Source organism: Mercurialis annua, linkage group LG5, assembly GCF_937616625.2.
Source record: "Mercurialis annua linkage group LG5, ddMerAnnu1.2, whole genome shotgun sequence".
Classification (NCBI taxonomy): domain Eukaryota; kingdom Viridiplantae; phylum Streptophyta; class Magnoliopsida; order Malpighiales; family Euphorbiaceae; genus Mercurialis; species Mercurialis annua.
This window is the reverse complement of record NC_065574.1, coordinates 4,383,983-4,499,512: the sequence shown is the minus strand read 5'-3', so window position 1 is coordinate 4,499,512 and position 115,530 is coordinate 4,383,983. Positions and strand designations below refer to the sequence as shown.

General features: G+C 30.9%; 13 protein-coding genes and 1 long non-coding RNA gene across 22 annotated transcripts; 7 read left to right on the top strand and 7 right to left on the bottom strand.

Annotated features, from left to right (window-relative positions):
• Window positions 1–1,930: 1,930 nt before the first annotated feature.
• LOC126683151 (sm-like protein LSM1B) lies at window positions 1,931–4,399 on the top strand. The gene is made up of 5 exons (XM_050378986.2): window positions 1,931–2,467; window positions 2,675–2,743; window positions 2,822–2,937; window positions 3,030–3,092; window positions 3,942–4,399. The coding sequence occupies exons 1-5, from the start codon at window positions 2,407–2,409 to the stop codon at window positions 4,017–4,019; spliced, it is 387 nt and encodes a 128-aa protein (XP_050234943.1). The 5' UTR covers window positions 1,931–2,406; the 3' UTR covers window positions 4,020–4,399.
• A 2,501-nt stretch (window positions 4,400–6,900) lies between these two features.
• LOC126682511 (uncharacterized) lies at window positions 6,901–10,353 on the top strand. The gene is made up of 5 exons (XM_050378228.1): window positions 6,901–7,205; window positions 7,785–8,703; window positions 8,867–8,962; window positions 9,170–9,306; window positions 9,940–10,353. Exons 1-5 carry the CDS (start codon window positions 6,988–6,990, stop codon window positions 10,112–10,114), a joined length of 1,545 nt encoding a protein of 514 aa, XP_050234185.1. The 5' UTR covers window positions 6,901–6,987; the 3' UTR covers window positions 10,115–10,353.
• Window positions 10,354–13,655: 3,302 nt separating this feature from the next.
• Window positions 13,656–16,331, bottom strand: LOC126682344 (exocyst complex component EXO70A1-like). The gene has a single exon (XM_050377992.2). It carries the CDS (start codon window positions 15,907–15,909, stop codon window positions 14,104–14,106), a length of 1,806 nt encoding a protein of 601 aa, XP_050233949.1. The 5' UTR covers window positions 15,910–16,331; the 3' UTR covers window positions 13,656–14,103.
• Window positions 16,332–24,524: 8,193 nt separating this feature from the next.
• LOC126680312 (pollen receptor-like kinase 3) lies at window positions 24,525–27,962 on the bottom strand. The gene is made up of 3 exons (XM_050375416.2): window positions 26,826–27,962; window positions 26,115–26,519; window positions 24,525–25,503 (listed from the first exon to the last, which is right to left on the bottom strand). The coding sequence occupies exons 1-3, from the start codon at window positions 27,796–27,798 to the stop codon at window positions 24,749–24,751; spliced, it is 2,133 nt and encodes a 710-aa protein (XP_050231373.1). The 5' UTR covers window positions 27,799–27,962; the 3' UTR covers window positions 24,525–24,748.
• Window positions 27,963–34,037: 6,075 nt separating this feature from the next.
• On the bottom strand, window positions 34,038–38,662 carry LOC126680337 (zinc finger BED domain-containing protein RICESLEEPER 2-like). Of its 2 annotated transcripts, XM_050375459.2 has the most exons (6): window positions 38,017–38,662; window positions 37,826–37,853; window positions 37,581–37,716; window positions 35,311–37,459; window positions 34,936–35,196; window positions 34,038–34,390 (listed from the first exon to the last, which is right to left on the bottom strand). In XM_050375459.2, exons 3-5 carry the CDS (start codon window positions 37,596–37,598, stop codon window positions 35,168–35,170), a joined length of 2,196 nt encoding a protein of 731 aa, XP_050231416.1. In that variant the 5' UTR covers window positions 37,599–37,716; window positions 37,826–37,853; window positions 38,017–38,662; the 3' UTR covers window positions 34,038–34,390; window positions 34,936–35,167. The 2 variants fall into 2 exon arrangements, with proteins under 2 accessions (XP_050231416.1, XP_055961648.1); XM_056105673.1 differs by lacking the exon at window positions 38,017–38,662 and having other exon boundaries at window positions 37,826–37,933.
• Window positions 38,663–42,955: 4,293 nt separating this feature from the next.
• On the top strand, window positions 42,956–44,868 carry LOC126682098 (acyl-lipid omega-3 desaturase (cytochrome b5), endoplasmic reticulum-like). The gene is made up of 7 exons (XM_050377653.2): window positions 42,956–43,279; window positions 43,353–43,442; window positions 43,619–43,685; window positions 43,768–43,860; window positions 43,944–44,210; window positions 44,284–44,421; window positions 44,514–44,868. The coding sequence occupies exons 1-7, from the start codon at window positions 43,017–43,019 to the stop codon at window positions 44,706–44,708; spliced, it is 1,113 nt and encodes a 370-aa protein (XP_050233610.1). The 5' UTR covers window positions 42,956–43,016; the 3' UTR covers window positions 44,709–44,868.
• Window positions 44,786–47,422, top strand: LOC126682099 (internal alternative NAD(P)H-ubiquinone oxidoreductase A1, mitochondrial-like). 4 transcript variants are annotated; one of them, XM_050377659.2, is made up of 5 exons: window positions 44,966–45,098; window positions 45,200–45,610; window positions 45,990–46,136; window positions 46,794–46,924; window positions 47,159–47,422. In XM_050377659.2, exons 3-5 carry the CDS (start codon window positions 46,056–46,058, stop codon window positions 47,337–47,339), a joined length of 393 nt encoding a protein of 130 aa, XP_050233616.1. In that variant the 5' UTR covers window positions 44,966–45,098; window positions 45,200–45,610; window positions 45,990–46,055; the 3' UTR covers window positions 47,340–47,422. The 4 variants fall into 4 exon arrangements, with proteins under 4 accessions (XP_050233614.1, XP_050233613.1, XP_050233616.1 ...); XM_050377658.2 differs by having other exon boundaries at window positions 45,986–46,136; XM_050377657.2 differs by having other exon boundaries at window positions 44,786–45,098; window positions 45,200–45,357; window positions 45,545–45,610; window positions 45,990–47,422.
• Window positions 47,423–52,980: 5,558 nt separating this feature from the next.
• Window positions 52,981–54,951, top strand: LOC126680053 (protein TIFY 10A-like). The gene is made up of 4 exons (XM_050375090.2): window positions 52,981–53,372; window positions 53,575–53,722; window positions 54,285–54,487; window positions 54,599–54,951. Exons 1-4 carry the CDS (start codon window positions 53,222–53,224, stop codon window positions 54,784–54,786), a joined length of 690 nt encoding a protein of 229 aa, XP_050231047.1. The 5' UTR covers window positions 52,981–53,221; the 3' UTR covers window positions 54,787–54,951.
• An 8,481-nt stretch (window positions 54,952–63,432) lies between these two features.
• Window positions 63,433–65,867, top strand: LOC126682978 (uncharacterized). 2 transcript variants are annotated; one of them, XR_007641569.2, is made up of 3 exons: window positions 63,433–63,546; window positions 64,782–64,868; window positions 65,591–65,867. It is a non-coding gene; the product is annotated as an uncharacterized LOC126682978 (long non-coding RNA). The 2 variants fall into 2 exon arrangements; XR_008790825.1 differs by having other exon boundaries at window positions 64,782–65,867.
• Window positions 65,868–79,816: 13,949 nt separating this feature from the next.
• On the bottom strand, window positions 79,817–83,124 carry LOC126680765 (uncharacterized). Its single transcript, XM_050375945.1, has 4 exons — window positions 83,037–83,124; window positions 80,529–80,812; window positions 80,302–80,445; window positions 79,817–80,222 (listed from the first exon to the last, which is right to left on the bottom strand). Exons 1-4 carry the CDS (start codon window positions 83,122–83,124, stop codon window positions 80,016–80,018), a joined length of 723 nt encoding a protein of 240 aa, XP_050231902.1. The 3' UTR covers window positions 79,817–80,015.
• Window positions 83,125–84,057: 933 nt separating this feature from the next.
• LOC126682291 (protein NEGATIVE GRAVITROPIC RESPONSE OF ROOTS) lies at window positions 84,058–91,158 on the bottom strand. 2 transcript variants are annotated; one of them, XM_056105800.1, is made up of 7 exons: window positions 91,071–91,158; window positions 86,305–86,357; window positions 85,780–85,864; window positions 85,122–85,684; window positions 84,614–84,788; window positions 84,461–84,522; window positions 84,058–84,372 (listed from the first exon to the last, which is right to left on the bottom strand). In XM_056105800.1, exons 2-6 carry the CDS (start codon window positions 86,308–86,310, stop codon window positions 84,503–84,505), a joined length of 849 nt encoding a protein of 282 aa, XP_055961775.1. In that variant the 5' UTR covers window positions 86,311–86,357; window positions 91,071–91,158; the 3' UTR covers window positions 84,058–84,372; window positions 84,461–84,502. The 2 variants fall into 2 exon arrangements, with proteins under 2 accessions (XP_055961775.1, XP_050233864.1); XM_050377907.1 differs by lacking the exon at window positions 86,305–86,357.
• On the bottom strand, window positions 90,830–95,775 carry LOC126682292 (probable nucleoside diphosphate kinase 5). Of its 3 annotated transcripts, none has more exons than XM_056105802.1 (7): window positions 95,570–95,775; window positions 95,376–95,443; window positions 94,987–95,208; window positions 94,570–94,677; window positions 94,325–94,434; window positions 93,331–93,394; window positions 90,830–91,169 (listed from the first exon to the last, which is right to left on the bottom strand). In XM_056105802.1, the coding sequence occupies exons 2-6, from the start codon at window positions 95,435–95,437 to the stop codon at window positions 93,363–93,365; spliced, it is 534 nt and encodes a 177-aa protein (XP_055961777.1). In that variant the 5' UTR covers window positions 95,438–95,443; window positions 95,570–95,775; the 3' UTR covers window positions 90,830–91,169; window positions 93,331–93,362. The 3 variants fall into 3 exon arrangements, with proteins under 3 accessions (XP_055961777.1, XP_055961776.1, XP_050233865.1); XM_056105801.1 differs by having other exon boundaries at window positions 90,830–91,158; window positions 95,570–95,774; XM_050377908.2 differs by lacking the exon at window positions 90,830–91,169 and having other exon boundaries at window positions 93,053–93,394; window positions 95,570–95,774.
• Window positions 95,776–96,453: 678 nt separating this feature from the next.
• LOC126682647 (uncharacterized) lies at window positions 96,454–102,168 on the bottom strand. Its single transcript, XM_050378385.2, has 13 exons — window positions 101,645–102,168; window positions 99,531–99,683; window positions 99,241–99,450; window positions 99,063–99,152; window positions 98,854–98,970; window positions 98,457–98,726; window positions 98,169–98,325; window positions 97,990–98,067; window positions 97,776–97,876; window positions 97,500–97,670; window positions 97,338–97,412; window positions 97,143–97,250; window positions 96,454–96,870 (listed from the first exon to the last, which is right to left on the bottom strand). The coding sequence occupies exons 1-13, from the start codon at window positions 102,032–102,034 to the stop codon at window positions 96,526–96,528; spliced, it is 2,265 nt and encodes a 754-aa protein (XP_050234342.1). The 5' UTR covers window positions 102,035–102,168; the 3' UTR covers window positions 96,454–96,525.
• An 8,327-nt stretch (window positions 102,169–110,495) lies between these two features.
• Window positions 110,496–114,720, top strand: LOC126682998 (proteasome subunit alpha type-6). Its single transcript, XM_050378807.2, has 9 exons — window positions 110,496–110,676; window positions 111,115–111,209; window positions 111,296–111,377; window positions 111,991–112,087; window positions 112,552–112,610; window positions 112,806–112,888; window positions 113,410–113,505; window positions 113,911–113,970; window positions 114,411–114,720. The coding sequence occupies exons 1-9, from the start codon at window positions 110,601–110,603 to the stop codon at window positions 114,501–114,503; spliced, it is 741 nt and encodes a 246-aa protein (XP_050234764.1). The 5' UTR covers window positions 110,496–110,600; the 3' UTR covers window positions 114,504–114,720.
• The last annotated feature ends 810 nt before the right edge of the window (window positions 114,721–115,530 follow it).

Here is a 115,530-nt window from a genome sequence, read left to right as displayed (position 1 = left end):
GCCATGTCACGTAAAAATCTTATTGCCCGCAGGCTGGCCATTCCCCGGCAATTCCACCCTAAGCAACTCATTGCTTCGGGCCGGCCTTATTATCAAGGCCCGCCAGTCTGTAACCTTTCAGATCAATAATCATATCTGAGACATGAAAATTTGGCCCGGAGCTGCTTGGTCCCTCTATTAATCCCAAGTTAGACCTCTTCCTCTTTGGGTCCACAGCCACCTCACCCTCCACATCGTGCAAGAAATCAGAGGCGCCATGATTCAAATTAATTTGATTAGATCTCCTCCCATCCTTCACCACTAAATCAGCAACCTTCCCTCCAAAAATCTCCTTATCAGTTTTATTCCCTTTTCGAAATTCAAAATGTTGATTTGATTTTATTAATGACAGATTTTTTGCAATTCCATTTAAATCCTCCACGTCATCATCCCCAACCTCGGTCGCCTCCTCCTCCACCGGACCTGTCTTTCTCAGCCACTTATTTCCCATAGAACTCGTCCCCTTCTTCAAGGAAAACCTCAACGTGGAATCATAAGGGAGTTCCTCCTTTGGAATTGGATTGTTAAAATACTTCAAACAAAATTTCTCAGAATGCCCCATAATTCCGCAACAAAAACAAAACTTTGGAATTCTCTCATATTGGAAATTGATGTAACTCCATGCATTCGCGCTTCTCGTCAACTTCATCCTCTTCTTCAATGGTTTTCGAACATCAAGACGAACTCTAATTCTCATAGAGCTACCTTCCACTCTTTTGACTGTCTTATTATCATGACAGACAAAAATCCCTAAGTAATTCCCAACATCAACACCAAGTTTTTTTGTCGCCAAACCCAAAGGAATGTCCAACAAATGAACCCACAAATCCGCTTCCCACAACTCAACACTTGCTGCTGTCTCCCCTACTTCCAGTTGCCTGCAAATAAACAGATGATATTCAAAAGTCCATGGCCCATCTTCCAACACTCTCTTCATATCCATTTCATGATAGAATTGAAACAGAAACAGATTCGGAGCAGCCTGTGTGATACAAACACCGCAAACAGGTTTCCAAATAGGTGGTAACACCTCTTGAACAGCCAAGCAGTTCACTGTTTTAATTTTTTTTAAAAATGTTTCCGACAAAAAAAATTTAAAATAATAATAATTTTTTTTATTATTTTATAAAATTAAAAAAATTAATTAATTATTTGGATGTATTTGATTATTTTTTAAGTTTAAGGATTTATTTGTATTTTTAAAAATAGAAAAAAGTATGTTTTAAACTCTTTTCCAAATAAAAAGAGTACAATTTAATGCTTTTGGGTTTGACGATAAAAGTACATCGAACCCGTATGAAGTTTTACCGTGAGCAGATTGTATCCATTGGATACAAATGGTGTTTTTACAAGGTCAGGGTATAAACGAAAAAAAAGTGCAAGGTGGAGGGTTTTTAAAAAATTAAGCCTTCCAAATATGAAGTTTCAACTATAGGTCGTCTAACAATCGTCCTAACTATTAAATCAACGAATTTGAAATATCTCGCCGATTTTTAGAAATTTTACAATTTAATTGATGTCTGTCAAATTTATTAGAAAAATGCACCATTTTCATAAACTAATATCTTGCCGTTTCTTATAGTACACCAGTAATTAAAATTTATGTTTATCTTATAGTACATCAGTAATTAAAAAAAATATTAAAAGCATATGTTGATACATTTCTTTTTTAAATATAAATACTTAGAAAATAAAATCTAGACCTTAAAATACTAGATTCACAAAATTAACTTCCAACAAAAAAATTTATGTAGGCATATTTTAATTTTATTAGGAAAATATTGGTAATTTTATTTTACAGAACATCAATCAAAACTAAAAGAAACTGAAACAGCTTATGTTTAGTACTAACATAACATGTAACACTCTTCACTTCCCATCCCACCATGCAAATCTTCAAACCCTAATTAATTATTTTTTTCTTTTACTTCCCCAAACCAATTTTATTTCTCTCTTATTTTATATTCTCTTTCAAATCTCTTTCGGTGCGATTGGATCTGAGTGACCCCTTTTTTTTTACAAATAACCACTCGGTTCAATTTAATCCGGAAGAGAAAATATCCCCAAATTTCAAATATTCTAGGCTTTTAATTTGTTTTTGAATCTGTACCAGATTGTCAATTTTAGGAGTCGTTAGGGTTTGTCACCTGAATTTCAAGAAATTTTGAGAGATTAGGGTTCTTAGGGGTTGTAAGAATTAGGGTGTTAGCTATTTTTTGAGGGTTTTAATAATTGAAGTGAAGTGGGGATTCTGTGTTGCGTTAAAGGTGGAATCTTGAACAGCCAATGCTATATTTGCTGGATGAGTTCAGTGAAAATTTTCGGTAATTTTTGCAGTACCGAAGAAGTTAGAGTTTGAAATTATCAATGTCTTGGGCAGGCCCGGAAGATATTTACCTTTCTACTTCTCTTGCTAGCTATCTTGACAGTAAGCTCTTGTTCTGTTCCTTATCTTTAATTTGAAAATTTGAATTTAGTAAAATTTGTGTAGCAGAAATTGGTAATTTGGTGTTAAGGAGGTACTGTTTATAAGCACTGGAATGTTCATGTTTAAAAGTTCAAATATTTCACTCTTCCATTTATGCTTGCATTTGAGGATTTTTGTTGTTGTTAACTGTTTAGTCTTTTGCTTCAGAGAAGCTGCTGGTGCTTCTGCGAGATGGTCGGAAGCTAATGGGAATACTTCGTTCTTTTGACCAATTTGGTACCTTTTCTTGTTTATTGTATTAGTTGCTGCTGAACTCCTTGAATGTTTGAATACTGATATTTGTGATTTGCACAGCCAATGCCGTTCTTGAGGGTGCATGTGAAAGAGTTATTGTTGGTGAACTCTATTGTGATATCCCCTTAGGTCTATACGTTATTCGGGGAGAGAATGTTGTTTTGATTGGAGAGCTGGTATGAACTATGAAGTAATATGTTTCCTTGATTTTAATTTGCCATGCTTATGCTTTCTGCAGTCTGCTGAAGTTTGAGTCTTTCTGTTTCAGGATTTGGAGAGGGAGGAACTTCCTCCTCATATGACTCGTGTTTCACCAGCAGAAATTAGACGGGTAAGTTGCTTATTGGTTTTGTTTTTTATTTTTATTTTCTCAGCCAAATGTTTAAAATTGAAAACTGTGGTGCATCATGAACGGACTTGTTGCTAAGAAACGTGATTGCTTGTATAGTTTCCCAGTACATACTGTACAACTCCATATTAACAGTTTTTTATTATTCGAAGACCAGAATTTCAATTCAAAAGGTCTTGTAGTTTGACATGGTTCAAGTGGTAAAAAATTCTGGACACAGCAGACTGAAAATATAGTTGGGATGTGTTTTTGCGACTGAAATGGCTGCAGCTCAACATGTTGCTTGCATGACGAATGGGCTTCTGAACATCTGGATGTACTATAGTGGAACATCCATTTCACATCCTTTATTATAAGTATAAAGTTTCTTTGCAGGGCATTCTAAACTTGCCGTCATGTACTGCAGTTATTAGATGCCAATTTATGTATAAGCATCTTCCTCTAGGCGTCAGGTTTCCAAAGATACAATTTCTATGTCTTGTGGTGTGTTAAATTATATACTGATTTGATTACTGCTTAATAAGGTGGTTCATAATCTAGGTAGATTATACGAGGTGAAGTTTCCATATTCTTACAGTAAAGAAGTGGACTGCTTTAGCAGTTCAGTTAGAACTTATCTCGAGTAACCATAAGAAGTCTATTGGATATGCATTTATTGCATGAACTTTATTTCTTGTCGCATCATGGAAAAGATTGGGAGCAATTATTTTCCAATTAGTATCTTAGTAGCTTCTTACTATGGCTGTGTATTCTATAGGTCAATTATATCTACATGTATTGAATAGGTCGATTATATTGACACATTGTCACTGACCTTGTAAACTCTTGCAGGCACAGAAAGCTGAAAGGGAAGCTTCAGATCTAAAAGGAACGATGAGGAAAAGAATGGAGTTTCTTGATTTGGATTAGTGTGCATCTCTTACAACCAGGTTATAGTTTCCGCACATATTTCAGCGGTCAATTGGTGTAGGCGATATTAGGTTGGATGATCTTCCTTTTTCTTTTTGTCGACAAGTGTCTGTAACATTTATCAAAGAAATGTATTTGACAAATTCACTCAGCATTTTCATTCTGTGAAGTTTCATTTACTTGTTTGGATGGGGGATAGATCAGTATTTTACTCACTTCCAGTTTTCAGCTTTCATAATTTGCTGAGTGTTCAAGTTTGTAATGACTCTGAATGCATCCTGTTGACTATGATCAACAAATCATTAATCTTGTAATATGTTAATGAAGCAGCCAATTTGCTTGCCCAGTGTGGCATAGTCCGAGTGCGAGTGTATTCCTGAGATCTTGAGTTTCAATTCGGACTGCTCAGCAGTTAGTTGTTTCGGCTGAATTAACTCAATATTGTTATACTTCTAATGCTAATGACTAGCCTAATGTAGTGAACTTGCTTACACACCTGTGAAAAAGTTATATTTTAGGGGGATAACTTTTGATTTTTTAAAACTAGAGGGACTCAGTACGACTTTAACCTTTGAAAGAGTTTTTAATAATTAACCCTTAAATTAAACTTTTGAAAAAAAGTTTCCAATCAATTGCATGCAAAGCATTTTGTCATGACACTATGCGTTCTTTTTCATTTTTGTCTTTTTGTTCATTTCTCTAATTGAATTACAACAAAACCAAAACCTGCCCTGGATTGAATCTCATCTTCTCCGTATTGCAATGTTTAACATATATTGCGATCTAACTAAAATCAAATTAATTAAATTACTTTTTTTACAGATTAATTTAACTGAAATTAATTCTTAGTAGACTCAATTTATATCTTAAAAATACAAACTGAATTGAGTGAATTAATCTACTAACTTAGTTAAATCTATAAAATATTAAAAAATAGTAATCAGACATAAAAAATATAAAGGCTTAATTACTTAAAAAACCTTCACCTTGTAATATTTTTTCGTTTATACCATGATCTAGGAAAAAGTTCATTTGTACCCTTTTTTTGATTTTTTGTTTTCAACTCTACACTAAAACACTAAATTGAACTTTTTTTATCTAAAAAAAACTTAAAATAATCCTTCAATTTTTAACTTATTTGTATTTTTTCAAATAGAAAAAAAAATGATATAACCCTTCTATTTAATTATTTTTAATATTTTCATCCTATAATTAATTAAATTATCAAAAAATAAAATTTTGGGGTACAATTGAAAACGAAAAATCAAAAAAAGGATACAAATGAACTTTTTCCTAGGTCAGGGTATAAACGAAAAATTGTTTCAAGGTGGGGTTTTTTTAAATAATTAGGCCAAATATAAAATATTCAATCACTTTAATTAATACACTTTCTCTTTTCTCTCAAAGCAAACCCTAGCCGTCTAGAGTTTTTTTGTTGTTTCTTCTCCGGCAGCCGTCAATGGTTTGATTTTGCTGTTGACGGTAGCCATCCCTTTACATATGTTAATTTAATTTCATAGATATAATAAATAGCCAATTCTTTTTCATTTTTTCTTGATAGATTGAGATTTATCAACGAAGCGCAATTCAATTATCAAGAAGCGGAGATAAATTGAAAATCATCAACAACAAAATGAAATCGTTTATGAGTTATATTAGGTTTATTTATTTTTCATTGTTTTGTTTTTTTTCTGAATGTTTTATTTTGTCCTTTCTTTGTGAAAGGTTTGTTGTCCTTCATCTGTGGAAGGTTTGCTGTCTCTTTTTTATGAAGGAGTTATCAAGTGGTGGTTGAACCGGATGATGTGAGTTTGCGGGTGATGGGTGATGGATGAAGTTCGATCGAAGATTGATTGAAGATTGTACTTAATTAGCGAAACAGTTAATAATTAATTTTTGTTTTCGTAAGTAAGATCTGCGAATCAGACAGCATGTTGTCTGTTCCATGTCAGGTCATCGGGTTTCGTTTTCAAATTATCCCGAATTTCTTACAAATGTAACTGTTTTATATTCGATTTAATGAAATTTGATGAATTCAAAAAAAAAAAAAAATTGAAATATTTTAATTAATCGAACGATATAGTTAATAGAATTAATTTCTAGTTAAATTTAATCAAAACATATAACACAACTTGATTTATTCAACGGTTCGATTAGCCGACATTGCTCCACAAGCTATTTCCATATCCAGCACAACTGAACCCACTCAATCCATCCTAACCATACACCAAATTTCAGTCAAAACATCCAACGGCTACAGACTTCCACTTCCTCACAAAACCAAGTACGTCCACCGTAATTTCTCCAAACTCCAAAAAATCACTAATAACCTAAGTAGCACGGAAACGGAAACGGGAAACGGAAACGATACGAAACGGACACGGGGAAACGAAAGTTTTTCAAAATGAAGGACACGAAACGTGGGGGAAACGTGTAAATAACAAAAATTTAGGGATATATTTATAAAAATATTATTTAAATATTTATGATAATTAACAAAATAATTCAATTTAATGTACTAAATATTTAAAATTTTAAAAATATATAAAAAATATAATACAATTCAACACAAATAAGTATATTTGTTGTATTGTGGGCAATGCGAATGTAAAATTTATGGGTTAGATTTTTTTATTTGTGGGTAATAATTTTAAATTTTTTATAAATTTTAATTTTTATTATTTACAGAAACGGCCCGAAACGTTTCGTACGGGTGTCCAAGAGTTTCCGGTTTCCGAAACGTTTGCGAAACGGGAAACGCAACTTTATCGAAGTTTCCGTGCTTCTTAGCTAATAACAGCAGCTTGATCTGAATTCTTTACACTACAGTTATAAAGTCATAATCTTTTCACTAATCTCAATCAGCCCACTTCAACATTTCAACAAACAGATCTAAAACCCACACTGACACTCCCCACTTTCTCTCTCTAGCTTCCACTTCTCTCTCTAGAATCACAAGCCAGTCATAATGTTGAGACTTCACAACTGTATTTCAGTTGTGTCGGTTATTACATTTTGTTGGGTGGTGTTTGTGGAAGGGTCAGTTCATGATTATAATGGTGAGAAGTTTATAGCTAAAGGTAATGCCTTTGTTGTTCATGGTGGTAGTGAAGGGATTTACTCTTCCACTAGTAAAGATCTTAATGAGAGTAATTCTGTTCTTGCTAATGGGGAAGCTTATATACGGTAATTTTTCAATTTTTTTTTCCATTTTTGAAAGTAGTTCATATTGATATTTTAAGATTTGGATTTGCGTTGTTGGGTTTATAATGTTGAGATCTCTTGTTATTGGGTGTGTGTAAAGTTTGATTCTTTCGTTTTTGGGCATAAATTGTAATGTTTTTAGGACAATTTTGAGGAAGAACAGAAATTTTGAGTACTTTAGCAATTGTGGTTTGTGTTGTTTCAATTTTGACAATGATTCATGTGATGGTAGCTTATAGGTGGTAATTTTTGTGATTTATGAATTTTCAGCTTTTATGATATGATATATATGAAGTGGTATTTGGGAATTTGTGACAAATTTGTTGCAATTTGGTTGCTGAAGTGATATTTGATTCCATATCCCGGGGTTTTACAGTGATTGTGGTTTTTGCCTCGGGGGAGTGAGTCCTCGTTGCCAAAAAAGTGATATTTGAGATGTTATTTAATTCATGCAATCTGATATCCTATATACGGAGTGTATGTTAATTCATCCATTCGTTATCATTTATAAGAAGATAAATTTGACTTTATCGACTATTCTGTGTTGTTATTTCTTCTCAGTTTTGAAAAGATCAAGTTCCGGAGACCGGAAGACTTTGCTAACTTTACCTCGGGTTCAGTACAAGTTATCGTCTTTGAAGTAGAAGATAGAGAGACAGTTGGAGGTTCAGCCTATGGAGGTCAAAAAGCTATCTGTTGTACAGGTGATCTTGCTAAATTGGGTGCTTGCTCACAAGGAGATATAATTTATCGCCCTTCAACGAAGAATCCTAGCTGGCCTCATGTCTTTGGTGTTCCATTTAATGAAAATGAGGTGGTTGCCACCTTGCCATCGAGATCTATACAGATTACTAAGACTGGAATGTATAATTTGTATTTCATGCATTGTGATCCTAATCTCAAAGAGGTATTCATCGAGGGGAAAACTATATGGAAAAACCCTACTGGCTATTTACCTGGTAGAATGGCGCCGCTAATGAACTTCTACGGGTCCATGTCCCTTGCTTTTGTTTTACTCGGAGTATTCTGGTTCTATCAATATGCAAGATTTTGGAGAGAAGTTTTTCCGTTACTAAATTGCATTACAGTGGTGATAACACTAGGCATGTTTGAGACGGCTCTCTGGTATTTTGACTATGCCAAGTTCAATGAAACCGGAGTTCGCCCAGTTGGCATCACTATCTGGGCAGTCACTTTTGGCGTGGTTAAACGTACTGTTGCTCGTCTTGTAATTCTCATGGTCTCAATGGGTTTTGGTGTTGTGAGACCTACCTTAGGTGGCCTCACATCAAAGGTGCTTATGCTTGGCATGACCTTTTTCTTGGCCTCTGAAGTTCTTGAATTGGTTGAGAATGTAGGCGCTGTTAGTGATATATCTGGGAAGGCAATGCTGTTTTTAGTTCTTCCTGTAGCTATGTTGGATGCTTTCTTCATTCTTTGGATATTCAAGTCCCTTTCAGCAACTTTGAATAAGCTTCAGGTACTTTGCCTCCCATTCTGAACTTCTTTTAATAGCATTGGGTCAATGCCTTTGCTTTTGAATAACTTATTAAAGATTTCTGTTCTTGTAAATATTAAATTTAAAGCACGATAGACACCGTTATTATTTTATGAAAAAATTTGCTTCTTGTTTGATGTTACAGGCTAGGCGGATGTTGGTCAAGCTGGATATTTACCGGAAATTTACGAATGCTTTGGCAGTAGCAGTTATTGTGTCCGTGGGTTGGATATGTTATGAGGTAATTTTATTGCATTTGCATATTACTTAAATTTTGTGTGATTTAACAATGTTGGAAAGTTTACATTATAGCGTTCAATTTTCCAGAATTTATCTAAAATGAGAAATAAAAGCTATTTGATTTATGCTGTTCTTATGGCTCTTTTAATTTATTTCTACCTGCTTTGATAATTATGTCTCCCTGAATGCCTGAATCTTGTGATTGCAGTTGTATTTCAAGTCAAAAGACGTTTACAACGAAAACTGGCAGAACGGTTGGATCATCCCAGCTTTCTGGCAAGTCCTTTCGTTTTCTCTTCTATGCATCATTTGTATTCTTTGGGCTCCTTCTCAGAACTCAATGCGGTAAGTCCAGCTTCTGGTTTAAAGTTTCCTCTATATCCATTATTGAATATTATTTCTGCTGTAACTTCCACAAATCTTTAATGATCATCAGAGCATTTAGCACTTGAGATTAACTTAAGAGACACACTACTAGTGGCTTAAGAAAAGCCTTTGTCCACTTTTTATAGATAACAGAGCTGCCAAGAACTGTGAGGTCTTTATAGTTTTTATACTCCAAAAAGTTCAACATATTTCGCCGTCTTGTTATACGCGTATCAATGTTTAGTGCACTTACAATACCTGGTAAACTGTATTTAAGCTTGTATTCCAATACTAATGGACTAAGTTGCACGAAACTTGTCGAACTTATGTTTTGAAGTTTTAAAAACGCTTCCGAAAACTTTACATTTATAACATATTCTTGTAAAAATTATCATTTCGGCGTTCCATTCCGATATGATTCGCTTCAATTTTTCTATGCTTCATAGTTTATGGTGATTTAGCAGTATCATCTTATTCCTTTATGCTGAGATCATGCTGTGTTTTTTCTTTGGTTCATTTCCTATTCCATATCAAGCTCGAGGTTGAGCTAATTTTTGTACGTCTCATACATTAGTAAGTCGATAACATGAACTCTTTCTCCTTCATTGACAGGTATGCTTACTCTGATGACGTGGGTGAAGAGTTCGACAGAGATGACAGTTCTTTGACACTCATCAAGCCATCCACAGCACCATCGAAGGATTTCCGAAGTGCACCAGAAAGTAGACCAGTACAAGCTAACAACGGTGCATCTAATGGCGATCTGGAAGAAGACAAGACCGAGTAAAATATATCGTAAACAGCATGCAATCATACACGGAAGGCTTAATTATGCAATCCCTCTTGGTCCTTGAAGCCATTTTGAAATTTCTTTATATAGGTTCAGAGTCAATGGCTAGGAAAAATCATTTTAAAATATCCAATAGAAGCTCATTCTTAATTTGTTGATGATGTTATAGTGTAATTGTCACAGTAATTTGATGAGTTCGGTCACAAATGTTATAGAAAAAACAATTAATTTGTTAATTTCCTCTGCTGTCACTTCAATAATTTTCAAAATTGGCCTAACATAGCTGGAAATAATGCTTTTTTGATGTGACCAAAGAAGTAGAGCAATATTTTACATGTAATCACCAACTTTTACTCCTCACCGCCATATCAAAAAGTTGCATTTGCTGAAGGGTGCAACATACTGTTTACGCCAAAATTAAAAATATGGCCCGAAGGCCATAAATCCCATATTCTATTAAAAAGATAGAAAAAACTGCGTGGAGAATTTAATTTCAAGAGATTTTAAAGATGACTTTTCCAAGAGACTTCAAAGGGATTTGACTTTTCCAAGAGATTTCAAAGGGATTTGACTTTTCCAAAAGATTTTAAAGGGATTTGACTTTTCCAAAGAGATTTCAAAGGGATTTGACTTTTCCAAAAGATTTCAAAGGGATTTGACTTTTCCAACAGATTTCAAAGGGATTTGACTTTTCAAAGAGATTTGACTTTTCCAAGAGATTTCCGAGAGATTTGATATTGAGAAGTTAATCTCAGAGGTTTGCTTTTGACACCTTGGAGGAAAAGAGAATTTTAGAATCAAAAGGCCAGAAACCCATTAGAAGCTGAAAAGGAAGAAGCCCAGAAGTTCAATTGGCCAAGGTCCAGGAAGTCACGTGCTTTTTGTAAAGCAATATTTCAGGAGCAGTTTTTAGAAGTGGGAAGCAATGTGAAGACGTGGGCAGTTAAAGAGGCAGTTATCATCAGGCAGTTTCTGCAGACGCTATAAAGGAAGAAGAAGACAACGATTTGAATCCCAGCCAAATTCAACAAAAACTCAATACTCTCAGGAGATTATCAACACCAAAAGCTTTTATTTTATGCAATCCTCTGTAAACGCTTTACAGCTTTCGCAATTTCAATCTTTTGTTTTTAAACATTATTTCAGCAGTAGTTTCATTTACAGTGTTGAATTTTAGATTTTAATTGCAGAAGTTTGTTCTTATTTTTAAAGTTTTTCAAGAGTTTTTCTTTACGAACCGTTTAGATTTTTTACGTCCTTTGAAAATCAATCACAGTCGCTTGATCAATTTTTAATTTTCAATTTGAGGTCCAACCTCTGGCACGCCCGCACACACTTCAAAGGCACCAACCGTTTTCTTAAAAAACAGGGAAACACATACTAACTAGAGGAACAAAAAAATTATTACCCCTTCCGTTCTGCAAAAACAAAAAAATTATATTTTTACAAGAACTAAAAATATAACTAGCTAGAATTAATTTATGATAAAGTTTCTAATTATTCTTTTAGTCTTTTAAGCGCTGAGTACTTAGATAGTGAGTTTAAATCCTCCCAAGTGCTCTCTTTCCCCCCCTCCAATTATCAAAAAAAAAATCAACATAAATTAATGATTTACAAAACTTAAATCTCTATATAGATATTGTCCAATATGATTTCATATATAAAGGTTAAACATTGAAATTATAATTCAATTAATGTTGATATGAATTTTTTTTTTAAAAACTTCAATAATTTTATAGTTAACTAATACTAGTAAAAAAAAAACAAAACTAGTATTTTTCTGTCTTTACATGATAGAGGGAGTAAATTTTAAGATCTTATCTAAAATAGGATTATCTACATTAAAAAGTCTCACCTTCATCTATATAGCGCTTTAAACTGCGTATATGAAAGTTGTTAAATAATAGTATGTTCTTGACAATTTCTCATCCAAAAGCAATTTTATGTCACCAAATGATAAAGATGAAGTTTTTCAATGCAAATAATCCTTTAAAATAAATAATTATTTTACTTAAAATATTTGTTCCCCTTTGACAACTTCCAATATTTATGCTCTTAATTCTCATGCTCTATATTATAGAAATATATTTAGCAACCAGATAGGGACCAAACAAACCAAACCTAATTACTTGTCTATTTTCAAGTATTTCATTCTAATTGGAGACTCAAAATAAAATGAAATGTCAAGCAGTTGGCAAATTCGTGATCACTTGTTAAATTATAAGTGTTTTTTTGACTATTTAGCCAGCTGATTTTTTTATTTTATTTTTTTGCCAAAGATAGACCTATTCTACTTGTTAGCGGGAATTAGCGGGAGTTAATTGTGATTATATACAATTTTTTTTAAATCAGCCCACTGGCTGCTGAGGCCTGGGTCGAACTCAGGACCTCAGAATATGTCTATTAGTTGACACTTTGGCGGCTCTTTGAAAAGTCATTTCCCCAACATTCTCTATTAGTATTATCCCATTTCCTTGCTTCTACACTTCAAAATTGAATTAATCATCAAAATTCTAGGGGTCCATTGATGGCAAATTTAGCCTTTTGTTTGTTAAAAACATTTCTCATAAATTCTTTATATTATTTTCATTTTTTTTTGTTTTCATCTAAATGAGAGGATTAAAAGAGCAAACGGTCAATCCGGTCTTGAATTTTTACAAATCAAATTTGGCATATTTTGATGATTTAGTCCATAATTCTTTAAAATAAGTTCGATTACATATATTACTATATATTTTTAGAGAGGACGGAAACACAAACATAATAGACTTGATATAAGATATTAAATCAATCTGAAAATACAGAAGTGGGTGCAATTAGCCTGTTTTAAAAAGTTATGCATTAAATTGTCAAAATAGGCTAAATTTGACAAACTTTGCCCTACTTGAAGCAAATTTGAAATACTTTTCAATTGTTAATAAGGAGATTCTCTATTTGGCTTTGGATTAAAGCAAAATTTAGATGCTCAAATCCTACACATTTGTTTGTGTTGACAAGTGTTTCCAATTTTAATCTTGTTTGCCGTTTTAATCCTATAAAAAGCAATTAGTAATCAAAAGAAAATTCAAAAAACAATTACTAATTAATTATGTACTCCAATAATTGGAGTCAAATTGACACAAATTATCTCCTATGTCAATTTTGTTAGCAGGACATTACTCAATTTAGCAGGGCAATAAATGTCACCAACACCATATTTTCTAAACTATCTCATACTATACTCAGAAAATATGGATATTATGAACTGACCGTTCCTATTGGCATCTGACATTCATAAGCAGGTAGCACGGACACTTCATTCGATCAACTTTCCCTCTTCGGAAATGTATTGGAAATTTGACATGTTGGACATGAAATTTCATGTTTCATATAGAAAACCTTAAAACCACACACCGTTTTGCCATGTCCGTGTTCAAGGGCCTCGTTTTTTCGTTTCCGTATCCATGCTACCTAGTTCATATGCAATCTAATTTTCTGAAACTACGCTCTTCTAATCAAACAATGGAAATGAAGATAAAAATAGATTTAAGCCAACCCCTAAACTGAATCATTTGTATAGTATTAGATTCCAACTATAAATTGGACTTAAGATCACAATATGACATTTGTAGCAATAAAAATTGAAGCTAAATAGAAATTCAGCTTCAAAAATATTAAGAAAAATCACACATAAAACAATTCTGATATGAACAAATGAAGCAAAAATCTAAAATGTGGTAAACAAAAGACTAACAAATCAAACAGCATAATAGCTTACAGTGTGGAAAGCATTCAGGTTCAGAGCCAATTGTTCTTTTTCAACTTCACCCCTTCAAATCTGCACACAAATTTTCAGTTTTAGCCAGTGATGCCGCGACGAATCGCAGCCCGCCGGCTAGCCCCACAGTGACCAACCAGCACCTCATTCACCTAAACACCCCACAAAAAATTCAAAGAATGTTTCCTATTTCATAAGCTGGCAAAACTCATACTATCTCCCAATTTCTCTACTGAGATCTCCTCCTCAAGTGGAGAGAAACCGAAAACCCCTCGAAGAAATCCAACACCGCGTTTTCCAAATCCTCGACGGAGTATTTCATATAGTTCTCGGGATGTCTTCCGCTTTCTATATGACTCCTGAACCTCCCAAGAAACGATCTGTAAGCCGGAATCAACTTCTCCGATATAGAAATTCGAAGCTCCTCTCGTAGTTGATTATCGGGGACAAACCACGCCGATTGAGTCCTATGAACTTCTTCAAGCATAGCATTAAAGGTCTTAAACCTCTCGCGTAACGCACTCTTCGATACCCCGGACGAAAAACCTCCACTCACATGTAAACCTTCATCTCTCAAGCAATATAACACCCTAACCCAAGTTGCTCTCTCGTAACTCGTTGCAGCTTGCCGCAGTTTCCCGGTAAGCTTTCGAAGGTAATCGTCACCGATCATTTCTCGCAATTCGGGCGAGCCTTTAACCTTTTGAACAATATAATGCACATTGTTCATCATAAACAAATGTGCTAATGCTACATCTTTGTAATGCTTAGACTTAGAATTCAAATTGAATTGCAATATCACAATAATCCAAATCAAATGAAGAGCTAATGGAGTTTTCTCATCTAACTCAGCAAAGTCCATATCTGGTGTAGTTGCATCACCAGAATATCTCGAACCAGTTGAAGGTTTCGACAAAATTAACTCAATCAAAGTCATCTTATAATCCGAAATCAAACTGATATAATTCATCACATACCTAGTCAAAGGATGAATTGTCCCACCAGGCACAGGAACCAAACTAGGTTCCCTAAGAACAGCATTCTCAAACTCAGATAAAATCCCTCTTGCAGCCTCAGCTAACCTAGACAAAATCTCAGCAGCTTGAACACGAACCGAATCCGCCGATTTCGACTCGAAAACGACTTCAATATCAGGCATTAAGTCCATCAAAGCATCATGTAAATCCAAAATCTTAAACATTTTCTCAGGAGATCTTCTGCTAATACTAATAGCTTCAGCAAAGTTAAACAACTGAATAGCAGGACCTTTAACAGTCTCCATAAAACAAGCATCATCAACCGAAGTACCAATCCCATAAAAAATCTGCTCACACAATCTTTTCTCACTAGCAAACAAGATTCTAACACAAACTTTAGCAGCCCTAATCCATCTCCTAATCTTGGTCTCCAAGGCATCCCATTCAAGCCTCTGAATATCTCCAATACTCAGCTTTTCAACCCCTAATCTCTTAAAATTTGCATCCACAGCCGATTTTCTCACACTCCCGTACACTTGAATACACTCTCTCAAGTACCCAGAAGAGACCATCCGTACAGCAATTGACTGAAGATCAGACACTGCATCTTGAGGAATCAGATCAATCTCCCGGATACTACTGGTTGATCTGTAACTAGTACTGCTATTACTCGCAGTTGAATCAACCCGTTTCATCGGATCTTGATTATCTTGATTTTCTTGATCAAGATCATCAAGAAACTCAGCTCCTGAGCCTGAAGAACTCGGATCAGCCGCGGCGAGTGAGTCTAGCTCGACGGGGGTTGTGTGGTTGAGTAGAATGTTACGAAACTCGTCTTCGAGACGAGCCATGGCGATCTGAATGGTGCCGGAGTTGACTTTATCTTGGTCGTCGGAAATGGAAAGTTGGTCAATTGCTTTTAAGTAACGATCTACTTCTTCTCTATCTCCTTCGAATATCATTTTTTCTCTGGCTTCTTCTGATGCTGTTGAATCCCACCGTAGAATAATCTTCTCCGCTTCTTCAAATCCGCCGCTGTAATTCTCCGGTGGCTCCATGGTTGTTCAGTTCAAGAACAAGAACACGATTTCTTTTTTGATTTTTTTTAAAGAAATGAAATTTTTGGAAGAATTTTTCAAAAATAAAGTTAAAGAGAATAAAGAATTGATTACTTTTTAAAGAAATTATAATCTTTCATTGGTGGGGGTAATGAATTTTGAGTTTAAAGTAGTGATTTTTCAGTGAAATTGAAAAAAGTAGTGATCTTTTTAATTCGGTATCAGGTAGAAATTGGAATATGAATAGGATATTGAAAAGGGCGGCGGCGGTGGTGGTCGGGTGGTGGTGGGTCAAGGAGGAGGAGGATAAAAATTGGTGAAGTGAGATAATGAAGAGAAGGATTTGGACAAGAGTATAGGAGTAATGGGTTTTGTCTGAGTGTTGTGTAGTGATGTTGTTTTACTAGTCCTATTAACACGGTGGTGGTCTTGTAAGGCAGCTCAAACATTTTTGTTTGAATGTGATAGTACTTTTTTTTGTAGGAAAATGGAAAGAAATAGAGTAAAATTAAAGTTTAATCAATTATTTTTGCAAATATCACGACATTTATAAATAAATAAAAAATCGAAGCTATTAATTATTTTTATACCTAAAAATATATAAAAATGAAATTAATTAGTAGTTTTAGATTTAATAGTTGATTACAATTAAAATATTTTAATAAAAATTAAATTTAAATGGTATTTTTATAAATTAGATTATAATAAAAAAAACTGGAAAATGTTATATATTTTTAGGCCTAATATAATGAAAAATGAAAAGAATTTGTTAGTACTTTTTAAGCCAAATGTACGAATTGGACCTTCTCATTTGATTTGATTTTAAATTTAAACTTTAATGAACTTTTTTTCAGTAGAGGTACTTAACGTTATAAACAAAATTCACACCGGACCCTCCAAACCTAAAATATCATATGTTCGTTAGTGACTGGCCAACTCTATATGCTGGCGTATTAGATTTGATGGTTCACATTGATCAGTCACTACCAGACATGTGATATTTTAGTTCGGAGAGTCTGATGTAATTTTTTTTATAATGTTAAGTACCTACATCGATACCAATGAGCTATATCTCAAATGATATAAGCGCTGAGTAGTAAACTGATAGGTCGTGGGTTTGATTCCATTTCTCCCACAAGTGCTCTTTCTTCTCAGATTATTAAAAAAAATACCTACATTAATTTTTTTTATTAGAATTTAAATTTAAAACCGAGGCAAACGTGAGGTTCCAAATATGTACGTCTAGCTGTTTTGTATAGCTCTAAACCGTACAGTTTGACTTGTACATTTAGCTGTTTTAGTCTCCGGTGGCCATAAGCATCTTTTTAGGATATTCCGGTTATGTGGCTGTAAATTTCTTTTTTCTCCTTTATTTTGACGAATTTTAATTTTGACCAAAAATTCTAAAATTTTCGGACAAGTGTTTGTTTTAAAACCAATTATACCCTACTCGCAACAGATAATTGTTGGGTTTGTCAAACAAAATTGATAGTAGTTGCTTGCGTACATGTACTATGAAAAATATGAATTAATTGGCTGTTTAAAATTCAATTTATAAATTATTTGATAAAAATCATCAATTATTATGTGATTGTTGGCATAAAAGACAAAAAGCATGTAAAAAATATTAAAAAATTGGAGTATTATTTAAACCTGAAGTTATCATAGCTGTGCCTGTTGATGTCAACCTGCAAAGACAAAAATTAGTCAGGAAAATTAATTAACACAATTGTTAAGCACAGCCAAGAATTAGCTTAATTTGCTGGCTCTTGCTTTATACACTCATTTAAACACAAAAAATAATTAGCACATGGATTCTATCTGTTTACACAGTTAAGTTAGTGTATAATTGATGTATAAGCCTAATTACATAGCCAACTTATGCAGTAACATCAAATTTATATATTATCCGGGAGATGAGAGTTATTTTAGTGTTTAAATTTATAATTAATTATTATTATCCTATAAGTTTAAGTTCGAATTTTTATTTTCTTTTTATAAATTTTAAAAATTATTATTTTTCTTTCATATTTTAGGTTTTTATTCAACTAAAATCTTCCTTTGTAAGGGGGTTTTCACATATGTTAAATATAAAAATAAAAGAACAAATAATGATTCTCAAAATTTAAAAATAAAATAAAAAACAATAGTTCGAATTAAAATTCATTAAAAAAATTCAAGAAAATTTCATTAAAATAAAGTATATAAATTTTAAATTTTGGAACAGATATCATACAGATAAAACGTAATCTGCTTAAACATTCTAATTCATAATTATTAAAAGGTCTAATTACTTTAAAAAAAACCCACCTTGAACTTGTTTTTCGTTTATACCCTAACTTTATAAAAAAACTTATTTGTACCCAACTTTGGATTTTTAGGTTTCATCTCTACGCAGTACAAAAAATAATTGATAATTTAATAAATTAAAGGATGAAAAAATTAAAAACAATTAAATAAAAGATTATATCATACGTCTAATTAGTATATAAATATAAATAGAAGGATTATCTTAAACTTTTTTTTTAAATGAAAAAAGACAATTTTAGTATTTTTAGGTAGAAATTAAACCTAAAAATTTAAAATTGGCTGTACAAATGACTTTTTTTTTTATAAGGTTAGGTTATTAAAAAAAAATTAAGGTAAGATTTTTTTAAGTAATTAAATTTTATTAAAATGAATCAATTACATCAATTTTTATGGGTCCAAAGCGCACAAACAACAATTGTTAAGATGTATTCCCTCCATCCCATAATTATAAAGAATATTTATATTTTGGATTGTTTCATAAGATATAACATTTTCTATGCTTTATTAAGGACTTTGACAAAAATATCCTTCCTTATTTTTTAGGGTTAACAATTATGGATTCATATTGGTAATTTTAATTTAATTCTAATTAATTAAAATAAACTAATTAATAATTTTAAGGGTGATTTTTAAAATATTATTACAAAATGATATGATGCCTTAAAAAAATCCAACCTTTTAGTCTCTTTTCAATTTTACCCTGACGTTGAAAACTGGTCAATTATCCTATTTTGCATTTTTTTTTCATTTCAATTGTACTTTAAGCATTAAGTTGACTTTTTTAAAAAAACGTACAAAAAAACTCTTTAAATTGATCCTTTTTATTTTAGTTTGATATTTTTGCATTAAATCGACCTTTTTTGAACTTTTTTCATATAAAAAAATATCAATTTAATGTTTAAGGGTACAATTAAAATGAAAAAAATGTAAAATAGAGTAAAATTGAATTGTTTTCAACGTCAGGATAGACTTAAAAAATGACTAAAAGATCGGGGATTTTTAGCCTTTAGGCCTTAAAAAAATATAGCATTAGTGATATTTCTTATCTATATACAAGTCAAAAATTTGAAGCTTTTTAATAATTATGGAACAGACAGCATATATTTTCCAAGGAATAACAAAAACAAATTTTAGACAAAACGAAATTCAAATACTCCTATAAAAGGTACAACGCAATTTAAACTGACAATTAATGTCACCGTGTCATAAAAATATCGTGTATTCATTTAAAAATTGACAAATTTTCTCAACACAATCCATTTAATTAACTGTGTTAAAAGTTCAAATCCACACACGATATTTTTATTGAACGGATTAACACTTGTTGAACTGTCTAATCCATTTACTAAAAAAAATTATAACAGGTCACATGTTTAACCTATATAACATAATTTTTAATTAAATGAATATTAATTAAACAACAAATATAAAAACAATAACAAATCTTAATACGACAATTATATGTATAATATAAATATATTTAGTCACATATAGAATGTAATTAATTAATATAATTAATAAATAGGCTTAAATGTACTTTAATATGTCTTAAACGGATTAAGCGGGTTTGATAAAAATCTTCCAGATAACATTACTAAGATAACAAGCTTTCAGACTGCCTTTCCAAATGAAAAAAAGACACCATTTTAACATCACCGTAAATCAAAGTTTCCCAATTGCATAAAGAAGAACAATTTTAAAATAAAACTATTCATATTAAAAAAAAAACACTAACTCATAATGAATTTGGATTATTAAAACGCAACTTTCAAATTTATTTAAAAAGCAAACCTTAATTTCTAATATGTAAATTGCAAATTCTCAAATCACCAACATCCCAAGAAAATTTATACAAAACTCTTGACGATGTATCAAAAAAAAAACGTATCATGTCAGACTCAAATTGGTTTTGAATCGAAATTGGCTTACTGAGAACCAATTTTTCCACACTTGCATACAATCTTCCTCGGCAATCTCACATCTAAGGCACAACTGTTAAGATATTTAGTCAAAAAATGTTGAAAGTGGCATAAACTATTTAATAAAAAATATAAATATGTTAAAATTGGTATAAAATATTAAATAAAATAAAAAGTTACTATATATTTAGACTTTTGAATTCTTACATATTGCTAATCAAACTTTAATTTTACTAACAGTTAAAAGGCACTAAATGATTTTAGACATAGATAGATAATATAAAAATAAAAAACAGTAAATATTTTATGGTCATTGTCCACGGAAGAAGAAATTCATCAAAAAAAGCATTTAATGATACGTTCTTAATAAAATTGAAATTTAATTATTAAATATAACAATTTAAAAGTCGGTATCTAATTCTATAAAAATAATAGTATAAGTTAATGATAAAAGAAGTAATATAAGTTACTAATTGTAAAGAACGCAACATAATATTTTATGATTGTCGTTTTTATATTAAAAATTGTAAATGGATATATATTAATTTTATAGTAAAAAGTTATGAATTAAATTATCAAAATAGATCAAAAATACGAGTAAGCTCAAGGATCATGATACCCTTAACTTTATAATTAAGTCAACTAATCTACTGCCACATATTCACGTGCATGCTTGCACCAATACAACCTCATTTTTATAGAAAATTCAATTAAGTATATGCTTATCAAATGTTGAGCATCAAGTGATCTGTAAAATCTTGTATGGTGTGCAATTTGAGTTGTGATTAACCATAATTAATTAGTAAGCTAATTACAACAATCTAGAGAAGGAGAAAACAGTTTAAAAATGGAGTTGCACGAGTGGTGGTGCAGGTTTTGCAGAGAGAGTTAATTAGTAGAAAAGAATTTTAAGATCTTAAATTAAATTATTGGCATTAATTAATTAACTTGTCCAAATGCCCCCAAAAAGATGACAAAAACTAATTTTGAGTTACTACAATAGTTAGCTGGCCTAATGCTTTCTTCTGCAGTTTACATGGAATTTCTGACAATTTTAGTTACAATCATCGAAATGACTGTCTTGGTTCAATGTGCAACTATATAGAAACATGTGGATTTATTTGTTTTAAAATCTATATAGTATACAAACTGGGGAGGAATTTAGGGGCGGAATTATTTATCGAAATGACCCCTTTAAAATGAGATGTGTACCAAAACAAACGAATTAAAGTGGCTAAAGAAGCCTATCACATATATAGCGGCTTGGTATCGCTTAAACAAGATCTCGGGTTCGAATCTTGTGAATGCAGAAAATCCCCACTGGAAGACTCACCCACCATGCCAGGTGCGCGACACGGATCGAATCCGGATTAGTCAGGGCGAAACTCTGAAAACCGGATGAGCTTATCAAAAAAAAAAAAAAATCTCTGAAATTCAAAGTATATGTTCTCGCCTGAATTTAACAAAATCTATTTGAATAATACAAAAAATGTGAAGTTCAAACAACATAATGGTTATGTTGAGAGAAATTAACCTTAGATTAAATTGTTTTTTTTTTAAATCATCGTCATAGTATCTCTACGGTTGAATCCATTTCTTTCTAAATTCTAATATAAATATGAAATTTTAATCGGACAATTATCCAATATTTAGAAAATTTTAATCGACGAGTCTAGACAAGATATATTTCTTTTCTTATTTATTTTATAAAAAATAACAGCAAGACTAACCGTCTCTTTTCTTGACGTGGCTCAAGATCTAATTATCAGTTATTTTAGATTGTGCTTTTTTTAACCGTCTGATTTCATTTTTATCTTCTTCAGTAATCGGTGTTTCCAGAAAAAGAAAATTCTTTTTTAGTGTTATTCTTTGAATGTGCAACTGCGTACAAGTTTTCTATGTGGTTATTGTCGGCTAATAGGCTGAAAAACTACCGACCTTTACTTTTATTTTTAATAGCACCCTGACTTTATAAAACGGTTAATTTTATCCTATTTTATATTTTTAACTTCAATAACACCCTAAATTGGAAAAATTAGATGATTATATTACTTTGAGAATGAAAATATTCAAAACAACTAAATTTAAGGGTCATATCATATTTTTTCTATTTGGACAAATTCAAAAAAGTCATTTGACTTAAAAAAATTAAATAAATCATAAATACAAGAGTTCAATTCGATGATTTAGGGTGCTATTGAAAGTTAAAAACACGAAATAGGATAAAATTGACCGTTTAACAAAGTCGGAGTAGTATTGAAAGTTAAATATACGGAATCGGATAAAATTGGCCGTTTTACAAATTCGGAATGCTATTAAAAACAAAAACAAAGTGGGATATTGTTGTTTGCCAGGTTAGAATCATACTAAAAATTTGTACTCCAGCTGTGTTAAGCTATGATCATGAGGTACACAAAGACAAAGGGTTGACTATATTATGATCTCTCTAATTCTGTCAATGAGTTGTGCTACCTTTGTAGACTCCCAATACCATTCTTCAGGTGTACATCACACCATCAATTAGGTCTACACTAAAATGTCAAGGCCAAATCTATTTGGAGCTCCTCTATTTTTACTATTTTAGTCATCTATTTTTTTTAAAAAAAATTATTTTTAGCTAATTTTTATATTTAATTTATTTTGAATTTTGATTTTTCTTTTTGGATGTAAAAGGAGCGTACATTCTCGGTATGGAACGTGCCTAAGACAATGGCGGAGCCACATGAGAAGCAAGAGGGGCAATTGCCCCTCTTAATTTACAAAATAAAATAAATTATCAGTTTTTTTATTTTTTTTACATATTACATAAAAAAAATGTCACATTTTGTCCTTCTTAGTTTTAATAAATTTTAATTTTATATATAATATAAAAAATATTACATTTTGTCCCTTTAATGAAAATTTCTGACTACGCTATTGGTCTAAGACCGAACTTGAAGAGGGATAATATAAATTTTTATTACATAGACCAAATAAATAAAAAAATTAAAAGTACAAGGACCTATTAAATAAAAAGATTTAACCCATTAATTAAAACCTAGCTTATCATTTTCCATGCATTAATGGTAACATCAATTCAATACACACATACAAATGTCGTCCAAAAAACGAACATTTAAATTAGGCCAAATGTCGTAAAAAGGTCAAAACTTTCACAAAAATTTCACAAAAGTCTTGACCTTTTAATTTTGTCGATTTTGGCCAAAAAGTGATTATTTGGTTTCACAAAAGTTCTGACCTTTCAATTTTGTCGATTTCGACCAAAAATGAATTATTTGGGTTCACAAAAGTCCTGACCTTTCAATTTTGTCGATTTCGACCAAAAATGAATTATTTGGTTTCACAAAAGTCCCGACCTTTCAATATACGTGCATGCCACGTAGGCGCCACATAGGCAAATTGAAATCAAATTGAGAGTTGGCCACAATTGAAACCAAATAATCTGTTTTTGGCCAAAATCGACAAAATTGAAAGGTCAGGACTTTTGTGAAACTCTTATAAAAGGTTTGGCCTTTTTTTTACGACATTTGGCCTTTAAATTAAATCTTTGAACTTTAAGGATTTAATGAATACAAAATCTAAACAAAACGGTAAAAATATTGGAGCCTCAAAATGAATTTGGTCAAATATCAATTTATTCCATAAGTTTGCGAGGAATATATTGAGGGGGGAAATGATGTTTGACATTCACAATTTTAATTATTTTATCAAATATATTTCTAAATTATAATTTGAATATTTAGATCTGTTCAGTTTATAAATTGAAATAAATATATCAATTTTTCAATTTAATTCTATTTTCAAGCACATAATCTTTATTTTAAACTCGGACATTCCTTCTTAAATAAAATAAAAGATCAATTATGTAAAACCATCATTCATATAATTAAAATCTTTGTAAAACATATCCTGAAAATAAATATAATTTGGAAGTTGAATATAATTATTCCAATTTTAAAATTAATGAACCAGAATGTACACATTACGTTCTTTTTGAGGATATATTTAATAAAATGGTAAAAGTTGTCTATATTTTTTTTGAGAATCAAAGATATATTAATTAACCAAATCCGAAGCAATTACAAACGTAAGAAAAACAGGATAGTCCGAAGACCAGACCTGATGATCTAATAGAAAACGGGCGTACTGCGCTAAGTTATGCACCGCCTAATTCGCAGACCGGTTTGCCTGCAATTAACACTAACATTAATTTCTTTATTCAATAAATCACTTGATACATTTGATGTAATCAATAGAGTTGACAAATTTAAAGTACCAAGTGACAAAAGAATTACTAATTTTTATACTAGTTTACCATCACCGTATAAATTCAGAAAGTAAATTGACAAGAATTATATTGTTTTCATCGTACGGAAACATTATGTATGTCTACAAACTACTAACTATGGTATTAAAAGCAATCACTACTGTACAATGTGCTCAAGAACAGAATTAAAAATAAAATTACAAACATAATTATAATCACAAATGCATCCTAATCTCCTCTCTCACAATACTGCATACAAATGATTTGCGATGTGATGCGGAATGTCGATCGTCTTTCTTTTCTCGACGAGTAAATAATTAATTTTGTACTCGTAAACATAAATTTAATTTTCATTCTTTACGAATTGTGAGTCAGCAGAAGTAAAGGAGAATACAGAATTGTCTGCAAAGCTGTTGGATCCGCCATGTCGTCCCTTTTTCGAGCTTTCAGCGTGATTGAACGGGGTTGAATCGGCATACCCGTCTCTAAGCGACGGAAGCACATGAATTGTTCGATTATCCGAATCACAACTCTCCAAATTTATATCTTCAATTTTTTGCAAAGCTACTCTCAGGTCTATCCTTTGAGCAGGATTACTTTCGGCACAACAAGCGCCAATGTGTAACATTGCTCGCATTTTCCCTAGCGAATTCGCGTTGTTTGCAATGTCAGGATCTAGCAATTCCGTTTCTCGACCCTGAGAAATCGAAGATTGGACCCATTGGACTAAATCAATCCCTCCTTTTCCATTGTTAAGATACTGACAGGGAACTTTTCGTGTCAGGATTTCGAGGATGACGAGGCCTAAACAGTAGATGTCGCATTTAGGGGAAACTCCGGATTGTGCAGCTTCAGGGGACTTGAAAGCAAGCAGAGCTTGTTTTCCGACAGACGGAATGGTAAGTTTATTGAACCCGAATTCTGCAATTACCGGTTCGTTTTGGCTATTGAGAAAAATGTTGCTTGATTTTAGATTTCCATGGGGTAAATCGAAGGAAGCGAGTTCCGTATGAAGATAAAATAGTCCTCTAGCAATTCCTGATATAATCCTTAGACGAAGAGGCCAATTTAGCTCACCATGTGAAGGTCCTCCTTCCCCTGCAAAAGGTTATTTTTTTCAATTGCTAGAAAAATTCATCACAATTATTGTGCTCAACTTAGATCTATCTGTTCAATGGACCGGGTATCTGTAAGGTCCGTCTTGGTTGCTTGTTTTGACCGGACTAGACTAAGACTAGTATGTAAAAGAGTCCGACTCGGTTAGATTCGGTCCGAACTCACCCAAACTCGATCCTTAATTAGGTATACAAAAGGGATGTTATACGGTTATATATTTTTGCAGTTGGTGAACTATACACTTTTTACAGAACAATCACCGATATTTTATTTGTTAAATTTTAATAACCGAGCTTTTAGGAAGGTTACCAGTCCCATTCCGGCTAATAATTACCTATGTACCCGATGAATTGTTGGTATCCAACTTCGCCACTTAGGCAATTTGTCTGTCATCTATGTAATTATTGACCGGAATTGAATGGATAATCTCCGATTATTGGAAAAAGAAAAGTTTAGTTATTACAATATGACAAATGAAACATCGATAACTGTTGAGATGTATAATTCAATAACCACACAAATATTTAACCTGCGATTTCGGTTACTCATTGTATCAAATAAAAATAGTTACTAATTAGAAGAGAGTGACATACCATGCAACAAGTAGAGCAGACTGCCTTTAGGCATGTATTCATATATCAACAGCTTCTCATCTTTCCTATAATGAAATGCCAAAGGAGTCAAAATATTCTGATGTTTTAGCCTTCCAAGCTTTCTAACCTCAGAATCAAATCCATCTTTCCCTAGAGCATTCATTTCCCTCATTCTCTTAACCACGACGGCCTCTCCGTCCGTCATCAAAGCCTTATACGAAGACCCTAATCCGCCATTTCCGAGCACTTCTGCGGCAGCTTTCATCAAATCATGCAGCCCAAAAACACCCTTTCCATTATTCACCATCACTAGTTCTGCTGAACCGGCGCTCTTGTTACTTTGATTACACCCTTTACGAGCAGAGACCGTCTTCTTGGTTGCTTCCACCGTTTCCTGGGATCTATCTATAAGAATTATTGATTGATTAATCAGTGGAAGTATTAATTAAAAATGAGTTAAGAGTGTAAAAGCTAATATGCATATGAAATAAATTTGAATTCAACAATGACCATAATTGCAATCTAAATCACAAACTTGTATATGTTTTATAATTTTAATATGAACTTTCAGCTTTAACGAAATGTAAACTATTAACTTTTTGCAATTTAAAACTCCAAGCAATTTTTATGATTTTTTTGGCGTTTTCTTGGTGACTATAGAAAATGTTTTTGTTTGTGTTATATTAGCAATGTGGGATTTTTTTACACTACCAGGCATTGTAACTTGAACCTCGACCGTCTCCTCATTAGCGCCGGCAGTGGCGGTACTGCTGTCCTGTCCGCTCACCTCGAAATCGTCTTCTTTCCTCCGTAATTTAAATAAAATCACAGCTCCTACAGAAAGTAACATTGCAGCCAATGTTATAATCCCTGCACTTGTTGTCCTCTCAGCTTCATTTTCCTTGGTTTTTGTAGCATTGCCTGATCCAATAGAAGTAACGTTGTGTGTTACTGTTGCTGCAGCTAAAGAGGCGGTTATAGTCTTACAAGCTTTTCCGATCTTTGCGCCGCATATGTCAGAATTTCCGGCGAAAGAACTCAGGTTGAATTTCTCTAACCCCTCAGGAATTTTCCCTTTTAGTTTATTGTTAGATACATTAAATGTTTTCAACGTTGATTGCGCAATAGGCGGAATAGTGCCCGTAAATTCGTTGTTTTCGAGGTGTAATTCGAGAAGATTCGACAAATGCATCAACGACGGCGGAATATCTCCCGTAAAATTATTATCAGAAAGCCATATTTTCTTCAACGAGACCATTTTTAAGAAAAAATCCGACGGTATCTCGCCCGAAAACTGATTTCCTGACAGGAAAATACTTTTCAAATACCCTAAACGACTCAACTCAGGAATCGGACCCGAAAATGAATTACGAGCAAAGCTTATACTTCTGAGCCCCGAAATCCGAAGCAATGCATCGACATTAATCTCTCCCGATAAGCCCATTTTCTCGAGCCGAAGACCGATAACAATTCCATTACTACACAGAAGTCCATTCCATTGAGTTTCACCTTCACAAGGGGTGGATCCATTAACCCAAGAACTGAGTGCACTGGCATTAGTAAACGAGTTCTTGAGGTTAATCAACGCGTCCGACTCGGTAATCGAAGAAATCGACGAAGATTGAAGTGAAAAAACTAGGATTAACATAGGAAGAATTGGCCGGAGAAGCCAATTCAAGGCCATAATTTGGATGAAAAAGAATTAGAAACCTTGGGAATGTAATTTTGGCAGTGAAAAAATTTGAGGGTGTGTGTTAATTTTGCTAAATTTTCGGTTCTTGTGTCCAATTCTGTTAATTTCTTCATTATTTTTGTTTTGAGTAAGTGCAAGAGAGCCCTTCAATTTGAGAGTGGAATAAGAGAAGAAAGAAATTTCTATGGCTTGAAATTGTCTGTTACAAATACCGTTATAACCGTTTTTACTTGTATTTACCAAATGGACCTTTTTACTGATTTGTGAAGGAGGAAAGCATTTGAAAGTTATTCAAGGACATTTTCGGTAATTAGCATACACTTGTAGTATGTTTGGTTAATTTACTAGGTTGGATTTTAAGTACTAACGCTGATAAAAAGCATTTGTTATTATCAGCGTTAGTAGTTGAAACTTGAAAGATTATATTTCTTTTTATCCTCTAAATTCAATTTTTGGTATCAGTTAATCTGCTGAGCTTGTTAATTTTTATCAATTAATCCAAATTATGATTCATAATTTTTTTTTATTAATTAGTTTTTTTTATAATTATTTTAAATTAATACATTGGTCTGATTGATTAAAAAATTAAGAAATTATTTGATAAAACAAATAAAAATTATTATATTAATTATCCGTCGCATACAAGTTAATCTGCTCAACTTGTAGATTTTTATCCAAATTATAATAATTAATCTAAATTTTTAATTAATTGGTCATTTGCAATCTTTTAAAAGTTTAATATATTTGGTCTAATTAATAGAAAGTTAAGGAATAATTTGATAAAAGAATAAATTGCAATAGAAATTGTTCATTGCATAAAAGTTGAGGGAGCAAATTAAAACTTTTAAGTCTTTGTTATTACTACACAATTGCACTTCCTATGGTAAAATCATTGGGTTTAATCATTCAAAAATAACTCATCTTTTTGAATTTTTTTGTTTATGACTTCATCTTTCAAAATTTTTAATTTTAGCCGATTTTTTAATTTTAATTTTCAATTATAGCCACTTGTCCAAATTAAGGTGGAAAAAAAAATTCAAATATGTCATTTATATTACTTCATATTGTTTCAATATGCGTTTTTATCACAATTAATTTTATAAATGAAACAATATGAGGGATCTATTTAAACTTTTTTCACTTCAATATAAACAAAAGACTACAATTGAAAGTGAAAATTGAAAAATGGAATAAGATTGAAGATTCTAAAAGTTGAAGCCATAAACAAAAAATAAATCAAAAAAATGTAGTACTTTTGTATCATTAGGCTAAATCAGTATGATGACGTGTATAGCTGTTTCTTTAGGCCCAAAAGATTATCTTCTCTCTTTCTGTTTTTCTGCACAAATAGCCCATAGCCCATGGCCCAAATCTCAAATGTTTCCTTTTTTTGAAGTTTATTTATTTAAATTTGGCCAAATGTTGTAAAAAGGTCAAATCTTTTATAAAAATTTCACAAAAATCCTGACCTTTTAATTTTGTCGATTTTAGCCAAAAACAGATTATTTGGAGTCAATTGTGGCCTACTCTCAATTTGATTTCAATTTTGCCTATTTGGCGCTACGTGGCATGCATATATATTGAAAGGTCGCGACTTTTGTGAAACCAAATAATCCATTTTTGGCCAAAATCGACAAAATTAAAAGATCAGGACTTTTGTGAAACCAAATAATCAGTTTTTGGCCAAAATCGACAAAATTAAAAAGTCATGACTTTTGTGAAATTTTTATAAAAAATTTGGCCTTTTTACAGCATTTCGCCTTTAAATTTAGACCCTTCTCTCTTTGTATAAGTATAATACAATATTGTGAAAACAGGCCGACTTTAGATGAAATGAGCTTTAAATTGTTTTTTGGAGCTATTATTTTCATCAAATTATTTATAAAGTACGCTGGTTTTATTTTATTTTTTATAAAAATACGCTCATTACTTTTCACTTTTATAAACATATAATTTTAATAGATCATTAATATATTTTTAAAAAGTGTATGTTTGCAAAAAAATTGCAAAAACACATTTTACAAAAAGTTAAAAAATTGATATACAACTATTTCTATTAAATAGGTAAATAGAGATACACTAGGCCCTCATCGTTAAATTTAATATAAATTACATATTATCTCTGTTGACATTATTCAGAAGATACATATATTTTACTGAGGGGTCTGTTTAATTTTTAAAATAACACTTACACCACCTATTACTAGAAGGCATGATAAATATATATATATTTTTAAAAGACCTAAGATAAATACGGGCCATTTAAAAGGCTCTAATTATTAAAACAAAACTAATTTTAAAATAAATTTTTTAATAAACATCACTAAAAGTTCGATAAATATGTATTTTAAAAATATAATATATAAATTTTTTAAAAAATATATTTTTTTAAAGGACTCCATATTTGTATGGAACCCTTCAAAAGTTGAAACCCTAGGCATAGGCCTTAGTGGGCTGAGCCTAGGCTCGGGCCTAGTCAAACCTAATCTAATTCGCCGGCTGGACTGAAACATCTAAGAAATGGTGTCTCAGATGGATCGGAGTATCCTTAAAATCCTCTATTTTTTTTTATAAAACCGTTAAAAACCAGTTGATCCACGCGAGTACTCTCCAATCCATACAATTCAGCCTGAATAAACAGTTTGGCGGTACCAATGAGCTTTAACTCAAATGGTATAAGCGCTAAGCAGAAAAACTGCTAGGTCGTGGGTTCGATTCCTCCCACAAGCGCTCCCCTCTCCCCAAATTATCAAAAAAAAAAACAAAAAAACAGTTTGGCGGTTTTTGTGTTTTATTTGATTTAATCCAATTTTTCATTCTAAAGCTAGTTGTTTACTCATTTCAAATTTTACGAGTGAACAAAGCAATTTATCAAATATAAAATTCATGCTTTCTAATTAATGCACTTAATTAATTAAAATATATATTGTTTTATAGAGATTGTTTAAAATTTTGGATAAAATTTATGGTATAATTTTTTTTATAAAGTTATAGATATAACTATTAAATATATCAATTTTTAAAATTTATTTGATTCCAATTCAACTTTAGTTGAACTTTTAACCTTTCATATATTGTTTTTACCGGTTTAATGACAGGAAGGTTTGACAATATTGATATAATACACATGAAATTATAAAATAAATTAGTCAATTTAATTTGCTTAATTATTTTGTATATATTCATAAAAAATATTATTTTATATATTCAAGTGATTGTGGGATAAAATTGAATCAATCTACTTTTTGACTGGACAATATAATTAAGTAGTGAAATAACACAGAAACTAAAAATCCTCTATGGATTTTCTCGAGAAGAAAAAGAAATTGGCTTCTGGAGGGACACCACAAACAAAGACTACAATGTAAGGTGTAATTTCATCAAACGATCAAAGAAAATTCAAGGCTAAATATACATATTGAACCCTCACATTTGATTCGGTTTTAAATTTAAACCTAATTAATTTTTTTCGACAGAGATACTTAATGTTATAAAATAATTTACATCGGACTCTCCGAACCTAAAACGTCACATGTTCATTAGTGACTGACCAACGTGAACCATTAAATCTAATACATCAGTGCTAAGTTGGAGTCACTAACGGACATGTGTCATTTTAAATTCGGAAGATTCGATTTAAATTTTTTTATAACGTTAAGTACCTCCGTCGAAAAAAAGTTTATTACGGTTCAAATTTAACACCGAACCAAATAAAATGATACAATTTGTACATTTTGTCAAAATTCAAAGTTGGTCAGTATATAACTAATCTGAAACAAGCATGCATAGCCATGTCTTTTTGCAGAAACTTGGCAATCTGCATGTACATTTTTCCACAACAAAACTTCAACATTTTTTGAACCCAAAACTTGACATCAAATCATATTTTTCTTCACATCCCAAAATACAAACAATTACAGAGTGAAAAAATATAGTTTCAAACAATTACAACAACATAAAAACAACACTAGACAAGAGATTACCGCCCACTCCTATAAATTGTATGCTTTCGACTTTTCTTTATATTTAATCTTTTACAATTTCCTATCTTGATTCTCGATTACATAACACTTTCAATGAATTTTATTGTAAAAACAGTAGTATTACACAAGAAAATAAGAGTAAAAAGTAGTGACACGTTCTGTTTCCATAGGGAGATTAATCACCATAGATATCAGAAAAATAGATAGAAAATCAGCCAATAAAAATAAAAATTGAACCAAAAACAAACATAAAATTTATATGGTTCGTCAACCGACTTTGTCCTCGGACGAAAAGAATGAATTTATCTAAAATAGAATTGGTTTAAAAAATTATATAAAATAAGATTAAATTTAAATAACGCTGAAGATCGTACTAATCTACCTCATATTTTTAAATTTTACAAGGCACATAGCTTGTAGAAACCAAAACTACTCTTAACAAATAATAATCCCAACAAAAAAAAATATTATTTCAAAATATAGGAGTAAGAATTATATTTTTGTATTCTTTTACAAAAGACAAGTTAAATCATAAATAATTATTCAAAACATATTAAAATAGAATTAAATATTCAGATTTTAAATTAATTAGATTTTTTCGAAAAATTCTAATAGTTTTTAATATAATATATTTTTTACCTCCTTCCCAAGTATTAAAAACAATTCATTTTTTTGAAAAAGGTGAAATTAAAGATTTTCAGGTGTAATTAAATTAACATAGATAGGGGTGAGCAACGGTCGGTTCGGTCATCGAACCGCCCAAAAATTCAAAACCGTTCGGTTTTTTAAAAATTTCGGTCACCGAACCATATTAACCAAATTATATCAAAACCGTATTAACCAAACCGAAATATTACGGTTCGGTTCGGTTCGGTTCGGTCGAAAACCGTAATACTTTTTGTATGGTTTTTAGAAAGAAAAAAAACAGTTTTTTAAAAAATAAATAAAAAAAATGGAAAAATTTAACCTAGAGAGTACATGTGCTTTAAATTAAATCTATATTTATCGTTTTTTATTATAAAACTATAAAATTAAACAAGTTTAATATATAAATGTGTGTATATGAAAGTTTAAAACAACATAATTTTTAAATACGGTCGGTTCGGTTATTACGGTTATTTTTTTATAAAAACCGTAAACCGAATAGTCAAAATTTTAAACATTCGGACCGTAACCGAACCATATTTTCAAATTATATTTCGGTTTGATTAATTCGGTTCGGTTCGGTTCGGTTATTCGGTTTTGACCGTTTAATGCTCACCCCTAAACATAGACACTCAATTAGTGCTAACATTAGTGCCACATGCTCCGCTCTTTTCAGTTCACTTTAGGCTACTTCAACTTTTTCTTTTATTAATAGGAAAGAGGTTATTTATACCACTAAAATTTGACTCTAGGATCAAATAGGTGCCCAACATTCAAAAAATTCAAATATAATCTCACAGTCTATAAAAATAAATAATCACACCTCCCAATTTCGACAACAAGGCTCTTAATGTTTCATTTATAAGTCAAAATGAGGGTTTGACTGTTCACTTTTAAGACGCTATGGGCATTATTTTAACTTTTTCAAAGGTTAAGGGTTTGTTTTATCCTGAAGGAAATTTTAAGGGCATAAACGATCCTTTACTGACCTGTTATAAAGACTTTTTTTTAAAAAGAGCAAATTACGTTGAGATTTCTGAGGTATACTATAATTAACAGTTTGATACCTCTTATTTCAAAAGTCTACTTAATGGTCCCTCAATTTTAATTCCGTTAACTGAGAGACTCTTTGAGGGACTAATCGTTTAACGGAACTAAAACTAAGGGACCAAATTGTTTAAAAGTGAAGTACCAAATCGTTTAATAAAATTAAAAGTGGAGGATTAAACCGTTCACGAAATTAAAAGTGGGGTACCAAATCGTTTGAAAAAAAATGTCGAAATTAACGAAAGGGCCTAATAATTAACGGAATTAAAACTGAGAGATCATTAAATAGACTTTTAAAATGAGAGATACCAAACTGTTAATTATTATATACTTCAAGGACCTTAAAATAATTTGCTAAAAAAACACACATACATATATGACTAGGGGTGTGCGTCGGTCGGTTCGGTTCGGTTCGGTTTTGAATATATAGAAACCGACGGTGTCGAATTGCAGTAATATGAAAACCAAATTGTCTATTTTTTAAGTTAAAACCGAAATAAATTTAACCGAAATATGTCGGTCGGTTTCGGTTCGGTTCGGTTCGGTATTTCGGTTTGGGCCTCTTAATGGGCCTAAGTAAACAAACAACCCAATTGTAAATTTACAATAATACATAGACAGAATTACAAATTACATCCCTGTTTAGTGTTCACTGTTCAGTTTATATTCAGAACTGAACTTAAATAATTACATGATTTACATCCCTTCTCAGAATATGTTAACATACAAAATTACATCCCTTCTCAAAAATGTTAAGTATATGCAAAAAATATTAATTGTTCCAAACTGATATATTACAAAAAAAATGGCATCAAATTAAATAGAGGCAAAGCACATGGCTCACTGGCTCAGGCTGGCCTCAAGCAAAGCACATGGAAGCTGCAACAGGATCAAGCAGCCTCAAGCTGCTGAGAAAGTGAAGAGAACAAAACACAAAACAATCAATTTTGATAACTACACTACAATTTACAATTTAAAAAACAGACCAGATTTTGATGTTAAGGAGTTAGGGGCTCAGATTATGAGTTTTTCTATTCATTTGTAATGCGATCGCATCATTTAAGATACGGTGGCTCAAAAATGTGCCATTACTTCATTTCATATCAATGAAGGCATTACAACATCTGAAGATATGGTGGAAGCATCATCATCGCCCAAAAAAGTAAATTGAAAACAGTTACAAAGATTTAATATAGAAGGAGTTCAAAAGGTTTAAACCAGAAAAGTAGCCAGTAGTTTAAAAGATTTAAACCAAAAAAATAGCAAGTAGTTTAAAAGATTTAAACCAGAAAAATAGTAAGTAGTTTACAAGATTTAAACTAAAAGAAGTTTCAAAGAAGTATAGAAGAAGTTTCAAAGAAGTATATAAGAAGTTTAAAGAATTTAAACTAGCAGAAGTTTAAAAAAAGTCTTAAAGAATTTTAAAAGAAGTTAAAGAGTTGAAATCTCTTACAATCATTTTGCTTCCACCACAGCAGATTGGTCTGTTCAAGACATCAGTTCAGATAGGGACAGGGACACTATCACCAGGATTCATATCTGAATCAGATGATATGCAAAATCAGAAGGGACAGGGACAATTCAGTTTGGCAATTGGCTTCCACCATAAGGTCCAACACCACAACTGCAACACAGTGTCACTTGTGTTTCCAAAAGCAAAAAACGCATCACTTGGATTGCAGGTTCTAAACAGGAGGACCAACATTTGGCAACCCTAATAAATCCAGAAAAGAAAGTTGAGTTCAGAACACTAAATCACAGAATGTCAAACATGTAAGTAAGATAAAAGAAAAACTGTAAACAAAGTTAAAAGATTAAAGTACGTAACCTTGCTCAAATGTTTCCAACTCCTCAATACATTCTTCAACCACCAGAGGTTCAATTGATGCTCTCAACCAATTCTGTGTACAGATAAGGGCTTCCACCAGCTTAGGAGTCAAAGAACTCCTGAAGCAATCAAGGACCCTCCCACCAGTGCTGAAGGCAGATTCAGACGCCACCGTGGAAATGGGAACTGCTAGGATATCTCGGGCCATTCTAGACAGAACTGGAAATCTAGCAGAATTGAACTTCCACCACATTAACACATCAATTTGGTCCTCATCATCCAATAAGGCCTCATCTAAATAGATTTCAAGTTCAGTTCTTCTAGAACTGGAAGTTCCCATTTCCCTCCGATGTTGCTTGAATCTTGCTTTCATCACAGATGGAGGTTTTCTTGTACCAGTAGCACAGTAAGGGACAGGGACAGGAGCCAGATTGCCTCCTTCAACTTGAGTAGAACTAGGTTGAGAGCCCAATTCAGAAACATTGCTACTGCTCCCACCACCAACAGATTCAAAAATAGAATTGTACTCAAGGAAAAGCAAGGTTAGCTCATCAACAACAGCTTTATACAAGGCAACACCTCTAACCTTTCCAAACATGGTAGTCAAAGAATACTCCATTCCCTCCAGTTTTACACTTGGATCAAACACATAAGCAAAAAAGATAAGCTTGTTCATTTTGTCAGGGTCACCCCAGTATTTATCAAACTTAACTTTCATTCTTTCACCCAAATTTTTTATCTCTAAGTCATCACTTTCAATCATGTCACACAGGACAACATTAAGATCACAGATTTCTTGAAAGTGCATATCAGAGGTAACATACAATGAACCAGAAATACGCAAAGTAACTGTGTAGAAGTGAGCAAGACAATCAGAAAATTTTCTAACTACCTCCCAGTCATGCGAATCAGGTATATTACCATTCAAATCTGTCTTAAATGATGACTCATCCTCATCATATTTCTCAAATACTTTTTCATACAAAGCAGCAGTGTGAAGCATCAAGTAAGTAGAATTCCAGCGTGTTGGCACATCTAAACAAAGACATTTTTTAGACTCAACACCAACAAAATCAGCAGATTCTTTAAATTTTTTTAACCTAGCTGGACTGTTTCTAATGTACCTGACTGCATCCCTTACTTTTTTCACAGAGACATTAACATCTTTAAGACCATCACTGACTACCAAATTAAGAATGTGAGCAATACAACGCATGTGCAAATATTTCCCTTTTGCAACCCCAGTTCCCCAAGAAATCAATTTCTTTCTAAACACACCTACAGCTACATCATTGCTACTGGCATTGTCCATGGTAATAGAAAACACATTTTTTACACCCCAATCAAGCACACAATTCTCCAAAGACTTAGCTATGTACTCACCCCTATGACCACTGACTGGAATAAAAGAAATAATGGCTTTATGCAGCTTCCACGAATCATCAATCCAATGGCAAGTGACACACATATAATTAATCCTTTGAATGCTAGTCCATGTATCAGTAGTTATGCTAACCCTCTGACTATGATCTTTTAAAAAGGATTTCAATTTCAATTTTTCACTTGCAAACAGATTGAAAATATCCCTATTCATGGTCCATCTAGAGGGAATTTTGAACCTAGGACATGCAGTGTTCATCAGTTTCCTAAACCCCATACCATCTACAAATCTCAATGGCAACTCATCAACAACAATCATGAAAGCTAAAGACTCTCTAACAGCTTCTTGACTAAACTTCCAGACCCCAACATTAACCAAGTTCCCATCATTAACATGTTGAACATTAGGCATAGTTAATAAGGCTTGTCTAGTGTGTTTACTATTGGGATTTTTCAAACAAGCCAACATATGTGCTCTAAGAGTTGATGTGCCATTACGTTTACTGTGACATTCATACACTCTAGCACAGTATAAACATTTAGCACTTACCACTCTGCCCATGTCATCATTCACACTTTCATAATGCTCCCAGACCACAGACCTTTTATGCATTGGCTTCCTCTTTCTGGCATTAGCTGCCTCAGGTTGAGGTTGAGGGCCTTGCACTTGCTGCTGTGTTGGCCCATCAACAACCACTTCTGGGTTAACAGGAGCATCAGGACAGGGAGCAATATTGCCCCAAGTCCCAACTGCATCATCTGTTGGCAGCTGCAAATTGAACCAAGAAAAATGTCAGTTTATAGTTGCAAGGGAAAAACAGAAAGCATAAAAGAAATAAACACAAACAATGAAAAAAATAACTGAATGAAAAGCATTAACGAACACTTACCCTTGCATCTGGTTCCATCTGATCTGATAATGAATGAATAGGGACTTTTAAGCTTCCACCGAATCACAGAATCACACCACACACAGAGAAGTGAAGAGAGACACAAACTCAGAGAGAGACCGATTAGCTTCCACCACTTCAAGTTCCTCAAAAAACAAGCAAAGGATTAGTAAAACTCAGTACTAAATCACAGAATATAATTTTAACACTAAATCATAAAAAAATGAAAAAGACTACAAATTTACCTTTTTTTATTGTGATTCAGAGTGAAGCCTTTGTCCAATGAACATATCCATTCATTTTGAAGGACATACACAAGTGAAAAGAATAAAAATCAGTCAAAAGAATCAAGATTAAAAGACCACCGAAGAATCAGAAAGGCAAAGTGTTCCAAATAAACAAAATCAAAGTAAAAAAACACATTTTAAGAACTCACCAATCACCGATTCACCATCATCAGTTCTCTGTGCTTGCCTCTAATCATTATTAACGAGTAATTAACAAGATTTGCGTGTATTAGAGACAGAGAGACTGGAAGGAAGAAAGAACAGAACCGGAACAAAACCAAACAGCAACCGTGTAGCTTAAAGGAAGCACAAAATCAGAGGAACCATTGCATCAGAGAAGAGGAACAACCATTAATTTAGGGTTTATGCGAAGAAGAATGGTGGTCTGAGAGTATAAGATGAGAGACTGAGAGAGGCAAGAGAGTAGAGAGTTGAGAGAATTTTAGGGTTTCAGTTTTAGAGAGAGGCGAGAGTTTGAGAGAATGAATTAGGGTTTCTGAAAATTGGTTTATAAACCAACACAAAACGCTGCGTTTTGTGTATCTGAACTCACACATGCCACAGCCTCTAGAAGCTTCCCACGCGTGCGAATCCTCAGTAAAACGACGTCGTTTTACTTCTTCGGTTATTTCGGTTAAATCGGTCAACCGAACCCAAAAACCGAACCATTTATCAAATATCAAATAATCCCCTAACCTACACCCAAACTACACCGTTTTGCCGAATTGATCAAATCAAACCTTCAATTTCGGTTCGGTTCGGTTCGGTCAATTCGGACAATTCGGTTTCTGCTCTCCCCTATATATGACATATAAATCAAGACCACATTTCTCATTCTAAGAAAAAAATGAAGTCTAAGTTTAATTTCTAACCTAACTCTACAGCCCCATTTCTTTATATGGATACATACAGATTTTTAAAATCACCGTTTCGATTAATCAGAGCCAAAAAATTTATAATCATTGTTTTGATTAATTTGGATTTTCATAATGAACCGAGTATAAAAAAACGTATCTAGACAATAAATTATTCTCAACAAATTTTTAAAATTTAAACTATTCATAGCTTAAATTCAATTTTTTTTCAAAACAGAAGTTGCAACTTCATCCCAAAACTGCTGGTAGCCCCACCTTTATATTGTCACTGTCACTACCAAGCTGGAACAGTGGCAATAATATAAATTAAAGTGTAGCTGCAGCCACCTAAAATAGTGGTAACACCCCAAACCAAACACATTTAATTAACAATAAAATTGGTTACTTATTTGCCAAAATTGACATAGCCACAGTATATAGTCAAACTTGTTCTTATTCTTATATAAACCAATGTTTATAATACTATGTATCTTAGTTTTAATTAATATTGTTATTGTTTTTAATGAAGATGAAGTTAAATTTTGGCCGACTGAGACATTCACCATGTACTTAAGTCGACATTCACCATGTACTTAAGTCGATTTCTGTATTAAAAATATCATACGATGCAACATTGTTGCTGCTCTTCTTTGATATGCACACATTTAAATTTGGAGCAATAATTATTAGAGATGAGTAGGAGCATCTCTATTGCATATGTTATATTTTGTGTGCGTTCAACAACAATTAAAAATATAAATAAATTGGTATATATTTTTTATGAAAATTAAATGGATTAGTTATTCAAAGGACAACAAAAATTTACTTATTCAATTTTGAAAATATGCATTTATTATTGTACTGATTTAGTTTGTTTGATTCGATAACGTGTAGTCTTCTTGAGAATCTGTTGGTTCGAGAGTTGGTAAGAGAACTAGAGATTATCAAATGAAACAAACTAAATGAATGCATATTTCCAAAATTGAATACTCATGAAAATGTCTATACGAAAGAAGCATGCATGCATAGCCAATGTCTTTTTGCAGAAACTTGGCAATCTGCATGTACCTTTCTCAACAACAAAACTTCACCTTTTTCTCAACCTGAAACTTGGCCATCCTGACGACCTCTTCTTGACACCAAATCATATTTCTCTTCGCATCCCAAAATACAAATTGCGGAAATATAGTTTCAAACAGTTACAAAAAAAACAATGTTAGGCCGGAGACTACTAGTATTTTAAAAATTAATTTTTTATATAGCGTTTTTCTAAAATCTACTACTAGTATTTATACTATTTATGTAAGGAATAACTTTAATTGTCTTAATAAAGTGATTTACTGACTATATTAAACAAGAGAATGTGATAATGAGGAATTTGAAATTGTAGGAAAAAGGTTCAAATAGGCCCCCAAAATTTTAAAAAGTGAACAATCAAATTCCTATTTTGATTTATAAATGAGACATTAGAGTTCTGGTTGTCGAAATAATTAAGATGTTGGGACCCTGCATATTTGAATTTTTCCGGACGTTAAGAGTTTACTAATTAATTCTGTAAGCAAATTTTAAAGACATAAATTACCATTTTTTTTACCGTATGAGAAAATATTTTACATATCTTTTAAGTCGGGATTTATTTCTAAAACGGTAAAACATACTAATTCTAGTAAAAAAGAATGAAGTTAAAGTGGAGTTAATAAGCAAGCGTAATTAAATGAACATAGTACTAATGCCACATATGATACACAGCTAATGCTGACATTAGGGCTACATGCTCCGCTCTTTTCGGTTCACTTTAGGCTAATTTTCAAACACTCCTTCGTTTCTCTTTTCTTCATTCTTCTGCTCTGAAAAGTTTTAATCTGTACCCTAAACTCCTCAGATTTTAAATTAATAACTTTTTTTATAGGATACTGACCTGTTATAATTTTTTTAAAAAAACCACATACATGTACAGCATATAAAGACACATCAATATTACATGAGTTATTCTAAAAAAAAAAATTAATTTTAATTTTCTAACCTAACTCCACCACCTTTGCATCCCCATTTATTTTGGAGCAAATTACTGCGAAGCCGCTTTTATTTGTTATAATTTATAATTTAATTTTTTTACATATAAAAATTAATGATACAATATCTTATTTTTAATACTATTAACGATTTAGTCAATTTGTCTATTTTTAGTGTTAGCAAACGAAACTATAATTTTTTTTATTTGTTTTAAACAATTCTGCCTCTCGTTTTTATTTTTATTAACGATTTCATCTTTCATGTTTGAAAATTATTTTATCTCTAAATTTTTTAACTCCGTTGACTAACATTAGAAATAGATGTAAAGACTATGCTGTCGACCGAAATACAAATAAAAGACCAGTTGACTATTAAATAGAATTGACTAAAGTATAAATTGTATCAAAAGTTTCATATTAGTTTACTCTATATAGATATTCAAACTCACTGTTTTGATTAATCATATTAATCACAACAGAGATTTTTATAAAACATGGATTTTTATAATCAGTGTTTTGATTATTTCAGGCCGAGTCTGATTAAATTAATATAGACATTAAATTTTTTTCACCAAATTTTTATAATTTAATCTATTCATAGCTTAAATTCAATATTTTTTTTTTTAAAAGAACTTGCAACTTCGTTCCAACGCCACTGGTAGCCACACATTTATATTATCACTGTCACTATCAAACTGTAACAGTGGCAATAATATAACATAAAGTGCAGCAGCAGCCACCTAAAATAGTGGTAACACCCCTAACCAATTACATTAAATTAACAACAAAATTGATTGCTTATTTGCCAAAATTGACACAGCCAGAGTATATAGTCAAACTTGTTCTTATTTTTATATAAACCAATATTTATAATACTATGTATCTTATATTAAATTAAATTGTTATTGTTTTCAATGAAGAGAAACTTAAATTTTGGCCGACGGAGACATTTACCATGTACTTATTGTTTTTGATTAATAAAGATGTGAGATTGCATAAATATCAATGTCATTGAGATTTTAAATGAACATCTATTTTGTCTCAGTCATGGCGGTTGCTTTTGTTTTACAATCAACTGAAGTCGATTTCCATTTTACGCTTTTTTTTCATAATTAGGGAGAGGGAAGCGCTGGCAGAAACTAAATTCACGATCTAATAATTTACTAAATAGTATGTATACCATTTGAATTTTGTCATGGTTATTATATCATGTTTCAATCTAACATGAATTTGGATTGAGAATTTTAATATTTATTAATTTTATCAAATTTTAGTGGTTCTAAATTTATGAAGTGTAAAACCCATGAATCTATAAATTACACATTTTGGATTCAATGTAAAATATTTACATTTATAAAAGTATCTTTAAGATAATCAAATTTAAAAATAATTCATCATTCTTAAAAAAAATATGAAAAGTTTAACCTTTTCGTATGTGGGTTTTAATTAAAATTCGGAGGATTTAAAAAAATTTGAATTTTTTATATAACCTTTTACAAACGACGAAGTTCAGTTAAATTTGTAAATTCTGCAAAAATTATACATTTTATTTATCTAAAATCTTCTCATCGAAATAGTAAAATTTAATATTAAAACTGAACCATAATTAAGGCCCGTTGATTATTCAAAGTTTAGATCTATAATTTATTTAGTACTATTATGTTACTTTTTGAATGATGATAAGCTAACAATGATGATTACTTTATACTAGTAAGAGCCTCTTATATTTGTGTTTTTTGTCCATCATTTTAATCAAAATTACGATTCTGTAGATTCTATACTCATTTCAAATTTCATGATCAAACATGAGTAACTATTTTTTTTGACTTTCAAACAAATGTCGATATATAAAGATTTATTTTGAATATTTTCTCATTGATAGCTATTTTTACTTATTTACCCTATTTTAAATCTTTTAACTATTTAAAAATTATAAATTGAAATTATTTTATAATATTAGAGTAATTATAAATAAAAGCAACAACTGTTTAGTTAAATAAGGTTCGAACCTAGACTTTATTTAAGTGGTCCAGAAATCGAATTAAGTAGTTTTTACAGAGATCAAACTGTGACCCAAATTTAAACGAGTGCATATATAAATATATTGACCTCATTTAAGTTAGAAGAGCGTAACGATACATGACGCAACGACTGTCATGTGCTACATTTTACGTGTGGTTGTATCTGCCAGTACCATATATATATATATATATTTAAGTGTATGTGAATCTCCAGCTGCAGCTACCCACTCTCTGCACTCTGTGTCCTCAACCTAGTTAGTGGATGCAAATGAGTCCCAACGGAGATGCAGATTTCGACCCGAGCAATCCTCCTCCATTCAAGATTGCCGAGATCCGCGCGGCTATTCCTAAGCACTGCTGGATCAAGAATCCATGGAGGTCCCTCACCTACGTTCTCAGAGATGCTCTCATTATCTTGGCTCTGGCGGCTGCCGCTCTTTACTTCAATTCTTGGGGGGTTTGGCCCTTCTATTGGGCTGCTCAGGGTACCATGTTCTGGGCTGTCTTCGTTCTCGGCCACGATTGGTAATCATTTCATATCTCCCATATATATATACGAATGCATGTATGTTTTTCTGAATTGTTTCTTTATTTGCAGTGGACATGGGAGCTTTTCTGATTCCACTTTGCTCAATAATGTGATGGGCCATCTCCTGCATTCTTTTATTCTGGTTCCTTATCATGGATGGTAAGTTCAAATGGTATAAGCATTTGGCAGCATTCTGCTATGTCGTTTTTTTAATTCAATTCGAGTTGTAGTTCAAATGGTATAGGCTTTTAACAGCATTTCTGCTAAGGTTGTTGGTTCATTTCCTCCGAAAAACGCTGAGTTCCCCATTAACACATGCATTTCTTGTTGCTCAGGAGAATTAGCCACCGGACTCACCATCAGAATCATGGAAATGTCGAAAAGGATGAATCTTGGGTTCCGGCAAGTTTTCTTCTTTTTCTTTCAATTACTATTTTATAATGTTGGATTAAAGCAAAAGCTGTTATCTTGCATTTTATTTCAGCTGCCTGAGAAGATCTATAATAGTTTGGATTTGATGACCCGGATTATGAGATTTACTGTGCCTCTCCCTTTGCTTGCATACCCTGCATATCTGGTAACACCTAACTAACACTGATTTCACATTTCCAAATTGAAATCTGGATTTTAATATTGCTGTTGGGCTGTATGCATTTTCAGTTTTCTAGAAGTCCAGGCAAAAAAGGTTCACACTTCAATCCCTACAGCGAATTGTTTGTCCCTAATGAACGCTCTGCCGTCCTTACTTCCACCGTGTGTTGGAGCTTGATGCTTCTTCTACTCGCTTATTCCTGCTTCATGTTTGGTTCCGCCCCGGTTCTTAAGCTCTACGGTGTTCCGTATGTAATTTTCGTCATGTGGCTGGATTTCGTTACATACCTGCATCACCACGGACACGAGGAGAAACTCCCCTGGTACCGCGGAAAGGTAACAAGTGAATTTTAGTATTGATGATGAAATGTGGTGGAATGAATCAATCAACTAATAAATGTATTGACAGGAATGGAGTTATCTTCGCGGAGGACTTACAACAATTGATCGGGACTATGGATGGATTAACAACATCCACCATGATATTGGCACGCATGTTATACACCATTTGTTTCCTCAAATCCCACATTATCATTTAGTAGAAGCGGTTAGTGCATTCCCTCCGTTCATCCGTGCTTTTATATATAGTACATGTAATATAAGTATGCTTGCCTATTGATAAGAATGTTTGAATTGCAGACAAAGGCAGCAAAGGGAACGTTGGGAAAGTACTACAGAGAGCCAAAGAAATCAGGACCGTTTCCATTTCACTTATTTGAAAATCTAGCAAAAAGCTTCAGTGAAGATCACTATGTGGACGACGTTGGAGAGGTGGTGTTCTATCAGACGGATCCTGGGCTGTATAAGAAATTGGCAAAATCTAAGTTAATATGAGAGTTAGTTTCCTTGAGGAAACAGCTAGCTAGTCATTAGTAGTGTACGAGAGCTGCTATTGTAGCTAGGGATGTTCAATGTTATGGTGCTTTGTTTTGGCAATAATACTCTACTGTTACTTCTTTAAAACAAAAAAACAAAAAACTTGTTCTGCTCCTTACTTTTGTTCTCCAGCTACAACATGTGATCAAACTTACATCATGACATGCCACATTCACCTCCATCTACATGGCATCATAATTAATTTGTCTCATTTTGTTGTATGTGTGTGTTTTTATTTTTCTTCTTTAAATCAAGAGATTAAGAGCATGCTACTTTTCTTTGCGAATCACCATGATCAAGAAATTCGGAGGAAGCTACTCCTGAACTTGATGCTTTCTGATGTGCCTGGTATGCAGACTAACCCCTTTGTTCTTTCCATCTATTTTAGTAACTGCTCCTGTTCTCTTCTTGGTCTTATACACTTTATATTGTATTATATGGTTTTTCAGGTATTTCGGAAGAAGAGAAAAGCAAATTGTTACACTGTGCTGTTGTAGGAGGTGCCACAGGAGTTGAATTCAGTGGTGAACTTAGTCATTTTATCATGAGAGACGTTCGCCAAAGATATGCCGATGTCAAATATTATATCCATGTCTCACTGATTGAGGTTTCCTCATTCTTAATTTTAATGTTGTAGTATGTACTTATGCTATCTCTGCTAAAAGGAATGCTTTCGTTGTGGTTGCTAATTGTTCTAGTACTAGCACATCATAGGACCTTTATTTTGCCTGCTTCCCTTATCTGAATCATTAATATTGCATCGCAGAATTAATCAGATTGCTTATTATTCACAGGCAAATGAGATATAATCTTCCTTTGATCATCGCCTCCGTCACTATGCTACTAAGCAGTTGATAAAGGTAAGAAATCTTTAACCGACTAAAAGTTTGCTTACTTCTCTCTGAATAATTTATTCCATTTACTCACAGAAAACTGACTATTTACAATATCAGTGTAATTCCCTGTAAGTTATAACTTAAGTAAGAAGATTACTTATGAAAGGATTTGGAAACATCCCGTATTATATGAAGTGCAGTTTAGATTTTCCCTTTTGACTAAGCTGTATTATATTCAGCATCAGATGGAATTGTTCCATTATAAACTTATTGTGCATGTTTTTTCAGTAAACACAATACTTAGTAGACAGTTGGATATATAACTCAATTATTTGATTTTCGGAAGACACTTGATATTTCTCACCGTTTATTAATTTTTCTGTTCCCTTTTTCCTTCAGTCAGGAGTCCGCCTTGTCCGTGATGTTAATCCTCAGAAGCTAATTCTAAGTGACGGCTCAGAGGTTCCATATGGTCTATTGGTTTGGTCTACAGGTGTTGGCCCTCACCTCTTGTGAAATCTCTGGACCTCCCAAAATCTCCAGGTGGAAGGTAAGTGGTCATTTCTTGGCATCTTAAATATCATCTTTTTTTATTTAGAAGGTACAAATTACTGTAAACTCTAGTAGCATTATGCTTAGATCTCCCAAGGAAGTACATGTTTTCTAGAAACCAGCATTTATATAGTGTCTTTGGAAATGTTGTAATTCCTCAATATGTAATTTTCAAAAGATGGATTGTCATTTGTAGTGTATGTGGAAAAATTCTTAAGAACTAATATTCTTAAATGTGGGGGTTCCAAAAGTGAACTTATCATTTCACTGCTTTTCCTATGGCATATCTCTTGCATGGTATATGCTATTATGCTTTCTGATTTAGTCTTCCTTCAGGATGTATATCTTTCCCACAGTACACAACCGATGTTGTTTTCGGTCATACGGATATCATTTATGAAATTTGTTTTTGTTTTTATTATCTTAGCGTCATGGGATTTCTTGACACTACCTGGCATTGTAACTTGAACCTCAACCATCTCCTCATTAGCACCGCCAGTAGCGGTACTGCTGTCCTGTCCGCTCACCTCGAAATCGTCTTCTTTCCGCCGTAATTTAAATAAAATCACAGCTGCTACAGAAAGTAACATTATAGCCAATGTTATAATCCCTGCACTTGTTGTCCTCTCAGCTTCATTTTTCTTGGAAATTGTAGATTTGGCTGATCGAAGTAACGCTGTGTGTGTTACTGTTGCTGCAGTTAAAGAAGCGGTTTACATGCTTTTCTGATCTTTTCGCTGCAAATATCAGAATTTCCGGCATAATAACTCAGGAATTTCTCTACCCGTAAGGAATTTTTCTTTTTAGTTTATTGTTAGATACATTAAACGTTTTCAACGTTGATTTCACAATAGGCGGAATATTACCCGTAAATTTGTTGTTTTCGAGGTGTAATTCGAGAAGATTAGAAGCCTCATGAATGTAATTTTGGCAGTGAAATTTTTTGAGGGTGTGTTGATTTTGCTAAATTTTCGGTTCTTGAGTCTAATTTTGTTGGTTTCTTCATTATTTTGTTTTTAGCAAGTGCAAGAGATCCCTTCAATTTGAGAGTGGAATAAGAGAAGAAAGCAAATTCTATGGCTTGAATTGGTTTGTCAGAAATACCGTTGTAACCGTTTTTACTTGTATTTACCAAATCAACCTTTCTTACTTCCAATCCAAGTTTTTTTCCTCTTGTAACAAAAAAAAAGTAAGCATTTAAAAATTATTCAAGGGCATTTCTGGTAATTGACAAACATTTGTAGTATATTTTGTTATTGTCAGTGAAACTTGGTTAATGCACTATTCATTTGTCTCATTACGCAATTGTTGCATGTAATAATTTTTTCTTAAAAGTGTTTATTATGTATTTATTTTGCCAGATCTCTTTTACAACAAGTCAGTGAGTATTTGCGATAATTTTTTTTAATTATTGTTTAATTTTTTTATTATTAACTTTTTTATATGATTAATGCACGATCTAAGAAGCACGAAAACTTCGATAAAGTTGCGTGTCTCGTTTCAGAAACGTTTCGAAAACCGGAAACTCTTTGAAACCCGCAATTTTTATTGTTTATTTTATCTACAATAAAACTTATCTTCTTATTTTTGTTGAGTTGAATTATGTTAATTTATTTTATTAATTGACATAAATATATAAATAAAATTTAATATATGTAACATTTATATTTTCTAGTATTGTAAATGTATCCCTATTTTTATTATTTAGACGTTTCCCCCACGTTTCGTGTCCTTCATTTTAAAAATTTGTCGTTTTTCTATGTCCGTTTCGTACGTTTCCGTTTCCGTATTACCTAGTACACTATTGATTTGCTGCATGAATAACATGGCGCAACCGTTGTGTGCAATAGTTTTTCTAGACTTAAATATCAATTTACCTTCTAAGACGCTAAATTCAGTTTTTGTTATCAGTTAATCTGCTGAACTTATTACCAACTTTTATCCATTAGCCCAAATTATGATTGATTAATTTAATTTTTATTAATTAGTTTTTTATAATTATTCTAAATCAATAATTTGGTATGATTAATAAAAAGTTCAAAAAGTTAATGGATTATTTGATAAGAAAAACTAATTATCATATTAATTGTCCAAGCATGTAATGTTAGGAACAAATTGAATCCCTTAAGTCTTTGCTATTACATAGTTACCCTTTCTATGGTATAAGATGTGTATTTGGATATATTTATGGGTATGAGTATCCATCCAGGCCAATCTGTTTTTAGATGGGCTTGGATATTGGTTTTTGTCTTAAGACCGGCTTGAGCTTGAGTCCGAAAAATCCTGCCATTTATGGGTGCACTCTAGCTTTTATTTTTATGTGATTTCTCATATAAATTTGGAAAAGCACAATCGCTTACATAGAGGGTGGCCGGTTTTGGGTAGCATATAACAAGTCGGGCCGGATTCGTGTTTGCATAAATGATAATAAAGCCTATCAGGTAGTGTCCGAGATCGGTTCAAACCGGGCCCGTAAAGTTATAAAATATCCTTGATTAAATTTGAAAGATATATAGTTGCGCGAACAAAGTGTGCCGAACCCGGTAAACAAACAAATAAGTGGTCCTTCCGGTGCTGATTTTTGTTTTCGCCTTCCTTCTAATTTAGATTGGCACCTTCTATGAAAGCGAACATGTCTATGTGTATTACTGTTTCATTAGGCCCAAGAGATTGTGTTTTCTCTTTATGTTCTTCTACACAAAAAGCCCATGGCCCATGACCCAAAGCTTAATGTTTCCTTTTTAGTTATTTATTTATTTATTTATATTTAGACTCTTCTCTGTTTATGTAACAAAAATGAAATGATAAAAAATAAGTGGTCAATTTTATTTGTCTAATTCTTTTGAGTGACCATTCAATTGTGGGATAAAATTGAATCATTTTGACTGCACAATATTTAATTATTGAAATGATACAGATATTAGAAACTCTCAAGGGATTTTTTTTTAAATTCATCGGATTTCATTAAATTAAATATGAAACAGTTACATTTATAAAAAATTCGGAATAATTTGAAAACTAAACCCGATGACCTGACATGGAACAGACAATATGCTGCCTGATTCGCAGATCTTACTTACGAAAATAAAAACAAATTACTAACTGTTTCGTGAATTAAGTGCAATTTTCAATCACTCTTCATTCAAACTTTTACAATCACCCGCAAACTCACAACATCCGATTTAATCAACACTTGATCATAACTCCTTCTAAAAAAGAGACAGCAAATCTTTCACAGAGTTAGGACAACAAGCCTTTCATAAAGAAAGGATAAAATAAAACATTCATAAAATAGACAAACAATAAAAAATAAATAAAACTAGTATAGTTCATAGACAAATCCATTTTGTTGATGAAAGATCTTCAATCTATTTTCGCTTCTTGATAATTGAATTGTGCTTCGTGATAAATTTGAATCCATCAAAAAATAAAAAAGAATTGGCTATTTATTATATTCTATGAAATTAAAATAATATAAATAAAGGAGTGGCTACCGTCAACAGAAAAATTAAGCCATTGACGGCTGCCGAAGAAAAAATATGAAAGAAACTTTAGACAGCTAGGGTTTATTAGAGAAAAAAAAGAGAGTTCCAGGGATTTTCTCAAGAAGAAAAAAATTGCCTTCTAGAGAGACAACACAAATGCAAATTGCAGCTTAATTTTGATAAGTATCTTTCGATTGATTTTTGTTAAGATTGATTATAATTAAAGATTTTTTATAAAAACATATCTAGTCGGCTACAATTTATATATATATATATTTATTGAAATTATGATTATGTGGAAAAAACTAAATATTGAGCTATAAATACATGTATTTTTTAAAAGATAATATTATTGAGTCATTAGACTTTTTTAAAAACCAAATCTAAACGAGTCATTCTCTTATACATAAGATAATAATTTTATGTTATCTTAATATTTTATTTCTTAAATTAAATTGTATAATTATAATTAATTAAAAATTATATGTTATGATGAAAATATTTTAGATGAATTATAAAATTCATTTTATTGAACTTTAATTTATTTAAATTGAATATACATACACATTAAATAAAATTTAAATTTGTATGCTATAATTAAATTAAATTTTGAATTGACACAGTCAACTTTATTTAGACTCGTTTAGATTTGTGAACCTCCGGACAACAGAGAGCAGTATTATCTATTGTGCCCCAACCACCGCAGAGACAATGCATAAGTGTACAATTATATTTTGTCTTCTTTTTTCAGTCCACAATTTGCTAATTATATTGGTGGCTTGGTGCTATTCACTATTCACACGTTTTCTACATGGCTACCTTTTTATTAGTCAAATTAATATCTTATAATTTGCATATGGTCCTCTCTTTTCTTTTCTTTTTTCACAAATAGTATGGTCCTATCTTCTAACCAATGCTTTTTAGAAGTTGTTATATTATTTAATTTCTAATCAATCCCTATTTATTGTGTAATTATTATATACTATAAATTTCATAATATGATGGCATGATAGACGGTTTTCTCAGCTTCGTTTCGGACGATATTACGGGCGTATGCTTGCCCCGTATGTGTAGATTTCTTTAGAGTTCTCTGGCTTTGGCAAGTCTTTTTTGTATCAAAAAAAAATTATCATCAAAATAATTAGATTTAATTGGTAGAAACTTTTGATGAAAAACTATATATTTTTAAATAAAAATATCTTGATTGACCTTTAATTTAACAATACTTAATGTCAAAGATGACAACTTGAGATATTCAAACTTAACTAATATTTCCTTTCAAAAAAAAACTTAACTAATATTTCAATTGATTATTTTTTAATTACTCATGAAAAAATAATCTTTAATTCAAAAGTAAAATTAATGAAGTTGTATTTTTATTTTTTTTATTTATAATTTATAATTTTTATTGTTAAATTTAAGTGATAATAATTTATCCAAATTCTGTCAGCAATAAATAAATAAATAAAGTAATATTTACTTTGTAATATAGTAACCACATAATTTACAATTTCTTAAGGATATTCTTTGCATGTTCAAAATTTAGATTATCCATATTACATTTATCAATAATTCTCTATTTAATATCAAAAAATTCTAACCAATACCTGATTTATGACAAATTTATGGAATTATCCAATCAAATAATAGAGAAACACTAAATATTCATGTTCAATTATTTGATTGGTTTTGGTTCACAAATAATCATGGACCGGATATAAATATAAATTTATCTTAATATCGCTACAAAAATATTATAAAAAATCCTTTAGTCTTTAAAAATACACTTGAAGTTAAAAATTACATCCTTATCTAAAAATAAAAACATTTTTACTTTTGAACTTTTTTCCTACAAAAAATAAATCGCATATACATACATATTATATACTTTAAAGATACACATTGTTAATATCGCCTTAGATACAATCCTGATATAGAGTGTAGAAAATAAAAAATTTTATGTAATTTTTTTAAATATGGGGCTTATAAAAATTAATTTATATTATTTGAAAACTGTATTTTGAAAAAAAAAACAAACCATTTTTAGCCATTTCTATAATTTCTCCTAAATATTTCAATTATGTTAAAGTTTGGTATAATATTTTTATTTCTCAAGAGACTTGGTTCAAATTTAAATTAGTCGACTTTTGATATAATAGTTAGATAGTTAATTAAACAAAAACAAATTTACTTTAGTTTTTCAATTAAAAAAATTACAAATAAAACTATAACTCGACATGCTTACAAAGAGAAAACAACTTCATTTATATTAAATTAATTGACGACCATTGTAATTATTATAATAAAATTATCTAATTATTTTATTGTAATGTTTTATTATAAATTAATGGCATAACATTCAGTATTACATCCTTTTTATAAAATATACAGTTAAAATCTAAAATGAAATTTCACATCATATAACATTGTTATATTATAATATAATAAAAATATAATATTTTCTCTGTTTTTAATTGTATCATTTTAGAACAAACTCACAAATTAAGAAGATGATTAATACATGAAATAATTCTTAAACTACTCTTAATAAAAAGTACTAACTTAAATAATAAATTTTTTCTATTCTATTATTATAAAATATTATGCCTACAATTGTAAGTAGTGTAGCCACATGAAAAGATTTGACAATGGACCATGATCGTAATTTTGTTGGATTTTGATCACCACAAAACCGGATGGCTACGCGATATAAACACGTGTTCATAGAGTTTATGCTGCAATTACCTAACTAGCCCTGGTACTTAAGAAGTTGTTTATCACGTGCGGAATTAGAATATTTGTCTTTGATTTGCAATTTCATATGGGTCCCGCTTGCGCTGGTAGTCGGTCATCCTCTGCGCTGACATCTCCGTCTACCTACTAACGGTGTTAAGTAACGATCTCTCATCTTAAATGACTTAAAAGGACACAACGTGTTATCTTATTATCAAAATTGCCTCTGATTTAAGGAATTCACATGGAGATTTTTTAATTATTAATTTTCTATGATTACATTTTTTTTAATTGTGAATTTTAAATTTATGAAATTAAAATCATGGACCCTTTTTTTCAATCACACCTATGATCATTCAAGTCATATAATTTGACTATAAATAAGATACCAAAAATGGATGGCTCGGCAAATAGGAAAAAACACATGGATGGCAAAACTGTAATATAATGGCAATCCAAGTGCAATTTCTTAGTACTACCCTTAAATATCCATGCCAAACTTTTTTATTTTGAGAATGCAAATAAAACGTGCTAGAAATAACCATTGAATAATTAAAAAGTAGGGAAAAAACATGTATTTATTTTAATTAATATTCAAAAGAAGTAAAAGAAAAGTAGTACAGCTAATGAGCTAATAAGGTTCAAAGAATATGATAAAGAAGTAGCCATAATATATATATTCTTGCTGTCCTAATACAAAACACCCACCACTTTCTATGCATTTTCTTTCTTCATTTATTTTCCGAGAAAGTTCAAGAAAACGAGTTCATTAATTCATTCTCAAGAAACGTTAAATTCAGCAAAGATTCAACAATTTGTGAAGAAATACAAGAGTTTTGAAGATTAGTATTATTCAAAGAAAAAAATGGCACATATGATCCAGAGATCTGGTAAATCATCAGAGAAATCAAATTTTGCTCAAACTTGTAATCTTTTGAGCCAGTATTTGAAAGAAAATGGCAGCTTGGGAAATATTATAACTCATGGAATATCTTCAAATCTTGAAGCTAATAAAGGTATACATATATATCTCATGCAATTTTTTTTTAAATTTTTCTTTAAATATTTGAGTTTGTTGATCATGAAAAAGAAAATGTTTAATCAATGTTCAGGTATTTGAACCAAATACTGCAAATATTTAATATAATTAAATTTGAGTTTTATGTTCTAGAAAAGATTGCTTATATAATAATCCTTTTTTTTTTGGGAAAATTTCAGATTCTGAAGCATCAAGAACACCTGTAAAAACATTAAATTTACTGTCAAGCATGACAAATAAAGCTGAAAGTGCATCAGGGCACAATTCTGTGCTATCGGAAAATATGAAATCCATGGAATTTTTACCACAATTTGTCGGTAATTTTAGGTGAGTAATTATGATCTTAATTTACATGTACATAAATTTTCTAGAATTACTTATCTGTTAAAATAGAGTTGTTTCTTTGATAAAATTACATAATCACCCTTGGCATGTTGAATTAAATTGGGGCCTTGTGTAACATGTGTTATGATGAGTATGAACAAAATTAGATTAAAAGTCTAAATGATACTAAACTTTTGTCTTTTATTTTAACTTGGTATTAAAACTCCAATTCTTATCAAAAGAGATACCAGAATATTTATTTCTATTCCAAACGATGGTATTTCATTATTTTTCGATTCAATATGAAAAAATTGAAATATTTTATCTTAAAATATAAATTAATTGTCTGATATAATTTTACTATGAATTATATTTTGGTATTAGATTGAAATAAAAGACGAAAATTTATAGAATCTCAATTGAATTTAATTAGATTCTAGAAAATGGTATATTAAGAGAAAATTAAGTTTTTTTTTTAGTTTTTAAAGAGAAAATTAAGTTAAAGATTAGAAAATGATGATAATTAACATTGATTCTTGACATTCTTTTTATTTGTGATTACCAGAAAATCTTCAAAAGCAGATAATCCTGGAACTGCTCAATTGACCATATTTTACAGAGGACAAGTTATAACATTTGATGATTTGACTGCTGAAAAAGCTAATGAGATCATTTCTTTAGCCTGCAAATCTAACAATTCAGCCCTTCCTTCTTCTTCAAGTAAAGTTCGAGAAGAATTTCAATTACGCCCTCAAGTTTATGGACCAGGTACATTAAATTCGAGATTTTACAGTTCTAAAAACGTATTTAATCTTGATTATAATTTTTTAATTTAAATTCGTAAATTTTAACAAATTTTTGATTTGGTTGGTTAATCAGATTTGCCAATTGCTAGAAGAGCATCATTACATCGGTTTTTAGAGAAGAGAAAAGAAAGAGTGGCATCAAACGCGCCGTATCAAATAAATCACTCATCGGCATCTTCTCGTCCAGGATCCGAACAACGAAGTGATATGTTTAACGACTTAGAACATCAATCGTCAAAGCAACTCGAGCTTAAGTTATAATTTTGAGAGTTACATTGCACCACTGTTGATTAATTATTAATTAGGATATCATAGCGGAATTAATTTTAAAATCCCAACTATTCTTGTTAGATTGTTTTTGTATTTAGTATATCATTCATGATCACATTTGGTAATAAAATTTGTCTTCTACTTTTTTTCTACTAATGATTAATGACTTAGTAGAAAATGAGAATATAAATGCATGGTTGTATTAATTGATAATAGAATTGTGATGGTTACATCACATTAGAGCATCCACAATGCAGCGCCCATTTTTTTATGTTAAATTTAGCATAACTTTTTAAATTCATCTTCAATGCAAAATGTTAAAAGAAAGTGTTATAATTGCAAATTATGATAATTATTTATTAATTTTTTTTATTATGTTATATAAAAAAATAATCATATGTTTTATAATTTTTTTAAAATATACTCTGATCATGTACGAAAGTGTTATCCTTCGGCTCAGTAATATGGAATAATAGTTTTATTTTCTATTTGATAAAATAATGAGATCTTTTAAATAGAATTATTAAGTGAATTGATGAATTATATAATTTTTTTTTATAAAATATCATAATATGCGGGCGTGTGTCCTATAATTAAAAGTTTAATCAATTGAGATCGTAAAAAAACATAAAATTGAAAATAAAAAGAAAATCAATAAATAATGAAAAGAAAGTAATAATAAAATCATAAGTGAAAATGAATTATGATTAGTCAGTTGAAATTTAGCATATGCTATAATTCATGCTAAATTTAACATGTGATATAGCATATGCTAAATTTAGCATAGAGTATAACATTACATTGGAATTGAATTTAATGACTTAGTGCTAAATTATAGTATTAGCATGTTAATTTAGCATTGTATTGTGGATGATCTTACATACAGCAAAAGAAATACACTTTAAATAAAAGATTAATACGTATAACAAACTATATCTTCAAATATCTTCCCTCATCTTTTAAGTTACCATATTTGTTTGAATTTGTTTCTCTTAAATCTGTCCTATCCTCCAACAACACTCCACTAATTTGGATGTTATTGTTAGAGCATTCATCCTTATCTTTTCTTAATTTTTTTTATCATCCTTATCACTCATTTGACTCGAACAATAAATATCAGTGTTGCAAGGATGTTGTGTGCGAATATCCCCCTGCAAACTATGTCAAGGATGAAGGCTAAGTTTGGTCCGAAAATATACAGTGGCAGCCAGTGGCGGAACTAGAAATTTTCTCCAGCCCGGGCTTAATAATATATGAATAAAAAATATATTTGAGATAGCTATAAAGCTTATAATGAAATATATTTTAATAAAAATCCGTTTCACCATTCCGACTCAAAAGAGAAAATTAAAAAAGTCTAAATTTCCAGTTTTGGATTAAAACATCTATTTTTATTCAAATTTTGATAATTTTAACCATAAAATACATCAAATTTATGTCAGGTTAGGGTATAAAATGAACCAAAATTAATAAATTGCGTATTTTCAATTTAAAATTAGAACTATAAACTAAATTTCGGTTGATTTTTTTTATAACTGCAAAATAATCTAAATTTTTAGTTTTGAATTTGAACATCTATATTTATTCAAATTTTAATCATTTTACATTTTAACCTTTAAGAACATCGAAATTGATGTAAGATTAGGATATAAACTGAATCAAAATTAATAAGTTGTGTATTTTTTCAATTCAAAATTAGGGCCGTGAAATAAATTTCGGTTGATTTTTTTATAATTGTAAAGTAATATTTTAACTTAATTCAATTGAAAAAAATAAAAAAATAAATTAATATTTAATTTTCTTTTATATTAACATAAAAATCTAGTATTAGTTTTAACTTTTATAAAAAAAGAGAGAAAAATGATTAATATAAAGGCAACAAGTGATATAACCGTTGAGACTAAATGGTTGGTATTATAATTATTATTAACTTTTATTGAGGTAAAAAGAAAAACAAATGGTTGGTATTATAGGAGACTACTAACCCTCACCCGATTGCAAAGTCTAAAAGGCTACAAGTAATATAACCGCTGAGACAAATAATATTTTGGTCATATCTCAATAGTAGTTAACATATATAATATTTTCAGCCCTGGCTAGAGCCTACCCCAGCCTAGCTGTAGTTCCGCCACTGGTGGCAGCTTTAGGCAATACCACTTGATGATCTCCAAGTGTCGAGTAACAAGCAGTCCAAGAGTAACGCAATCACACACATAATCTAATTCGATGTGTTTACTTCGAGCATGACGTACGAGATTAATTGTCAAATGTAGTGCACTCAGATTGTCATAGTAAATTATCGAAGGAGATGACAAAGGAATGCACAAATTTTTGAGAATGTATAGGTGAGCCAAGTAAGCTCCGCTGTAGTGTTGGCCATGGCTCGATACTCAGCTTCGGTACTTGAGCAAGAGATGGTGTGTTGTTTCTTGGCCTTGATGTCAAGTAGAGTACGAATGGGCTTACAATATACCATAACATATTGCTCAAGTATGGTAAGACCATAATAAGACTGTGTAATATCCCATATTTTTAATTTTTTTTAACTTTAATTATAAATTCTTGCTTTCCATCAAGTTTTAAATAATTTATTATTATTATACATTTTTATTTAATTTAATTTTAGTCGCTCGTTGATTGAATCGTGATTTGATTCGTGTTTAGTGGGAATTAATAGATTTTAAAAGAAAAAGGAAAAAAAAAGGAAAAAAGGAAACTAATTTTTATGAAATATAAATCTTGAATGCCATGCAATATTAAAGCCTATGCATGTTCTCCTTCCATTTAATTCCCACGTGAATGTATGTTGGGCCATTCAATGTCCTTGAATTCCATGCAATATTAAGGCCCATGCAATCCTTTTTAATGAGATAATTGCAGCAGTGATATGAAACTTATATTTCCCTTATATGCTTACAAGTTGAACTCAGCCCTTCCCCCTTATTTTTACGTGTTTGTTCACGTTTCTTCATCCCAAAAACCTAAATCTCATTCTCTACTAAACAACAGTAGCCGCCATTCCTCATCATCAAATCTGAACTTCACCTATCTTCATCTTCATCATTCCTCCATTCCAAGTTTTGGTAAGTTCACGTTTAGCTTGTTCTTCGTTTCATTATCGTCAAATACAGTTCTTGATTTTGTATCTCATTATTAGGCTTTAATTCAATTGTTCTTTGACGGTTCGCATCGACTCAACGATCTCTTCGAATCTCACGTCTTGAAATCAATAACGGTACGTTAAGTTTCCTCCGTTTGTCGCCGTTACGATTTCACCGTGTTCATGTTTTAGTTTACTGCCGTCCCTTTTGTTTTCAACGCCGTTGTTATTTGATTATTGTTAAATGTCTTAGTTACGTTCTGATCATAAACTGAATCGATATGTCCGAGATTGAACTCCATTCATTCTTCATCTTTCGTCGTTCTTCTTGGCACTGTGACCATGGTGTCATGGTTATTCATGTCTTGAATGCTTGTTGGAGTTTGTTTTTGCTAATTAGGTTCTAAGATTTGAAGTTTGCATTATCTAATGTCTAAATGTGATTGTTTATAAGACCACTGTTTGTAAAAAAAATTTGGTTCATTCAAATGGTGTGGTTGGCGGGTAATGGTTCAATATAATGAGGAAGATGGTCAAATGGCCAATATGGTCACTAAGTGTTTTACCTTGAATCTTTTGAATCCCTCAAGTTGTGTTATCTATTATTATTGTTTTATATTTAAACTTTTAAATTAGGAATGGATTTATGAACTAGTAAAATGTAATCGATAAGTATTTTACAATTTAAGTTATAATTACTCGGATAATTATATTACATTTTGAATAATATGCCAATTTGGCTAATTTACGATTTAACCCCTAAACTTTCAAAAAGACCTATTTAAGTTAAGTTTTTATCAATAAGATAACTTTTGGACTTTTGTTTGATTTATAATTTAGTATATTGAAAACGAGTAATTAAATTTGATTTCGAAAATCAAATTGGCTAAAGTACAATTTAGCCCCTAAACTTTTATAAACTTAAAATGGTTAAGTTTTAGTTGTAACTTGGGTTACTTGGATTTGAAGTTATTGAATTCTATTTTAAAAATAGGATAATTAGTTTATCAAGTATTTTAATTTATAAACTCGGGTTTATAAATTTAATAAACTTTTGGACCGGATTAGACTTTGGTCGCCCAGCAAGTGGGAAGAAGCTTGATAGTTTTTAATAACTCGGCTGACTCACTGATATTGATTTTAACTTGGATTTATTTAAATTATTTTACGAATCATCCTAAAAATATTTATATGATTTGTATTCTATAATTTGAGTTATTTTTTAGAATGCATTTAATATATTATTAAATGTGACTTTGTATTGTTGTGCTAGTCCTATGTGGTGTCTAGTACTCTTTAGAGTTAGGGTCTGTTTTTAATTATGATTTTATTATTTTTAGACCCGTCGACTGTTCGTACTTCAGAGGCGAATCAGAGTTAGGTGCTTGTCGGTTTCACGTGGAATAGCATGCAGTGAGTTTATATCTCTATTTACCTCTTTATTAAGCAACTATTATATTTTGTATATATATATATATATATATATATATATATATATATATATATATATATATATATATATGTATGTATAAACAACTTTCGAACTGTTTTCGGCATTGTGGATTTGATTTGGAACGTGCTACTCGATGGGCATCATCGGGACTGCGTGCGCACCGATAATGATTATGGTATTGAGGTAGGTTTGAGATACGTCTCACCTTAGTGAGGGCACCGGTGGAAGATACGTCTCCTGGGCTCACTATTTATTAAGTGATAGTCGGGGATCGGTTATTGAGATACGTCTCACCGACACGACAATGGATTTAGAATTGTGGTTTAGGGTTTCATTGATAATCCATAATGAAAATGTTTTATTAAACGTTTTAAAGGTTTTTAACTTAATAAATGTAAATGGTTATATAAACTCTACTCAGTAAATCTGACCCCGTTGTTTTCCCAAATTTTCCAGGTTTATGATTTGAGCGTTTGGTCGATCTCCATTTCTTCATTCCCGGAGGTTTTTATTTTATTTTCAGAATAAAAGAGTCGAACTATTTTAAACTCTTAGACCGCAGTAGTAGTTTCATATTATTCTTGTCTTAGTCTTACGTTTATAGTTTTGACTATTGTTTGTTGGATTGGTCCAACTATTACTTTATCGCTTTTGGCATGATTACAATGTTTATGGTATTTATATTATATTGCCATACTGTTGGAGATTATTCTGAGATAAGCGTACTTTAAATATATATATTGTTTTATGTACTGCTAGATTAGGCTGAAGTCTCGGTTGCCCCCGAGCATGTGGTTTTATGCAGGTACATTATTTTAAATGTTATAAATTGGTTATCCGCAAGGCTAGCTACGGGTTTTGGTACAACCATACCCATACCCTAACGCCGGTCGCGATTCATGAAAATGGGTCGTGACAGACTGAGACATAAGAAGACCATCATTAGTTTTTAGAACTTTGATGCTAAGGGAATGACGAATGGATTTTAAGTCTTTCATTGAAAAGTCTTTGTTTAATAGTTGAACAAATGGTGCAACAAGTGTTAATGTGGAACCTGTAAGAAGTATATCATCGATATATAAAAGTAATATTAATGATCCATGATTTAAATGAAAAACAAATAATGACGGATCAACCAAACTACAAAAACCATAATTAAGCAAGAAAGAAACTAAAACAATCTTATTAAGAACGTGGTTTAAAATCATAAAGGGCTCGTTGTAGCTTGCACGCATGGTCTGGATATTGAGAATCTACCATACCTTGTGGTTGTTCCATATGTATATGTTCTGAAATATATCCATGCAAAAAAGCATTTTTAACATCAAGTTGGCGAATTGGCCAACGCTGAAAAAGAGCCAAAGTGATGACATTCGAATGGTTCCAGGTTTTATGACTGGAGAAAAAGTTTCGGTATAGTCAACTTCATCAATTTGATGATATCCTTTAGCCACTACTCGAGCTTTCCGTCAGGCGTAGGTTTAGATTTGAAAACCCATTTAGAGCCAATAATATACATGTCAGAAATACGAGGAACAAGTTTCCATGTGTGATTATGATGTAGAGAAACAAGCTCTTCATTCATTGCTGCCTTTCAACCAAGATGAGCTAATGCTGATCAGATATTACGTGGTTCACGAGGAATATCAAATGATGTAATACTCGATAAGATATATTTAGGATTTGGTTTACCAATTCTAATTTTTGAACGAGTTACCATAGCCCATGAGAGTGGCGCTTTCGAAGGCTGATCTGGTTATGCAAATGAGTGAGCAGGTTCATTTTTTAAAGTTTGCAAGTTTGGTGAAGGCTCAAGGTTTGTTTCAGCTAGTGATATAAAGATCAAATCGGAAGTAGAGAAAATGGCTGCTTTGTTTAGTAGCATGGCATCTTGTATTTGTAAGGAAGAAACTTCAAAGGAAGGCATCAAAGATTTTGTTGGCAAAGAAGGAGTAGAGTGAACTGTTATTATTGGTAATGTTCTTTGGCATGGTGGAGAAGACATTTCCAAATCTGAACATGTATGAGGAGAAAAATCAATATGTGCTAACCATGAATCAAAAATACTTATAACATATGGTACAGTAGATGACACAGAAGAAGTATGAACAATTTTATAGGGGAAGCATAGTTCATCAAAGACAACATGCCTAAATTTTTTTTTTCTTTGAGTATGAAAACATTTACTCCCTCCGTCTCAATAGAGTTGTCCACTTTACCTTCATCACATAGTTTAAGAAATGCAATCATTGTTTATAGTTTTTGTAAAATTTTTCTTACTTTTCTTGTCATACCCCTATTTAATGTAGGATCCACTTGCAATTTATTTTTATTAGTGGACTTTAAATAGGGGTAATGTAGGAAAATTAAGTGTAAAGTTAGTTACTTTTTGAAAGTGGACAAGAGTTTTGGGACAAAAAAAATTCTTAAAGTGGACAACTCTATTGGGACGGAGGGAGTATATCATTTATGTCTATCAATATATCCTATAAAACACAAGAACGATCAAACTTATTACGTCGTGTGTCTCAAGCATAAAGAAATCATTTGATGCCAAACACACGAAGAGAAGAGTAAACGGGTTGAGTATCATGCAATTTAAAGTACGGTGTGTCGAAATTAAGAGCAAATGTAGGTAGACGATTCATAAGATAGACAACAGCATTGAAGGCTTCTATCCATAGAAATAAAGGCGCACCACAAAGAATAACATACTCATACCAAGCTCTTGAATAATTCTATGTCTTCTTTCAACCATACATGTTTCTTCAGAAGCATACCGACAAGATACCTGATGAATGACGTTTGTGGAGAGAAAGTGAGAGGATAATTTTGAATTGATAAATTCTCCACCTTTATCTGAATGGAAAATTTTAATTTTCTTCTTGAATTTCTTGTCTACATATTGTTTAAAATATATAAAAGTATTAGAAAATTAGGTTTATGCTTGTAATGGAATAATTCATGTATACTTATTTCTTAATCAATGAAATGATATCATTGTTGATAAAAAAAAAATTATAAAACAATTCGATTCATATTTTTTAAATTTAATCACAAATTTTAAAACGTTTCAATTGTATGCATGATTTTTTTTTTCACAATTCGATACACAGAGTCATAACATGATGACGTGGCTGTCAAAAATGATGTCCAGCTCAACAAAATTACTTCAATGAATGAGTGTCACGTCATTATATGCGTTAAAGTGAGAAAAAAATAAAAATTCATGCATACAATTGAGACGTTTTAAAGCTCGTGATTAAATTGAGAAAATATATATAGTTTATGAATTTATTTAACATACCCCTATATAATTTGTAAATACAAACAAAATTGTACGCGTTTTATTATTAAACAAATCATAGAAAGTCATTGCTAAAGCACTTGGTAGCTCACATTTTCGATCCCAATTAGAAAAGATCAGGAAAATTCCCACTGATCTAAAATGAAATCCGATGTTCAAACATGAAACCGTAAATAAGGTTCATCTCAAAACCTTTGATCCGATAGAAATACATAAAGTAAAAAGTCACAAACAACCAATATAACAAAAGAAAAGTAGTACGTTAAGAAATACTCAATAAATTGCATGTCAAAAAACATATGTCTAGACCTTTTTTTTCATAGTCATTGTAATACCCCGTAAAATTATTAGTGTTTATTTTCGTGTGTGTCCAATTTTAATTGATTAGGACCTCGAAAATAGTGAATAAATTCATCTCATGAATTTATAAGTGTGAAAATGTGATTTGGTATGTGTTTTGCCTTAAATATGATTTTTGGCAATTTTACGTGTTAAAAGTGAATTTTGCGACTTTTCACTAAAAACCGTCAAAATAATTATTTTAAATATTTTTAAAGGCCCAAAAGTATTTTAATCCAGCCCATATATAATGTTTTAATATTTTTGAATATTTGAGAAAGTTAAATTATTTTGCCCCTAAAGTTCGGATTATTCACAAGAATGCCATAAACTTGTATATAATTGAAATAGCTAAATTAATATCTAGATATTTCCCTAGATAAGCTTGATGCCCAAGCAATTCTATTGTCTTCTTCATTTTATGTGGGTGCCGAATACACCATAGATCAAAACACCAAACTTTATTCTTTGATTTTCTCTCAAAATTTTCTTAATAAAAATTGTCAGGAATATTGCGTAGATCGTTTATATATATTTGCATGTTCGTTTGAGGTATAATTTCAAGCTCAAATCTTCTTTTTTATTTTCTGATATTGATGAATCTTAGAAACATGCTTAGTATGGTTTAAATGTGATGTTTGATGGATAATTAGTTGGTTTTAATTACTAGTTTAATGGGTTTCGGTTTAAAAATAATTTTTCCGTGAGATTAAATTATTTACTTTAATTTTCTGGGCTGATCTATATGATTAGATTTATATATGCTTTAAAGTTTGATTTTTGTGAATTAAAAATGTTAATTAATTCGGGTGTTAATTTAATTAGTTGAGTTTTGATTTTTAATGTTTTTAAAGCTTAAAAATCGCTTAAAAAGGGTAAATCAATTGATTTTTAATTTCTGGAAATAATTTTATTTATGTTTGAGTTAGATGTTGGGTTGATGGTGAATAAATGTTTAATGGTGAATTTTTAATGGGTTGTTAATCGGTTTTGATTTTTAATAACTCTATTCGGTTAAAATTGTTTAAAAAGGGTATTTATGTCATTTTTAATTTCTGGGCAGAAATTATTTATGAAAAAATTATGAAATATGTTTGATAATTATTTGTGGAGTTTAAATGATTTTTGTGAAGTGTTTTGACGGATTAATAATCAGTTTTGATTATTAATTGTTATTTCGATTTTATTTATTAAAATAATGGAAAATATTATTTTAAAAATTATGGGCTGCTGTTTTTACAAGATGAAAATTAAAAATGTATTTGAAACTGAATTTGGTGAATTTCGGTGTAAAAATGGCTTAAAATGAATTTTTAAGCGTTTTTAGCGTTTTTGAGTTTTCCGGCCAAAACCACCGGAATATGATAACCGAAATGTGAGCAGAGGGGATAGAGCATGTTGGCTCAGTCAGCAGCAGTTAGTGCCAAAATGATTTTGGTTGAAAATAAGGGGGGCCGAGCCCCGGGTCAAAAATATTTTACGGAAAAATATTTTTGGTTATTTTTGAATTGTGGTATATTTGTTGATATTTTCTAAAAGTGTATTTTTAGAAAATTATGTGAATTGAATATGTGTTAGAATTATATGGAGTTATAATTCTATGTTTATTTATTGAAATAAATAAACTATGTGGATAGAGTGTATCGTATAGAAATACGATGACGCGGAAATAGATAGTCGGAATCAAATTTGGTTTGTGATTATGTGGTTTATATGGTTGAGTCGGTCTAGAGTATATCCTAAAATTTAGAGTTATTACATTTATTAATGCTTAATCTCTAAATTAGATCCAGCGAGTTTTGTCGCGGAAACCGGCGAGCGAAGATTTTGATATTCGACGGGTGATATTTTTAAATTTGGAATAAGCGAGTACTGTGAGTGTGTTTACAACTTATACTGCTAAATATTAGTATTAAAAATATTGCGAACTGCTTTACATGATTTGCAAATGCTTTATTTTATTTTGAATTTAAATCGCATGAACTATTATACATAGTTTTGAAACCGATTTAGATTCATTGAAACATGCTTACTATTAGGCGGCAATAGTGCTGTGTGATCACCGGTATTGCATTTAGAATGTGTTTGCATAAAAATGGTATGTGGAAATCTGGACGACGGTCTGGAAGTCAGGCGACGGCCTAGACATATGGAAACAGATCTTCAGAGGCAACAGAATATAGACGACCAAAGGCAGGTAGAGAAACTGCCGAGATCTGAGAGGTTGAACCTTTTATTAAAAAATTAAAATTGGCGACAGTATTTATGTACTGCCGAAATCCGTTGTATTGTAAGAAGAGTCTGGGACTTTCAAATACGTAAAATAAGAGTAATCGGATTTGACTGGCTAAAAGTACAAAAAGAGAAAATAAATACGGCCAAAGGGAAAATAAAAGGTTAACCCGAATGGAATGGAAAAAGTGGAATATTTATGTTTCCTGTTTTGAAAGCATATAGGAACATGAATCATGGTTTAGGGTTTCATATGAATCGGTAATCTGGAATGCATTGCTTTCATATTAATATTTATTAGTACATGTTGTACGCATTCACTCAGTTTTTATAACTGACCCCGTTGAATTTAATATTTTTACAGGCGAGTAGTTTGAGGTGTGGATTTCCAATTTCTTGTTCCGGAAATTCCTAACTTGAATAAAGTGAGAATGACTTTTCTTTATGTGTTTAGAGTTGCAGTAGCTAGAATAAATGAATGATGATACCTTAGTAGTCGTTGGACTTATTTATGCTTTATACTTTATTATAACGCGCAAACTCTAATATTATGTAATATGTGAATGCTGTGCGAAAGTCCGAGCGACTGCACTTGAATAAAATGCGATGAACGCATCTGCATAATGAAATGCAGTTAAGTCCATAGAGAAATGGCATGCATAGTGAAATGCAGTAATTACCATAGTAAGATGGTATGCATATTGAGATGCATTATAAACCATAGAGAAATGGTTTTGAAACTAAAATGCAATAATTAAAGAGAAAATTATGTGCATGTTTAAATGGTAATTTTTATAAGAACGTTTTTAACTGCGATTTTAAAATGTTCGAAAATGATTTGAATTCCGCGAAATTTTTTAAGTGATTTTTAATTTATTTTTAAGGCTTGCTACGGGTTTCGGAGCAACCACTCCCATTTCCTAGCGCCGGTCTCGACGCCGAAAATCGGGTCGTGACAGTCATGTCCACATAGAAATTCATTGTAAGCTAGAGCAGTACAATCTTTGTCGTAAAACAAGCTTGGTTTAAATTTCGGGGGTTAGTAAGAATCAGAATAATACAACTGTTGCATTTGGTTTTGGCTTTTTATTTTTTCAATATACAATCTCACATTTCTTTACTTGTGTAAACCTCTTTTATTATGTTTATAAGTGAAAAATAATTATGAGATTGTAAAGAGTTGGGGGGAAGCAATGGATTCATGCCCCCTTTACCCCCGTCATGTCGTAGCTTTCTTTAAAATAGCCACAATTATTAATTTTATAATTAATTATTTTAAATGTTTATCTTAAAACAACTTATTATCTTATCAGGTAAAAACATGTCCTATATTTTGTTATTTGATTTCTTGGAACGTTTAAAATTTTGTTTTACATGTTACGCTAATTATATTTAAAACCCTAGCTCCTAATAACTCATATCAGACGAGTTTGTTGTATTATAGGAGATACACTATTCTTGACGAATTATCCTTTAAGGTAATGGCATTTCATGCCTCAATTTTTTTAATTTTTCATCTGTGTTGAATTCGACAATCTAAAAGATAACAATGAGTACTGAAATTCTCAACACGAGCTACTGTCAACAATGTCTTTATGACAGCACTGCTTTGTGATGTTCCTTATGCTAAGCCATTTCCAAAAATATCAAAGATCGAGGTATTTCATGGAGAAAACTTTAAACGCTGGCAGAAACGAGTCTTCATTAGTCTTAACATACACATAGTCGCTTCTACCTTAACAGATCCAAAACCTCATAAAGCAGCAACCAAGGAATCAGAACCTTGTCTTTATGCCAATAAAATTTGAAGACATACTATTGTTGGTACTTTACCTAATGATATTTTTAAGGACGAGATGACCAGTTCTTTCAAAAAAGTAATCTTATGGATGCAAATAAATGAGTTACGTATCGAGGATATATGTCATTTTACCAATCAACATCAAAAAGCAGTAAAAATAGTTACATGACTTGTTTTTTTTTTTGTGAAAATGAGTAATTTAGAGTAAGTTTTTAAATTTATAATCTTGATTTCATAAACAGGCAAGATGCCTAACTGTGATTGCAGAAAATTTAAAACAAACGGTACCCGTTTAATGAATGGGAGCTCCTAAGCTTGGTAAGTGAAGGCCTATTTATTTGGCTAATCTACAATTACGAAGCCTTTAATGATATGAAAATAAATGTAAGTTATTCTCTAGAATTTTATGTTTTCTAGTTTTTTGGCAAATTTTTTATCTAAATTTTAAATTTCAATGTAGTAACATTGATTAAATACGTATAAATAATAAAATTGAATACTTTTTCTTGATTTATGAACAAAATACAAGAATTGTATTTATGGAGGGTAAGAGTCAATGGCAAAGAAAGAAACTGTGAATAACAGGTCATTATTTTATTCAGTCGGTCAGTACGTTATTCGTTTTTTTTATCAGTAGTAGATTAAGATCCATATTTTTAAATTCATTATAAAGATAAACTTATAAACTAAAAATTCATGAAATATAAAATTAGAACTTAGAAATATTAAAGCCCATAAAATCTAAAACTGAAACCCAATATGGTTTAGTGTTGTTACTACTCTGCCTTGGCTAAACTCTAAACCAGTAATAGTAGTAAGGAAATTGAAAAGAGGCGGGACAGTCAGTCATTGGGACCTTGCTAGTGAGGGAGGGCGGCCGCACGGGCTCGCTTCCTCTAGTTCTGCCATACATACGAATTGTGAACATAGCATTCATTTTTATCAAACTTTTTACACTATTTTTTTATGAATAATACTTAACTGAAAAATTATCTGTCAAAAAAACCCATGTATTCAATCTCATAATTGACATATACAGTTTATTAATATCAATTTTCAGTCATTTTTATGAAGTCTAATTAACCATTAGAACATAAAAGAAAATCAACAAACCTGATATGTTGAGTCTGGAAGAAAGTAAAGATTACAAGAAAGACGTAGAAAACAATTTCAGTAAAATGACCACTTTTTGAGTTTTGAACAGTCCTAACAGTTTTTATATTCTTTTTTGCTAGTCATTATTACTTGGTTTTATCATGGTATCATGGCAAGGTTATAATTTTTTAGTTTTTCATAATTATAAATAGAGTGAAAAATGAAGATGTTCTTTTAATTTTGTTTTCACATTGTTGAAGTATAAAAAAGAGAATATATTCAATTAGTCGAACATCGAAAGTACGAGTTATTGGTTCTTAAATTAAATCACACATTCAACTCTTGAGCCTATAATATTTTTTTATCAAACATCTAAAGATTAACACTTAACTACATAATTATCTCATCATTTAATGACAAAATCAATTATATCAAATAAGTGGATAAATTCACATTTATATAAAAGTGTAATAATAAACACCTCATTAATTACTGTTATATAAAATTAAAATCTACATGAACCATTTTTTCAAATATAAATGAGCAACTATTAAAGCTAGTGCAATTGAAATTATTTTCTATCAATACACAATACACACATCAAGATTTAACTAAAACATTTTCGATCCTAAATTTAAAAAGTAAATCATACTTTCAGTTCTTGAATTCAATTTTTTTTATCAAAAGCTTAACATCCAAGCAATTATATTGTGAATTTAATTTCTTCTTATATCAAAACTAAACATCCACATAAGTAAATCCTCATAAATAAATGCATCTGTTGGTTGCTATATAATACATACAAACTGTGAACGTATCACTTCTTTTTATCAAACTTTGTACATTTTTTTATGAATATCTTTTAACTGCAAAATTATATGTCATGAAGTACAATATCCTTCAAACCAAAAAAGGTAGAGACGCTGGTCCTTGAGACTTCGGCGGTGAGGGAGGGCGGCCGCACGAGCTCGCCACCCTTAGCTTCACCACTGATAGGGATATTGCATTTGTTTAGAAATTCAAAACGAACGAACATTTATTTTCTTTCTTTTTTTAAGCAAAACCGAACCAAAAAAATTTATAAGTATAAACTTAAATATAAACTAAACCAAACATGTTGGTTTGATCAATTTTTCAATCCGATTTGATTATTTTTAGTTCATTTTACGTTAAAACTTAATTGATTTTTTAAGCTAAACCCCAAAATATAACAAAATTCAAATTTTAATTATTATCAAAAATATCAAACCAAATCAAATTAAATAATATCTTATAATAACACTTGCAGGCGTTCTACTTTTGACCTCTACATCTAGCTGAATCTCTCCATTCCATAATAATATGTGGTTATGGAACCACAAGAGCTGGAGTGAACTTTTAGAAAGTAAGGAACTTTATGGGAATAGACTTTAAAGATGACGTATATACAAGTATTTTGAGCCAATCGAGTAGCGAGCATGCAAAATCAATTCTCGAAGAGATATGGTATTTGAGATAATTTTCATATAATGCATATAGAAAAGCCTATTTTAAGATTGATTAATTCAGTAACTTAAAATCTTTTAGATGTTTTAGTACATGTTTATTTATACACATATAGAATATGTTCTTTTGAACATATATCTACACTAAATATATATTCGGATGTTTCATTTTAATATTTCTTTTCATTTAATACGACATGTTTTTAATTTTTATTTTAAGTTTCATAAAATTGTTAAATTATTTATCAGAGTGGCGACACAAACCAAGACAAAGGCAAGAAAACAAAAAGAAAGTTTCAACCTCCTACGATATATTCATAAAATTCTGGACTTATTTTTTAAAATTTGATTGTATAATATTTTAATTGCCTTTGAAATATAAACAAAACAATACATAACTAAAATATATAATGTTTTTGGAACTATAATTTTAAATTAGCACGTCAATTATATAAAAACATTTATGTGTATAATTTAAGTGTTTAATTAATTAGTAGATATTTTATTTGTTAGGATCTCGATCCTAGTATGCCTGTGAGTCGAGATTATTTTAAATGAGGATTTTTTATGAATTTTATCAATGAACTATTATAGGTTATGGATTAAACTTTGAAATTTAATTTAATTAATTAACTTTTAAATTTATACAAGTTTTTTGACTACACATTTTCAAGTGATAGTTTTTTGAAGTTTAATTTGATTTATTATTTTATTAAATATTTTAAGTTTAGTCACTGAATTTAACTATATGATATTGATAAATTATAAAATTTAATTTATATTGAAAATGTAAATAATTTAGTTTAAAGTTAATTAAAAATTAGACAAAATTTATTAATCTAATTATTTGAAATTTGTAAATCTAGTTATATAAAATTTATAAATTTAATTTAAATTTATATTTTATATCAAAATTTATTTTAAAAAAATTACAATTATTCAATTGTATACTAGTTTATAATATTTTGGGAACTGTTTAATTAGTATGATCTCAGTGTTATATTATTAAACATTTTCTTTGCTAGGATCTTGATCCTAATTTCCTTTAAGCCGAGATTAGTCCACTGAAGGCAACATTTTCACTGATATAATGCGGTAATTACATAGATGATTAATTTGAGTTATTTTTATAAAAATATCTAAAAAGGATACTTGCAAAATTTAACCTCCAAATTGCAAATTTTTTAGTCATCTATCTGTCTATAATTTATATTTATCTATCTATCTATAATATATCTATCTATCTATAACTATCTTATATGTGAGAGGGGGCGGGGCGGGGCGGGAGGCGGGAGATAGACAAAATTACGATTGGCCTTAATACAATTTATAATTGCATTGGCCTTAATACAATTTATAATTTGTATTAAGGCCAATGCAATTATAAATTGTGTGGCTTTATATTGAAAAATTCAAGTTTTTATGCCAATTTAATGTGATATAATTTGTATTAGGGACAATGCAATAGTGATTATGAAGTGTGTGGCTTTATATTAAAAAAGTCAAGTTTTTATATTAGACATCTGCTGGGCCATTGTGATCAGTTGGATTCTTCGAGCACTGTATAATGCAGACTTTCCGAAACCATTAAAGGAAGAGTTTTCAATCCAGGAGCTGGGATCGCGTGTTACCGGAAAATGCAAAAGAAAATTCCGTTACAAATATGAAGAAGGCATTTAAATGGGTGCAAAAAGAAGGATTGGCCAGACTATGTGACTACCCTTTTGCCGGAAAAAAATGTGAATGCCAACAAAAAAAAGGTGAGTTACTACAATTTTTAATTAATTTTTTAAAATTAATTTACTAATTTCTTTATTTTATTTTTCTAGGGAAAAAGGGTGCAAATCAGTCGATTTGTAGAATTGGACACTCCTAATAAATCATATATGCTCAGCCTACTTGATAAACACCAAGTTATAGACATTATTGATATCAGTCAGGCGTTTTCAGATTTGAAGGGAGAGGTAAAGTTTTTTCTCATATTATTTATTTATTTATTATTATTAATTAAGTTAATGGGATTTTTAATATTTTTAACAACATGCCATATATAGAGGACGTTCAGAATCTGGACCAGCAACAAGTACCGAACAAACCGGACTGCCAACCATAGGTAACTGTTATATTGAAAGTTATTACTGTTAATAATAAGCAAAATTTAATTTAATTTAAATTATTTATGAACAGATACGAAGCACGCGGTGCTCATTATGGGTTACGGTACTAACGCGTCCGACGTCAATTTTTGGCTCGTCTGAAACTCATATGGGACAAAATGGGGACACGAGGGGTACGGGAAGGTTGTTCAGCAGTCCAGTCGCCCGACTGGAAAACCGTCACTATTTGAGTCGGTTTTTTACCCCGAGGTAAAATAAACTGATCTATAATTTATTTTGTTCTAGTTGCAATCCCACGCATTTGCGCAAATTCAATATGAATAATTATAAAAAGAAATTTTTAATACAAAAAAATTCAAAAAATAAAAATTTCATAAAATATAATCTATAACAACTAAATAAATTAAGAATTTATTCTAATTAGAATTGCTCTAAAATATTGAATATCTATAATTTATTCTTTATAATATTTTGTATTAATTAGCAAATAATACCTTGATAATTTAAATTTAATTTTTCAACAATTACTAGAGTAAACTTGTATTATTAAAAGGGAAAGAGAATCACATCAATTTGATGAATTGTCTTAGAAATTTACTTTCTATTTAAGTTAGTTGAAATATTTTTAGAAGAAAAAAAATAGAGGAAAAGTAGATTCAAATTTTAAAAGGACAATTTGGTCGAATTAAAAAAATTTGCTCTGGCCTTAGTAATTCTTGCTTTGAAAACAGCGACACCTTAAAATTATTTTGGAATTTTGTCTTTTCTTATTTTTTTTTCTTTACTAAAAGAGGCTTAAACAAATTGTCATTGCTATTTTTTTATAATGAAATACGAATTAGATAACACAATTTTTGATATTTTAAGATATAATCACATTTTTTCTAACTCTTTAGAAGACTGTAAAAAAGAATAAAAAAGATTAATATTTAGCTTATTCAATAAAACTAAATAATATATATAAATTAGAAAATTAATACAAAAAAATAATTTATTACATCAATTAAAATTTAAAAGAATATCAGATATAATATGAACATCCAAAAAATAATTAGTTTAATGACTATATGTATAATATTATATTTTCATATAGTTATCAAATCCCGGGATGTGGACCGTATGCAAATCCCGGGATGTGAATCGTATGCAAGCCCACATACCTGATAATTTCGGGCTATAATGGACAGCAATCCAACCTCAACCACTCCATATTAAGAAAGGGCGTAGCCGGGATTTGAACCCGCGACTTTTGGCGTCCAGATGGCTGAAGTTTAGACCAGTAGACCAAATCCGTGTGGACAAACAATTTTCTGTATTGGTCTGACTCATTCCACTGAAATATATCTTTTGCTCTTCCGGTTTATCCCAAATACACCACTATTATATATTTATACTATTCATGACATGCCCTCAATAACATTCGTTAAAAAAAAGGGTGTTGCTATTCGCCATTCGCTTTTACTTAACACCGCACAGGCGAAAGACATTTCTGCCCCTCTAGCAAAATTTCAAAAAAAAAGTTCTCTCAACTCATTCGAACACAGTCGAACAACTACGTAAAAAGTCGAGTAAAATGACGGATAACGAGTATAATTCGTCGGGAAACGAATATCGACGTTCGGAAACAGGTTTTTCCGGCTTTTCCGAGGTAAAAAATAGTTTTTTCAAATTTTTATTTAAAATTTTTGAAGGGGGACGATTGCGTTTCACGTCCTCTCCAGAGGAGGGGACGCCGGAGTTCGGCGTCCTCTCCAGAGGAGGGGACGCCGGAGTTCGGCGTCCTCTCCGGCCTGATTGTTCATTTTTCAAGACGTTGGGGGCATATTTGAACCTTTTCGGACGTTGAGGGCTTGCTTGATCCTGAAGGCAAACTTTAAAAGCATAAATGACCCTTTTCCCTAATAATAATAATAATAATTTTTGATTTGGACATAATGTTGTAAAACATTTCCAACACTAACATAGAAAATAGTGTGGTCAAATGAAATAGAAATCCGCGTCATCATTTAAGGAAATTTGAAGACCATCCATATTGTTAGATATTATCAACAATGTTAAGCTCTGAGAGTCCACATGTTCTCCAAAACCAATTCAGTTAATATTGTGAAAGAGCGTAAAAATGCAAAGAAACACAATATAAAAGGAGCACGCTTGAAAGCTAGATTTTTAATTAGGTATCTACCCAAACTTTAAAGAAAATGATGTACAGTAATTTCCTTTAAACAATTCGGTGCTTCAAGAATTATTAATAGATTTAACTTCTGCTAGGCTGGACAGATCTGTTGAGCTGGACTGATGCCGTGTGTATGAAGTCAGTTCTTTTTGGTCTTGAGTTAGTTATAGAATGATGTAAAGTGTGTGATTAGTTTGTGTTCGCGTGGAAATAATCCGCCACTCGAATCTTTGAATTTATAATGGGATCTGTTTCGGTTTGATGCTTTAATCGGTCAAGTCGATCAAGTCTCGCAAAACAGGTCTTGCAAACATGTCATGATCCGCCGATCGGTCAAATGGCTCGATGCGCTGATCTCCTCCGGTGTTTGCAAACTTGTCTCGCAAACAAACAGGTTCCGCGAGGCGAACGTGTTCAGCGAGGCGAACGTGTTCAGCGAGGCGAACGTGTTCCGCGAACGGAACAAAAGTAACCAGCTAAACTAAATCTAACAGTATCGATCCGGAGGTTAAGAAACCTAAGCGGGATTGATGTCCATCTACTCCTAAGTTAACCAACCGCAGGGGTTGTGGATTGAAAAGCACAGGGCTTTGAGATTGTGTTTTTGTTGATTGATTTGTGTAGGGTTTATTAATTTGCTGAAAATAACTACTTATAGGGACAAATCCCCTAATAATAGGAAAAAGAAAACAACTAAGATTTAATGACTTAACTAAATTCTAACCTAATAAGACTAAAAGTCTTTGACTCAGCTAATAAAAAAACAATAATAAAAATGGCTATTATGGTCCCAATCCCAATTCAGCCCGTTGTGCACCATTTTAACTGGCAACCCATTGTCTTAAAGTCTATTTTTGGACCGGTGTAAAGAATGTCCCTCACGTCTTTTTAGCTGAATGTCAAGTAAGGTGAAGAGACGTAATTTTTAGTGAGACATTTTTATGTCTCGGTGAGATCGGCATGTTTGGGCTTATTTTATAGTTTGTGGATCGGCATAAACATTGATTTCTGCTTTTTTGATTGGCATATTTTGCCGAAGTTTGTTTTCTGTTCAAAACAGCTACTAATAAGATTATGCTCACAATAATCTCAAGTAAAGATATCGATCTTTGCTTGCACGAAACAATCTTGTTTTTGCCGATCATTGCGTTTTATCGAAAGTGTGAACAAACAATGATCGACCGTCGATCGATCAACAAGATTATGCTCACAACAATCTTAAGTAAAGATGTCGACCTTTATACAAAACACTCTTGTTTGGCCGATCATTGCGTTTTACCACAAGTGTGAATAACCAATGATCGGCTGCCGATCAACAAGATCATGCTCACAATAATCTTAAGTAAAGATGTCGATCTTGCACAAAACACTCTTGTTCAGCCGATCATTGTGTTTTATCACAAGTGTGAACAACCAATGATCAGCCGCCGATCGGTCAACAAGATTATGCCCACAACACTCTTAAGTAAAGATGTTGATGTTTGCACGAGACACTCTTGCTTTGCCGATCATTGCGTCTTATCAAGTGTGAACAACCAATGATCGGCCGCCGATCGATCAACAATATTGTGCTCACAACAATCTTAAGCAAAGATGTCGATCTTTGCACAAAGCACTCTTGTTCGGCCGATCATTGTGTTTTATCACAAGTGTGAACAACCAATGATCGGGCGCCGATCGATCAACAAGATTATGCTCACAACACTTTTAAATAAAGATGTTGATGTTTGCACGAAACACTCTTGCTTTGCCGATCATTGCGTCTTATCAAGTGTGAACAACCAATGATCGGCCGCCGATCGATAAATAATATTGTGCTCACAACAATCTTAAGCAAAGATGTCGATCTTTACACAAAACACTCTTGTTAAGCCGATCATTGCGTTTTACCACAAGTGTGAACAACCAATGATCCGCCGCCGATCGATCAACAAGATTATCCTCAGAACAATCTTAAGTAAATATGTCGATCTTTGCACGAAACAGTCTTGTAGGGTCTTGCTCGTAAATGCATTATGTTGATCGTATCGCACATTTTTAGGAAGTATGCGAACTTTCTCCCTGATCGACTTGTATTTACTAATCATCAGATTTTTGTATTATGGATGATCAACTCTTGCCCCCCAGCGTCTTGATTCGTTCTTAAAAACGAGTCACATGCCTTATCGCCTTTTTGACAATTTGATCTCACGTAAAGGCGAGACAAAATAGACTTGATAATCTGATCGCCTTTTTAAAGCTGATCACCATTATATAGAACCAATCTTCAAGCAGTCGTCTCCATCATGTGAAATCGCCTTGCAGAAGTGTACTCCAAGTTCATTGATTTTCTGCTTCTCAACCTATTTCTTCATGACCTTTCGAATCAACGAGCATGATTGGTTGAAGTGTCTCTCACCATATCGACTATCTTGCTCTCGAATGAGTCCTTTGATAGGTAGTTTCTGTCTACTATGATGTCTCTCATCCATCTTTCTAGTCGTTTCATAGTTAAATATTGTCCCCCTGTATGGATCATTTGTCTTACGAGACTCTCGCCTTATCCAACAGATTTGTCTTTTTGGTGTCTCGCTCATCCAATAGGGTGGCTTGCTAAGTGATACGACGGCTGATTTTTTCATGTCTCCTTGATCGGGCACAACCACGTCTCCATCTAGCATACGCCTTCGCCATGGTTTATTGCGGAACGACTCTGGTAAGGTCACCACGTAAACATCCTGCGAATCCTTCTTGACACTCTTGACACGTAGTTCGCTATTTGTTGTTAAGATCACAACATCTTTATATGATAACTTAGTTATCTTAGAGTCATTTTTAGCACCATTGTCGATCACAACTTCAACAATTTTTGTTTTTGGTTGTTCGATCGGCTTGATTGACTTCTTCTCGGCCCAAATCTTTCTAACTTTCTTGATTGGAGACTTAGAAACATTTGTAGCTGTCTCGTTGCGATCACCCGGACACTTCGTTAGATCGACAATATGATGTTTGCCAAGTTTGTCAGCTGACTCATTTAAGAATGTCAATTGTCGCTTCACAGGTTGAATTTTTTCCACTCTTGATGGTTCCTGATTTATTTTTGAATCAGTCAATTTTCGTGACTCTTGTCTCATCCTTTGCGTCCGTCGTTTCTGAGTTTTGCTCAGGTGAGGTTGATCCGCAGTGGGCCGAAACATTCGTTTGAAGACTGTGACACCCTCTTCTCTCTTGGATTCATGCTTCTTCCATTCTTTCGTAGAAGCTCTTGATTTGAAACACGTCTTCCATTCTTCCATTTTTAATTTCTTTTAAAAAATTAAAAAATTATTGACTTACAATAATTTTATATATGTTACTAGTATATTTTATTTATTATAAGAACTTTATCAACTTATGTATTAAGTATAATGAAATAATAAAAATTAGAAAAACATAAATAAATATATTAATTTTAATTTTTAATTTTTTAAAAATAATAATTTGTTATTCGGTTTTTCGGTTGATTCGGTTTTTAAAAAGCCAAAATTGAATATCAAATTTCGATTTTGACTGAAACCGAATTAAACCATTTTAACTAAAAAATCAAAGCAAAATTAGTATTTTGGTTTAGTTTGGTTCGATTATATATATACACACATCCCGGAGAGAGTACTCAAAGTTGATTTGTGAACTTGCAAAGTAAGATAATTTCTTCCAGATCCAGGTTTTATTATATTATATTAAACGTTAATGTACCGTTAATTAAAATCTTAAGCGTGGCAATGCTGCAGTAATTGCGACAAATTATACAAAAGAGTCTTCTCATAACGACGCCTATTGCTATATTAACATTAATTTGCGAATCATTTGTAAGCACATTCAAGTTGCGGTGAGAACAACAAAAACCATTAATCTGATCTAAACCAATCCAAAATTTTGATTTGATTAAAATGGTTAAAATTGATTGGTTTGATTTTAAATTATATATAAAAAAGTATGATTTTTGATTTTAGTTTGATTTTTATTAGTGGTTAACTGAGCCAACCGAAAAATCAAATTTTAGATAATAGTATTATTTATTTATGCACACACAAACGCGAACACACACACACACACACACACATATATATATATATATATATATATATATATATATATGTAATTTTTATCTAAATTTATATTAATCAAACTGAAAGTGGTGCCAAATTTTGGTTAACCGAACCAAAATTTTGTATAAATATTTAGTATGATTTGGTTGTTATTTTTCTCCTTAAAGTATGATTTGGTTTTGAATTTTACTAAACTAAATCAAACCGAACTGAACTATATTCACCCGTACATTTAAGAACCACTTAATTGTTACAAACCAACCCGAATCCGACACATATAAAAAAGAGGAGCTTGTTGATTTCAAAAAGAGGCTAAAACATATGTTCCAGATTTTTTTTTATTTTCCATTTAGCTAAAATTATATTCCGTTTAGTTGATAAATACTTTATAAATCGAGTCATATTATCATTTATTAGTAAGAAATAAATTTAAAAGATAATAGCCAAAGTCATTTTTGAAATTTTAAATGAACAAGTAATTATATATAAATTCGTTTGTCGAAATGGACAATTAAAACAAAACGGAGGAAGTAATAGAATAAAAAATTTAGTTAATTATTCCTAAAAGAACAAAGGAACAATTTACCCCATGATTTTGATATGAAAGATCAAATATGTCCAAACTGTTTTAATCAAAAACTGAACCAAATTAGTACTCTCTCTCCGGTGTGTGTATGTGTGTATTAACATTCATTTCCGAATCATTTGTAAGCACATTCCAGAAGCACTTAATCGTGACAAACCAAACCGAATCCGACCCATATACCAAAGAGGAGCTTGTTGATTTCAAAAGGACTTTTTACATACAAGTTTCGCATTACGTGCTATCCACGTAACTCGTAATTTAACTTGCTAATTTTTTAATTAATAATTATTTCTTTATTTAAAAATTGTTTTGATAGTTTATTTTTTCTAATTAATACTTAAATTGTAAAAGTATATCGAATATGAATATTAAATGTCAAGTAATAATTAAATATATAAAATAGTCTATTTTAATTAGTACTCTAAATAATTATATTAGTATAATTATAAATAGCTTAATTTAGTAAGTATTTAACTCTAATAAATATCAAAAAGAAGCCAAAATATATAATAGAATAATAATATTAGTTAACTGTTCCTAAAAACTCAAATCGGCTAAGATCAAATTTATACAAAATTTGACTTTGAATGAGTTGCACATATGATATGACTACCACTTGCTTAACATCAGGCATAGATTTCTTGTAAAAAAATAATGCGTGCAATGTCAATTCATTGAAATGACGAATCCATTTACCACTCTTCAATTTGTATTCTCAACCCTAAATTAAGTTCGTCTTTCAACTCTGGTAGGTGGGCATTGACGTTTGAACACAAATATACCTAAAATCTACAGCTTTATGAGAAACAGAAGCAATAGAAATTACACTAAAAAAGGGAAATAATGAACTATCTTACCAAGTTTCAAAATATTCACTACTCATGAGAGTATTACTTAAAATAAATTAATCATTTGAAAAATTTATCACTCGGCAGTCACAAATCTTGCAATGCGGCGACTCTATCAGGTTTCTGCATTCGCTCTTTGTGGTTTGAGCGTTCAAAGTAATATAAAATTTCATTGTATTTCGATTCCACGTTCCCTCAACCACGCATCCATTCTTTCGGGAGTACTCATGATTTCTGTTCAACCAAAACAAAATATAATTTCTAGGGTTTCTTTTTTCTTCTCTTTTACAACAGGGAATATCCAGATTAACGCAACTTTATATATTGGCGCTATCCACTATTTTTTGTAGACAAAATTATATATAGGGTCCTGATTTTTAAATTTTGAATAGGCGAAAGATGCAAAATAATTCTTAAACTTTGGGGCTACGAATGCATATAATTCTTATTAAAAATTATTGACGATTTTGATTACTGCCAGGGTAGTATTAGAGCAGTAATGGATGATGCTCACACCTACCTTTGTTTGCTCTTTTGAAGCTTCTTCTTGAAAGTATATACCAGAGACTACTTGATGAACTAGTTAATGTGTATCAACAAGTTAACATTACAACACAGTTACGCACATTCCTCTTCCGAATTTTTTCGCGTCTTTAGCCTCAGAAAACGAACACTGTGATTATATGCAAACGGATCATACAGCACCTCCGCTTGATAGACTTTGATATCTCCCGAAACCAAACCTTTGGCCTTCAAAGTAATGAGGAATACAACAGTCCCACGATAATTAGCCTTCTCAATAATGAAAAGTTCAAGATTCTCGTCCTAAAACAATTTTTATATTTTATTAAAACTTAAAAAACCATTAAGCTAAAGTATAATTAAATCGACTTTAAACACGTACATTGCTTTGATTATTGTGATGATCGATAGCTAAATCAGCGCTCAGCTTCGCCCATTTAGCAAAGCCACAATTTTCATTGTTGAGATCAACGGGACGGGTGCCACCAAAGAATGAAAAATTAGGGACAAAATCAACATCAAAACCCTAAAATTATATAAAAAACACACATTAAAACAAATACATAGATTAAATCACAAATAAATAAACAAACAAACAGAAATTATTACTTCGCTGTCCGTAATTTGTTTCTTGTAGCGGTGAAACTCCTGCCTCTGCTCATCGTTATCATAGTCATCGGCACTGTCGTATTCAAAATTACATTGAACAATACAATCACAGTGTCCCGCTTTTTTCCCGCAATCGCAATCCTCCTCAGGAGATTTAACGGGAGAATCCGGAACTTCGATCCCCCAAAGCTTCAACAGTGCATCAATTTTTTCGGGAGAAACCCATTCTTCTTCAATAAACCAAAACAAACGATAATTATTTCTAAGGTTTTTCTCTTCTTTTTCTCAGCAGTACATTTGAAGAGATTTTGTTCTAATTAAATATGAACAAAAGATCACTTTAACCACCCCCCCCCCCCCCCCCCCCAACTTGGCACAAGGTATCTAAAACGTTAAAGTTAGTAAAAATAAATGGCTTAATTTCTTAAAAAACCCCCACTTTGCATTTTTTTTTCGTTTATACCCTGACCTTGTAAAAACACCATTTGTACCCAATTTTGAGTTTTTATGTTTCATCTCTACCCAAAAGCATTAAATTGTACTCTTTTCATTTGAAAAAAAGTTTAAAACAATCCTTCATTTTTAACTTATATACGAATTAGATATTAATGTTATTAATAGTACAAAAATACCATCTTTTTCAAAAAAATTAAAAATAATAATAATTTTTTTAAAAAATATTTCGAATTTTTTTTTAATTTTTTTAAAAATATTTCCAACAAAAAAAATTAAAAATAATAATAATTTTTTTAATTTTTTATTATTTTATCAAATTAAAAAATTAATTAATTATTTGGATGTATTTGATTATTTTTTAAGTTTAAGGATTTATTTGTATATTTTAAAATAGAAAAAAGTATGTTTTAAACTCTTTTCCAAATGAAAAAAGTACAATTCAATGCTTTTGGGTAGAGATGAAACATAAAAACCCAAAATTGGGTACAAATGGTGGTTTTACAAGGTCAGGGTATAAACGAAGAAAAAGTACAAGGTGGGGTTTTTTTAAGGAATTAAGCCAAAATAAATTATTTTTATCTTGAATTTAGTAAAATCGGGTCAAAAAATCCCTCCCCAACTCTTACCAAAAAGAGTGAGACACACTTTCCGATTTACGTGGTGGTTTTGTTTTCCAAGCAAAAAGTGTTAAATGATCCTAATTTTTATTTAATATTTTAAATTAATACCTAATAATTTAAAAAATATACAATTTAATCCTTTTAATTTTAAATTTTATATATCATATTAACCCCCCATATTTTCTATTTTTAACAAAAAAAAATTAACTTTTCTTTTTATATTTTTCGTTCTCAGTCGAGGAGGAGCTCTTCGCTTGAGAAGAGGAGTTGCTACTCCGGTGAGGAGCAACAACTCCTCCTTCAAGAACTGACTGTGGGTCTGTTCTTCATTCAACATTCAAGAACATGCCGAGTGCTCCGAGGAGCAGCAACTCCTCCTTCTGGCGAGGAGCAAAAAAAATTGATTTTTGTAAAAGTTCAAAAAAAACCTCTGAATCAATTAGAGTTTAATTATGGTTAATTAAAGTTTAATTATAATTAAATAGAGTGAATTATGTTATTTATAAAACTCACTCTCCAACTAAAGGTGTCACGTCAATATAGGGGGGTTTTGAGCCGGTTTTGACAAGTTCGGAATAAAAGTAATCCAATTTTGCTAATTTTGACGTTTTAATATTTTGTGCCAAGTTGAGGGGGCAATGTGATCCTTTGTTCTATTAAATACAGATACAGCTTTATTTTTTGACCATATCACCCCTTTTCACGGTGTCAAGTTTTTTTTAAAAAAGGGGGGGAAAAGGTCATTCATGTTCCTAAGGTTTGGGCTCTGGATTAAGTAAGCCCTTAACGTTGGGAAAGATTCACTCATGGCCCCAACGTTTATAAAAATGAACAATCAGGCCCTTTGGTTTAACGCCGTTTCATTGCTCCTAAGACTTCGTTAGTGTGATCCTACGTGGCAGAGATAAAAGGATCATTTATCCCCTAAGGTTTGGTTCGGAATCAAATGAGCACTCAACGTTTAAAAAAATTTTACTTATACCCTTAACGTTTGAAAAGGTTCACTTATACCCTCAACATTTGACAAAAAATGAATAGTTAGGCACCCGGTTTAACATTGTATCCTTGCTTTCCAAACTCTATTAATGTGATCCTACATGGCTAATTTTTATATTTTTCATTAATCGAACCATAGTCGACCGACGTCGAACATTTAATCGGTAATAATTGTCTGCTATCATTAAAGACGATTAAACATAATTAATAATGATACGTAAATTATAAAAAAATCAGTTTATTGGTCTTTTTTATGTTTTTGGATTTGACAATTACATTCCTCCAAAAATTAGAAACCCAACAATTATATAAAGAAATAATTAAAAGGATAAAAACTTTTCATTTAGTGTTCCATCCAATGTACTACCGCTTTCTACCTCACCAAACACTTATTTTTCTCCATCTCTGGCATTGCAAGTTTCATCAAATAAGATACCGGATTGAAATCGAAAAATTGTAGGTTGGAGATATAGAGTGACAAAGGCGTGGCATGGTGAAGTTGGGAGTTTTGATTTGTCAGCCATGGCTTTTGAAGGTGGCTGAGATGCTAGAGAAGAAGGAAAGACAAAAAAAAATATTTTTTAGGTTTAAAAGAGACTGAACGATGTCGTTCAGTCTCTTTTAAAAAAATATTGAAGTGACCCTTTAAATAAACGTCCAAACGATCCAAATGACTTTTCAGCTTATAAAAATATTTTTATTAACTTAAAACTTGCATATATACGGTTTTGTTTTTTCAAACTTTGCAAAACAGTTACGACAACTTTTTTAATTTACTCTTGCTGATGAGTACGACTATTGTACTACTGTTTAGAAGGTGGCTGAGTTGCTAGAGAAACAGCTGCTCCACCGTTTGACGATTTTTTTTTTAAATAATTGCCGCACAAAATTTTGATATTTTAAACTAGTTCGGTTGATTTAGCCGGATTTTGAAATGCTTAATTAGGTTTCAATTGGTTTAATTGAGTTTTGATTTGTTTTAATAGATATTTTAATTTTAAATATTATTTAATTATTGATATTAAAATGAAGAAGATGGTGAAATGTGCTAATAAAATTTATAAGTATAAAATTGGTAAGTTTTTTAAACATTAAAAACTTATTTACACTTTTCACCTATTAATTGCCATGGTGGCACATGTATGGCACGCACATCAGCATCACATATGCAAAATTGATTACCAATTGAGGATTATTAAAACGAAATCATACATTTTAGAACAAATTAGATGAAATTAAAAGATTTAGACTTTTATAAAATTTTCCTAAAAAATTTAACCTTTTTTAATCATTTGACCTAAAAAGAATACTCATGTGTGGTGCACAACAAGTGAGTGACTAGGATGATGTATATGTTTTTTTATTTGCTACTTCGTCTTTTTATCAATTTTATTATTTAATGAAAGTGATAATAATTCATATGAATCATTTCATTTGATGTAAATTTAATAACAGGGTACAATAAAATGTATTAATTTTATTCATGTCAAAATATATTACAAAGAGAGTAGACTATGGCTAAAAACTAATTAGAAGTATGATGGAATATGACCCAAAAAATGTAGAGATTGACTAGCTTAAGCTAGTACATACATAAATCCTTGGCGAATGATAGATTCATAACATGTATTGCACTGAATTCACTCAATGCAACCATGAAAAAAGGACATATTAATCCACTCTATTTTGTAGTTATTACTGACTAATTGTTTGTGCAACCCTTGACGAAATTCTCATAGGCTTTATGATCTCCAAGTCCGAACATATGTAATCTGCAAAATTAGATATTAGAAGTTAGCAATTTATATAAATTTGATGTAATATATAAATGAAGTGCAAAAATGAAAAGAGTTCACTTACTTTGTATTGTGATATAGTATTGACATAATTTTGTTGGCTCATTCAAATCTCTAACACAATATCTACAAATTTTAAAAACAAGATAACAATTAATACTAAAATTGGCTGATGAAATAAGATAAATATAAAAGAGTAATTCAGAAAGAACATTACATTCAGAATCTGTCTTGTCCCATTTAGATCCATGCTCATAAGTTTTCTCCCTTTTCCCATCTTCTTTTTCCTTTTCCAAACTCTGTTTGTTATTATCCTCAATATATTTCTTCATTGATGATGCTCTAGAAGAATTTTGATGGTTCATCTTCTTGTGAAGCAATGTCCTCAAAAGCTGTGGATAAAAATCATGTTACTTTCTATTGTGTGAATTTTGTAGTCCATAACGGGCTTCCGATTTGAATGAAACGGAGATTATAAGCTATGTTTTGAGAATCAAATCGGACTGGCCGGTTCAACTGCTAACTGTAAATTAGTCTGGTTTGACTCTTTTCTAAAAACCAAAATTACGGTTTAACTACTTTGAACATAAAAAAAAACTACGTAAAGCAAATTTTTTATTTATCAATTAAAGCTGTAAATAAAGGATTCGAACCCACGACCTCAAGTGCATAATCAAGTGAATCAATAAAAGAAAAATGAAGGAAAATAATTGTGAAAGGTGTACCTTTTCCATTCTTGATTCTTGAAAAGTGTCTCTCAAACTAGGTTGTGGAGCAAACCCACTTCTGCAAACAAACATTTTGTTGAGAAGAAAAGATAAAGATTTCTTGCCAATATCTTTCTTTTTCTTCTTCTTTTTCTCACAAATATCTTTGCATCTTCCAAGTATAACACTAATCGTCCTCTCAATGTCCTCTTCATTATCATCCATGTCACTTGTAGCTGTATGACTGCTAATTCTTCTGTCAACTTCTAAACTTGATGGACAATTCAGAAATCTATCCAATGGAAGATTTTTAGAAACTTCTTTTTCTTTATCAGAATTTGGTTTTCTTGATAATAGCTTTGTTAGCTCTTTCTGTAATTTTCCAATCTCTTCTGGTGTGTAATCTTGTAAATCATCAGGTGAAGACATTACTTCTCTTTCTTCTTCTTGTTCTACTTGTTCAGCATTTTGGATTTCAAGATTTGCTGATGATTTTATTTCGTTGTTGCCGAAAGTTCCAATTGCCAATAAACCATGTGGCCAGTCACTGAATTCCTCTCGAGAATCCTGTCTCACATGCTCTGGTACAAAACAAGAAACTATAAGAAATAAAATCTCCGAATTAATTTTACAGGCTGCTGTACGCATGTTTGAGAGTTGCAATGAGAATGCTTACGAGTAGAGGATGAAACTGTATTAGTTACAGGTTTCTTGTTCCCTTGTTTACTGCCATTAAGCTTGTTTTGCATCCAGCCGAAAAGCTGCTAATCACCAATCAAGAAATAATAAAATCCAGTCAGAAACCATACACGAAGAACAATTTGCTATTGAACTAAGAAAGTGGGGTAAAACATATGCAGTTACTGAATTATAAGCCTTTTGCATAACGATTAGTCGATTACCATCGTTTCATTCGTCACATTTTGGAAACTGATCTTTCGTTGTTACACAAAAGGTTACTATATCAATCAGATCAAAAATTGCTTATGTGGTAACAAAAAAATTTGTGTGGTTATGCAACGTGTTTCTTGCCATATAAGCAATTTCTGGCCTTAATTGGTATGATAGCCTCCCGTTGACGTTAAAATGACAGTTCAGTTACCAAAACATAACAAATAAAACGATGATAACTGTTTTATAAATTAATTTAATAACCGTATAAAACTTTAGCCCGAGAAAGTGAGAATGCACCAACACTTACCTTCATTTTTGATGTAGATTAGGCAGCTTTTTTTTTTTCTCTCTTTACAGCTTCTAAGGTTCAGAAATGAGAGCAAAAAATGCTAAAAGATGAGGAAAAATGTATGTGCATGAAAAAGGCAACCACTAGAAACAATGAGAATTTGAACTTTAAGAGTATCAAAAGAGAGATGAGATTTTGATGAATTTGATGGATATATAACTAAAACTTGAGAAAATTTCTACAGGTTCAAGTTCCTAAGTACAGCTCTCACCTATTTCCAACACTTTTTATATCTTTCTATTTGTATTCTCTTCACCTTTTATCCTATACAACTAATATGCCTCTATACATCCACACATATCCCACTACCATTAAACACATTCCCCTTTATTTTATATTAATCTAAAAGTGATTTTAGTATTCGTCCTTTTCTATATTTTTTACTTATCAAGTACAATTTAATTTGAGACTTTACTGTGTAAGAATGAAACTCAGTTCGTGGCACTATTCTTGTCCATCCAATTAATAATATATATGTAAAATAAATATAAAAGTACAAAGATTAGAAAGTAGGTTCAATCTCTATGTAAAATTATGATTAATCTAACGATCTTAGTAGTGACACAAAACTGTTGGTCTAGATATTGCTATAGAATTGATCATTACTTTACTTTTCAACTTCAAGTAACTAATTTGATAGTACAACCATAAAAAAAATCGATAGTACTACACATATTGGTTTCCAGAGCCCTCTTCTTCTTGCTTCCTCAAGCTGTAAGGATAATTAGCATAGGCTCTACGTACCAGCGTATGCTATAATTGCATCATTTCGTTATGACTATTTTTCGGATAATTTTCACCCATAGTATAGAACTTTCGTCTCTTTTCCATAACATAATAAAAATTATTTCAATTGTAAATGTAAAATTTATGACTTTTTATTAGTACGACGAAAAATAAATTAATATTCTTTTGCAGTTTTTCTATCAAAAATTGCTGCAATGCAATTGATCTGCCAAATGGAAATCGCGAATAAAAAAATTACATGTCAGTAATGTTCATTTTTTTTGTACAAGTGGCTTTCATTTACCAAATCAACTGCATTGTAGGCGTCATATCAACATTTTTTTACGGAAAAAATGTAGTATGGATGAAACATATCTTTTTGAGGTATCATTTAATTTAAAGGAAATTTAAAATTATACATTAACTAAAAGAATTTTGGTGGGAAAGAGATGAAAGTTCAGAAACTGTGAGTAAAAATTTACCCTATTTTTCTATCAAATCATGAAATATTAAATCCTACATTAAGCTCTGTACTCAGTTGTATGCTTAACGTAATTTGGGTGTCTAAACTATGTACTCGAGAAAATTTAAAGATGTAGGGGGAATTTAGCAATTAATGGTCATTTTCCAAACAACTAAAAATATTTTATTGTAACAGTTTACATAAATACGTAACAAACTGAGCCCACAGACATAGTCTAACCTCCCCTTAATAAGAAATATAACATGCAGCAAGAGGAATCAAATAAATTAAGAGCTAATTCTGGTTAAATAGTAAATTACAAACATATTCCTAATCACTTAACAATCTTTTAAGATATAAAATATCAATTAAGCGTCTATACTTTCAAAAAGAATTGGTAACATTTTTTTCTTATAGCAGACGTCAAAACAGAAAGACTAAGGAATCGATGTATAAAGGATCATCACAGAATAAAGAACATATAATACACATAGCACCGCATGGTAATGTCTCCAATCCATCACCGACCAAATTTGCTCTTAAATCTTTTATTTCTTTCTGTTGTAAAGCACTAAGAATAAAATCTCAATATTCTATAGATAACATAAAATGATCCCATAAAGTAGGGAATTTACACTAATTGTACCCGAACTGTCATCTCTCTCTTCGAATCGTTCCAAAACTTTAATTGATCTTATGCTGTTTTCGTCAATTTTAATTACGTGGCATGCTAACTGAAGTCATATATAGACGTCTAAATTGCCAAATAGCGTCGCCCGACAAAAATTAAAATTTTAGGCGTCTATATAAAACGTCAATGTCAATGCTATGTCATTAATATTGAAAAACGTAAAATAACATTAGAAACAATCAAGTTATCAAATAAAAATTTAGGGACATTTAGGGTACTTAAAATTTATGGACGGTTTAAAAAGAAAAGATAGTCTAGAGACAATTCGTGTAAATTACCCTATAAATTATGTGCTAAATTGAACTTTTTATACCTATAAAAGATTTTAACTACTTCATTGTGTTTGATAATATACTCCATAATAACATTGGAATGGACATTTTGTATCAATAACATTCCATTTTTATTTTTAATATAATTTGGAAATGGAAAAAGTACTTAATTGGCACTTTATTAATATTTATTATTTTAATAGAAGTAAGAGGAAATAACACATCCGTCTCTTTAAGTAATTACCAAAAACAAGAACATATTAAAAAAAAAAAGCAAGATATTTAGTCAATGATCTGTCATTGTCGATGAAATAGATTCAGTTGTCTGCAAGAGACCATCGTCATGTGCATGCTCTTGCTACAAAGAACTAACAGAGAAACTCCTATGAAACCTCATTAAAAAATTTAGCCAGCTAAACATACTTTAATTTATATCACAGCTTTAGATTATTTATCTGCTTAGACATCTTATTTATAAACTTCCCAACGACATATATGATATATGAATGAAAATAAATAAAACGATTAAGATTTTCGGGCAAATTTTATAACAGTCCGTCCACTTTTAACTATTCTCCCTCAACTTCTATTTTATTTATATTTTTTCTAACTAAACTCGGCTCACCTTCAATCAAAATTTAATAACAAGATGGTCAATTAATTAGATCAGAAATTGGGACCGCATTACAAATAAAAAAGTTTATCGGCCCAAATATGACTCCAGCTAGCCTAGGGGTGTAAATCAGCTGAACCGAGACAGAATTATGTCAAGCTCAAGCTCGTGTACTAAACAAGTTAGAGCTCGAGCTTGAATAGGTTAAATTTTCGAGCTCAAACTCGAACGATATCCAAACTATTTGAGCTTGAATTTGACTATAGTTCAATAAAGGATAAAAGTAATTATTAAAAAAACCATCATATTTATGCATTTAAATTTTTTCCACTTTGAAATATAAAAATTCAAGACACCTAAATTAAAAGGTATATATAGTCAATATAGCAAAATATAAATATTATTTTATACATATAAGAGAGACTCGTTTAGACTTGTAATTTGTTTAGGATCACGAGTTTCGCGAGCCTCTTTACCAGATTCTCGAGTTCGGCTCGAGATGAAACTCTAGTTCGAACTCAAGCTCGACTTGACTTTTTCTAATTGATTTCAAGTTTTCTTTGAGTAGATCGCAAATAATTTGTGAGTAGCCCAACTCATTTACATTTTAAACTAGCCACATCATCAGAGACAATATGGTTACAAGATAAAACTTGAAAAATAATACAAATTAAAGTTTAGGAACTTCCTGGAAAAGACACGAAAATCAAGGGGCTGTTATTGAAAATTACCCAAAATTTTCCCATTTAATGGTCATTAGCCACCTCTTTAAATTTCTGTGAGCCCAGGTCCCTCAAAGACACCACTCTCTCACGTGATTGGTACATCAAATGGGTTCCATGTATTTACACTGTTAGGTTCTGACAGAATGGCTACGTGTCACGACAAAGTACATCCCATGATTTCCTGTCGGATCAACACGTATATAAAAGAGGCGGGTTGACTTTTCTACCCAGACACTAATTAGCTCCCTTGGTCCATTTCATGCACACCAAAACCACGAACTCTTTCAGTTAGCCCCGTCATTCTTCATTTCTTTGTATTTTGAATATTTAAGTGACACATTTTTTAAAATCACTTGCTCAACTAAAGCACATGATTGGTTCATTCTATAATCTATAGTATCAAGCTTAATCACAATGAAGCCACTTGCTTATTAATTAATATAAGTGCTTCGTCCTACTCTAATGAAATCTCTAGACAAATCTAAAGTGGATTCTAGATAATCTAAACAATGTGATTGGTTGACACGAATTTTCCTTGGACCACTTAAACCAACATTTGCTTGAGAATGTGCCGCCTTTAAGCAAGGTATTAATATAAAATTTATATTAGCATTTTGTGGTTCATGTGATTTTACGCAGGTGGATTAGTATATTTTACATAAACTATTATAAAAATTAACCAAAGTTTAAGAACACGATGAGCTCGATTATCACTATAAGATAAAAAAGTAAAGTTTTAAAGAGTTTTAAGAACACAATGAGCTATGTGTAGGATGTTCTTTGGTTTATAGTACTTAAAGCTAAAAGTCACCCATTTCAATGCTTAATTCAAAAGTAATTCAGATCAAAATATCCTATGGAAAACAAGTTTACGAAATCTCATATGTATCGTCATGCAACCCGTCATTTAAAGTAAATAAAATCAAAAGATCCTGCCAAAGACAAGTTTAACAAATCTAATTTGTATCGTCACGCAACCCGTCACTATACTGCTTAAAATGTAAAAGTTTTTATGCATGTAAAAAAGTTTTATGAAATAATATTACTTCCTCGAGATGCAAATGAGTTAGTCAAGGATCACTCCCACCAAGATAACAAAAAGAAGGGAAGAAGCCATGTGAGTGGATGCATATACAGTATATACTAGATGCCTAGAGTTTAGGAGCAAAAACTTAATAATGCAAAACTTACTATATCTGGAATGTAATGGAACTTAAGCAAAGTATAAAGTGACCTTGTATGGTGTGGACCTCTGGTAGCCATCATTGTTTGACTAGCTCTCCGTTCATTGGATCTCTTGCTTATTAAATAACAACAGGGTCCTGCATTTAAACTAAGCAAATGTTTCATCCTGCACAAATGTTCTCAAAACTTCATGTAACTACTTATAATATGTTAGTAGCATGAAAATGAAAATGTGTATCCAATGTCTCTCAAAGAGCATGAATAAACCTCCAATCCTGGCCGTTAATCAGGACTTTGTTGGTAGCACTATTCAATCTAGATCACAATCAATCACATAACTTTCATTTTAATGGTAAACCACGATCACTTATGATGTGGGGGGTTAATGTTGTGTTGCGCGGATAAACTAATGCAAGAATGTCGTGAATGTAAGTGAAATTCTTAGTTCATGTTATAAATAGTTGTAACAATTTAAATTCTATTAGCTTCAACTTAATCATGGAGGTGGCAAATAAGCATTATGCCACATTTAATCGTTATTCAAATAAGTCAGGTATCAACTTTCATGTTTGCAAGCAACCAAATATTGAACTCAATGATATTATCCAAGGTCATAGGAGCTCATCTCAGATGAAAATCCAAAAATCAATTTATAAAAGAGGGTAGACAATCAATGTTTTAAGCAGATTTGACCATAAAAGACACTGATACACACAAAATACAACTAAACTCAAAACCCTTAATGAGATAATTCACATATTAAAGATAAATTGAACAAAGAAATGAAAGCAGTATGTCTCAAATAAGAATCTGACATTTGTAGTATAGCCTATTAAACAAAATCTCCCTGCCCCACTAAAAAGGGTGAAAAGGCTAAGAAGCAGAAAGATGCAAATCTTGTCGAACTATATCAATTCTAACTCAACCTTCTAATTACATCAATTTTAGCCTAGTTGAATAATTGTATTTCAATTATATCCATTGTCCAATTTGAGTGAATATCACCCAGTTACATTACATACAGGTAAAAGTCATGTGATATTCACTCAAAAGGGCATTTAATAAAAATTGAAATGCAAATTTCCAAATCAGGTTAAAATTGACGAAATTAAAAAATTGGACTAAAATTGATAAAGGTCAACAGTATTTAGATTTTATTCGATGGTTAGCCCTAACTTTAAAGATGCAATATAGCAATCTTTCTCCTAAAATCATCTTTGCTTTCATGCAAAATGCTTTAGACCTTATTAGCTCCAACTCTAATTAAATAAAGTGAACATTCAAAGCAAGTTGATAAGATGCAACACAGTCTAGCTCATCGAATACAACAACTTAGCAAAAATTAAAATTATATTTGTAGACTTAGATTCATTCTAATCTCTTATGACTGTGGCAAGTTGACTTGGTTGTTCTGTAATAAAGAGTTCTGAGAATTGAGTAGTTGGCAAGAATGTAATTTGACAGTTGCTTTTCTTTATTCTTCAACCGTGCATGCATTTAATCATGTATCTACCTATACTTAGCACACAAGCTATCTTCACCCTAAGAATGCAGTTCCTCATATGATACACAAAACCAAATTTATTATATTGAGATAGAATCTCTGTGAACTTTGCACATTAACTCACTCTGAACTTTTATTCAATCCTGTAAAGCAAAGATCCTTCATAAGCATCTCCTTTCTTCTTTATGATTACTTTTTGTCACAGCAGCATTCTCTTGAATGCCATTTAACCTGATTTCTTTTTTGAAACAAGTTCTTTACACCTATTTATGGCTCACAACCAAAACCAAATAAATTTAACTTTTACATTCTAAGTCTAAGACCCATTTGTAGACAAAATTCAACTGAAAACATCTCATTTCATCAGTGCCTTCAATTTTTGCTAATGGAAACACTAGAAACATAAATCAACTAGTCTCACTAAACTATCTGCAATTTTTCAACATTCTCATCATGGTCGTTCATAAAGCTAAACTACACTAATAATCGGCTGACCTTAATACCAAAAGGACCTAGAGGCATAAACCTAGAAAAAACACCAGATATGTCACTTTCCAAGAGGTCCATGGAGTTTTAATTTGTTACAGTAGATACGAACCAAATCTAGATGTTTTGTAAACAAAAAGTCCTCTGTTCTTTGGAGTACATGGTGTTGCTCAACTTACAGAAAGACAAAAATATAACATTAAAAGGCATATATCACAATTCCACTAAACAACCCCAGCTCATCAGGTACTGAGCTCTTCCTCGTGGAGATGAAAGGTTTGGAAACATATAAGCCATTGAAGGGAGAGAGCAGACATACAATAACATGCAGTCCTCCTCAGTGCATTCCACTCACAGTTCATCATGTATTCCAACCGCCTCACCTATTAATAATCATACAAGCAGAAAACAGAAAATGACAAGTTATCACAAGCCCATTTTCTTTTAATTAAGAATGTAAACTGATAAGCATTAATGAAGTTCCTGTTTCTGACATTTTTTCAGTAATAATAAGCATTATCAAGGTTACTGTTTCCATTTTCCTTCTAGTTGTTAAAGAATGAGAAATTTTGGGTAAAAAGTCTACTTGTTTTATTAATCATCCAAATCAGTATATATACAAGACATGTGCCATGTCACTGATCCTAGTCTAATTGCCAACATGGCAGATGATTAAAACAGAAAAGAAAACAAGGATTGCCAACATGGCATAAAATGAGCGGGAAAACTAGCTAGTATAACTAACACACTAACTAACTAATTTTGATAAATATAGAAGCTCCAATAGTTTGCACTTGGCGATTCAAGCAACAAATTACTACCAACAGTCAGGACAGTGACTAGAAGTTTACAAGTTAACAAATTTAGTCATTTCCTAAGAGTTAACATAACGTTTGTCATAAACTCAGGGCAGCCATATACTAGGTTTGAAATATTAGATGGTCTGAATAAAGTATTCATACAGCACTCAAATTCCATGATAATGTATTAGAGGTTAACTAGAGAGAATTAGCAACAATTTTACTGATTTATAGTGCATGCATATCGCTGGGATGACAAGGATTCTTTAATCCAGACTGTATGTATCATCCAAAAGTATCAAAACAGGTCTGATGTTCAATTTGATGCCTAAAGAACTATGTAACAAATTAGATATAGGCATTGACAAGAAACATTAATAGTTAACCATACTGATTTGTAAAGGGCTGAGTTTCCACAAAGTTTTATCATTTTGACAGAACAAGAAACTGTTAATATCATCACAGAAAAAATTGCCACGACAAATAGAAAAATCCAAAGAAAACAATACCGACCTGAGTATATCTCTCCAAAGAAAAAGGAGATTTCTCTTTGAGCTGATTCCAATGAGTCTGAGCCATGAACACAGTTCTTTTCTGAGTCCAGCCCACACAGTGCTCTGATGCTGAAAATTGCCAGATTAAACAATCAATAGAAATCAGCAAACAGCTAAGTAGTAAGTTAGTAACTAGTAAAAAACACCAAAAAATGAAACACAGGAGCTTATGTAAAGAAACTACAATAATAGGACACAAATAACCTGTCAGGATGTGTAATCTTAGCTTTATGTGCATCAGTTGGTCCAATCAGAGCACGCCAATCTACAACCGCATTTTCTTTCTTCAATACCATAGCCAACACGGGACCACTGAAAAATGCATACATCAATAGTATCCAACATAATACAAAGGAAAACGATGATGGCAACTTTCCATTCTACCATAGTATTCACATCAACATGCAGAATTATAAATGCAGTCATATGCTAATATGACAAGAGACATATAATCATACAACTTGAATAAGTGAAAGCACGAGATTCATTACCATGTATCTAACTAAACTATACAATTCATAACTATAATTTGCTTTCAACCTATAAACCTTAATAATGTAACTCCAAATGTATAATCCAATTACTCCAAATTATTAATCAACACGACAAAACTGAATATACCTTGTCATGTATTTTATAAGATTCGGAAAGAAGCTCCTGGAAGAGTGCTCGGCATAAAACGTTGAAGCATGGTCTTCGTCAAGTTGGGTAACGATTTCCTTAGCAATATTGAAACCAGATCGCACAATCATCTCTTTTATCCTTTCGGTATAATTACCTAATAATCCATCTGGCTTTATCATAGCCAGTGTATTCTCCTCTCTGCTTTCATTGCTTGAAGAACTACATTTCCATAACAGAAGTACTTAGCGTATAAAATAGCTGATACAAAATACAGTTAAATCACAAAATTTAAACTCGTACAAATTGCAAATTACAATAAATTTCGTAATCTTTGATAGCGAATTAGCGATGGACAAACGAATTAAAACCCTAAGTTAACTGGTTACCTGATTGTGAAGAACAACGAAATCAGAAGGCAAATTAAGAGTGAGCCGGAGCGAACAGTCATTTGAAGCTGGACACCAAAAATAAAATTAAACAAAATAAGAAACAGGAACATCATTATCAAGTAATCATAATTATTAGAATCAAATACGGAAAATTAGCAAATGAAGTTCAAAATCTTAATGTCGCCACTCACCAAATTATAAATCGCTTTCTTGACAGTAATGATCGCTGAGAGAATCTGGAATCTTGATGATTTTATTTATAAATTAGTTTAGCAATTTGGTGAATTTTCTCGAGAACCAAACAGATGTTAGACACCTGGAAATAGAGGATGGGAAAGGCGGGAAAAGAAGAGAATCAGAAATTTTCAGGGCATGAAATGAAATGGACCAATGTAGAGCGAATGATATCTTTGGTAGAAAAGTCAACTCGGCTGTTTTATACACGTGTTGATCCGACAGAAGATCATAGGATGTGATTTGTCATGACACGTAGCCAACTATCATATCTCAGCAGTAAGAGCTCATGGGACCCATTCTGACGGATCATGCGTTTTTTGGATAATCGGAAAGAACGAGCTACTTAACAGTTTCCGGAATTTTTTTTATTTTGATAATAATTTTTAATAAAAACTCAAATAGTTATCAAAATTTTAAGAATTAATTTTAAATAAAATTGCTATCTTTATACGTTTTTTTTATTTTAATTACATCCTTTAGAACGCCTTTTAAAAAACGTGATTAAAATGAAAAAACGTGTAAATATGATCATTTATATGGAATTAACCTAAATTTTAATGGGTTGTCAGCTACAATATCCTTACACTTTGTAAGAGACTCGTTACATAAAAAATATAAAGTATAGAAACTTCAATAAAAATAATTATACATAATAGGTTTTTTTAATTAATAGATTTTTATTTGTCTATGGATATTTTGTCATTTAGTGCATTTTTAAAAATAATTTTTGAAACTAAATAAATACGTTGATGCTCTCTTGGAGCTCTGATATACTTTTAGAATATTGAAACACTAATCTGAAAGAGAGAAAAAAAAACTAAAATACTGAAATAAGAGATTGAGAAAAGTGTTGACACCACTCATCCACTCATATAATTTTTGTGTATTATTTCATGAATTTACAACATAATTACAAACATTCACACTCACACAAATCAAAACAGCATTTGACGCATTCAAAGCAAGCGAGAGCAGCACAAAGTTGCGAGAGAATAATAGTACATTGGTTATTCATGTGCGAACAAGTCTGAAGGAAGCACATGCAACAGAACCGTTCAAGCAGCCTGCTGCAACCGTGGGAAGCAGCCTTCATTATCATATCAGTAGCATCGGATGACTTCGTTTCTTCAGTTCCTGGAGGAATATTTGCTGCTGTTTCTTTCAAATCGCCGAACCCGACTCCTAGGCTCCCCAGAATAACAATGTTTTGCTTTCCAGGCTCATCTCTTTTAAGTGGATTAAATTTGTTGAAAACCTGATGTTGTGGACATTACATAACTAATAATTCCGACTCGTATTGTGTTATTGTGCGCAGTGTTTTAAGAACCAAACTAGACTGGCCAGCCAAGAATCTCATAAAAACTAAAAATCACTTGAACCGACCACCTTTGGCCACACTGGTTCTGCCACCAATTCGGTTGGTGTCATTGTGTGTATATGTGTGACTCAGTGCGAGAAACTCAACCGAAAAGTAGCATTCTTCCTATCAACTGTTTAAAAGTAAAAAAAACTAAGGCAAATGCATACCTCGTGCAGAGCTAGTGTTTCTGGTACTTTCTCCCCTGTATCAGTCTGATGCAAAATCATATGGGTATATTCAGATGGAACCCCACTTTGTATGCTCAATTTCGCAACCTACAATACATTGTAATTTAGATCCTTTTCTTTTCCTTTTCGTTTGATTTTCGTTTAAATAGGACTCGAGCAAAGTTAATACAAAACCTTCTGTTCAAGCTCTTTGCTATCTAACATCCATGCGTTAGCTGTAAGCACATCAATTTGTCTCCTTGCAAGTACCTGCAGAACTCAAAGCAAAAGAAATATAAGAAAACAACTCCAGCTTTCGTTTCAAGTGCAGTAATTTTAAGTAAGAAGAAACATTACTTTATCAAGTTGCACATCTTTTGCCTTTTCTGTTTTCAACTCTATAGTGAAACTGCTCATATCTGCTAAAATGCCACTAACTCTGACAGAATCTGGGAATTTTCCATTGTATCTGCCTGATACAGCTAATGGACTTCCCAACGAGAGGTCTGGAATTCTATATGGAAGCAACTGCAAACGACTCAAAAACGAGATAACTTCTCAGACATGACATCCAGAAATCAAATGAAATAACTGAACAACAGTCATTTTGAGAAGATTGACCAAATGGTGTACCTCAAGAAAATCAAGATGTTCCAAAGCATCCACAGTTACATTAGCTAAAATGAGTGATGTAGCAGTTGTAAATAATCGCTGCATTCGAGTATCAACTGAATCTGGAAGGAAAACCCAACAAACCTATGTATCAAATTGTTATCGTTAACTTAAAGTGCAAGTAAACTGGGGCATGTTTGTGTTCTAATCCCTGTCCAAACAGAATAGCACTAACCTGCATCGAAAGCTCTATCATGATGACCCCGTCCAATTTGTGCTAGCATTTGCAAGAAATAGTGGTTACAATACACACCTGCAAAACGCTTCATATAAATTAATAACAGTGCTGCCAAGTAAATCTTAAGTTCTCCGTCATGAATCCAACAAGAAAGATAAAATGATCCAAAACCTTACCTATGCCAAATGTGCATATCCGAGGGGAAATTGGTCCTCCACTTTTAAGAGAATCTTTTACAAAATTGCAAATCTCTCTCTCATCTTCAACAGTCCCATCAGTGATGAGGAAAATGAGAGGAACTGAATCCGTAATTTCAGCCAATAGCTCAATAGCCTAAAAACAAGAACATTGCACTATGAATTTTGCAAATGTCTCATATTGCGTAGAATACCTCATTTAGAAATGTAAAAGCGAAAACTTCACTTTTAAGACAGTTTCTGTTACAAATTTTCATTTATGCACACCTGTTTAAGTGGAACCATAATGTTGGTGCCACCACCTGGATCTAAATTGTCATTAAGCCATTGTTCAGCTTTTGATATCGTTGCTTTGGTCGCAGGCTCCATTACTTGTGAAAATAAATAGGTCTCCCCATTGAAAGCAATCATATTAAAAGAATCTTCAGAATTTAGTTTGGATAGTGATGACACCAATGCTGTCTTTGCATTCTCAATAGGATCCCCCTTCATGCTTCCACTGATATCAATTACAAAAATTACATCCTTCCTGAAAGCCTGCAGAAAGTTTAAAAGAAGGCCATACATTGATATTACCATATATTCTCCCAAACTGACAATAAAACCAACAAGAAAATTCCTATTTGGTAACAGATAATTAGGCAGTAGATTAGCCCCAACAGACCTTCCTGCTCTGGTTATATCCAGGGAAAAGGTAGAAACAGAACATCTGTCTCTCATCATAATCTCGCAAAATCGGAGACTGCAAGAACACTGCACCGAATAAATCCTCTGAAACAACCTGTAAAAACAGGATTAATCAGGATTTTCAGATAGATATTAAAGGGATCTCTGCCAATATGTTGATGAAGACAACAGATTTGTAGGTCTTACAGTGTATGAAAAATTGAAGTCAGAACTTGACCAAGTTGGCACTTCTGCTTCATATAAAAAACCGATTTTACCAACCTCGCGCCTTATTTCCTTAAAGAGTCCAAATAACTCAGGATCATTTCCTATGTATTTCATCACAAAGCTGATTGAAACATAAAGAGATATGACAATGACATACCTTAAGTGCATGGCTAGCACACTTGAACGAAATTTCTTTACGAACACCGGAATTAACATTTAACAGAATCTTTTCTCTCTTAGAAATTTTCTTATCAGGATTTACATATGATGGAAAACTAAAAGGTAGATTGAGACAGAATTCACCCTCATTATAGGTCAATTTCTGAGACCATGTCACTTTTACTGAGATTATTGTCCCTCCAACAATCTAAAAAAAAGTATAAATAAGTATCCTGAGAATTAGAGCAATTACAGAACAAATCACCAGAAAATATGATAAACAATTACCTGTGGAATTTTAAAGGTGTAAATGCTTCCTTTTAGATAACATCCATCTCCTGATTTGTATACTTTTTCTTTATCTTTATCTTCTTCTGCTAAAATTAGTTGGCTATGATATGATTTTCCAGGAATGCCAACCTCAAGACCTAGAATTGAACCCTGTTAGCCAAGGCATGCTTTGCTTGAGAATTTTAAAAGAAATTACTTCAAATAATTAAGCAGAAGCAGCAAACAGCAACTAAAGACACAGAACATGTCCTGAATTTGGACAATTATTCTGTTCTAATGTAATACTATAAACAGCAAAGACATTTGAAAGGTTTGGATAGATTTTCAAAAAGTTAAAAAGTTTGGCTTTCTTGGCACTAATAGGCCTTAAATGTATCATATTCTTGTGAATTTTTTAACAGTTGTAAAGTTTAGGCAAGAATTTTTTTTTTTCCCTTCATCAAAATTCAAAAATATTTACCGAGTCAAAATGCATTTCTTCTCCAATTATCCAAAAAAAAAATTAAAAACTAGCAATAAAAAAATAAAAATATTTCATAATCTGAAACACACAAAAAATTTCTAGCTACGCAGAGAGTATATAAAAGTTATAGCAGTCAATTAAAAAATGAATTATGAAATTGTCAAATTACCATTAAATTTTTGGCCTAATCACTCAAAAAAACCCTCACCTTTAATTTTTTTTTCAATTCCACCCCGACGTTGAAAATTTGTCAATTTTACCCACTTTTGAATTTTCCGTTTTCAATTGTACCCTAATTTTTAAATTTTTGTTAATTTTCTAACTTAAATGATGAAATCATTCAATTAACTAAGTTTAAACATGAAATTAAATTCGTTTTTATTCAAAAAAGTACAAATAAGTCCTTTATTTTTAAAATCTAACTAAAACCCATAATCATATTAACACTAACTTAAATTCTTAATTAATTTAACTAAATTTAAATAAATTTTAAAAACGTACAATTAATATATGCTAGACATGAAGAATGTTTTAAACAAATTTCCAAACGAAAAAGACGTTAATTTAATTTTTCAGGGTACAATTGAAACACAAAAATGTAAAATAGGGTAAAATTGACAAATTTTCAACGTCAGGGTATGATTGAAAAGGGGCTAAAAGGTCGGGGTTTTTTAAGACATTAGACCTAAATTTTTTTAATTCATTTTTTAAAAATTATCAAAACTAAAGGCGTCAATTGTGGCGTAAAACATGTTAGGTGTCATGTCCATTCCAATTTATCTATCAAATCCATAAGCTTATCTTACATCAACATCATTTATATTAGGCTTAATTCCTTAAAAAAACCCCACCTTGCACTTTTTCTTCATTTATACCCTGACCTTGTAAAAACACCATTTGTACCCAATTTTGGATTTTTATGTTTCATCTCTACCCAAAAGCATTATATTGTACTTTTTCCATTTGAAAAAGAGTTTAAAACATACTTTTTTCTATTTTAAAATATACAAATAAATCCTTAAACTTAAAAAATAATCAAATACATCCAAATAATTAATTAATTTTTTTTAATTTGATAAAATAATAAAAAATTAAAAAAAATTATTATTATTTTTAATTTTTTGTCAGAAATATTTTTAAAAAAAAATAAAAAAAAAAACTCGAAATATTTTTTAAAAAAATTAAAAAAATTATTATTATTTTTTAATTTTTTGAAAAAGATGGTGTTTTTGTATTATTAATAATATTAATATCTAATTAGTATATAAGTTAAAAATGAAGGATTGTTTTAAACTTTTTTTCAAATGAAAAGAGTACAATTTAATGCTTTTGGGTAGAGATGAAACATAAAAACTCAAAATTGGGTACAAATGGTGTTTTTACAAGGTCAGGGTATAAACGAAAAAAAAATGCAAAGTGAGGGTTTTTTAAGGAATTAAGCCTTTATATTAAGTCAGTTTTCTTCTGATTTTAAATCAATTAAAAATACAATATTAGTTATCCATCTAATCTTGCAGCTACTTAACCTCTAACAATTCAACACACACCTAAAACAATTAAATTATGAACAGTGATGTTCAAAATAAAATAAATATTTTGCAAAAATAAAAAAATGTGTTAGTTTTCTTGAGTTGAAGTAAATAAATACCTGGTCACCGATAGGAACAGCGATGCGACAGTCGCACTTTCGGCTAGTCTTAATACAATGCACGCGCCACTTTCCGTTAAAACTAACAGTAGCGTGATCCAGACAGCAATCAACTTCCATAGATACACCACGCATTTCCAACGGTATTAACGCCGGTGGCTGACACCGTCCATGCACATAAGGCTGGTAACTCGGCACGTCAGGATTATCAACAGCTTCTGGCTCCGGCACCACCGCATAAGCCATCACCGCCTTCGGTAAAAAATTATCCGATGATATTGTTGATTTTGACATAGCAAGCTCTGGTGCCGGAGCTGCTTCCCTTCCGTAGTAAATTCTCTTCGACAGAGATGAACCGTAGTCTACACATGTTTTGAATTCTTCTGCCATGGTCGGAAATTCTCCCGGAGAGGCTTTGATTATCCGGTGAGAAACAGAGGACTAATAAGGAGTGAATATTTGGCGTTTAAATATGTGTATTTATATTGAGTAGTAGTTATAAAATGCATGTGGCCGCTCTGGCTATCGAAGCTGAAAGGTGAAGGTTGAAATAAGATGTGGCATATATCTTTTTGGAATTTAATATTGAACCAATTGGTATTTTACACGTAATTTGTTAATGATATTTTGAAAAATCTATTTTATGCTGAATTTTCATTAATGTGAAATAAACACTATCAGACAATATATGTACTTTTTGAGCTTGATTCTCTGTCTGAGTAGATACATTAGTCAATCAAATCGGGCCAACCTTGCATAGCAAACATTTAATTTAATTTAAAATATAATACAAATAAAAATCGTCTAAAAATTATAAAATATCATGGATAAATATATTTTTCTAAAATTACAGCTAAAAAGAATAGCTATCACATCATCACGATCAACTATATATCTTGAACAAATATAATTATTATTAAATCAAATCAAATTAAATTATATATTTAAATAAATAAATTTTAAAATTATAAGTAATTTAAGTTTGGTTTTACCTTTTTTTTAAGAAAGTTTGATTTAATTTTGGATATAAGGAATTCAACATAAACTTAAACTTAGTTCCACTAAATAAAGTATGTAACTGTTTAAAAAAACAAAATAAGAGTAAAAGTTCATTACATTTTCTAGCGTGAGTTATATGTATGATTTCACAAAATTAAAATAAGAACACTTGTTCTGATCAATACTGTAGCAGTAAATTAAGTGTAACTTTTCATAATTAATAATGAATAAATTAAGGGTATATATTAAAGTAAAGTGACACATTATTAAGTGCTTTTAACTTATTAAATTGAGTGTCTGCCACTTCTAAAATATAAATATATTAGTTTACATTCTGTACATAGAATGGTCCAGGATCTACTAGTCTATTTACCAATTTGCTGCATCAACATCTTTGAATTTGTATACTTGACACAAAATCTCTACCTCAGGTTCTATCTACCAATCTGTATTTTCAATAATGTTTCACTAGCCCAAGTAGCTCGTTCTATGTCAGATCTGCATGAATGGTTTGATAATTTTTCTGCTTTTCTTACGAGCGAAAACTGGTCCTGATAAGGGTTATTATGCCTACTCATTCTTTTATATATTCGGTAAAGACAATGGAATTACATAATACAAAATAATTTACTTTTCTAAAGTTATTTTAAAATTAATAACTTTTATTAAATAAATAAATATAATTATATAGAAATTTAAACTCCAATTTCATAAATTCCCATAGAAGTGTTAATTAAATTGTTTGTTAATTATTTATTTATTTATTTATTTTATTTATTAATCTTTATATTCTAAAATAAAATCATGGAAAATGTGATGTTATGTAAACACGAAACCAACAAATATAAATGGCTAACCAGTCAAAAGATAATTTAATTAATATTCTTATTTAATAAAAAAATTGTTAAAATTTTAATTTTGAGTCTCCATGGGATTTTCGTCCATCTACTTAAATTTAAAAAATATACTCTCACAGTTAATAGAAAACAATATAAACCACATATTTGAATCCATGCATTCACTTATATTATTTTTGACTATTTTTGACATTAGATCCTTGCACCTTTAGTTGTTAATCAATCACTAAACCCCCTGATTTTTACGACGGCGCTCGCTAAACTCCCTGAATCTAAAAATCGGCGATTTTTTTCTTCCAAAAATGATGATGTGTCAACGATTGCTCATATCAGAGTTAAAACATTTGTAAGACATTTCAGGTGACACCTCACCAGAAATCTAAAATATGCAAAACACTCCAAAATTCAATTAAAAAAATAAAAAAAAAATCTAACTCAATCAAACCCAACCCAACCAAACCACTCTACCTTTAGATGCCGCCCACTACCGCCGCCTTTTTTCGGCTACCGCCTCCACGACCAAATTTTTTATCTGGCCGTCTCCTTCATAGCATAGGTCCAGATTTGTTCTTTATCAAATAACAGACTCACTGGGTCTGTTCTTGGTGAAAAAGATGGCTAACCGAAAAAATTTGGCTGTGGAGACGTCGTTTGTCGGAGAACGGTGGCAGTTAGAGGTGAGATAGTTTGGTTGGGTTTAATTGAGTTAGATTTTTTTATTTTTTTAATTGATTTTTAGGATATTTTTGATATTTTAGATTTTTATTGAGGTGTCACGTAACATGTCTAGCACATGTCTGACTCTGACATGAGCAAATCGTCAATTTTTGGATTCATGTAGTTTAGGAAGCGCCACCACGAATATCAAGGTATTTAGTGATCATTTTTAAACATCAGATAGGTTAGTGATCACATATCCAAAAATCAGGGGCGTGGGTAATTATTAGTGTTAATATTAAATCGATACACTTTTAGTTTTGAAAAAACATTGACCTCCTACTGCATAAAGTAAAAGTATACTTCACGTGTTGCTAATGCTATTGAAATGGGAAAAAAATTCGTTGTCATATAATTTTTTCTTTATAAAAGTTTAGCTCATACACTTTCATTTTTTTCGACATTTAGTCCCATTAATAGTTTTCATATATTTATTAGATGTTTAATCTTTTTTAAAATTTTAAATTGCATATATATATATATATATATATATATATATATATATATATATATATATATATATATACACACACACACACACACACACACACGCAAAGAGAGATAAAATAATTATAATATGTTTTATTTATTTATTTATGATGGTTAGATAAAATAAGCCATAATTTTAAATTAATTTAATAATAAATTCGTACACGTTCACTAATTAATATTTAAACTTATATTTAAATATTTACTCCTATTGACAAAAATAAAGAATTTGGATTTGCTTATACAAAAGAAAAATTCGAGAGACTAAAACTATACCTTTTGATTTGAATTAACATCATCAACAACCTCTAAAAATGTAAAATATCAATATTGATAAATAAACATATGGATCTAATGTCAACAAAGTATCAATGAAGGGACACAAATACATATCTTGTCTTTTGTTTATTAGATTTTATCTTTCTGGTCTTTTCTTGTTTATGCATCTATTTTTTTTAAAAAATATTTTAATTTTATTTTTTGAATTTTAGTTTCAATTAATTATTTATTTAAAATAAAATAAAAAAATATTTTATATTATTTCATATTGTTCTAACTTGCATTTTTATCATAAAAATTTCAAATATAAAATAATAAGAAGGCTATATTTAAATATTTTCACTTTATTTTAATAAATAACTAAAACTGGATTGGAAATTAAAATTTTATTAAATTAAACCATAAATAAAATTAATTAAAAAAATCGAATACTTTTAAATGATTGGCCTTTTTACTATCCAGCATTCAACCTCTAATGAGTAAAAAAATAGAAGTGATTACAGTCTTCGTCGGTTTGAAACCCAACAAAGAGACAATAGTGTTATCATCTCAATGATTCGAATCCTGTGGCCTTGTCACTTTCATAATTAGTCTTCTAAATCTTTAATTATAGATAAAATGCAACTTCATTATTCAAATCAACATAATTAAAATTAAAATGACCCGTGAATTACTTAAATAAACAATAAAATCTAAAACTATTTATGTTTAAACTGTTCCATGAATCAATAAAAAAAATTCAATAATTTAATGATACGTATATTTTTTTATCTCAATTCTTGTATGTTTACATCTGGATGTTAGAAGAAAAAAAAGAGAGATAGATTGAAAATATGAAAGTGGATCATCTCAAGTTCAATATCCGCTTCATTTTTTTTCAAGTCTATTTAGATATTTGACCTCTAAGCAAAAAGATAAAAATTGAGGAAATTAAATGTCATTTTATTTAAATGTCAAAAATCTAAATGGGAAAAAAATGGAAAAATTTTAAATTTGAGGGGAGCCATTTCCCGAAAATATATTTAAAGATAGATTAAAAAGTTAAATTTTTGATCTGTCAGTAAGCTACGCATTCAATTTTTATAACTGATAACATTTTCAAGCTGGGTACTATACTATAGTAGTACAATGTTATGATGATAGAGGTGGCCATAGAAATAAATGTAGACCACAGGAGTTGTTACAACTTTTGATTTTAATGACAATATAAATCCGTGATCGATTTGTTGTCTTTTCTTTCTGTTTAGAAAATGTTTAATTTTGCCCCTAATGTTTAGGACTAAAGTACATATCAATTCATCATGCAAATTTATTTTAAATACACCCTTAAAGTTTTCCAATTGACCCAATTATGCCCATTTTCAATCGGTGTTGTCACGAGGAGTTTATTGATTTCAAAGGTAAACATTAAGAACGTTTTTACAATATGTGTGAGTATGGAGCTATTGATTTCAAAGGAAAACGTTTTAAAATATAATAAATGTATAAAATAATTTTAAGATATTGGAGTGATTATTATTAATCTTTAATGATACATTTATATTATAGATTGTCAGTTCAAATAAGTTTTTGTATATTTTTTTAAAAAAACTTTTCAATTAATTAATTTGTCTTCACTCTAGCTGAATAATTAAGAATATTATTATTTGATACTAAAAATATTATTATAATTTTTTATATTGTTAACTGTTATTAGATTTTATAAAGTACAAACTAATTAATTTTTTAGGTAAAAATATTAATTGCTATTTTTACTAAAATATTTTAGGGCTAATGGTATAAAAAAAATCCAAACCTTTATGACTTGTTGCAATTTAATCAAAACCTTTTATTTTTGCAATAATATCCAAATTGCATTTTGTTGTTGCAATAATAGTCAAATTTATGGCTAAACTTGTTGTTTTCAATTAAGATATTAGACTATTATTACTTTTTGATGTATAATAATCTATACTATATATAAAAGCACGGATGGGGGGGGGACAGACAAATTTACTGAATAATCCTTTTCAGTTTACTACTTAATAAAGGTTTTATAGTCATTAACTAATTAGTTATTTAATTAATCACTATTTTAATTAAAGTCCTAATTAGAATAGGTAGCTAAATTATCTCAAATTTAGTTTTTTGTGTGTAAAAAATAACTAAATTGTCTCCGAATTAGTAGGAATATCTATATTTTAGTTTGATTGAACTACAAAATTAAAATATTGTATTTAGTCAATATAATATAATTTAAATTTCTATCTTATTATTTTAAAAATATTATTAATAATATTAAATTAATTATTTAATTATAGTTATTATAAAATCAAAAGAAGAATAAGTCCAGTATGGTAAGAAATTTGATAACCGAATATATTATATTTACTTTTATAAATTTTTTTAATTAATTTAATATTAATTATAAATAAAAAAATTGATATAATTATAATAAATTTACTAATATGTTCATTGACGAGTTACGTTACAAGCCACGTGCATAGCACGTAATGCGAAACTAGTATAGTAAAAGTCACAAGAAATGGCAAAAAACTCAAAAAAAAAAATCACACAAAAAGTGCAATTTGGCTATTATTGCAATAAAATAATGCGATTTAGATATTATTGCAAAAATTAAAAAATTTGGTTTAAATTGCAACAAATTGTAAAGATTTGGATTTTTTTTGTATTAAGCCAATATCTTAATATTGTTAAAAAAAAGTGCAAATACCCCTCTAATGTCTGTTTACATATTGTCAAAGTTTTTAAAATTATATGTTCTTTTTGTGAAACGGAGGATTAACACTTTTTGAAAGACTAGTTTCGCATTACGTGCTACGCACGTGGCTCGTAGTGTAACTCGTCAATTTATATATTAATTAAATTTACTATAATTATACTAATTTATTTTATTTATATACTATATAATACTTCAATTTATTAAATTTAGATTTTATTGACGTTGATAAAATTTAATTATAATTTATTACATTAATTATATTTAATATAAATATAGTTTATATAATTAAATTAATAGTATTATTGAAAGTTCATAAAAACATTAATAATTTAACAATTAATTTTTTAAGCCTTGTGCAAATTTAATGCTGTCTATTTTTTTGCGGGTGAAAATAATATCTAAAATTTCTAATTAATATACAAATAATATATAATTATAATTTATACTAAATTTTTAATATATTTGTCAATTTGAATATGAGATATGAAATAATTCAATGAATAATAATAACTCCTATAAAGATATAGTACAAAAATTGGTATAATGTCAATTCAATTATTAGTTTGTATTTAATCTATAATCACCTTTATATTAGCTTAAAAAGAATTTGATTATTTTAAAACATTAAACAGAAAAATAAAATTTCAATTTCAATTAAAAAAAGAGCATTTTGGTGAAGCCAATTTGCATTCCATGCAAAGAATTCCACTCCTTTTGCTTATGCTAATTACATTATTTCAATTCATATAATATGTAATGCTATTTTACTATAATTAGGATTTTAATATTGTGTTACTTTTCGAGGTTAATTTTTTAATCAAATTAATTTCACTAATCCCTTAAAACCAAATTTCCTGTTCAAATCAAATACCAATTATATTCCTTTTTCAAATCAAATACAATTTATTTTATTAAAAGCAAGATTGTAGGAGATGTTAATACCAGTTATTCCTTCATATGTTTCACACGTGGCTTGTAGTGTTACTCGTCAAATATTAAAAAATAATTAAAATAATAGTTAATTAAAAAATAATTTATTTTATTTATAGAGAATATAAATATCAAATATTAAATATTAATTAAAACATTAATTTATTAGAAATAATTTACGTTAATTATAATTCTAAATGATAGACATCATTAATTCATATTCAAACACAATCAAATAATTTCTATTTGCAAACATTAAATTTGGTCATCACACAAACCTTGTTCTATTAAAATTTTGCTTCAAGTTAGTATATTGCAACTTTATCCTATTCGGATTCTTTTCCAAATTGAGATTATATGGTAGTTATACAATTTTTAGAAACAATTAGCATGGGGAATTTTATTGAATCAAAATTACATTCCGTAATTGTGGCATCTAAGTTTATTTATAGCAAGGTGACAACAATTATAATCTATACTATATAAAAATTAATTAAAAGATATAAAACTTTACCGTAATTTACATCAATTAGTAATAAATTACCACGATTTTAGAAAATAATTAGAAAATATAGCCGAATCATAATATTTCCTTATCCTAATAGTATTTTATTTTTATTAATTGTTAATTCAATTAGTAATAAGTAATGACCATAAAACCTGCTATTAGAATAAATTTGAAAGGACTGTTAGGTAAATTTGCTTGTCCCCCCCCCCCATCCGTGCTTTTATATATAGTATAGATATAGATGTGGAATGATTGAGTAATTTTTAGAATTTTGAAAAGGATGTTTAAATTAAATTTATCATGAGGAACCTAGTGGACTTCAGCATTAATATTATGGGCAAAATTAAACCTTTTAATTCTTTTTAAAGCACAATCTTGGAATAGAAAGGCTTGTGCAATCGATTTTGCCTTTTGACTTCTATTTTTGATTAGTGATGTTTATCCTTGACAAAATATGCTTAATGTGGACGATTGTCGTCTGTGTCCACCATAAGTCAATTTAATCTATAATGTATTAAGTCGAAGAATAAAATAATTATTTCTTACAACTACAATAAAAAAAAAACAAAAAGTTATGCCTTGACAAAAATAGGATTTAGAATTCACTCAAATGAGGTTTAAGAATAAGTATGATTAGAGAAAAGCTCTGTTTATCCTCTTAATTAATTGATCAAAATCCAATCCCTTACTTCAATTCCCATTAAAGCATATTTAAGCATTAGAGAATAATAGTATTTGTTAATTTAAAATTAGTAAAATAAACTTATGATAATATGTAAGCTATATACTGCTTTTTAGATTTTATAATATCAACATATTTTGTATCCATTTATCTAAATAAATTTATCAATGGAAATAAATTAAAATTTAAGACCGGAATAGATTTTACAAATAAAATTAAATATCAGTGTTTTGTTAAAGAGGAAATTACACTCTAAATGACAACATTTCTTTTTTATGCAATTGTATTTTTTTTAATAAGAATAATTTTTTTTGAAAGCTACTAAAATTTATCATTTTTTTTCCTAAAAATTTATTAATAATCTACTTAAAGCGTAAATTTTTTTTTTTTTTTTTAAAACAAGCATATTCTTGCAACCAATTTGACAAAAACAAATATTTTATGTAAAATGTTCTTTTATAAATTTCTCTATATGAAATTAGGAATTTAAGCCCATGGTTCACCGGGCCTTGTCTAACTGCTACGTGGTACCAGCAATGGGCTGGACTTAACTGCATGGACACGACGTCGTTTCGAAAGAATTGCGCATGCCCAAAGCCAGGGCAAAATCTAAGCAGATACGACGTCGTTGAGGTAAAATAAAATTAAAAAAAAGTGAAGAAAATTTTCATGCTACTTGTGCACAAAGCCAGAATCAAGAGTATATCAGTTCTCTCTGCATAAAACCCTAAGATCAATTACTTCGAAATCGAAACTAAAAAAGTTGATTCAAAATGAGCAGAGGAAGTGGAGGAGGATACGATCGGCACATCACTATTTTCTCACCGGAAGGTCGTCTTTTTCAAGTCGGTACGCACTTTTACATTTTTTTGTTAAATCTTCAATTATAGATCGAAGGATCTCTTAGCTTAAGGCTCGTGTTATTTCTCATCGGAAATGCTGCTGTTTGATATTCCTGTTGTTTACACTGTTAAATTAGGACTTAGAGATTTATTTAATCATACAAAATATGTTTAGACTTGTGAATTTACTTTTCTTTAGCTTAGTTGTAGATTTGAATCGTCGATATGACGGTATTTTTTTATCCAGCATTGGAATTTCGGCTATTGTAAAACTGTTTCTGATGCATACGGATTTATTTTTGTATATATTAAATTAGATTTAATGATCTATTAGTTCATGCTTTGTTAGTGCTACACGAAGTTAACTGTAACAAACGGAGTATGTAGGGGGCGATTTTCTAATGCTAATAGATTTGTTTTTTTTTTTTGGTTTTTAAATGTGTAGAATATGCTTTTAAGGCTGTGAAGGCTTCAAGTATCACTTCCATTGGTGTTTGCGGAAAGGATTCAGTTTGCGTGGTGACTCAGAAAAAAGTCCCTGTAGGTGTTTTTTGCTTACAAATTATGCTAAAACTTTGTTGTAGTGCATGAGATTTTCTTGTTGATGATTCTTCTTTTGGATGCAGGACAAGCTGTTGGACCCTTCAAGTGTGACACATCTTTTTCCTATTACAAAGTACCTTGGCTTGCTAGCTACTGGCATGACAGGTTTGTCGTCTTCTTCTGCCTTTCCGGTTTTATAGTATAAAACTTAGGTCAAACTTAGTAACTCAAAGTATTTTTTACTCTATGGTGATCTTTGTCTTAAACAAGGTCAAACTTAGTAACTCAAAGTATTTTGTACTCTATGGTGATCTTTGTCTTAAACAAGGTCAAACTTAGTAACTCAAAGTATTTTGTACTCTATGGTGATCTGTCTTAAACATTAACTAGGTCGTTGGTAGTTTAAAGATTCTTGTTTGAAATTGCTCCGGGCTGTTGATATTTTGTTTGTTGTTTTACATTTAATATCTTCAGAGTTTAAAATAAGATAATAAACTAGATCAAGTGTCAAAGTATTCATCACAATAGAATTCAGTAATTTTAGGGGCTTTTCTCTAGCACATTGGTTTACCTGCTGCATGAGTTATAATCAAAATGTCATTCTGAGTGAAGAGCTTATATCTATGAAGATGGAAATTTACTTCTCTCATGTTTGGTAATATTAAGATTCACCTGTTTAGGTTTCCATCACTGTGCCCTATTGGCATGTCAATTGGAATTTTGGACTTTAATTTTTGACGTTATGAGGAGATAAACTGATTTTGACTTCATGTATCAGCTGATGCAAGAACGTTGGTTCAACAAGCACGAAATGAAGCAGCTGAATTTCGCCACAGATATGGATATGAGATGCCTGTTGATGTTCTGGCTAAATGGTATTTACTTCATGTCATGTGATTTAACAATTTAGTGATTTTGTAATCAGAGGAGCTAGGAAATAAACTGACTATAATTTTTAGCTAGAAGTCTGTTGCACACAAAGCTGCTTTATTGATGACAAATAAGAATGATGGCTAACCTTGACCATTTATCAGTACATGTTTGTAAACTTCATCTCCTTCCTTCTATTAGCATGCATTAAATGTGCATTTACTGTCCTTGAGCCTGCTGGCTTTCAATCCATCTGGCAATTTGGGTTGTAGGCTGAACGGCCAGTGTGATTCACTCCCTTTTGCATAAGTAACTTTGATTTTCTAAACAAAAATAACTCTCTAGATAAGAGAATACAAGAACCAATTTGATATGTAGATGTTTCTCGTTATCCATCGTACCAGATCATTGTTGCTCAATGTGTGATGTGCCATTTAGTTATCTTATATTTGATGTTTTCTACGTACAGGATTGCAGATAAATCTCAAATTTATACCCAGCATGCTTATATGAGACCGCTTGGAGTAGGTAACCATATGATCTTCTTGCAATCTGGGAGCTACATCCCACCGTGGAATTTATGTTCATTGTAGTGCAAATATATATTTAACTTAGCATTTCTTTCTCTCCTCCTACAGCTGTCAATTTTCTTTGAACTGTTACTTTCATCAGCTTTCTCATAATCTTTTGTTTTTCTAATGTTTGCACTCTTGCTTTTGGTAGTTGCTATGGTATTGGGAATTGATGACGAATATGGCCCTAAACTATATAAATGTGACCCAGCTGGTCACTTCTTTGGCCACAAGGTATGTTCAAATTTTGGAGTAGAAACTTAAGTAATCTAACTTTTTTGCTTTTTATATGGCGTGCTCTAGTTGCTTATACATTTCTTCGTAATCTAGAGTTAATGAAAATTTAACTTATGCATTCCTTACTTAAATATAGTCAAGTTGTGGATGAGAGTTGGATACGAGCATGCTAACCTGAATGCATTGAATTATTGTTACCAGACCATATCCAACGGAAATGTGGATGCAACATTTTGTTTCGTGATATTCACCCCTTTGTTTGTTTTCATTATATTCATATGATATTAATGGTCTTTGACTTCTTCTTGAACTTGGAGATCTATTGATGGTTTTATGCAAAGTGTTGTCCACATCTTGGCTGCCCTTTATTTCTAAGTTATTCTAATCTAGTGGCGTTGATGTATAATTACTATTTTCAACTGTTTGTAATTGCCATCTTCTCTCTTCTTTTTACTGTTTTATGTTTGAACTCTGATGAACCAATTTTCTTAGTAAGAAATATGTTTGATGTTTTTCAGGCTACAAGTGCAGGACTAAAAGAACAAGAAGCAATTAATTTTTTGGAGAAGAAAATGAAGAATGATCCCTCATTTTCCTATGAGGAGACAGTGCAGGTAGATTCTTATATTTTTGTATTCATAACTTGCAGAAGGAGTAACTGATTGAAATTATTACTTCTATATGACTGGGTTGAAAGTTTGTATTCTCATTTTTATAGCCTTCCACTCAAATTAATGCTCTGCATTTTTTCCCAGATATGTTATTTTTTACAAACTTTCAGCAGACTGTTTGACACTAGCAATTTTATATTCATCCAAGAACTTGCTAAAGGAGATTGCTTTCTATATTATTGCATAATTTCAAATTCAGATCAGCAACCAATGTATGGTGTGCCATGACTAGTCAGTCTGCAGATTTGTTGGTTTTAACTTTTAATGTAATGTAGTCAACATAGCATGCAACATTTTGAAGTGCATTTCTTTCTGCCTCTGATGTCATTATGTTGATTTCATGTATAGACTGCAATTTCTGCCCTGCAATCAGTTCTACAGGAGGATTTCAAGGCTACTGAAATTGAGGTACAAATCGCCTCCTTTATTTAGATCAGATCTATGCTTTTAATGTCACAGAAAATCCTGAATATATTCACGTTGTTTAGTTAGCGTACTTTCACATTTTTTGTTTTCATTAATGGTACATTTGGTTCAAATAAACTCCTTAAAATTGTGAAATTAATGTGTAAATGAATATGGTCGTGTTTTACTTAAAAAATTACTTCGTAATGTAATTTTTAAGTTTTGTAGAATTTATCATGTTTATGTCAAATGAATTACCAAATTATTTTTATTTTTAATGAATGAAATCAAGAGTAGAATTGAACTAAACAAAGGGTAATTTTTTTTTACAGCCTCCTAAAAGACATTCACAAGTCAATTTTGTAATTTTTTAAATTGATTCTGTTAGATTGAATGTATGTCTTTGATGAAAATGATGACACCGAAAACCTTTCTCATTGTAGGTGGGAGTTGTGAGGACAGATAATCCAGTCTTCAGAGTGTTGTCCACGGAGGAGATTGATGAACACTTGACTGCTATAACTGAGCGTGACTAAATAATGATCTGTGTCGAAGGAATCTCAGTGAAGACTCGGAGCACATTATTATTATCTTTGTTTATGATTAAGCACTTGATGATAAGCTTGAAGGACTGAGAAGCATTTCTCATCTTGTTCTTAGGTGCATTGTACAATTACTATTTTATGAGTAGTCTTTCATACCTAAAAATCTTATTTTGTTACATCTGAAAAACTTGCTCATTAATTTCCCAAATTGGTCATTGCAGCTACGCGTTTATTTCATCCCAAAACAAAATGCTGTGAATGGGAATGTGGATTAGTTCTTTTACGTAAATCAAAATATATTTGGTCATTTAACACGGAAATGAAGTTTCCAATAACAAAATGAAAATTGGTCTAAGCTTTTTAATTGAATATTCAATGCGTGTATATTTAAAAAGACTAGTTTCGCATTACGTGTTATGCACGTGGCTCGTAACGTAACTCGTTAATGAACATATTAGTATATTTATTATAATTATATCAATTTTTTATTTATAATTAAAAATTTTTGTAAAAGTAAATATAATATATTCGGTTATTAATTTTTTTTCCATACTGAATTTATTCTTTTTTTGATTTTATAATAACCATAATTAAATAATTAACTTAATTTTATTAATAATATCTAAAAATAATAAGATAGAAATTTAAATAATATTATATTGACCAAATATAATATTTTAATTTTATAGTTCAATCAAACTAAAAGATAGATATTCCTACTAATTTGGAGATAATTTAGTTATTTTTTATATACTAAAAAGTAAATTGGAGATAATTTAGCTACCTATTCTAATTAGGACTTCAATTAAAATAGTGATTAATTAAATAACTAATTAGTTAATGAATATAAAACCTTTATTTAGTAGTAAACTGAAAAGGATTATTCAGTAAATTTGTCTGCCCCCCCCCATCCGTACTTTTATATATAGTATAGATAGATTACACCTTTTAATTTTATCTATATCTTTTACTTAAATTGAAGGATATATTTGTATGTTATTTTATTAAGTCAAGGAAC

Excerpts from the sequence above, each read along its gene's own strand:
- LOC126682511 (XM_050378228.1), top strand. The coding sequence starts at position 6,988 with ATGTTGAGACTTCACAACTGTATTTCAGTTGTGTCGGTTATTACATTT. Across the intron at positions 8,704-8,866 it reads CAACTTTGAATAAGCTTCAG|GCTAGGCGGATGTTGGTCAA; the intron begins GTACTTTGCCTC and ends TTGATGTTACAG. Across the intron at positions 9,307-9,939 it reads CCTTCTCAGAACTCAATGCG|GTATGCTTACTCTGATGACG; the intron begins GTAAGTCCAGCT and ends CTTCATTGACAG.
- LOC126682647 (XM_050378385.2), bottom strand. The coding sequence starts at position 102,034 with ATGGCAGAAGAATTCAAAACATGTGTAGACTACGGTTCATCTCTGTCG. Across the intron at positions 98,326-98,456 it reads TTATGGTTCCACTTAAACAG|GCTATTGAGCTATTGGCTGA; the intron begins GTGTGCATAAAT and ends TCTTGTTTTTAG. Across the intron at positions 97,877-97,989 it reads TGATAGAGCTTTCGATGCAG|ATTCAGTTGATACTCGAATG; the intron begins GTTAGTGCTATT and ends TTTTCCTTCCAG.
- LOC126682344 (XM_050377992.2), bottom strand. The coding sequence starts at position 15,909 with ATGGAGCCACCGGAGAATTACAGCGGCGGATTTGAAGAAGCGGAGAAG.
- LOC126683151 (XM_050378986.2), top strand. The coding sequence starts at position 2,407 with ATGTCTTGGGCAGGCCCGGAAGATATTTACCTTTCTACTTCTCTTGCT. Across the intron at positions 2,744-2,821 it reads TCGTTCTTTTGACCAATTTG|CCAATGCCGTTCTTGAGGGT; the intron begins GTACCTTTTCTT and ends TGATTTGCACAG. Across the intron at positions 3,093-3,941 it reads CACCAGCAGAAATTAGACGG|GCACAGAAAGCTGAAAGGGA; the intron begins GTAAGTTGCTTA and ends AAACTCTTGCAG.
- LOC126682998 (XM_050378807.2), top strand. The coding sequence starts at position 110,601 with ATGAGCAGAGGAAGTGGAGGAGGATACGATCGGCACATCACTATTTTC. Across the intron at positions 112,611-112,805 it reads TATGAGACCGCTTGGAGTAG|TTGCTATGGTATTGGGAATT; the intron begins GTAACCATATGA and ends TGCTTTTGGTAG. Across the intron at positions 113,506-113,910 it reads CCTATGAGGAGACAGTGCAG|ACTGCAATTTCTGCCCTGCA; the intron begins GTAGATTCTTAT and ends TTTCATGTATAG.
- LOC126680053 (XM_050375090.2), top strand. The coding sequence starts at position 53,222 with ATGGCACATATGATCCAGAGATCTGGTAAATCATCAGAGAAATCAAAT. Across the intron at positions 53,373-53,574 it reads AAATCTTGAAGCTAATAAAG|ATTCTGAAGCATCAAGAACA; the intron begins GTATACATATAT and ends GGAAAATTTCAG. Across the intron at positions 53,723-54,284 it reads CAATTTGTCGGTAATTTTAG|AAAATCTTCAAAAGCAGATA; the intron begins GTGAGTAATTAT and ends TGTGATTACCAG.
- LOC126680312 (XM_050375416.2), bottom strand. The coding sequence starts at position 27,798 with ATGGCCTTGAATTGGCTTCTCCGGCCAATTCTTCCTATGTTAATCCTA. Across the intron at positions 26,520-26,825 it reads GGTTCAAGTTACAATGCCTG|ATAGATCCCAGGAAACGGTG; the intron begins GTAGTGTAAAAA and ends TAATTCTTATAG. Across the intron at positions 25,504-26,114 it reads TCTGCTCTACTTGTTGCATG|GGGAAGGAGGACCTTCACAT; the intron begins GTATGTCACTCT and ends AACCTTTTGCAG.
- LOC126682098 (XM_050377653.2), top strand. The coding sequence starts at position 43,017 with ATGCAAATGAGTCCCAACGGAGATGCAGATTTCGACCCGAGCAATCCT. Across the intron at positions 43,686-43,767 it reads AGGATGAATCTTGGGTTCCG|CTGCCTGAGAAGATCTATAA; the intron begins GCAAGTTTTCTT and ends ATTTTATTTCAG. Across the intron at positions 44,211-44,283 it reads TCCCCTGGTACCGCGGAAAG|GAATGGAGTTATCTTCGCGG; the intron begins GTAACAAGTGAA and ends ATGTATTGACAG.
- LOC126682291 (XM_056105800.1), bottom strand. Across the intron at positions 84,789-85,121 it reads AAGAATCAAGAATGGAAAAG|CTTTTGAGGACATTGCTTCA; the intron begins GTACACCTTTCA and ends TTTTATCCACAG. Across the intron at positions 84,523-84,613 it reads GGACAAGACAGATTCTGAAT|ATATTGTGTTAGAGATTTGA; the intron begins GTAATGTTCTTT and ends TAAAATTTGTAG.
- LOC126682292 (XM_056105802.1), bottom strand. The coding sequence starts at position 95,437 with ATGACTGTTCGCTCCGGCTCACTCTTAATTTGCCTTCTGATTTCGTTG. Across the intron at positions 95,209-95,375 it reads TCGTTGTTCTTCACAATCAG|TTCTTCAAGCAATGAAAGCA; the intron begins GTAACCAGTTAA and ends ATGGAAATGTAG. Across the intron at positions 94,435-94,569 it reads AAGATTACACATCCTGACAG|CATCAGAGCACTGTGTGGGC; the intron begins GTTATTTGTGTC and ends GGCAATTTTCAG.
- LOC126682099 (XM_050377657.2), top strand. The coding sequence starts at position 44,786 with ATGTTATGGTGCTTTGTTTTGGCAATAATACTCTACTGTTACTTCTTT. Across the intron at positions 45,099-45,199 it reads GATGCTTTCTGATGTGCCTG|GTATTTCGGAAGAAGAGAAA; the intron begins GTATGCAGACTA and ends ATGGTTTTTCAG.
- LOC126680337 (XM_050375459.2), bottom strand. Across the intron at positions 35,197-35,310 it reads GTTGGAAACATTTGAGCAAG|GGTTGCCAAATGTTGGTCCT; the intron begins GTTACGTACTTT and ends TGGATTTATTAG.
- LOC126680765 (XM_050375945.1), bottom strand. The coding sequence starts at position 83,124 with ATGGCTGACAAATCAAAACTCCCAACTTCACCATGCCACGCCTTTGTC. Across the intron at positions 80,813-83,036 it reads AATTTTTCGATTTCAATCCG|AAAAAGAAGAGAAAAACCTT; the intron begins GTATCTTATTTG and ends TGTACTGCTGAG. Across the intron at positions 80,446-80,528 it reads AACAAATTACGGACAGCGAA|GGTTTTGATGTTGATTTTGT; the intron begins GTAATAATTTCT and ends ATATAATTTTAG.